This window comes from Schistocerca cancellata, chromosome 5 (assembly GCF_023864275.1).
Source record: "Schistocerca cancellata isolate TAMUIC-IGC-003103 chromosome 5, iqSchCanc2.1, whole genome shotgun sequence".
Taxonomy (NCBI): Eukaryota; Metazoa; Arthropoda; class Insecta; order Orthoptera; family Acrididae; genus Schistocerca; species Schistocerca cancellata.
Genome location: NC_064630.1, coordinates 499,624,723 through 499,768,901, shown reverse-complemented (window position 1 = coordinate 499,768,901; position 144,179 = coordinate 499,624,723).

Sequence of the window (144,179 nt, the reverse complement as noted above, 5' to 3'; positions counted from 1 at the left end):
TGTGGAGACTCGTTTCCAAAGAGCAACTGCTAATTTTCTTGAAGCAGAAACTTTCGGTAAACTGTAGCTTGCGTTAAACTTCCTGGCAGATTAAAACTGTGTACCGGACCGAGTCTCGAACTCGGGACCTTTGCCTTTCGCGGTCAAGTACTCAACCATCTGAGCTACCCAAGCACGACTCATGCCCCGTCCTCACAGCTTTACATCTGCCAGTACGTCTCCAACCTTCCAAACTTTGCAGAAGCTCTTCCGCAAACCTGCAGAGCTAGCACTCCTGAAAGAAAGGATATTGCGGAGACATGGCTTAGCCACAGCCAGAATGAGATTTTCACTCTGCAGCGAAGTGTGCGCTGATATGAAATTTCCTAGCAGATTAAAATCTCATTCTGGAAACATCCCCCAGGCTGTGGCTAAGCCATGTCTCCGCAATATCCTTTCTTTCAGGAGTGCATGTTCTGCAGGTACGCAGGAGAGCTTCTGCAAAATTTGGAAGGTAGAAGACGAGATACTGGCAGAAGAAAGCTGTGAGGACGGGGCGTGAGTCGTGCTTGGGTAGCTCAGATGGTAGAGCACTTGCCCGCGAAAGACAAAGGTCCCGAGTTCGATTCTCGGTCCGGCACACAGTTTTAATCTGCCAGGAAGTTTCATATCAGCGCACACTCCGCTGTAGGCTGAAAATCTCGTTCTGTAGCTTGCGTTATTTAGAGTCAACGGCTTTTCTTTCAGCGAGGTTGATGGACAGCAGAGGCAGGCTACTAGCAGACGAAGAGAGTGCGAGACTTGCACACGTCTACTGCAGTAACCAGCGAGTGGTAAGGCTACTGTACAGTGCGAAGCGTTGTGTTCACAATGGAGGGAGGAGATGCTGGATTCAAGTTAGATAACATGGGGTATAAATTGACAGTAATATGTGTAGGATCGAGAATGGATCTTAGGCAGATACCGATGATATTTCGCCTCTATTTCTTGTCCTGTTTGAGTCAAGTGGTCACCCTTTTGATCTGTTAAATTTGTGAGAACATGTTTCGTGGTGTTACGACAGAAGTAACAGCAATGGTTTCCTTCCTTAATTCAACCCTAGTCTTTCCTTCACTAATTATAAAAAAAAAGTCAGTTTATGTTTCTATCGTTTTGTTACGAAATGTCTATCGTCTCTTGTACTAAAACGTTGGATTTTCTTTCAACCATATGTGATGCTTCTGGCGACCATAATATTGTATCATTTTATCACTGAAGTCACGTTTCTGGATCACGGCTTTAATTTAATAATTTGTGGGAGCAATTAGATTATTGTAGCTTTGTACCTAACCTCGATAACTTACTTGTTGTGGCTACTATTAATTACTCACTAATTGTCAATTAAAAATTTGATTGCGTTTCCTTATGAGTAAGAGTTTGTGTGACCGCTAATCCAACGGGGTCTCCTGCATCACGGGATATAGAGAACCAGGGATTAATAGGAATAAATGTCTTACGTCAAGCCCAGGGGAAGTCTACGTCGAACAAAATTATTAGAAGCTGGGCGTTTAGAGTCAGGGATCACGACCAAAATATTGTGAAAAATGGGTTAACAATAGCTCTTTGAACTGCTCTCGGACTACACAGATTGTAGAAGGAGATAATGTTTTTGAAAATTTTTCACGGCCTCTATGGAGAATTAAATCAGAACCAGTGATTTACTTGGAGCTGGTGCGCAACGTACGTAAATGAAATGCCGTGTATGTAAATAACTAATGAGGCTCAATATTTATTGACTACTCGATCGGCAATCTGTCACTGAACTTCACCAGAAAATCCAATTGACCACTTCACCCTGTAAAGTAATAAAACCAATGCGTTGCTCGCGTCTTCCAGATTCAGTTTCTCTATTCAGATTCCATGTCCGACTGCCGTTCGTGTTAATTACAACTCATCCACAATCGCTAGTTCGACTCAACTAGCTGCAAACACATGCCTATGTTCCTTACACTAGAAGTTACTTCAACAAAACTACCATTGCACTGGAGGGTCAAGACAAACAGCAAAAATAACTTCTCAATCTCTGGAATAAAGTCAGCTAATAAAGGGAGTACGAAACCATTTAATGGTGCAGTTAGTTCATAAATCAGCTATGGGTGAAGCAAATACGTTACTGATTAAGTGTAAAAGTTCGCTTACAACAATCTCACAGGAATAGTTACTTTGTTCAGTGGTTCGGGGCCGTCACCAAACATGAAAAACTGGAGAGAAGGAGAGAGGGGCAGAGGCGGAGAGGGGATCGAGGGGGAGAAATAGAAAGAATAAACAAATAATACTTGCTCGCTTCATCACAGGAATGTTTGTTGAGAGAGAAGGAGCCATAAAAGTGCCCTACAAGAAGCAATGGTCGATGCGCTATGGGAAAAGTTTCGAGAGCCCACAACAGAGTACAAAGAACATAACACGTCTTTCTACATATCTCGCCTAATGACCACGATGGAATGACTGGGGGAATATATTCTTATACACTTACACATAAGTCAAGTCAAAGTATTATCATACTCAGGAAACAAGCGAATGTCAGCAAATGCAGGATTCCTGCATCGCCCCTCTAGGCAAGGACATTGGGGAGGTGGTTTGCCGTTGTATTCTTCCGACTTGTTACGAGGAAATGAGTGTTTATCTGTCGTGTTATGATTGCGTACACTGTAGTATTAAGAACAAACGGAAATGGGGGGATACTGACACAGAGACTACTCCTCTCGAATAGCACCAAGGTGACCGTCGCCGGACGGATCGCCATTAACAGTGTCACGTACCCTCACTTCACCAAAGACTGGAGAGGTTGGAATTGAATCCAGGTCATCGCCACTCCTCGCCTTACCGGCCAAATACTGACAGTGAACATGTTCCACCACCGAGGCTCGAACCAAGCTGCCTCAGAGTCGAGCGCCACTGCACAGGCATGTGGGGCACTTACGCATAAGGAAACAATTGTTCTTTCCACGTACTGATTGTGAATATACACTGCTTGACAATTCCTAAGGAACAGAGACACTGTTGGACAAGAATAATCATAGGTAATGATGGACGATATGAAACACAGTAGAATGTCATACAGGTGGAGTGGTAGATTTATAAGAAAAGTTGTGCAGATTTCACCACATGGGAAAGCAGGATAACAGACATAAATAACGTTCTTGTTTGGCGCAGGTCAACTCCCAGCATAAAGGTATGGCTCTGAGCGCTATGAGACTTAACATCTGAGATCATCAGTTCCCTGGAACTTAGAACAACTTAAACATAACTAACCTAAGTACATCACACACATCCATGCCCGAAGCAGGATTCGAACCTGCGACAGTAGCGGTCGCGGTGTTCCAGACTGAAGCGAATGGGACCGCTCGGCCACTCCGGCCGGCTGCATAAAGGTACAGTAAGGAATATGCCCTCCCCAGCACTAATGCACATTTTGCAACTGTTTTTCATACTGGCTACCAGACTGTTGAGGAGTCCTTCTGGGATACTGTGCCACTCCCACTCCTCTCTCGCCGGCCGGGGTGGCCGAGTGGCTCTAGGCGCTACGGCCTGGAACCGCGTGACCGCTATGGTCGCAGGTTGGAATCCTGCCTCGGGCATGGATGTGTGTGATGTCCTTAGGTTAGTTAGGTTTAAGTAGTTCTACGTTCTAGGGGACTGATGACCTCAGAAGTTAAATCCTATAGTGCTCAGAGCCATTTGAACCATTTGAACCACTCGTCTCTCAAGGCCGTTTTCACTTTTTTGCAGGGTTCGGTGAGAGAAGGTTCGTTGAGAAACACGTCTAGCAAGACCATCACAGTCACGATATATAGGTTTCAGGTGCGGGGAGTTGAGAGACCCTTATGTTCAATATCCTCACTTTCCAGTTGGTCCTACACCTCGGCGGTCCAGTATGGGTCCATAAACAGAAATTCGGGACCTACCGCACCCCTGAACAGACGAATATAATGCGGAATAATCTGTCCGAAATAACGCTGTGCTGTAGCGGCACTTCACTCAAATATATGCAACGGTGTTCGGCCGTTGTGCGTTCATGAACATTCTGTGATGTGTATCGTGTTCCATTGTAGAACATTGTTGCTGCCCCCAAGCTACGTGCTCCCTACACTAACGAACTCTTTCACGACAATGGCGTGAAGTGGGATGCGTTTAGCAGACTTCCAATATACTAACCAGCCGTATTTAATCGAAGCAAAATGGTTCTGCCAGAGACACGTGTACCAGCAGTGGTTTCCAGGTCTGCATATGTCTGCCAGGGAGAGAAACGTCTCTTCTATTTCGCCATTACACCTGCGTTTCGATCGTCTCGTGGTGTCGTGGTCCGTCTACGAACATCAGCATACTTATGCATAGTATTTACAGCTTGAGCGGCCTTTCCTTTTTATGTAGCGAGATGACATTTTTGGAATAACCCATTGCCCTGTCCACGGTAGTGACCCTTGTCCAGCTTCGAGACGTCCCACTGCTAGTCCACGACCGTAAACATTCGAATGATAACTTGCAGACATTTCGCCAGACAACAGGGTGTAACACACTACTCGATTCCCCAACTACCTTTGCCAAACGCTGTATTGCATGAATTTATGAATGTGTACAGAGAATTCGTGCATATGTTTCGCTGCAGTTAACACTTCTCGCCCTCTGCATTTGCTTTAACTGTCATTAGTCGGCTGTTTCATAACAATTATAATTGTTCCGTAGCAATTGACAGTTGTTCCTCAGCAAGTGTCAGTTGCTCCTGAGCAACTGTCAAGCAGTGCAGTATGAAGATTGTAATACACACGTATCCTCCACAGCTCGACACGAGGTGGATTACGGAATGTAGATGTAGATGCAAGTGTGCACTAGAGACACTGTACTTTGGATATTATACCCGAAAAACCACTGATCCACGACAAGAACTGCTCCACAACTCGCACCCAGTTCAGCGACACCTTGCAAGGTCATCCAGTTGCAGGGGCAGCAGGAATTCGAGGCGGAGAAGATACCATCGGTCGTCCTTGCCAAGGCCCTTCAGTACCATCCGGTAGCAGCTACACGGAGGTAACAGCAGCGCCTCTTTGCTCGAGACGCCGGTCGCGTAGCAGAGGCGGTGGAAAGAAATGACGCGGGGAGGAGAAAAGAAAACACGAGAGGTAATGATACAGGAAGAAACGGCGAGCGAAGCCAAAAGCGCGCGCTGATGATGGTGGCTGGCAGCAGAAACGCTATTAGCCGTGGCCCGTGCCCGCCAAACAGGTTCGCAGCTCGACGCAATTTATGAGCCGGCGAGCAGCTCCGCTCCTAAAGGGGACGCGACTTGCCGCCTGCGAACACGTCCGCGGCGCCGCAGCTGGCGTCTTCCAGCGGCTGGCCGCACTCGCGCCCTTTCCCAAAACTTGTGCCGGTTTACTTGTTTTACGACAGCACCCGCGGATAAAATGCTCACGATATTTCAACCTTTCGGTGACTACTTACAGTGATGTTTGAACTTGTAAATATATTAAATGCAAAATGTGATAAAGTGGTTAAAGTTACAATTACGTAATTTAGTTATATGTTTGTCAGGACCGCTAGTATTTTATGGATTTCCTGAAGTTTCTTGGTCACTGGACATCTTCAAATGGACTTGAAATATATGAATTCGACGTATCTCGTAAATGTTGACTCAAAGTTTTACACTTAAGGCTGATGCGGAGCCTCCTGAAATTAGACATGAGCTACGATTCATTTCTTCATCTTCCTAATTCTTCCGGCGTTAAAAAAGAACACAGACTGCCAAAGTTCTGTCGTCAGCTGGAATCATCCTCGTTAGAAGGTTGTTTAGAAAACGTCGTTCCTGTGAAGCACAACTAGCTCTTTATTCACATGAAGTGCTGAGTGCTACTGACAAGCGATTTCAGATCGATTACGTATTTCTGGATTTCCGGAAGGCTTTTGATACAGTACCACACAAGCGGCTCGTAGTGAAATTACGTGCTTATGGAATATCGTCTCAGTTATGTGACTGCATTTGTGACTTCCTGTCAGAGAGGTCACAGTTCGTAAAAATTGACGGAAAGTCATCGAGAAAAAAAGAAGTGATTTCTAGCGTTCCCCAAGGTAGTGTTATAGGCCATTTGCTGTTTCTTATCTATATAAACGATTTGGGAGACAATCGGAACAGCTGTCTTCGGTTGTCTGCAGATGACGCTGTCGTTTATCGACTAATAAAGTCGTCAGAAGATCAAAACGAATTCCAAAACGCTTTCGAAAAGATATGTGAACGGTGCGAAAATTGGCAGTTGACCCTAACTAACGGAAAGAGTGAGGTCATCCACATGAGTGCTGAAAGGAACTCAAACTTCGGGTGCACGATAAATCAGTCTAATCTAAAAGCCGTAAATTTAACTAAATACCTGTTGTTGTGTTGTTGTTGTGGTCTTCAGTCCTGAGACTGGTTTGATGCAGCTCTCCATGCTACTCTATCCTGTGCAAGCTTCTTCATCTCCCAGTACCTACTGCAACCTACATCCTTCTGAATCTGCTTAGTGTATTCATCTCTTGGTCTCCCCCTACGATTTTTACCCTCCACGCTGCCCTCCAATACTAAATTGGTGATCCCTTGATGCCTCAGAACATGTCCTACCAACCGATCCCTTCTTCTGGTCAAGTTGTGCCACAAACTTCTCTTCTCCCCAATCCTATTCAATACTTCCTCATTAGTTATGTGATCTACCCATCTAATCTTCAGCATCCTTCTGTAGCACCACATATCGAAAGCTTCTATTCTCTTCTTGTCCAAACTATTTACCGTCAATGTTTCACTTCCATACATGGCTACACTCCATACAAATACTTTCAGAAATGACTTCCTGACACTTAAATCTATACTCGATGTTAACAAATTTCTCTTCTTCAGAAACGCTTTCCTTGCCATTGCCAGTCTACATTTTATATCCTCTCTACTTCGACCATCATCAGTTATTTTGCTCCCCAAATAGCAAAACTCCTTTACTACTTTAAGTGTCTCATTTCCTAATCTAATACCCTCAACATCACCCGACTTAATTCGACTACATTCCATTATTCTCGTTTTGTTTTTGTTGATGTTCATCTTATATCCTCCCTTCAAGACACCGTCCATTCCGTTCAACCGCTCTTCCAAGTCCTTTGCTGTCTCTGAAAGAATTACAATGTCACCGGCGAACCTCAAAGTTTTTATTTCTTCTCCATGGATTTTAATACCTACCCCGAATTTTTCTTTTCAATAAATACCTAGGTATTACAATTACGAACAACTTAAATTTGAAGGAACACACAGAAAATGTTATGGGGAAGGCTAACCAAAGGCTATGTTTTATTGGCAGGACACTCAAAAAATGTAAGACCTACTAAGGAGACTGTCTACACTACGCTTGTCCGTCTTCTTTTAGAATACTGCTGCGCGGTGTGGGATCCTTACCAGATGGGACTGACGGAGTACATCGAAAAAGTTCAAAGAAAGGCATCACGTTTTTTAATATCACGAAATATGGGAGAGAGTGTCACAGAAATGATACAGGATTTGGGCTGGAAATCGTTAAAAGAAAGGCGTTTTTCGTTACGACGGAGTCTTCTCGCGAAATTCCAATCACCAACTTTCTCCTCTGAATGCGAAAATATATTGTTGACTCCGACCTACATAGGGAGGAACGATCACCACGATAAAATAAGGGAAATCAGAGATCGTACGGAAAGATGTAGGTGTTCATTCTTTCCGCGCGCTATACGAGATTGGAATAATAAAGAATTGTGAAGGTGGTTCGATGAACCCTCTGCCAGGCACTTAAATGTGATTTGCAGAGTATCCATGTAGATGTAGAAGGCAGCATATAGGTAAAGTTTGTCTGCCGAATAGAGCAACATTTACTATCATCATTATCACCATCATCATCAAATATACTTCCATAGTGTCTAACTTTCCCAGAGCCGAGATTTGTTGCTATCACGTTCCTACGTTTCTCCTCTTCTCACACTACATAATATCACGAACATTTGTAACACGTTCTTGATTAATTTTGATGAAGGCGACAGTAAAAAAGAAAAGCTTGTTTCTTTCCTAACACACTGTGTAGAAAGACATGCGACATTTATTTCACTGATAATATCAACAACACAGACCCATCTTAGTATTTTTCTGCTTTCTCTATTTGGCTGTTACAAGGAAAAACGTTCTTCATAAACAGCCAATAAACGTCTCCTATATTTTTCATGACACGTTTCGAAGTTCCATCATTTGGTAATTAATGTACGATTTGCAGCTCATCAAGACAAAGAAGCTAAATTGTCTGTATTATTTCCTGTGTATGGGGCTCTCTGCATCTTAAGGTTGCACAAGTAACATTTACTAAGAAGGTTACGTGTACAGGACCTAGTCAGCATTTTTCCCCTGCAGACTACCCGTGATCGAATATTATGACTCTCCCTTTGCTGGCAGAGAACGACAGGGAAGAGAGAGATATTCATACCGCAGGGCTACAGCTACATGTACTGAACACAAATACAGGCTCTCAGGTACTACAATTTGAAGTAGTCTTCAAGACTGAGCGTAAGCTCTTATTTACCTAGAATGGGAAAAGAAAATGAGATGTATGTTGTTTAAAGAATCATCCGGAATCTAACTTAAGTGATTTAGCGAAATCATGGAAAACATTAATAAGGGTGGGCGGGAGGGCTCTTTCCCATTATCTTTGTTTTGCAGATTTGCTATTTAGTTAGCAAGAATAGAACCGTTGTAATGACTGTATAAACGTTGGTTATATTGGTTGTTTTTGTTTTAGAATGACGCGACACCCGACCAAAGGACTTTACTTCCACACACTAACTTATGCCTTACTTGTAACTGAAAATAAACCCACCCCCTGAAGACGATAAGGATTTAGTGCACTAACACATCTTTTGGTATATTAATTAGCAGAATCATTTATTAATTTATGTAACACAGTTTTCAACAATATTTTCTAAAACCTATCTATATCTGAAAGTTTCTAAACATAATGCTTAGTAAATGCCATCAGTTAGTTATTGAAGATTTTCAACACAGTTGGCAATGTTTCCTAACAGTAAATGTATGTTTTAAAATTGATAAAATAACTGATTTAGTAAATGCCATCAATTTTAAGCTGCTACCAGAGTATATGAACCCTGAAGACCACAATCTGCTACGATATATCGACTACCAGGATGTTCTCAGAAATGAGTGAAGTTACATAAACACTTAGTATGAAGAAAGATATAAAAACGGCAGCTGAGAAGTGTAAGAAGAGGAACAGTTATATTTTTGAAGGGAATGGTTTCTTTCCAATATTCATTACGTAAATTAATATACACTCCTGGAAATGGAAAAAAGAACACATTGACACCGGTGTGTCAGACCCACCATACTTGCTCCGGACACTGCGAGAGGGCTGTACAAGCAATGATCACACGCACGGCACAGCGGACACACCAGGAACCGCGGTGTTGACCGTCGAATAGCGCTAGCTGCGCAGCATTTGTGCACCGCCGCCGTCAGTGTCAGCCAGTTTGCCGTGGCATACGGAGCTCCATCGCAGTCTTTAAGACTGGTAGCATGCCGCGACAGCGTGGACGTGAACCGTATGTGCAGTTGACGGACTTTGAGCGAGGGCGTATAGTGGGCATGCGGGAGGCCGGGTGGACGTACCGCCGAATTGCTCAACACGTGGGGCGTGAGGTCTCCACAGTACATCGATGTTGTCGCCAGTGGTCGGCGGAAGGTGCACGTGCCCGTCGACCTGGGACCGGACCGCAGCGACGCACGGATGCACGCCAAGACCGTAGGATCCTACGCAGTGCCGTAGGGGACCGCACCGCCACTTCCCAGCAAATTAGGGACACTGTTGCTCCTGGGGTATCGGCGAGGACCATTCGCAACCGTCTCCATGAAGCTGGGCTACGGTCCCGCACACCGTTAGGCCGTCTTCCGCTCACGCCCCAACATCGTGCAGCCCGCCTCCAGTGGTGTCGCGACAGGCGTGAATGGAGGGACGAATGGAGACGTGTCGTCTTCAGCGATGAGAGTCGCTTCTGCCTTGGTGCCAATGATGGTCGTATGCGTGTTTGGCGCCGTGCAGGTGAGCGCCACAATCAGGACTGCTTACGACAGAGGCACACAGGGCCAACACCCGGCATCATGGTGTGGGGAGCGATCTCCTACACTGGCCGTACACCACTGGTGATCGTCGAGGGGACACTGAATAGTGCACGGTACATCCAAACCGTCATCGAACCCATCGTTCTACCATTCCTAGATCGGCAAGGGAACTTGCTGTTCCAACAGGACAGTGCACGTCCGCATGTATCCCGTGCCACCCAACGTGCTCTAGAAGGTGTAAGTCAACTACCCTGGCCAGCAAGATCTCCGGACCTGTCCCCCATTGAGCATGTTTGGGACTGGATGAAGCGTCGTCTCACGCGGTCTGCACGTCCAGCACGAACGCTGGTCCAACTGAGGCGCCAGGTGGAAATGGCATGGCAAGCCGTTCCACAGGACTACATCCAGCATCTCTACGATCGTCTCCATGGGAGAATAGCAGCCTGCATTGCTGCGAAAGGTGAATATACACTGTACTAGTGCCGACATTGTGCATGCTCTGTTGTCTGTGTCTATGTGCCTGTGGTTCTGTCAGTGTGATCATGTGATGTATCTGACCCCAGGAATGTGTCAATAAAGTTTCCCCTTCCTGGTACAATGAATTCGTGGTGTTCTTATTTCAATTTCCAGGAGTGTAGTAATAATTCCTATAATTTCTAATGATGAGTAGAGTAAAACAAATCAAAATTTCTACTTAATATTAATTACACGTGCAGAGACTGCTTCAGACAGTAAAAATATAACTTCACTCCGTCTCCTCCATTAAAGCAATTAAGGAACACAATGGTTGGATGGATACAGACTGACTGACTGAGTGACTGACTGACTGAATAAATGAATGAATGGATTAATGAACGATACGAACTCTCGACGTATAAACGATAGTTACTTGGAAAATGTTGTATCATTCTTGAATATCGGTGACTGAACTTGACACCTGGAAATAATAATTATAGTTACAAGCTGATTATGTGGGTCAGAGGTAATCTGAAATTGTACTGTGGTTTCGGAGGACGTTATCACACCTCTTGTAAGAGAACTGTCTAACAGTGCACCAGATGGTTACAACGCTTCACAAACGGCGGTTTTTGTGATGACTGTGGTTGCAAGCCTTGCAGAAAGAACTAGTAAATTTCTAAATTCCTTTGCAATCGTAAATTCTGGTTAACTTTAGTTAATGATCCGATTATGATATTCCTTGGCATAATACTGAATTTTAGCAAAAAGTTGACCAAATTTGAAAGAGGTCGTAAAAAAATTTAGATAAGAGGAAACTTACAGTTCCCTGCGAGTATTTGAGGACATGAAACCAATGCAGTGTTGAATGTGCTAAACAGCAGACTGTTCTACGGTAATATCACAGGACATGGACTTTAACTGCGGCTACTGTTGAAAATTGTTTAACACTTCATCGTGTTTGAATGGAAAACAACCAACAAACCAAAAAACTGTAATACCTAACGATTAGCACAATAAAGACATATTAAGCATTATTAATGAAATTAATATTGGGTATTATTATGGGAGAATGTAACGTAAATTAGATAATGAGGTGGATATACTTATAAAATATGAACATCCACGATACATGTAAATATAGAAGTATACACTGAAATTAAGTTTCCACAAATAAAAGAAAAGAATTTTCCGATGAGAACGACACGCGCTGAATAAATAATGACAATAAATCATCACAATTACATTTGTAGTTAACGCTGCGCTTAATTAGGCGTGTCATTATTTCGCTGCACATGTACTTATGAGACATGGAGCTACATTCTGAAGTCGTATTCAGTCAAGAAGCCGCGTTTATCACAGACCTTTTGTCTGATTTGATCGAAAAACTAGCATCTTTATCAGAGTCACGTTATGCACGCATTGTGCGTAAAACGTTTTTCTCAGCTGACACTCATTCCTGCCTAAAATCGTCATGGGGAAGAAAACAGTGTGTAAGTTGAAATTGGAAGAGTTGATGCAGCACGATGTCTAATAATGAGTGTCGTAGTCTCACAACTGTAATTTACCATAATTTAATTGGAAGTGTATTGGACAGCTTAAGCAGAAAGGAACATACTTTATACCAGAAGCGCAAATTAGGAGGGAATTCACAACTAATCTTAACGAACATGAGACGTCTCAGAGTAAATTACACTGTCATTGATTTGTATACCAGAACAGTGGCAACTGAAATACTGTACAATCCTAAGTTGCTTGTAGAACACTTCACACTTCTCTAGTCATTGCACGAAATAGAAAGACACAGATGAAAGATTCCGTGACTGAACAATGGAAGTTTGATTTATTATCCAGATAATTATCCAGCTATCTAGATCATAATCCAGCAGCGCAACGAAGGCTCTCCGAGTATATCAGACGCAAAGACCAACACATTACACGCGACTGAGATATTTCACTTTAGGCCGGGACTGTTAAGTACGATTTGAGATATAGCCCTGATATTGAAACATAAGCTATAGAATATGAAATTACTCTTAGTATATTTACGGACATTAGGAGAACTATAGGGTACTGGGGATATCAGTAACAAAAAATTCGCGTAATCTAGCGACATTATAATATTTTCACAACAACCCGCACAAAAGTTACACGCAGACCCGTAATGTATGGAGGAAAACACGACTGCTGCCATAAATGAGACATGTTACTACATAAACTGTACACAGCAAACGAATCCAGGGGGTCAGACACACAGCATAGATACAAAAATCAGTTCTCGGACCTACTATCGTACGGAAATCGCAAAAAAAAATGCGCCCTCTTGATAAAGGCATAGGCTTGGACAGGATGAGCTGGTAAAAGACCTTATGCAGTTTGATATTTCGGCACACTGGAAGAAAGAGGTGTTAGGCAGTAGTCAACTTAAGCGCCTATAATCGTCGGATAATGATGATGGTGATATTGATGATGAAGGTGACAATGACGATGACGATAAAAATGTCGGTGACATTGCGATGAGCATGGAAACAATAGGACGGCGAACCCGTAAGTATGATGAGTAGCGACCTGTTGTCCTGTTACCTGCCTCAGCCACGTGAGTGGTTACATAGCACTGTGTTCCTGTAACGTCAAATATCCATCCACTACAGTAGATTTATATTTAAATTCCATCTACATGACGAAGATTTACGCATGCCGTCAGGCTTCACTGTGAGCTCTCAAGCTCTGAAGAATAGTGAAAGTGTAAAAGACATTACTGTCATAATGAGTCACAAATCAATAAGTTAGCTGGGTGGCATACTTTCTCGAAATGAATAATGTAAATGTAAATCGTCTCATTTGCTGCAGCCTTTAGGACATACCATTTATCTTTGTCACGCAGCTTGCGTAATAGCTGTCTTAGGAGAAATAGTTACTCTCATGCAAAACTACTTTGTCAATAAAGTGCTACTACATCAAATGTTTATGGAAATATAAACGTCAAAGCAATTCCCCTGTGTTAGACGATGTGCTTCGTAATGCGTATTGTTAAGTCTGTTGACTAGTAGCAAGATATATGTCGACGTTTCGTGCTGGCACACAGTCGTAACTAAAACTAACAATTATGTGCTCGAGGATATTAACACTAACTACTTTCTGTTCGAAAAGCACCATAGAAATAATAGTTAATACATTGTATGGTTCGGGAATCAGCTATGATTCTCCTACTCCGCTTCAACATACGTAGATTACGGTGAATTTTTGTTACTGATTAACATACAAACGTGTTCTGTAGCATTTTTACTCCATTGTTGACCATTAAACGTAATGCAGTGAAGACAGAAACCGGCCACTAGTCTGTATTATTAACTTATGGAGGATCTGCGTCTGTTTAAATGCTCACTGGTAGTAGCACAGAGATTGGAGAAAGCCGTAGATAAAAAATGCGGTTACTAGGTACATGCTCAGTACTTAATGAAACAAACAGAAGGCTTCTAGTCTAGTGGTCTACTAGTTGAGTTCAGAAATTCCTTTGCGAATCAGTTCGCCGGTAACCTTCTAACGTACTGGCAGCAAAGATATTAAGAGATGTTAAACAAGCTTATTTAGAGAATACAGCGGGCGATTTTAGAACGTAGATGTATGAAAGTAACGAATCCACTATGCATCTCCAATAATTTCCTTTATTTGAAGCAAGGATTGCTTTATGAATTAAGAACCATTCTGACAGTAAAAATGCTACCATCTACTTTTTTATTTACCTAATTTTAGACGAGATTCGGAAAAAAATTTCTTGTCATTGTTTTTACTTTTATATTCGTTTAAATACGTGTAACCTGGATACTTTTCTAAGACGTATAAAACACGTGGAGAATTCTCAACAGTTGCCCATCCAAAAGTAAGAGAGTTTAATTGAAGTAAAATCGTGTTTACATTCGCAGATTCGTACTGCTGATATGGAAACAGTGACAGTAAGATATCTTGTTTCCATACAATCAATGAAGACAGCACCAATATACGATACTGTGGTGGTTTGTCAATTTCTCTGAATCGGGCAATCGCCCTAATGCTTTGTTAGGAACGAGACATCGTACGCTCTCCACTTAATGGGAGTCCACTGCTTGCGAAGTTATGGCCATACAGAGATGATTCGCTGCCCTGTAAAACACGACTGGAAACATTGTAAGTGTAGTAAAGTTCCTGAAACAAGCTTGGATGTGTTTCGTAGCTCGTTTTAGAAGAATTTGTGACCTAACTGTTTCCTTGAACATTAACACAGAATGGTTATCTGTTTTTATTACCAACTCCGATTTTTATGGGGGCTCCTAGTAGCAACGATAATTGGAAGGCTCTTTCTCCGCCTAAGTACGTCCAAGGCTCAAGAAAGATATCGGTATCCTAAAATATTCTTGTGATAGTCATTCATTGTGGATGAAATTTCGTCGGACACATATGAGACGTAACTGAATGGCAAATGCTGCTAGCGATTCCGTTATTCCCATCACTTGCAAAACTGGTGACGCCACAAATGGAAGGAGTACAGTGTTGTTAGAGCTAGAAATATTTTCTCCATGACACTGTACGATGAGAAACTCCTTCCATAATTGCGATATAAGAGCTTCTACTTTCTTTGTCACGGCTATGCCCATAATGAAGTGGCTGAGGCACAAACATTTATTACGGTAATCGTTCCAGGACTTCTAAACATCTCTACTTGTTGTTGGCGCGCCGCACCTTAGCGAAAAGAGATAAAGAAGCAGTGTTACAGCCTGGCGTACTCGGTTTACGACATGTGCATTTCATCCTTGATTGTGGCCTAAGCAGATGCACCTGTCCTTCCCGAAGGCTTCGGACACAGCTTTCGTTATGGAGCGCGCGCCCTTTAAATTTACACATTTCTACCAAGCACAGTGATCTGTGGCGCTCAGCAATTCCCAGCTCGTTACCGTTCCTCGATACTGTTCTGAGGATATTTGGCAGCCATGTTCTTCAGACATATTTCAATAGCAGGAAAAGAACAGTAAATATGATACGTTGTTAGCGAAGAGGTATTCAACCAACTGTAAGTATTCACCAATGCGTTTGCTCTACACTTCGATCGAAATGTATGCAGACACAGTTGCCAAACAAGTTATTTAAATAACTACCCAATGTTACTGTAAAATTCAGTCTCTAAAACGTGGGAAGCAGAACAATGCCATTATTTTTATCAGTACTCTCTTCATCATCATCATCATTAGCGCTGTCATCTACGTCACCAATACTGCCATTATCGTCGCAGCTGATTGCACTGTATTCGGTAGCGTCATAATATCACTGACACTGCCGCAATCAGTCATTGTAATATTTTGAACATGGTTACGCTTCAGCAACACAGTTCATAACATGACTTGACATTTTATTTAATTGGTTTTATTCCTGGATTTTAACTATTCTTACTTGACGTGTCCTGCTGGTAGGGGCCAGCATTCTTAATAATGTATACAAAGATGCAGCACTGACAGTATATTTTCACTGGACAAATCTAAGATCGCTTCACTGTTTGGTGTTTTTCCAGTGTGAAATTTTAGTTAAATGTATTTCTGAAGAAGACGGGTTTAGATCAGTCGAAACCACGGTAAAAGGTTGAATAAAACAATGTTTTGTTGCAATTATTTGGCTGCTTTGGGATTATTTACATAGTCGCTGTCATAAAAATCAACAACATGGATATGATCACCACTCTCATTGTCATTGACATTTTTTCATCGTGGTCGTCGTCGTCATCATCGTTATCATTGTTACCACCACCACCACCACCACCACCACCACCACCACCAACAACAACAACAACAACACTTTCAGAAACAGCAGCAGCAATAACAACAAAATTAGCCGTGTAGCATGGCTTATGAATGTGTGCACTATTATTCGAAACGTCAGTTACTTTCCCGTTTGATATAGCATTCAGATGTATTCATAATGGCATTTCGTTTCGTCTCACCATCTCTTAGTAAAGCGTCCAATTGGGCTTCGTCTCTGGGTGAATCTTCCCAATTAAAGTGAGGGAATTCAATATGGTGGCTTTTTAGGATTTGTGATTAAAGGTGCCCTTATGACAGTTGGTAGAGAGGGGGGGAGGAGGGGGGCTAGAACTAGGACTATCGTGTATATCTAATTTTATGGAAGACGTATGGCGACTTGTAAGTAGCCATAAAAAATTTTCGAATCCAATCTTGTCAAATACCTATAGAATAGACTGTATTTTTCGTTTCCCTGAGAGCAGGGGGGGAGGGGTCTTTCCCACAGGTATGGGCGCCCCCGTTGGTGATGACGCGTATTTTCACTTTTACGTCATTATGTCTGTATAGTATGAGACACTTTTTTTTAATTTCTGTTCTGCGATATTTCCCCTCTCGTTGCAGCTTGGTTAGGGAAGATGGCACAGATCGACGAGTGAGATAAGGGCGCGAAAGTGGCAAGAGTCTGTTACAGTCTGTCTTACCGAGCACAAGTGGAAGCAATGGACTCGAATGTCACTTGGTTATTAGGACTTACACCGAAGCCCAGTAAATGACAGGCAACACACCATACTTGAAACTAGATCAGTGGCTACAGATATAACATGCGTCCACCGACAATCGTCAGCCAAATACAGCTGTATTTGAGTGATGTGGGGTAGCAGGTGGACAACAGTACCACCGCCGGCTCACGATTGGCTGCAGCTCATCTTCACCTTTTTAAGGGGAAGTGTTACGTACATGCAATATAAGTGTATTAGGACGTGAGCCAATGGAATTATTAACTGTGTTAATATACTAGCGAAAAGTTAAATTTATTATGCTTCTTTTACACTGATCTCTATGCCTTTAAGAGGATTGTGCAGCCGGTCACAGAATGAACTACGGACCAAATTTCAGAGCAAGGCTTAGAAACAGTTGTGTTGTTACAATTTGCAAAGTATAAATAATATCAGTATCAGTCAATAATTTATTTAATTGCAACAATGCAAATCAGCTTCTTTTCGTATTTGATATCGTGGTTACTAAAATGTGTAATTTTTTTCATCTCGGTGTGTTGCTGGAAACAAGGCTATAATGGGTTTGACGTGTTTCTCCTTATATCAGAAGCATTAGGGCTGAGGTGTTTGTCGACATTAAATGTACTCGTTGTTGCGAATATGAAACATCTGCAGCTGTGTAATGGAATGATGACATGTGAAATTTGTGCCAGACAGGTACTTGAACTCGGTTTTCCTGCTTTACGCGAGCAATCGCTTTAACCACCGCGGCTGTCCGAGCACGCCTCAAGGCCAGACCAAATTTCCAGATGTGGTCGCCTCCCTGTCTTACCTGTACTCGTGCATCCCACTAATGCTATTCCCATACAGGAGAGACATTGCATCATATTTCTTCACAACACAGGCACTGCGGTTTCGTATGAAGTCTTTGTAGATTAAGTTAACGGTAAAGGCTTGCGCGTTTATGAGTAACGGCAATTATAGTAAGAAGTCAAGAAATCTTCCGGCTGTCAGTCCGTATTCATTAAGTAGCTGTTTTAGGCATAGCAGTAAAACGTAACCTGAAATTTCAGTGCAAATGAAATATATTACTGTAGTGAATGAACACTGGAATTTCATAGCGGTCTGGGAATAATTTTCTCTTTACATGTGTACAAAATTTAAGTTTCTATTCCGGATATTGATTTCGTTGTAGCAGAAATTTCCACTCTAGTGCTACACACACGTAACAACCTTGTATTAGCGAGCGACGTAGCGCAGTGGTTAGCACGCTGATCTCACATTCGAAAGGACGACGGATCAAATTCAAATGGTTCAAATGGTTCTAAGCACTATGGGACGTAACATCTGAGGTCATCAGCCACCTAGACTTAGAACTACTTAAACCTAACTAACCTAAGGACATCACACACATCCATGCCTGAGGCAGGATTCGAACTTGCAAACATAGCAGCAGTGCGGTTCCGGACTGATGCACCTAGAACCTCTAGGCCACAACGGCCGGCGGACGACGGTTAAAACCCGCCTCCGGCCATCCTGATGTAGGTTTCCGTCATTTCCATAAATCGCGTGAGGCAAATGCCGGGATGGCTTCTTTCAAAGAGCACAGCCGAATTACTTCCCCATCCTTCCCTAAGGCGATGGGAGCGATGAACTCTCTGTTTGGCCCCCTCCCCAAATCAACCAACCAACCAACCAACCTTGTATTATACATACTTTCATAGTACGTCATCTGTGTCTTTCTAACGCTGTCTCATTTTCTGCCTTATTAGGAACTCTTGTCGTTTTTCTCGTGTATTTCATTGCAAGTGGACAAACCCGGCATTGGTTCAAATGGCTCTGAGCACTATGGGACATAACATCTGAGGTCATCAGTCCCCTAGACCTTAGAACTACTTACACCTAACTAACCTAAGGACATCACACACATCCATGCCCGAAGCAGGATTCGAACTTCCGACCGTAGCGGTCGAGCGGTTCCGGTCTAAAGCGCCTAGAACCGGTTGGCCACCGCGGCCGGCAAACCTGGCATTGCTCGAGCATTAATCTTGTCAATTTTCTATTAGAAACGAAGCAGAAAATTGAACTGTTTGCAGTGTAATACCGAAAAATCTTAATTTCCATGTATTCGCGAAGATACCCTTGAAATTATGAAGCAGTAGTACGAAGAAATTTGCGTAATGTAAAAATGTGTAGGTACAATATTCAAACTACGAAATATAGTATGCAAGATACAAACTCTCTGTACTGTTTATTTCTGTGCGTACGCCGCAGCTGCTTCGCGTGGCTACAACGCGATTTTGTAAATGTCTCTATGCCAAAGCCTCTTCATAGCTCTACAGACGGCATTTGTTTTCGCCGATAACCGTTTGAGATACACAGTTAAAAGCTGTAGAAGCGCCGCAAGGTATCAGGAATCTCCTTAAATTGACTCGACTGTAGGAGTGTCTTAGCAGCAATGAATAAATGTATTGAAACTTCATGCATGATGCGGCGTTTTTACACGCTCCTCTCTTGAACTATGTGTCATATAATGACATACTTGTGTAGGTGCATTCAGTGCGATATGTGGATACTATATGTGTGTTGCGAGTAGAGTTGTTACCAAAGAAGTAATAAATCTAGACGCCATTCACATTGCAGCAGTTTTTCGCCCATCTCAGTGTTCATTACGTTATCTCCTGATCTATAATAGGTAAGTGGTTCTTTCCCCCCCCCCTCCAACCTACCACCAGCGATTGTTGCCTGACAGTAAGGACATATGTGTACCATGTTTGGTTGTGTTTGGTCCAGTGGCTTAGGAGGAGATGAGGAACATGCGCACATAAAAGCATCTATGTTTTTATATATAGATGGATTTTAAACATTAAGACATCAGTTTGTAATTTACTCGACGCAAAGGGTTTGCCTTCTACATGAACTGCATGTACAACTCCCTAATAAATTCCGAAACTCTTTTCGCTGACATCCTCAAGTATCCAGTCGCGTCTGAAGTCCCTCTTCCTCTTCTGAACCCCTAACCAGTGGAGCATAGCCCCCCATAGCCTAATTTATACGGAATTTGTAATATCAATCACACTTTTGGTATAATTTTGCTCTGATGTTTCACGAATAGTCCTTCTGCTCCTGTTCCACCACTAATTTCTATTCACAGATACTTTCAATGGGATAACTCAGATGGAAGGTAAAGGAGGGGAATTGGAGGGGGGGGGAGGGTATTACAGTTTAACACTCGCTGGTAAAACATCGAGCTCGAGGTCGGATTAGTCAGGATATCTGCAGTGGCCTTTGGAAAGGAATCATTTTGACATTAGCTGTACGTAATTTTGGAAATCACGAAAAGTGTGCTTTGCCAGACACGGATTTGTCAGCAAATCTCCTTGATCGTGGATCCATCTGGTTCGATTGAAGTTTCGTGGTCTAGTAACGTAGTTTTCTTATCCTCGTGAATGATGTTCAAACGTTACTATTCGCAGATGCTTCCTGAAGGTCAAAATACCGAATTCTGTGCAAAAGATGAGTGTAGTCTTACGCGTCATCGACTTCCAAATTTTGATCTCAGAGAAACGGAGACCACCATAGGGAATCTGAGTTCAGAGGGGACAGTTTCAAATAATTGGCAACTCAGTTTATTCGTATTTAGAAGAGAGGAGTTCAAATAATATTCCGACACACTTCATTAAAATCTTCTATTTTTCCTTTTGTTTTCAAAATCACTAATCGTGAAACTTGGGACAGCTCCTTCCACGCAACCGCAGTCTATTTCCTTCTCTATCTTCGTTCAGCTTAGCTACATTGCCGTCTCCAAAGACCTGAATCTCAACTGAAAGCTTAACTCTAACTTTCGCTCTTGCTTCAAGTACACTTCAGTTTGTGTTTCATCTATGGAGCTTACTGGAATGGTTCCTCAAATGTGCTGACGACCATTTAATATAATCAATGGACCACGTGTAAAAATTTTGTGCTCAAGAGCAGGAGACGTATAAAAAGAAATATCAACAGATACAGATGTGATACGTCTCACGTCAGCCATGTATGTAATGTAATATAAAGATTATCAACGAGAAATTAATTACAACGTATTTAATTAATGTCGCAGCGTCTAATGATGGAAACGTTGTTACAATTTCAGACGATTTGCGCAAGGACATCCATGAGTACAATTACTGAAATTCTAACAATGTACATAAACCTTGAGCGTTTTTTGACGGTGCTAGAGTACTGAAAGCATTTCATTCACTTGATGGTCCTATCAGCTAATGAAGCGAGTTCCACGAAGCACCAACTCCCGTATGCGACTAACGTCGCTAAAAGCAACAAAAACAAGAATTGCGGCCGTTGGCAATCGACTACGTACCAATGAACGAAGCAAGATATATAATCATGCTGCGACAAACTGCCGCACACCTAGCGTGCTCAAACATGTAGGCTCCGATATCTGGAGCTTCTGGCTTCGTAAATCACTTGCTAGGTGATTAATGTACTTTCCGTGCTAATGTACGGTAATTTTCATTTTGTGCTATAAATTGCTTCAGTAATGGCAAACTTAGAGAGCATAGAAGGCACTGTATACTGCAATATTTGCAAAATATTTTCCGTTTCTAACGATTTCTGAAACTTGTTACCTTAGCAATAAGAGTATGAATAAGTGCAGAAATGATTCACGACTTCCCACGCTGTGCATCTGTCAGCCGAAATAAAACAAACAAATTCGTGAGAGTCATTTACGGGGGGGGGGGGGGGTTTCTTCATGTAGTTGGTGAGTGTGTAACGATGTTGATATATGTCTGTAAAAAGAGAGAGAACAACTCGATTACCAAAAGTGACACGTTTAGTGTCAAATGTGTGAAGTGTAACCGGGACGAGTCATTGTGTAACTAGTCTATACGGAAGATTTGAACTCTTTCTTTGGTCGTGTATTGTGTTACTGATTTGAGGCGGTCCGTCATGTCTTCCTCTCAAACACAGTCCTCCCCTGCAGTTTTTCCCCGCTACATCTCCCTCTAGCACCGTAAATTCCATTCCCTAATACCTTAATAAATATCCCATAATCCTGGCAATATTTTTCACATGTTCCTCCGTTCTACATTCCTCATTTTTATCTGATATGCCCACTTATCTTTCAGCATACTTCTGTAATATAGCATCTAAAATGTGCTACATTTACCACTGGCGTCAGCAGAGTGCCTTGTTTGGAAACAAACTCGTTCCATTCATCCACAGTACTTGCTATTGACATCAATAATTCCCACAACTCTTCGTCTTCCCGCCTAAAATTCCGCTCCCGGAAAATAATTAGTACACTTGGAAAAACGACATTGTTTTTGATCCCATGATGATACATGCCATCTCGGGTATAGCAGATGTAATAGTAATGGTTTCAACGTCGTCCGCCTACAGATAGCGTAGTAGCATAGCCACCAGACGTCATTTCTTTGTACTCTTTAATAAGAAATGCTCACACCCAGAAGACCGCTGTGTGTCGCAAACGTGTGAAGCAAGCAGGCTACCATTCCACGGAGATGAACTCACGCTTCCTACAGCGAACTGAGCGAGTTTGAATTGGGTCAAATTGTGGTCTCCCAAGTGGCAGGATAATACTTTAAGAGAATTGCAACACAAGTTAGACGTGCTGTGTCAGTTATGCATCGGTGCTGTTATCAGTCGTCGTGTGAATATTCTCACACCAGCAGACGAGGTTCAGGACGTCCATGCAGCACAGATGCCAGTCAAGGTCGCCCTGTTGTAAGAGCAGCGGTGGCGGATCGTGCAGCTACCATAGCACAGATAAGAGATCTTCTGAGCCTAGTCAGCCGGGGTGGCCGAGCGGTTCTAGGCGCTATAGTCTGGAACCGCGGGACCGCTACGGTCCCAGGTTCGAGTCCTGCCTCGGGCATGGATGTGTGTGATGTCCTTAGGTTAGTTAAGTTTAAGTAGTTCTAAGTTCTAGGGCACTGATGACCTCAGAAGTTAAGTCCCGTAGTGCTCAGAGCAATTCTTCTGAGCCCACACGTGTCAACACGAGCTGTTGCGAACCGGTCGTTAGCAGTGGAGCCACGGGCATGCGCACCTCCAGCCCGTCTTCCACTAACGCTACAGCACCGACGCGCATGCCTCGACTGGCGCCGTCACAGGATTACTTGGAAGACGAAATACAGCACCATGGTCTTCAGTGATGAAAGCAGAAACTGCCTGCACGCAGGTGATGGTCGTTTGCGTGTACGACACAGACCAGGTGAGCGTTGTTTCGTAGATAGCATGTGTTAAAGACGCACTAGCCTTCCCCATCCCTGATGGTCTTGGGTGAGATGACCTACCACACTCGTTCACCTTTGTTGTTTCTATGTGCAGAATGTTGTTAGACACGTTCTTACGTCGCTTTTGCAGCAGGAAGGTGAGGTGTTATTTCAGCAGGATAATGATGGCCCACACACAGCCTGTGAAAATCAACGTGTCTGCAAGACGTGCAGCAAGTTCCCTGGCCAGTACGATCTCCGGACATGTCTAAAATGGTCCAAATGGCTCTGAGCACTATGGGACTCATCTGCTGTGGTCATAAGTCCCCTAGAACTTAGAACTACTTAAACCTAACTAACCTAAGGACAGCACACAACACCCAGCCATCACGAGGCAGAGAAAATCCCTGACCCTGCCGGGAATCGAACCCGGGAACCCGGGCGTGGGAAGCGAGAACGCTACCGCACGACCACGAGATGCGGGCTCCGGACATGTCTCTAAACGAGCGCGTGAGCGATATGATGGAACAAGAAGTGACTCGAGCAAGTCGTCACCCAACAGCTCCTACAGAACTACGTCAACAGGTCGAGCAGGCGTGGCATAGCTTATGGCAGAACAGTATTCCCCATCTGTACGATCGACTCGACGCCAGAGTCAGCGCCTGTATTACCGCCCATGGAGCCTACACCACATACTAATGTGGTACCTCAGAACCGCTTGTGTTGTTGATCTGTAAACGTAATTTCATGTACTCCATGTGCACTATTGCAACAATAAATATTGAGTGAACTAGAAACCTTTAAAACTATGTACCAATATTTTTGCGGCAGTGCAGTACAGTCGTGGATATTTTTCTGGCAGTGTTAATCGAATGTTAACAGAGATACACAGCAGTATGGACAGCGCTACTGACGAACAACTGGGCGATATGCACTTCATGTATAGATTTAGTGGCTGCAATAAAAGAGTGCCGCAACAGTAAGCTCATCTGCTCCATCTATGACAGCAACCACGTCTCACTAAGTCTGCATCTGTGGGTTGTTTTAATACTCTGTATTCTGTGTTTTACGTTTTGGTGATGGCATACTTACAGGCTTTTCCACTTCTTTGAAATTATTGCCAGAGAAACAAAAGGCAATAGGGATAACAAATCAGTCATAATTATTAATGTGTAACGAAACATTGGAGATCATTGGTTCTTTGAAAAATAGTCATAAAATGTTTGTGAACAATGTCTGAAATTTTGTCGGTGCATTTGAGGTTCATCTAGTATTTTTGGGGGAGGGGGGTATATTTCAGCGTCTTCAAAATCGATAGCCGTTCTCATGAAGACGACAGGATAAATATATGTGCGTACAGTTCACTGTAGCAAGGCACTCATTTCAAAAATTTGATTTGTTTCAAGAATATCATTACCATCATGATAATCATCTACATTCTTGGATTAGTTCTGAGGAACTTGTTCCGTCTTCAGCTTCTTAGCTTCATCTTTTTCTGGGCCAACAAACGTCCTGTACTCCTTTTGGGTATACGTTAGATTTTTCAACATATATTTGCTTTGTTGCACTCTGTTTACATGTTTTCCCATTTCTTGTTATATGTATCGATTTTTTTCAGTTTCTGGAAATATTATAAGCTCATTTACGATACCTTATTTTCTTTACCTTTTCGTTTACATCCTTCAACTGATTTGAGAAATATAATATCTGATATCACTATTGGATTTATGTCTTCATTGTTTTCTCTCCAAGCCTCAGATCCGCAAATTATCAGTGGATCAGCGACTGTTATATAGAATTTGATTTGCTTTTCTTTAGTTCTTTTTGTTCCTCTTTCGTTTTGGCCATCTTAGTACCAAGTTAATTCGTTTTAGCTTCGTTTCTTCTGGTCTTTCTTCTTTCCCAATACCCTTTCATTCTCATACTTTGCAGCCTTCTTCGTTCTCTTGTCCTACTTGATTTTGTTCTGGGTGCCGTTCTGTCCTCGAAAGCTATGAATGCCTGAGTTTTTGATTTAAAAATCACCCTGTTGTATCACTCTGGTTCCTGTATTCTCATTTCTTCCAGATCTCTTTGTCTCTATTGGGACCATCGTACTTTGGTTTTCTTGTTATCAGAAATTGTGTGATTCGCCGGACCTCCCCTGGTCCATTCTAAGGATGTGTCCGAAGAATATGCTCCTTCTTTTCCTCATGACGTCAGAAATTTTTCTATCTTGGTATACAGTTCCTTGTTGACTCGGTTTCTAAACTGACCAGCTTCTGTTCTTCGAGGTCCTAATATTCTCCTGAGAATCTTTCGTTCTGTCAGTTCTAGCATCTTGATTACTCCGGTTCTCGCTAAGTTGCGAGTTTCTGCTGCATATAGAGCTTCAGGGCGAATCAGTGTTTGGTAATGTCTCAGTTTTGCAATTATCCAAATATTCTTCATATTGTAGGTGTTGATAATTAGTTTATATGCTAAGTTCATTTTCTTTATTCGTGCTCCCGCTGCTTCTCTTTCGGTCAATCCAATGTGTATCCTTTCTCCAAGGTACTTGAATCTCTCCACCTTCTAAACTTTCCCTCCTTCCATTGTCATCTAGGAGCTGCCGTGATGTTTGTCATATATTGTGACTTATCGATAGAGATCTGTAGGCCTGATTTAGCTGCCTCTCTCTGCAGTTCTGTGGTTTGGTTAACTGCCTCTTCTAGTGATTCGGACAAGATCACAATGCCACCTGCGAATGCTAGGCAATCCGCCCGTACTCCTTTATTCTTACACCCCAGTCGTATTCCTCCCAGTACTTTCACTCCCTGTCGCCAATCTCTGATCACTTTATCGAGGATACAATTAAAGAGCAAAGGGGAGGGTCCGTCTCCCTGTCTCACGCCAGTTTTAATCTTAAAGGCCTCCGACAGCTTTCCTTTGACCTTGACCTTGGGGTGTTGCTTAGGGTCTGTTTAACCTGTTGACTGGATTTTCTATCCAAACTCATCTCCTCTGAAATTTGGAACAGTGTGTGTCTGTCTACAGAATCATAGGCTCTCTTGAAGTCTATGAATGTAAGTACGAACTGTTTGCTCCTCTGTTTTTGATAACCGATTATCAGTTTTAGATTCTGGACCTGTTCTGTGCATGATTTCTCCTTTCTTAAGCCTCCTTGGTACTCATCAATTTGTGGATTTAGTTGTTCTTCCAGTCTATTTAGCAGAGCATTTGATAATACCGTATAGGTCACAGGTATAAAATAAATTCCCCTGTAGTTCCCAGGTTGCGTCTTATCGCCTTTCTTCTGTATAGGATGTATTAGTGCCGATGCCCAACCTTCTGGAAGCTGCTCCTCTTCCCAGATTTATCGTATAATTTGTGTTTGTTCTATAATGACATTCTCGTTCGCATTATTTAAGAGTTCTGTGATGATCCCGTCTTCCCCAGGTGCTTTCTTATTTTTCAAGGTTCTTATAATATTCTTAAACTCTTCTATAGTTGGCGGTTCCGAGTTGGGGGTTTTGTTCTCTCTCATTGTAATTAAATGTGTCGGATGGTGCTTCACAATTCAGGAAGTCTTCAAAGTATTTCGCCAAGATCTGACTGTTTTCCATTTCTCCATACACTGTCTTTCCTTCTTTATTCTTTAAGCTGAGGTTTGGGGGATCGTATCTACTTAAGTTGGTCTTGAATTTTCTGTAGAAGTCTCGCGTGTTGTTCTCCCGGAAGACCTCTTTATGTGAGTTAAACGTTGTTGCAAATATTTTCTCTTGAGATTTCTGATAGCTTTAGCAGCGGTTTACCTTACTTCTGGGAAGTTCTTTACATTTTCTGGTGTTTTATGAGAGCACCAATCAACCCACGCTTTCCGACGCTTTTCGATTGCTTTATCTCCTTCTACCGACCACCATGCATGTTTCTTCCTCTTCTGCAAGCGAACTGTTTCCTTTGCGCTGTCAATCAGTGCATCTTTCAACTGTTCCCAACCTTGATAGTTCTGATTCAAGCTCTCCTTAAAATACATGTTAGTTCAAGGTTTCTCTGTATCATAGTTCACAATATGGGTAGTGTTTTTAGTCTGATGGACTCTTGGAAGAATTTTGATTTTTATTTACAATAGGAAGTGATCAGAGTATAAATTTCCGGACATTTTGAATTTCCTTCTGTGCATGTCTTGATATCGCTGCGTGGTCAAGCTGAAACTCTCGTAGTAGTGGATTGGGAGATATCCACGTTTTCTGTTTTCTTGGAAGGCGTTTAAACGCCGTTGATTTCATTATCAGGTCAAAGGTCTTACAGATTTCCACTAGTCGTTCGCCATTCCGATTAGTCCTGTTGCGGGCTGGATAGTTCTCAATTATGTTTCTGAGCTTCCTCTCTTTCCCCAGCTGAGCACTGAAGTCTCCAAGAAGTATGATAACATTATTAGTTGGAATCTTGGATGGTGTTTCCTCCAGGTCTTCCCAAAATCCTTCTACTTTCTCTGGGTCAGTTCTATTAGTCTCATTTGTGGGAGCATGTACATTGACCATGGTATAAATCTTATTTCCTACCCTAAAGGTAAGTGTTTCTGGAGCTGAAGTCAGTGATGGCTTCCAGGATTTGTTCATTGATTATAAAGCCTGTGTCCAGTTGAGGTACATTCTTCATTACTCTCTTGCCAGGTTTTCCGTTCAGAAAATGATATCCATCAGATTCAAATGCTTTCATTTGTATATCTTGTTTCTTGTAATGCAGTTACAATGATTTTTTGCTTGGCCAAAGTATCAGTAAGATGTCTCAGTTTCCAGTTTTGAGGAGTGAGTTAACATTATTTCTACTGGTGTTTGATGTTGTTGTCATTGTTCCATAGACATCATGAAATCTCGCTATCTTATTCTTTACATATTCGTTGTAATGAAAAGAAATGTACCCGACCAGGTGTTTAACATAACTTACTAGCTCGATTATTTTGTTTTCCACCCCCATTTTTGATCGCACCAGTTGTTTTCCTACGAATGTCATTCTTTCTGTCTTTTATATACATATTCTGATATACTAACTTTGACTAATTCAAAAATATTTCTTTGTATTTTTTCTTCTGGAACGCCTATTGTTGTATGGTCGTTAGCATGCATTAATGTTTTTATATAATGGTCCTTATCAAGTTTTTTTCTCTTTATTAATTTTTGTTTCCCCATTCATGTTTCCATCGCGTTATGTATATAGAAACTGGATAAAACTGGCGAAAGACTGCAAACTTTTTAACTCCTTGATTAGTTATGACGCCATTCTTACTTATTAACTGATTTGCGTATTTAGTTCCACTGTATAAACTCCCTATGGCCAAATCAAGTGTCGTGGAATTCGATTTTTTGTAATATTGACTACAGTTTTGTAATGTTTAATCTGTCAGATAGCTTGAAATAGATGAGTACAACCACTTGTGTCTTATTATTAAATTCTGTTCATTTATTTACTAATATCTTCAAAATTAATATATTATCGATGGTTGCTGATCTCAATCTAAATCCTCTCTGGTATACAGCTAAAATTTTTTTCGTGTTAGTTTGAACCGTGGAGTTGAAATTTTTCCATATACTTTATATGCAACTGTTAAGTCAGTCCCCCCGCCCCCCCTCCCCCTTAATTATTACAGTTTTTTCGATCTCCTTGCTTAAACTGAGTACAGAACAGCTGTTGGCCAAATTTCTGTTTCCTCACTTTTTGCCAGCATCAATTTAAGAAATGTAAAAATCTTAATTTAAGGAAAAATCTGTCATATTTTAATAACTCCCTGTTAATGTCATCTACATCAGCTGCTTTTCTGTGTTTCATTGTTTTTACTGCTCCTTCTAACTCTGATAAAATTAATATAACAACCCCTTTCCCAAGTACATACCTTTCTGTTTGTTCCATTAAGTTATGTCATACCATAACTTTTGATAATGTTCCTCCCCTTCTTTTTCATAGAGTGTGTTAATATTTGATGCAGCTATTCCTTTAAATGTTTGATTGACTTACGGGCAGTAGCCTGTTGTCTATGAACGTCATTTTGTAGATTACTTATGCAGGATGACAGAGTGGCCCCTGCCGAAGGGTTTTTCGCAACCAGCAATGCTTCCAAATACTACATGCAATAAATTCATATTCTCTTGGTCGCTGTGTGCCAACTATTAATGCTACAGAAAAGAAAATTAACAGGACTTTGTGCAGGAAATTTAAATAATTTTGGGCCTGGATACATATTTGCTACAGTCCATACTTATCGAAGTTTTCAAGAGAAACATACAAAAATGACATTCAAATGCGTTTTTTTTTAATAACTCGAAAACTGCCGCCTCCAGTGAAAACGTATCACAGTATAAAGCTAAAGTACATTAATTTTTTTTTACAAAAAGTTCGAGTTCGTTTTTTCTGTACGATTAATAGTTTGCACTTAGTGAGCGAGAGAACACAAAAATCTCGAGCGTAGTTTTTGAAGGTGTTGCGGGTTGCATAAGACCCACAGGCAAGGGCAGCTGAATCAGCCTGTATGTCGGTGTCAACTAGCTTTATACGATTTTCTGCTTTCTCGTTTAGCAACTAATATTTTTCAATCATATCTCATGAATATGTAACAGGAAACTTCTTCCTCCAGCAAATAAAAGAAATGTTAATCGTACTGTGAGGAGATCGATGCCAATGCGAGGCTCAGCTGGCAGCAAAGATTGAAGGACGGCAGTTCTGGGGTGGCGGTTGGAGCGCTGTCGTCAGCAATCGGACAGTGGCGAGGGGCGGTCGTGGCGTCGCGGCGCCTTCTGCAGCGTTGCGTGCCGCTGCCCGTCCCGCGCTCTCCATGCATATTCATGGCGAGAGTTGAATAAATAGCCGGCCGTGCCCGCGGCCTACGAATTAAGCCGCGCCGTGGCGGGGAGCGGCGTGGGCAGCGACGCCGCTGCGGCGGGGGACAACTTCGGGCCATTTTCAAGAAAGTGGCCGGGCACCTCCCTCAAGATTCTGCCACACTCCCGGGCGGCCAGCGAGCTTCACTGTTTGTTGTAGATGTGTAGAAAGTACACTACTGGCCATTAAAATTGCTGCACCACGAAGAAATGCAAATGATACACGGGTATTCATTGGACAAATATATTATACTAGAACTGACATGTGATTACATTTTCACGCAATTTGGTTGCATAGATCCTGAGAAATCAGTACCCAGAACAACCACCTCTAGCCGTAATAACGGCCTTCATACGCCTGGGCATTGACTAAAACAGAGCTAGGATGGCGTGTACAGGTACAGCTGCCCATGCAGCTTCAACACGATACCACAGTTCAACAAGAGTAGTGACTGGCGTATTGTGACGAGCCAGTTGCTCGGCCACCGTTGACCAGACATTTTCAATTGGTGGGAGATCTGGACAATGTGCTGGCCAGGGCAGCAGTCGAACATTTTCTGTATCCAGAAAGGCCCGTACAGGACCTGCAACAAGCGGTCGTGCATTATCCTCCTGAAATGTAGGGTTTCGCAGGGATCGAATAAAGGGTAGAGCCACGGGTCGTAACACATCTGAAAAGTAACGTCCACCGTTCAAAGTTCCGTCAATGCGAACAAGAGGTGACCGAGACGTGTAACCAGTGGCACCCCATACCATCACACTGGGTGATACGCCAGTATGGCGATGACGAATACACGTTTCCAATGTGCGTTCACCAAACACGGATGCGACCATATTGATGCTGTAAACAGAACCTGGATTCATCAGAAAAAAATGTCGTTTTGCCATTCGTGCACCCAGGTTCGTCGTTGAGTACACCATCGCAGGCGCTCCTGTCTGTGATGCAGCGTCAAGGGTAACCTCAGCCATGGTCTACGAGCTGATAGTCCATGCTGCTGCAAACGTCGTCGAACTGTTGGTGCAGATGGTTGTTGTCTTACAAACGTCCCCATCTGTTGACTCAGGGACCGAGACGTGGCTGCACGATCCGTTACAGCCATGCGGATAAGATGCGTGTCATCTCGATTGCTGGTGATACGAGGACGTTGGGATCCAGCACGGCGTTCCGTATTACCATTCTGAACCCACCGATTCCATATTCTGCTAACAGTTATTGGATTTCGACCAACTCGAGGAGCAATGTCGCGATACGATAAACCGCAATCGCGATGGGCTACAATTCGATCTTTACCAAAGTCGGAAACGTGATGGTACGCATTTCTCCTCCTTACACGAAGCATCACAACAACGTTTCACCAGGCAACGCCGGTCAACTGCTGTTTGTGTATGAGAAATCGGTTGGAAACTTTCCTCATGTGAGCACGTTGTAGGTGTCACCACCGGCGCCAACCTTGTGTGAATGCTCAGAAAAGCAAATCATTTGCGTATCATAGCATCTTCTTCGTGTCGGTTAAATTTCGCGTCTGTAGCACGTCATCTTCGTGGTGTAGCCATTTTAATGGCCAGCAGTGTAAATAGCCAACGTTTAATTAATTACTCTAATTTTGTAAACGTTGATACAGAGTGAAAATTAACAAAACTGACAAATTACAGGGACGGATTCCTGACTGGAAATGGATGAAAAAAGGTGTTACAAACATGTGTCCGGGAACGTCTGTTGTGCGTGCAACGGCAACAAATCGTCCCGCAACACAGTAGAGAGCTGTATCGCATCCACGTCACAACAGATGTTCAAAGTGGCCTTCATGAGATGCAACGCACGCGTTCACACGTCGCATCTTGGACTGAAGCACTCTTTCACACATTCCCTCCTCTCTCAGAATAGCAGAACAGGCGTCATGAACATACTGTTGAAGGGTCTGCACTTCAGAAACTGGCACAGCAGACACAACGCCTTTCAGGTGCCACCAGAGGTGAAGCTCCAGAAAGCTTACGTCCGTTGTAACACGGCTTACAGCATGTTGGCTGGTCACTTGCCTGGAACTTGTACTAGGTTTCGTCTCAATATCCTGTAGAAACCGGTCCTCCAGATATGGTGTACTCACAGTGTGCCACCTCCCTGCACGTTCGTCTGTCTGAAAGGACCCTTGATCATACAAACCCCCAAAAAGGTCTTGAAATGTTATCTGATGTGATTCGCGTCTGTGAGGATACTTGTTCTTGTACGGCTGTGCTGCCTCTCGGCCGTTTCCACCTGCTTCGCCGTATACAAACACCATCTCGACTTGTTTCCGGCATGAATACTGGACCATTCTGCTGCTTACAGCACTCTGCGTCTATCACAAAGCCTGCAACACGCAAGAAACACACGGCACGCGATCAGACACGCTCTCATTCGTCACCAACATCTACAGTGGCATTTCCGGACACATGTTCATACAGCTTTTTTCCCTCCATTTCCAGGCAGAAATCCGCTCCTGCGATTTGTCGGCTTTTATAATGTTTACCCTATATAATTTTATAAGGGTAGGACCATAATATTGACAGATAAATGCTACTTACCTTGCTAGGGCTGTCCCATTGTCTAGCGTGTCGGTTCCTGTTTATGCTTTCCAGTTAATAGGTCCAAGGCTTTTTGTATCAGTGAAAGTCGCTGGAATATTGTTGCCTTAAATTTCTGTAAGTATTACGCACATAGCATCCACATGCTTCTAGAACAGGATTTAGTTCAGATGAATTCTATTATGACTGTCTGAATGAAATTACCTTGCAGGTACAATTGGTTGGTTGTTTTGGGGGAAGAGACCAAACAGCGAGGTCATCGGTCTCATCGGATTAGGGAAGGAAGTCGGCCGTGCCCTTTTAAAGGAACCATCCCGGCATTTGCCTGGAGCGATTTAGGGAAATCACGGATAACCTAAATCAGGATGGCCGGACGTGGGATTGAACCGTCGTCCTCCCGAATGCGAGTCCAGTGTGCTAACCACTGCGCCACCTCGCTCGGTGCAGGTACAATTAACATAATATTTTCTGGGAATAATTATTCATACAAAGATTTATGCGCCTAACAATTAATAATGAAGGTTACAAATTTTGACAATATAAAAGCTATCACCTTCCTGTCTTTCTATAATTATCAATTAAATTATCGACACTAAAGTTAGAAAAATTAAAATATACATTTTTACATGAAAACTAAGGCGTAATAATAACCTTAGTTTTACTGTGATGTGGTTTTTGACTGATTTAATTCAATAATTGTGAGTACTAACTTACATGTTACAAGATCGATGTTGCTAAATGGATCGACGTAGAAAATTAAATTATATTATTGAAAAAATGGTGTTTTGGTGATCAGATAATTGCAAAATAATCTTTACATGTGGAATATATAGTTTAAGTATAAAATTTATCTCAAGTCAGGCCGAAATTTATGCGGAATCGGACGCTTCGATCAAATATGAAAGTTCTGAAAGGGCAATATTCATTACACTATTTTTCGCGCAGAAAGACTACACAGAAAGGAATGCATTGTCAAAATTTTACCTGCTGAGGCACACTACTAGTATTTTTTAAAAATGTTGAAGTTGTTCCGTTTTGCAGCACGAAGAATCGCTTATAACAGTAGTTTGCACAGCCCTTCCTGCATAGCGCACTACTCAGCGAATAAGCAGACGGAGTCGTATCGCTGCTTAACGCGAAGTCAAAAGCGCTAATTTTAAGCACTTAAACCGTACCTAAATTAGTCAAATCATAAATTTTTTGAATTACTTGCAGTTCATAGCGACAGCTAAACTGGTGCTGATGTAATTGTTACAGAAGTGACTAGCAAAGGAAAGAAAGTGAAGGCTGTGTGTGACGTTACATCACGGAAGACTTCTATCAACTGTGATTTTGATTTGTTGACAGGACATATTTTAGAACAATTCCTGTAGCACAGTGCTTATGATAATCTTTGATTGACTTATATTTTATCAACAATGAAGGAGTCATTTGCTTATTCCATGTAGCCATCACAAAAATGTGAAGTGTACTACTGCATGACGAAAACAAACATTTAAGCTATCGAGAGGCTAAATAACACTATTAGTTCTGAGTGGAATCCGAATTTCATTAACAGTCTTTTTCTGCTCCTCCTAAAGACAGAGTCGTGATTATATCCAGGCCAAGAGTGTAAAATAAGTCTTCACTTATTTTCTGCACCTGGTAGGACGTTTCCGGTATAATACTGAAAATAATTGTGTCCAGTTTTTCCAGATTTTTCTATGTCGAATATAAGATTTTTTCAACGAAACAGCAATTGTTTTCTAATTGTTAGGTCTAACTTGCATTGAGGTTCCTGAAGACAGATAAAACGCTACGGGTACAGTAACCCACTGATAGTTATCGCTAGCATTGTAGTACACAAATACGTCATACCACTCATCGACTACACAAGTCACACTGTTTTTTTTCGCTTGAAATGATAAACTGGCTTTATACACAGCGTTTTAGGGGATAATAACTTTTTTTGTCTTCACTTCAGCTAAGAATTTCTCTACATTATTACATATTAATGACATCTTTCCTACACGTTTGTCTGAAGTAGACATCATAATTTTGCAACTTTCTGTTCCTATAATTTCCCGAATCAGATTAACCAGATCGAAGAAGCCCGTAAATCATCAATACTCATCTAACTTGCAGTTGAGAGGGCCTAGACTCACAGATCTCTCTCGGTAACGGTACACTGACTCTTACGAGCAGTCATAAATCTTTCAAATAATTTTCCTTTCACGCTTTGGCACGTTTTATTTTGGTGCATATTTTGCACTTCTTGTAAATCTTTCTTCCATTTATACTACTGACGTATAGATGTTACGAAACGAAACCTGCTTTTCACACTGCTTATGTAGAAGCGTTTTCTGCCTCCTTTGTTTAACTAACTGAAAGTTAGAACTGAACATGTTTTCTCTCGGCTAAGAATGTACACTACTTCTGTTCTGGAGTTATATTAGCACAACGACACAAATAGGTACTATTAGCAACACGATCTTCCTCAGGGATAAACTGACCACCTATGGCAAGTTCAAACACAAAAAAAGCCAATTTCCTCTGAGAACTCCTGTATCTCAACCAGCCTAACTGGTCCTGCCAGCTACACGTCTGCATGAGGCTGACAAATGGAGGCTAAAATAGCATAATTCACAGACAACACCCACATGATGAACTAAAATGAGTGGCAGGTTTTGTAATGAATTTGACTCTGTGATGATGACATTGGCACGCTACGCATTTGAGACCGCTGTGGCTGGCTCAGATGTTGCCGGTGCCCAGCAGTAACTCCGCCACCACTAACACGTCCTGGCGCCCATGTACCTACGAGGGCTGTTCAGAAAGTAAGCTCCGATTGATCGCGAAATGGAAACGACTATGATAATCCGATAAAGCTTTGCACAGATGTGTTGGGCAGTGTCTCTAGTATGACCCTAGATAGCATCACGTCACTCCTCTCATTTCTGAGCTCACAGTGATCGCGTAAAGTTGGCTAGAGAATAGTGTCTCCCGCCAAGTACGAGGACCTGGTGAGAAATTTCGCCTGAAGCTACACAGCCAACATTACATAAATGTCGTGCAGTTTCTTCTACAAGGCAATATTCTCAGCCGCATTCTGAAGGGGCAATGAAGATGCTCCTGCATCGTTTTCAATTGGAAATGTTTGACTACCCACAATACAGCCCGTAATTGACTCCCCCTGCGTTTCATTTCTGCTCACATGAACCGCTGGCTATGAATACAACATTTTGGCACAGAAAACGAGCTGTAGGCCAGCGTAGAGAATTGGCAGAAAGCACTAGCGGCTGTCTTTTATGATGAGGGTATTGGAAAGTTGGTACAACGCTACGACAAATGTCTTAGTCAGAACGGCAACTACGTAGAGAAGTAGCTGGATGGTGTAGCTAACTGTTAAAAATAAAACATTTCTAATTTTCACTGTGGTTCCCATTTCGCGATCAATCGGAGCTTACTTTCTGAACAGCCCTCGTATTTTCGCTCTCGACAACATAATCCGTAATCAGCCCTACCACTTGTATAGGCTATTGGAGAGCGTTTCTCCCGCCGCTTGCTGCGGGACTTTTCCTTTCTGTGCTCTATATCGCTGCCGTTCAAAGGCTTATATCTATCTATCGCTTGCGCCTTTGCCCCGCATTTTGCGCGGAGTTGGCGCGTGAAATCGGATTTGGCATGTTAATGTGAAGTGGTGGCCGGATGCCCTTCCTGCCACCACCCCGTACCCCCCTGGACGGAATCAGAGTACACCATCTGTCTGCGTCCAGTGTAAATCACGGAAAAGTGCGGATGTGTTTCAAATGTCTGTGAGTCGTGTAACTGCGGCGGGACATGGGGACTAGCCCGGTATTCACCTAGAGTGATGTGGAAACCCGCCTAAAAACCACATCCAGGCTGGCCGGCACACCGGCCCTCGTCGTTAATACGGTGGGCGGATTCGATCCGGGGCCGGCGCGCCTACCCGAGTCGAGGAAGCAGTGCATTAGCACTCTCGGCTACCCTTGCGGGTTGTTCAAAGGCTTATATCTCCTAAATGGAACTATACTAATCGGTGATCTCACTCAGGCACCTGTACGATACGAAAATCCACTTACTGTAAACCCGTGACAGTAAACGCACCCTTTTGCAGACGGCACACTAGAATTTATTTTTTGATGCAAGTGTGGCCGTCAGGAGGCGTCACTTAAAAAATGAATTAAAAACCGGATGAAGAGGGAAAACTAGGAATTGCAAATAAAATTGCAAAAGCTAGCCTTCTCTTTAATGTCCAAGCCATACATCGGACAAGCAGTGATAGAAATAAAAGAAAGTTTCAGCAGTGTGACTAAACATCAGCGTGAATAGATATCAATAATAAGATTAGTAGATGACGCTGCTGTTTTAAGCGAAACTGTGAGTATTTACAGGACATAATGAATGGAATGAAAATCCTAATAAGCACGTAGTATTGACTGAGAGTAAGCAACAAAGAGATGAAAGTAAGGAGGAGTAGCAGAAATGAAATGAGCAGTAAAATTAGCTTCAAATTTGAGCACCATGTGGTGGACGGAGTGAAGGAGTTATGCCGTCCAGGAAGAATCATAATGCATGACGCATGGAGCAAGAAGGATGTAAGAAGCAGACGAAGTATGGGCATAGATCGTATTTCTCGCTTAAAGATATGCTGTTGTATCAAATATTAAATTTAGTTTGGAGAAGAAATTTCGTGGAAGTAATTATATTAGGTTGTTTTCTCAGTGTAATAAAATACTATTTTGATCAAGGGCGTAGAATGGGATGATATTCTAACGATAACTTCGGTTGAGTCCTTCACCCAACCATCGCATTCGTGCCGCGAGGGGAACTTTCTCTCTCCTGCACTTGAGTGTATAGCCGCCTTTCAATTTTTGCTTTGTTTTTTGTTCCCATTGAAATAGTATGAAACATAATACTTTTGTTTTGATGTAGTAGGTCGTTCAGCTTTGAATAAGTACAGAATCCATTCATATTAATGTGACCGCTGCTTATGTTCGAAGTGTACGGTACGTACAATAACTACTCACAGACGCCACGTGGCAGCAGTAGCAGTGTAGGGTTTATGAAGTGTGTCGGGGGTAAGGGAGGGAAGCGAGGAACAGTGCAGTCGTTGTCATAATGCGGAAACGGAACGATTTATCTGACGTCTAAAAGGGCATGGTCACTGGTATCGTGCCAAGGAGGGTAGCATTTCCTAAACGGCTAAGGTTATGAAGCGCTCACATGCAGCCCTTCTTAAAGCAATTACAATGAAATCAATACCCCTAGCTGCATATAGTCGTTGATATAAGTCAACGGGGACAGTTGGAAATGCGTGCCCCGATCGGGACTCGAACCTAGGACCTTCTGCTTACATGGCAGACGCTCTATCCATCTGAACCACCGAGGACACAGAGGACAGTGCGACTGCAGAGACTTATCTCTGGCACACCTCCCGTGAGACTCACATTCCCAGCTTATTGTCCCGCACTATATTCATAGGCCCCTGCGATTATAATAATTACTCGCGGCTTTTTGGCGATTCCCGTAAGAGTTCGGGCACTGTTTGTACATCCGTACAGAAGAAGATGGTCAAATGCCCGATGAGCCATATGAAGATAGTATCCGTTCTTTCGGACCATATAGGGTGGTCCATTGATAGTGACCGGGACAAATATCTCACGAAATAAGCATCAAACGAAAAAACTACAAAGAACAAAACATGTCTAGTTTGAAGGGGGGAAACAGATGGTGCTATGGTTGGCCCGCTAGATGGCGCTGCCATAGGACAAACGGATATCAACTGCCTTTTTTTTAAATAGGAACCCCAATTTTTTATTACATATTCGTGTAGTAAGTAAAGAAATATGAATGTTTTTGTTGGACCACTTTTTTCCCTTTGTGATTGATGGCTATAGATAAGGCTCACCGGCCATTTGATCATCTTCTTCTTCTGTGCGGATGCACAAAAATTGCCCGAACTCTTACGGGAATCGACAAGAAGCCGCGAGTAATGAGTATGATGGGCAGGGGCACAATGAGTATACTGCAGGACAATAAGTTTCGAATGTGAGTCTCGCGGGAGGCGTGCCAGAGTAAGTCCCTGTAGTCGCAATACCATCTGTGTCCTCGGTGGCTCAGATGGATAGAGCGTTTGCCATGTAAACAGGAGATCCCGGGTTCGAGTCCTGCCCTCTGTAATAAAAAAACTGAGTTAATCAATCAAAAACGAACTTCAACGGATGTCTTACGACGTCCACTCAGAGCAGAAGCAACGAACAAAAGCGAACAAAATGAGATTTAAAAAAAAAGTCCCGGTCGGAGCACACATTTTGAACTGTCCCCGATGACTATATCAATGCCTATATGCAGCTAGGGGTATTCATTTCATTATAATTTCATTCTAACGAGCTGCATGGTCACCGATGGTATCTGTTCTTATACTTTGTTAAAGTAAACCGTGCATGGAAAAATGGCGTTATCCAAAACCGGCGCCGAGGCAGCTGTGGTGTATGACGGGCCATAGATGAAAGAGGAGGACGACGGCTGTGGACATGTATAAGATCGAAGGGACGTGAAGCAGTTAAGCAACTCACTACCCATATGATCCAAGAGATTATCATATTATACGCGACGAAGGCTGGAATTCGTACGTCAGTACCAGAACTGGACGTCCACTGACTGATGACAGGTGGCCTTTTCAGATGAATCACGTTTTATTCTCCACGGTGTGAAACGTCTGGAAGCAAATACCCTGCAACAATCATCCGATAGGTCCAGACCGGAGGAGGAAACATTATGATCCGCGCAATGTCTTCGTGGCAATGCCTGGGTGATCTCATCGTTCAGGAACGCACAATGGATCGAGACAAGTAGGCATCTATCCCTGAGGACCATGCCCACCCCTACATGTAATCTGTTTTTCCTCGGCACGATAGCATCTACAAGCAGGACATACCAAAGTGTCACACAGCTCGCAGTCTACGAGCATGGATTGAAGAGCACCAGGAGAACATTACCCTACTCCAGAATCTATGAGACCACATCGATCGTGCTGTGTGTGCCCTGGATCCTGAATCGAGAAACCTAGCGCAGCTGGCTACGGCGATGGAGTCAGCATGGCTCCACATCCCTGTCAGTGCCTTCTAGAATTGAAATGACTTTCTTCGTGCACGTTTCTCGGGTGTCCATGCTGCAAAAAGCAGCTATTCAGGCTTTCGACGCGTGGTCACATTAACGTGAGTGGAAAGTGTAGATATTTTCTGTAAATGATTTAAATCATTATTTTATGCTAAAACTAGTGTAATATGAATACAATCATTGCATGTAAGCGTGGAATTTTAGTGACTAACAAATATAATCATTGTGTTTATATTTGACGACAAACTACAGTTTTAAAGATTGAAATTTGTTCCTGAAGTTCAACTGAACTGCAGCAGGTATAGATGTACGACCTAAAGCGACAGATGAAAATTTGTCTTAAATCGGAACTCGAACCAGGATTTCTCGTTTATTGCGAGTGATAAGAATAGTCTACGACTTATTGTTATGTTAATTTTAAAACATGCATAGCAATCAAAAGATGTGCAAATATGGGTAAATGAATTAATAATCTATTAGGAGAAATAGATAGGTGACTGACACGTGAAGATTTGGGTAGGTCCGTGGAGCGTACTCACATAGCCTAAGTGATAAGGCGACTGTTCGCGATATGCGGGAAATCCGTGTTCGAATTCCAGTCCGCCACAAATTTTCGTATGTCGCTTTAGATAGGATGTCTATACTTATTACGCTAAAGTTCAGTTTCAGAAATAAATTTCAAAAAGCTTATAAGTACCAGGTACAAAAGAGAACGAAGTTCATAAAATAATTTTACTTCCGGTAACTCCATATCTTTCACCACAGTTTCAAACTTCTGCTCGCGTAATAAAATGATTCAAATGGCTCTGAGCACTATGGGACTTAACATCTATGGTCATCAGTCCCCTATAACTTAGAACTACTTAAACCTAACTAACCTAAGGACATCACACAACACCCAGTCATCACGAGGCAGAGAAAATCCCTGACCCCGCCGGGAATCGAACCCGGGAACCCGGGCGCGGGAACGCTACCGCACGACCACGAGCTGCGGACCTCGCGTAATACTTTTCGAATATAATCTACTGTTAAAAAAGAAAACATTGTCTCTATTGTGTTACTAATATCCCAGGATTGGTTTCTAGGTCTTACTTTAAACTATAGTGTATCATCGGCATGAAATGGCTACCTGTGGCAATCGAGAGGCAGAAATTCACAGGTGATGGCGATGAAAATCACGGCTTGAGTGAGACTGGTAGATTGTTTGAACTAGAACAGGGACTTAGAACCAAAGACCTCGACTGATCTGCTTTCTCCTCAAAAGCCTTCAAGAATACAGGGAAAACCTCAGAGCAACAACTGAACAGCGTCGCACGAGCCGTAGCAGTGAAATGTTCCACAATCGGGCGATCGGAGCGTGTCATACGTCTGACTGGCCTAAGGATTATTCTTCTTGCTAATCGAATCACACTGTCTGATTTAAAGACTGAAGCACGCAGAAGGGAAGGGCGAAACTAGCGAAATTTCACGGGCTGAGAGGAAGTGCCTTGTTACTGCAGGTATTGCAATATCGAGTCTAACTGACGAGGTGAGCCGACTTATCGGTACAATGCTGCACCCCCTCGGTCCTGGACGAAGGTGCCCTTTTGGTTCAGAAGGGTGTCGTCATAAAACCTTTGTATCCTCTCCTGAGACAAGATGGCTCACAAGTGCTGTAACTGGTCCTTGACGTCACGGATGCTTGCATTTGGTCAGAGCAGACGTCCGAGCTGTTCTCACAAACGACCTATCGGCGAGAGATCTGGGAATCTTGTTGCCCGCGGCAGTACATCAGCATCACGCAGACAGTTCTTACAGACACGTTCCATCTATGGTCGACCATTGTCCTGCCGGAAAATGACGTTATAGTACAGTCGTATGCGTGTACCAAATCATGACTCAGTACGTCAGCGACGTTCCGTGTGCAGTCGGAGTTCCCTGAATTACCACCAGCTGTGAACTGAAGCCACAGCCGATGGCTGCCCTCCCCATAGCGGCAGGAGTAACACCGCTGTGTTCCCAAAACATTCGAAGATTGATACCTTTCCCCAGCTCGTCGCTCTACTCACTGATAATGGTCATCCTGATGAGTGCAGAACCGCGAATCGTCGGTGGAACATATTGCGACGCCATTCACCAGCAAACTATGCTTCCAAGTTACGGCAACACTCGAAATATAAGTGTTTATGTTCTGGTGTTAAAGGCAGCCTACAAATGGGTGGTAATTCTCCAGAAGTACCTAATAGTCTCCGACCAATGCTGCGCGCTGACACGGAATGTTAATCTCGTTCTCGAAGGGCGAGTGAGGATGTGTAGGGGTTACGTTGTGATTGGTTCTCATTATGACGATCCTCTCTTGTTGTGGTCAGATGTCATCGATTATAATCTGACGACAAGTATGTCTGCTCTGACGTTCCCATGTACTCCAATAGCGGGCTACTCTAATATCTGAATGCCCCGTAATTGGCGTTTTGCTGTACCGCAGATACAATTCGGTCGTTTTCGTACGATACATAAATGACGTACTAAATGGTGGGATTGCCGGTAGTATTTGTTGCATTGACAGCGAAAGAAACATAAGTAAATGTGTGAGAGAGAAACTGGGAGCCGACAACCTCTCTTTCTTCTTTGTTTATTTCTTCTGCACATCATTAGAACCGAACATCTCTCACAGTTAGTCCAGTGTGTGTTTTATATCCTTATAAAATATAAATTGCATTTTGTAAGTAATAAAAATACCTGAACGCATTATGTCTGCGATTTTATGCAACCAAAGCAATTGGTGCAAGTACAGTTTACATCCACAAACGTAAATAATCTATATTACTGATGTGGTTTTTCTTACTCAATTAAGCGTTCTTCTTCATGATCAAAGGCAAGAGTTTTCTGTTACTACTGATAACCAGTGGTTTATGGGTAACAGAAATATGTTTTATGTAAGCTAGATTAAGTACTGACGCTATGTTTCATACGTTTCTGTTTTTTTTTTTATGTTAACTATATTTGAGGAAATCGCGTTATTAGCGCTATACGTTAAATCTGTACTGTTTTTTATTCCTGGTACAACATCCAAAAGTTGCACATCAAAAATCAAAAATTTTCGAATCAGACCCTAATCACATGTAGACAATTTCAGATTTACTACAAATACTGTTCATTTTTAAGTAACAGAAAGGGGAATATCTGAGCAGACCAAAGATTTTCTGTTGTTTAAGCGACCCTTTATATATCCCCACTCAGTTTCTACACAGTTCACCACTTCCGGTTTCTAGAGGAGTCTAGTAAGACGCTAACCTGATAGACAAACATAGCAATCGAAACGAGGTAACACCCCGTAGGTACGAAACACACTTAACGTACAGGTAACTCGGGTAGGATCTCGACTGACAAAAGCTACTAGGAAAGCTACTGTAGTCTACACTAACTCTGATAGTCTACCGTAGCATACAGATGTTTTGTAACTGTACCCATAAATCAGGATATTGCACGATTCGACCAGCTGACCAAATGAAGATCCCGAATAAGGCCTATTTTGAACTCCGTCACGTGCTGACAATGCCGTCTCACACGAGAATGCGACATTCCGTTTCCTCCACAGTGATCATTGAACATCTGCCGCTGTTCACGTCCCACGAAGCCTGATTAGCAACAGTAACCACGAACAACATTTACAAACCCACCAATAGTTGAAACCTGTACGAAGTTAAATTGACACACGATCATGACTTCTGGACTTCCTACTTTGTCAGGTAATGTCTTTCTCATCAACTGCCATTACTGTTGTCCATTGACGCAAAAAATCGCAACACCAAGGAACAGTTGTGCGACATTAACGAAAGTTAGTAGAAGTGTTTCTACACCTAAAAGATGATGTCTGTTCAAATTTCGCACCAGTCACTATGAGTATGCAAATCAAGTTTGCTTGAAATGCACGCTGTAACGGTCGTTAGCATTAGTTACTTCTGGGATTTACGTGGTGAGTTGTTGTTAGTCAAGGATGGTTTTAAGGCGACGAAGACGCCATTATCAACACGTCACGACGTCGTGTAGTTGGGCTACGAGAAGCTATACGTTCCTTCTGCGATGTTGCAGGAAAATTGGAAAGAATGTGGACATTGTAAATGAGGCCTGGCGGCGGTGGTAACAAGAATGTACGATCGCAAGAAGAACGGTCTTCGGACCGCCACGTCGCACTACCGACAGGGAAGACAATCGTGATCGGCGTGTGGCTCTGCTGCATCGTACTGCATCTCCATCAACAATTTCAGCAGCAGTATGCACCACAGTGAGCCAACGAACTCTTACAAATTGGTTACATGAAGGACAGCTCCGAGCCATACGCCTTGTAGTGTGCATTCCAGTGACCCCAACCACCACCATTTGTGACTTTAGGGGTGTCAAGCGAGAGCTCATTGGAGGGCAGGATGGAGGTCTGTTGTGTTTTCTGACAAAAGCTGGTTCCGCTCAGTGCCAGTCATGGCCGCGTTTTGGTTAGAAGGGGGCAAGTCGAGGGCCTGCAGCAAACCTGTCTGCGTGCTAGACACGGTGGATTTACTCCTGGGGTTATGGTGTGGGGTGCGATTTTCTATGGGAGCATTCTTGCGGTTATCCAACTCACCCTGACGCAAATTTGTACGTAACTCTGATAACTCGACCTCTTGCGCTGCCATTAATGAACAGAATTTCATGGGGTATCTTCCAAAAGGATAGCGCTCGCCCAAGTACCGCCGTTGTAACCTAACCTGTTCTACAGCATCCCATGTTGTCATCCCCTGCTCGATCGCCTTTTCCAATCGAGCATATATGGGACATCATCGGATGACAACTCTAGCATCATCCACAAACAGCATAATTTTTTTTAATGATCGCCGCTGTATTGACCGACCAAGTGCAACACGCATGGAACTGTTGAAATTTGTTACCTAGACAAATGCATTCCCGAAGTTTCATTACTCTACATTAATTACTTTTTGGTGTTGTGATTTTTTTGCTGTTTGTCGAACTCTGTCTTTTTCCACACGTAAAGGCACATACCTCTTTGGAAATCCGGACGTTGCCAGCAGATTGTGGGTACATACGCCACACTGTAGGCAGCGCGGCTATCGCAAGATCTGTACTATCGCTCGCCAGACAGCCGGCGCCTGCGGCCGCAGCCGTGTGAGCGGTGCGATAGGTGGGAAAGGAGGGGGGGGGGCGGTAGGACAGGGGTCTGCGTTGTGCTGCGACGCCGGCTGACAGGCGTCGGATATTGGAAACAGCCCGCGGATAAGCTGCGCGCTCGTTACGCGCGTCACTTGCAGGACAGCGGCGATGAAAGGAGGCCGTGCCTTGCCACGCCATGCCGCGCACCGCGGGCCGTGTCGGCGCAGCGTTCCGATGAACGCCCGCAGCCTAGTCTCGCTTTATTAGGCTATCAGCCTATTTCTCTTCAGAATAAAAAAAATGGATACGGCTACACGCTTCACTATTCTGTTGTTATAATAACCGTTACGTCACCACCTGACATGTTTATCATTCATTAATCTTTCAAAGGCTAAGTTTCTTTTTGGCTCAAGATTTTCGACGACGTAATTTATTCGTTAGGAAGCGCGTGGTGGTCGTGCTACAAGCTTAGCTGTGAAAAATCGTGTCAAGAACACTCAATAAAGCGGTGACACTACAAAAGTCCTTTATCGTGTAATTTATATCTTGTAATTGCACTCTTCAGTCCGAAGATTGGTCTGAGGTAAATTTCCGTGCAAGTTCATCCTGTCTAAGTCTTTTGTTTTCTGCATTACTATTGAAATCTACAAGCATTTCAATCTTTATAGCGATTGCACATATCATAAATATTTATAACCTGATTATTATTCCTGTTGAACATGTTTGTTATACATAATGTACTTACTTGTACTTACACTTTTTATACTATACGTTTGTTTCGTTCTGTTATGTCTTAAGATGAAGTTCTAACAAGATTACATATAAATGCTTACTGTAATCAGGCCGTCGTCTTCCTCTATAATCCTCATCTCTGTCTCATTTCTCTTCGTTAACATATACTAATTCTTGATGTCTCAGGATGTGTCCAGTAACTCTGTCCCTTCGTATAGTCAAATTTTGACATGACATTCTTTTCTAATCTTCTTCCTTCAGTACGTCTTCATTAAGTGACCACTCTACTCATCGTACTTCACTATTTGGAGAACTTCTCTACTTCACTGCACTATTTCTCGTCCATGATTCACTTTAATCTGACTTTACATTCTCTTCTTTGTTAACATACTTTTTTCATTTTTCTTAAGTTTACGGATCTCGCTATTCGCAATTTACATTTTCTATATCTTCTCTACTTCCAAAGCCATCAGCTATTTTCTGTCCAAATACCCAAATTTTCATTGTTTATTAATTTAATTCTATCAGTATCACTTGACTCAATTCGAATGCAATTTATTACTCTCGTTTTACTTTTATGTTAATCCCACAACCGCTTTTAGAGACAGTATCCGCTCTGTTCAACTGATCCTCTACGCCTTTTACCCCCTGCGACATAATTATCGTGTCATCGACAAACCTTGAATGTTTTATATCTTCTTCCTGAATTTTAATTTCTTTCCTATGTGAATCTTTCGTTTCTTTTACTGATTTCTGTCACTAGACTGAATATTTGGGGAAGTAGGCTACAGACAAGTCTTCCTCCTTTCTCAGCTTCTGACTTTCTTTTACGTCATTCTGCTCCAGTAACTGCAGTATGGCTTGTGTACAAATTGTAGACAACATTTTACTCTGTGTTCACTGTTAATTTCAGAACTGCAGGAAATGTATCCCAGTCCGTTTTCTCAGTCGCTTTTCCTTAATCAACATATGCTGTAAATATGCCTTCAACCTCGCCTTCTAAGATAAGCCATATGGTCAATATTTCCTTGATTGCCTCCAAATGATCTTCTCAAAGACGTGCATTTTTCAGTTGTAACATTCTTTTGGAAATCATTTATGTTATTATGGTCCCACCATGACTTATTGAACTGGTAATTTGGCAATTCTCAAATCTCATTTAATTGTTACAATATTGTGTTTTACATAGCACAATAGTAAAGTGACAAGCTTCGAATACTGTGTTCCACCGATGCCATTGAAGATGGCACATTCCTAATGAAGCAATTAACTTTTTTTTAGATGATGTCTCTCATGTTAATGCTTTAACTTTCTCTGTTCTTTCACTGCACTTTCCCACCTGTTCTCAGCAGAAAAGTCCAAAGAAGACATCATGAATTTTCTCGACTGGTTTGATTCTGTCCTCCATTTCTTCCTATGTAGTGCTTTTCTTATTCCCTGTACATATTTACTGTGGTCAATGTTCTCAATAATCTCTTTTGTATATTCTATTACTTGTCTTATCCTTACATTTATCTCTCGAGTGCGCCTTTCAGTTTTCAGATAATTATGGTAGAATTATTATTATATGAGAGAGAAGGCGTCATATTTAGACTTGATTTCCTCCACAGTTCTCCCTGATAATCTGTCATTTTGTATATTATCGTTCCATTTCTTCTTAAAATCGTTCTGAAGCATGGAATTATCAAATCAAATTTTTCACTAATTCTGCTGCTCGTTTTGAGTGTTTTTGGTGTATAGCTTCAGAACCGTTCTCATCAATATTTAATACTGGTGGAACTCTTTTGTTGAAGAATCGTTCTTCTCTTGTGCTGGTCTGCTACTGAGGTCTCCATTTTGCGACAGTCTTGCGTCATCTTGCTTCACCTGTAAATGAATTTTTTAAGTTTTACTACCAGGTCACTATCAATTTTTTTATTAAGTAAGTCACTCTGCTGTTTCCTAATGGTCAGTTTACCGTTTTCTTAAATTTGTTTGTCGTTAAATTTTGCACCAACGCATACAAACAGGAGCACGTAGGCATTGCCTCACCCCCATAGAACTGATAAATGGAACAGAAACGGCTAATAAATGGTGACAGTTCCATTTTAAGGCTTAAATTATTTCTATCTGCTGAAGAATACTGATCAAATTGTAGGAGGTCCTACATTCCGACTATGTATCCCACTCTCATTTGTGAAGTGGACCCTTGCCAAATGATGATTTTTGTATCTGCGCAGAGACATATTCTACCAATATACTATACTTGCGATATGCAGACTTCATTGAGCCACATTTTAACGAACTGTGTTTTATTTATTGACAAGAGAGCAGAATTCACTTTTTGATCTGTTGCATTGCGTAGAAATGAATGCGGTAACTGTTGTAAAGTTTCTACAAAAGTTTCATCTCTTTCCCAAACTGTTACATAGAACAAATTTGTGTGCTTTCAGAACACTGACTCATCCATTTATTTTATAATTGATTGTTCAGCCACCGTAGCACAAGATTTTCCCTCCAAAGTTTCTTTATTTGCTGTTAATGAGTGTTAATGACGCTGTGATGGAGATTTCTCTCCACTGTAAATTAATACAGCAACTCTTCCGTCATCGACGATGAATTTAACTTTGGTTTCACATATTTTGCACCTCAATGATCTTTTTACATATTTACACGAATTGTAATTTGCTGCCTAATTATAAATACACACGAGTCCAATGCTATAGGTAAATGTACGAGGGTTGGAACTTAAATAGCGGCAACTATTTATTCACAACCGATACAAAAGAGTTACATGTTTGCACCTGTTAATGTCCTTCAAAGTAGTCACCAGTGTTGTGTAGAGCTCGTTGCCAGCGATGTGGAAGGCGTAATATACCGTTAGCAGAGCCTGTTCTGTTGATGGTGCGAGCGGAGCGGTCTACTGCCTGTCGAATCTATGAACCCTTATGAAGCAAATGCCACGAAGTGCTTCCTTCATATTTGGAATCAAATCAAAGTCACAAGGACTTAAGCCCGGGGAGTTTGGTGGATGCTACCGCACTTCCCAGTCCCATCGACCGAAAAGAGCAGCTACAGCTTCCGCTGTATGCTCCTGCACATTTTCGTGGAAAATGATGGGTGGGTTACGCAGGAAGTGTCCCCGCTTCTTTCGCAAAGCTGGTCACAGGTGATGCTTCAAAAACGAACAGTAATACGACTTAAGTCCTTGTGACTTCGTGGCATTCACTTCAGAACTGTACCAGAGATTCGACAGGCAATAGACCGCTCCATTCGCACCATCAACAGAACAGGCTCTGGTAACGGTATACTACGCCTTCCACATCGCTGGCAACGGGTTCTACACAACGCTGGTGACTCCTCTGAAGGACAGTAACAGGTGCAAACATGTATCTCTTTTGTATCAGTTGTGAATAAATAGTTGCCGCTATTTAAGTTCCAACCCTCTTATATTTACTATATTTTAAGTACGATCAAGTGTAAAATTTCGTGTACTGTAAGTATTAAGTGCTATGGCCCGGTAGATCGAAATTTATCCTTGTAACTTTGCCGAAGAAGAACAGACAGTACACAATGTCGGTTGGAAGTGGAGAAATAGACATAGTGGACACAGCAGTTTGTTTGCCGAGAAATGAGTGTATTTTGCGGAAGGCAAGTTGTTTCTAGCAGAAGTAGTAGTAGTAGTAGTAGTAATAGCTTTCTTCCTCCGTACATCTCATTTACAAAGATACAGACATGTCTTGGTGTAACAATTCAAGAACGACAAAAACAACATACTTACAGGTCTAATTGGCCAGGGATGGGGCAAGTAGTTGGCTGTGGCCTTGTAGTAGGAAGCATCCCGGCATTTGCCTGAAGTCATTTGGGGAAACAACAAACAACGTAAATCAGGATAAATGGGTGAAAATTCTATCTTAAGTCCACCCCCCCCCCCCCAAAAAAAAACAAGGCTAGTCCGTTTAAAAGAGTGCTATTTCATTCGGTTTATCTGTAGTGTTCAATATTGTTTTACCAATAAGTTATTGAATGTTGTGAACGGCTAGTGCTATACCGCTCATTCGTTTCTCACTTCCAGTCACTGCACTCACTACACACATTTTTTAATAACATAACACTACATACTATTCGTCGATGTCAGGACCATAGCGATATTTCCTTTTAGTGTACCGCCGCTTCCCATTTGCTAACTTGAGAAACTGAGTCAGCATCCCTCTATAGTGAGTGAGCTGTTGAGTTCAGGGAGAGGATAACATCTTGGTGTTATACTTAGCATAGCTTTTGTAGTAAATTTTTCTAGAGAAGAAACAGAGAAGGAAAAAAACATTGTGTAAGACTGTTATGTGAAATAACACTTGTTTTGTTACCATTATTATTATTATTGTTTATAAGTATGCCATTTTTACCATATCACAACAAATTGCGTAACACCTGTTTGTAACTGACTTTTTAAGAGATTATGTTATAGTAATATCTTTAATCACCTTGGGTAATATTGTTCAGTTATATTCTTCGGTGGAAAATGTTGTTTTGAATTTCATATTTACTCTTTCTTGGTAAGTGTAAGTCCAATCTAGCTCTTAGTCCACGGCCATGGACAGAGCTGTTCGGGTGCAGTTATTATTAAAGTTATATTTTATGTGTACAATTGACTGGTGAAAGTACTCACTTGATGTAGTTAAAATTCCCGTTGTTTTAAACAGCGCTTTACAAAGAGCCCAGCTCTTGTTGGTTATTATTCTGATGACCCTTTTGTGTTATTTGAAATCTTCATATTTAGTGCTTTAGTTAAATAGGAAAGAATTCCAGGTCTAAGAACTGTGTGTGTGTGTGTGTGTGTGTGTGTGTGTGTGTGTGTGTGTGTGTGAGTAGTATATGAGTAAAAGCCTTGGCCACTACACACTGACGACAACAGAACTCTAGGGGCATAACATACCGATGATATCCTCTTTGTTATTATATTTGTGTATTCACACAGCTCTTTTTGGTTATTATTCTGATGACCCTTCTGTGTTATTTGAAATCTTCATATTTAGTGCTTTAGTTAAATAGGAAAGAATTCCAGGTCTAAGAACTGTGTGTGTGTGTGTGTGTGTGTGTGTGTGTGTGTGTGTGTGTGTGTGAGTAGTATATGAGTAAAAGACCTTGGCCACTACACACTGACGACAACAGAACTCTAAGGGCATAACATGCCGATGATATCCTCTTTGTTATTATATTTGTGTATTCACACCAAATCAAGTGAGAATTACAATGTCGTGCCTTCACCATTTAATTCAGAAACGTGGTTTTCTCTCTTCAAACTGAAATTCATGGTATTTGTTTATGTCCAGCGTCTCTTAATTGCTCACTACAAGTTGTAAACTCTCATTAGAGTTTCATTTGCCTTATCTGCAGGGGGTTCCCTTGATTTCTCAGTGACTATTACTGCCGTCGTCAGCAAAGAGAACTTTTTCCCTATGACTAATACTAATGGAAAAGTCTTTGACATATACCAGCTGCAGAACTGACCGTGGCCCTAATATACTACCCTGTGGAACCCGTATATATATAGTGTGTTGCTTATAGTAAGTATGTGGTAATGTTGAAATAGCAAAGTGTGGAGGGGAAAGCCGAAGTATTAAATGGGTGGCAAGGAGTTACCGGAAGTCTGTATGGGGCATACTGAAGATTTTGTCAGAGATGAGTAATGGCGTCGCTGTTGTACTGACTCACTGAATAGTACGACGAAACACCGATGTTTGTTAACTGACAAGGTACTACAACTGTCAGATCTAATGATAATAGTCGCTAATAATGTTTATCAAACTACGTATCATATGGTGATATGTACCCACGGGAAAAGTAAATTTAGATTTTCGTTGACTTTGCATGTCACGGCTGTGTTATCTTTATGACTTGTACCTACATTACTTTCTTTGTTGTTTGGACTGAATTGTGTCTGTCTGTGTTTCCATTAACGTAGTACAGTAATCATAAAATACAAATGGCTTGTTATTAAATTATTAGTGTTGTAACGTAATACATTGATTCAGCGCTCTTCTTAATGTGTAATGTTAACTACTATTGTACTGACGATCCATCTAATCAATAACGGGTACATCTTTGCAATGCCTTAAATGCTTCATTGAATAATCTTTGACCTACTCTGTTCATTGCTTGAGTACATCACACTCAAACGCCTAGGAGGTATATTTTATGTACATACAACTACTATTATGATGGAACAATATACATCTTATGACTGTTATTCCAATTATGCAAGTGCATAGCTGAGACGGTTTTGTAAATACTTTATTGCAGTAACGTAAGATCACGATGTATTTGATGTCGTTTCACGTAACTGCCATACACTTTATTGTTACACACATTGTTATGTATGTTTTTGTTCTTCTTTGGAACCGATGATGGTCTGATCCTAAACTGAAATCGATCGTTTCTAATGAAATATACCGATACAGTGGTGTGTTGCTTAATGCAGTTCTTAAAACGTTAAGTGTTTTCGAAACAGCCGTGTATTGCACAACGCAGTTCTTAAAAAGTTAAGCATTTTCTACAAGATCAAAAGTGGTTCCGCTGTATAAAGAGAGAACTCTGGCTTTTTGCAGGTGTCCTATAGCCACGAGTAAATACATTGACTTTAATTAGATTTTTAAAGTTAAAGAGTGAGGATACTTAAGATTCTTCATAGTCGACTGTAATGAAAAAAATTTGCTTCCCGAATTCCTCAAATGTAAATTTACCTGATTAACGTCCTCGGATGTTGTTTAACTACACCCTTTCTTTTGTTCTGATGTCAGTATTAGGTAGAAAGAATAACAATACTCACGAAGTGATAATATTGCTAATAATGAACACATGAATATCCGCGGCATAAATGCTAAATGTGGGACGTGGTACATTAATTAAGAATGCCTAGCGATGTATCTAAGTGATGTATACTCGCGGAAGACATTACACAAAATAAATGATTACCTCAGTTGTGAAACTCGAGTTGGTTTTAACGTTCCTCGTTCCTTAAATGAGCCCGTAAGAGGGCCACACAGCAAATTAAGTGGGAATAATTTATGGCATACAAGAAATAGTGTGACAGGTAAATCACTTACTCAGTAATTTTTCGGGGAAGGAATCACCATCACTTCTATACATGGTTCGGGATAACTTCAGCTGCTAGCAACAGAGTGCTCCAATTTCGTGGCCTCGCGATAAACGTATAAAAAAATCCTTACATTACTGACTGCTTTGGAACAGAGAATAGAAATAAATAAGAGCTGCTTGCAATTTAAATATGGTAATCGTGCTTCCATTACCAAGGACAGATATCTCAAACATAAACGTAACATACAGCCTTTGACCGTTAACGGTAAAACTACAGGGTCAAAATAGATTTATTTTTTTAACAAACCAAATACAATGTGTCCTTAATACGGAGCCATGGACAGATTTGAAAGTTACATTCAGTGTATCTAAAAAATTTTGATAACGGAGAATCTCTTAACGATGCACCTTTGTATTAATACAAAAGAGGAAGATGAATATTGGGAGGTCATGTCATTATTATGAAAAGCGGTAAGAGTTGATGGTTAGCAATTCCTGAAAAAAACTGACAGCTGACTCTAAATGTAAGTAAACATAATATGATACGGATAAATGCACTATAGTCAAATATGCAACTGAACAGGTTTAAGATGAAGCTATTACATAAAACCAAGTTATATGGAAGGTAGATTCAGAACGGAAGTTTCTACGGGAAAAATACTGTGCGTGTATAATTCACCCGAAAATGAAGTCACGTATGAAATCTTCATTCATACACAGTGAACAGCCAAAACATTGTGACTACTGCCAACAAGACGATGGATGCCGCCTGGTGGCGCTTCGGGCACGTGATGCGCTAACAAAATTATGTATGCTGAGCAGACACGCACGGGTGATCACCCTAGCGAAGATATGGGCTACAAATGGGGAAATCCGTTGAGATACGCAACTTTGACAAAGGTCAGATTATTATTAGACGGAGCCTGCAAACGAGAATCTTAGAAACGGCAAAGCTGGTCAAATGTTCACGTGCTGCTCTCATGAGTATCTATAGAAAGAGGCAGAATGAATAGTGCAAATACCAGAGGGCGCTAAATGTTTGGACGTCCCCGACTCTTCACAGAACGTGGGGTTCGGAGGCTTGTCCGCACTGAGAAGCAGAATGGATCTGTGGCATCTCTACCGGAAGAGCACAATGCTGGTGGGCGCACAAGTGTTTCAGAGCACACCGTTAGTCGTACATTGTTGAACACGGAGCTGCGTAGCAGACTCTCTCTTCGTGTTTACACGTTGACCCATCGACATCGTCATTTACGATTGCAACGGGCACAGGTCTAGCGCAATTCGACTATCGATTAGTGAAAACTTATCGGTTCTTGGGATGAATCACGTTTTTGTTACACTAGCTCGATGGCCGTCTCCACAAACGCCGTCACTGAGGTGACGAAAAGAAAGGAAGTAGGTTACAGTACGCTTGTTCGCCCACTGCTTGAATACTGCTCAGCAGTGTGGGATCCGTACCAGATGGGGTTGATGGAAGAGATAGAGGAGATCCAACGGAGAGCAGCGCGCTTCATTAAAGGATCATTTAGTAATCGCGAAAGCGTTACGGAGATGATAGATAAACTCCAGTGGAAGACTCTGCAGGAGAGACGCTCAGTGGCTCCGTACGGGCTTTTGTTGAAGTTTCGAAAACATATCTTCACCGAAGAGTCAAGCAGTATATTGCTCCCTCGTACGTATATCTCGCGAAGAGACCATGAGGATAAAATCAGAGAGATTAGAGCCCACACAGAGGCATACCGACAATCCTTCTTTCCACGAACAATACGAGACTGGAACACAAGGGAGAACCGATAGAGGTACTCAAGGTACCCTCCGCCACACACCGTCAGGTGGCTTGCGGAGTATGGATGTAGATGTAGAACGACGGCACTAAACGTGCACCGCGCCACGGACACAGTTCGGTAAGAGCAATATTGTGCTACGGTAGAAATTCTCCTGGGCTTCCATGGGACCTGTGGTAGTACTCGAAGACACGCTCACAACTGCATCCCTTCATGCTTGATGTCTTCTCCGACGACGATGTCATCTTTCAGCAGTCCGTGTCTCGGAGCCAGAACCATGCTACGGTGGTTTGAGGATCATTATAATGAACACACGTTTATGTGTCGGCGACCAAACTCGACTGATGTAAATCATGTCGATCGCATCTGGCGCCATCTCCGCGTACGCAAATCAGTGGCCCATTGTTTACGCGAATTACATGACCTGTTCGGAGACATCTAATGCCACATATCTCCCAAAACCTAGAAACAAACTATCGGATCCCTGATCCAAAGAAACAGACATGTATTTCATTCCAAAGACGGACAAACAAGCTATTGATAGGTAGTTAGAATGTTTTGGCTCATCAGTGTAGTTCTTGAGTAGTGTTCACTGGTATCGGACGCTTGTCAGTTCTTTTATCGGATGAACGAGAAAGAAGTACGGACACCAACATTGATTTGTGCATTCAAGCATTTCTCTTGAAAGGAGATAAAAGCAGTTTATAGCTTTTCATGAAAAGTTATCGGACTTCCGGCAGCGTCAAGCGGTTAAAATTTACGAGCTTTCGACCATTGTGAAGTGGTTTTTAGCGGTAGTGGGCTGCTGGTACGCCCTTATACACAATAGCTGTGACGTTACTGGTGCTCGCGGCATCACAATATGAGGGCGTATGCTGATTCGGCATTCGATATACTCGCCTTAACTTCGCGATAGCTCGATTCCACTCCGCACTAAGCTGCAAGCCACCTTCTCTGCTAAGGAGATTTTTGTTTCCATTTTCTTTACCTTAATTTAATTTAATTTTAACGAGCAGCAGGGCAGAAACTTGGTTTTTCGCCGTTCTGTGGCTACGGACAGAAACCCAGCGATTACCGATACCAGTTAAAAACGCAGCAGGTGTCAGAACAAGAAGGATCTGCAAGATACCTATCGAATGTGGCCAATGTTATATTAGACTAAAAGTACGCAGAGCAGAATAACGCAGAATGGAGTATACGAGGTTTTTTCGCCTACACTATCGCAAGAAATACGCTTTAGCTGAGCATGCTTTAGAAAACGGCCACCGGATCAGATACGATGAATCCTCTGCCGTGCCTCTCACTAACGGTGCCTGCGACTGGGTAATGTAAGAAGCCATGGAAACAAAGGTCACTGATAACACCTTTACTACCTCAGCGAGGCGCGGTATCCAGCGATCGTGAAGTTAAAGTGGGCACATCGATCGCATAACAGCAGAATCGCACCAGTGACGTCGGCGCCAGCTCGCAGTCTATTTAAGGGACGCACCAGAGCCCTCTGGCAGTCATACAACTTGACAATGCCCAAGGAGTGCTTCGCCGAAAGCTCCTGGAATTTTAACCAATTGACGTTGCTGGAAGGCGAGAACTTCTTATTTGTTGTTGCCACCGCGAGGTTCCGATTTCTTATGCTTTTGGCTTGAACGTAAATTACCAGCTTCATCACGCATGCGGGATTTCGTGTCCGTAATTTATATAATTCGTGATTTTTGTTTTATCAGCATTAGAGCGTGGTACCAGCTATTTTTCTCTACCCATGTTTCGTTTTCCAATGATGAAGGCATCATCGGGCGTTATGAAGACCCGGAAAGCGATACAAATTTTTAAAAAAGAAAATGGCTCTGAGCACTATGGGACTTAACGTCTATGGTCATCAGTCCCCTAGAACTTAGAACTACTTAAACCTAACTAACCTAAGGACAGCACACAACACCCAGCCATCACGAGGCAGAGAAAATCCCTGACCCCGCCGGGAATCGAACCCGGGAACCCGGGCTTTTAAAAAAGAAAAAAAAACTAGGTAAATCAAATTATTTTTACGTAACCACCCAACTGTCAGTTCGTGACGCAATCGGACCGCTGCCTAGGTTTGCAGAGATACAGAGAGCCTAAGGGAGATTCTACATCTTGTGTTCAGAGGATAACGAACAAGCTAATAAAAGCCTCTTCGATTTCCTCCATTGAACAGTCTCATCAAGGACCGATGGCCCTACCAGTCTGGTCCCTTCAATCCCATAACCAACCAGTCTGATCAAATCAGAAGCTTTGCCACCAAAATCGAATGATTTATCAAAAATTAACGAACACGGGATTCAACTGTGACTTCTTGTTCGTGTTACTGATTGTTGGACTTATGGGATTGTGAAACACTTCACCACTCCTCTACAGACATCTATGGGAAAAACTATTTAATGCCCTCTCGACATTTTATCGAAAAATTAAAACTCTTCAGGTTGAGTCCAAGCGATATTACGATCAGCTTTGATGTTGTTTCATTGTTTACTTTGGCTGCCCGTGATGAGGTGATGTCGAAGTTGGAAACTATCTGCGCTAAAGATATGACAGATCTCTTTAATCCTTTTCTTAAACAGAAGAAGGGGGAAGATACGGAAAGTGGTATGTGGGAAATTGGGACTCCCAGCCGCTCAGGGCTCAGCAGTACTGCCACTGCGAAATTGGAAATTTTTGTGCCGGACCGGATTCAAACCCGGATGCTCCGCTTCCCAAGAACGGTTGCCTTAACCTTCTCTGCCACCCTGACACGGTTCCCGTTCGATCAAAATTCTCAACTTATTGCACAGTGCATTACAGGTTTACGATCCGTTACATCTCCTACTCGCGAATTCTAAATTCTCGAAGTGGTTCGAATAAAATTTGTGCATCCGCAACGAAACGTACGTCGTATAGAACTCACACTCGATTTATATTAATGTCTGTTCTGTTGAACACGTTACATTACCCTTTCAAACACTGCCTCACATCAACTTTCTTTCGATGGAAGAAAAAGTCAGATGAGAAAAGTAATGGCGCGCCTAAGAGGAACCCACTCAGTGCTGCAGTTGCGAATTTTTATATAGAAGGAAATTGAAGGAGTCCTCCAGACTGCGAAGAATGCACCCGCCTACTGTCTTTCAGATGTTGATGATAACGGAGAAAAGGAACTCTCAGAATTTCTAAATTTTCGGAATGATATTAATTCTATTCGTAATATAAAGCAAAAATAGATAAAGTGAATAAAGCTCAAATTTCATTTTTAGCTGTTCAGTTACACAGAAAACCCGACGGATCTTGAGGGCATATTGTCTACACAAAGCCGACCCACGCAAATTGATATCTTCACAGATATTCCATCCACCATCCGAAGCAGAAAATGGGAGAGATAAAAACATTGCTTGGCCTGGCTAAAACTATCTGTGAACCACGGTACTTGGAGCACGGGCTCGATTATTTATGAACTGCATTCAGAAGTAACGGCTACTTTGGCAAAGAGTAGACTAGGAAGATATGTCCTAAGAGGTTTCTAGTGAAAAACAACCAATAAAAGATAAAATTTTCCTTCCTTCCGTGAAAACTGTCAATGATCTCATCAAGAGAGTACTAAGAAGACACGGTGTTAACAAAGTGTATAAATCAGTAAGAGAGATGCACGAATATTTAAACACGACGCCTCGTGGGGTAGCCGAGTGGTCTTGGGCGCCTTGTCACAGTTCAAGCGCCTTGTCATGGTTCGCGCGGATTCCCCCGTCGGAGATTCGAGACCTCCCTCGGGCATGGGTGTTCGTGTGTTGTCCTTAGCGTAAGATAGTTTAAGTTAGATTAAGTAGTGTGTAAGCTTAGGGACCGATGACCTCAGCAGTTTAGTCCCATAAGACCTTACCACAAATTTCCAAATTTAAACACAACGAAGAACCGACGCCTGCTGCTCGCCATAGCGAGAGTGTATAAAATCCCAAGCACTTGTGGAAGAGTACTCTTACGAACTACAAAGGGAAGCATTAACGCCTGACTTAAGGAACACAGGCACTGCCGTCTGAGAAACTCGGATACATGGGCAATAGCAGATCATGCACTGGAACCAGGGATCCACCAAATTAGTTTCTTCCAGTCCGTGTTTTTATCAAGATCTAAAACATTACTGTACTACAATGTGCACAGAGACCATAGGAATTCAAAGGCACGAAAACAACTTTGATGGAAAAGAAGAAGGCCTGAAATGAGGCAGATGTGGACCTTAGTCTTAGAGACACGAAACAGCGCTAACTCAACACCGTCAATGCCTTTTCAACTCACGTCGGCACTATTCCGCGATCTTAAGACATCTACCTGATGGTGTGTTGAACCGATCGTTACCTTGATACGTATAAACAGTTCCGCTTGCTGATCTTGTTGAAGGCTGTGCTACTTCCTATGTCTTTATTGCATCTGATGTCTTCAGCACAGGAAGACGAAACGTCAGGCTGAGATATATGCCTTGAATCACAATCTTACGCCCATGGAACAGGAACCATCTAGGATTGCCACTTTCAGTTTATAAAATTCACGTCTTTGAGCTATTATAATAAATGAAGGTTTCGGCGGAAGAAAGTACCAGCTTCTAATTTAGTAAGAGCATGTTAACTTCAGATGGTTCAAATGGCTCTGAGCACTATGGGACTTAACTTCTGAGGTCATCAGTCCCCTAGAACTTAGAACTACTTAAACCTAACTAACCTAAGGACATCACACACATCCATGCCCGAGGCAGGATTCGAACCTGCGATCGTAGCGGTCCCGTGGTTCCATACTGTAGCGCCTAGAACGCTCGGACACCCCGGCCGGCGCATGTTATCTGTTGTATGTTGGAATGCACTACAAACTGATAACAACTAATTCCGCATATAGCGCTAGAGAAAACTACCTTCTACATAAACTGATTTCTTTTGTTAAACTTAACCTAGTGTGTAGACGTATACATAAGCGAGTCATGTAAAAACAGGTTGATTTTGCTAAGTGGAAACAAACTGCAGGAAATGATACCTGACAGTCTAAGGAGCAAAAAGGAGGTCATATGGGCATATAGCCGGAAATGCCATCCAAGGGAGAGGGAAATAAAAGTTCTTTGACAGTGATCCCAGTGTCAACACCAGGCAGGTTGCTCGCCCACATGAGATGAGCTAGACCAGTGGTCGTCAATATTTCTTGCTCGAGAGCCAAGAATGACGTTATGGGGGAGCAACTTCGGGGACGTTATGAGCCCTCAAAAGACTAGCTACAGTGAGAGCTTGATAAGTAGGGCACCAGTCCCTAAATACCGATCGTTAAAAATCGGCACCATTCGGAAAACTTCGTGTTGACTGTTCTCTGTTTCATATTGCAGCCACCCTCAGCAACCCCAAAGTTGTGACACTGTTATTGACTAACGAAGTGTTATTGCGTGGTCCGTGTGAGCGAATGATTGAAATGAATTATGCAGTATGAGGCGCGGCTTGCGTGGTCCTTGTGAGCGAATGATTGAAATGAATTATGCACTATGAGGCGCGATCACAAATCTTTATTAAACGTTAAGAATGTCATTTATCTTATGCCTACAGCGTTGCATTACGGAATGGAAATGAAGTACCATGCTTCTTGACAGAGCGTAGGGGAACGACGAGGGAGATCCACATCGCCTTACTAAGCAAGGCCCTATGGAGTTGGTTTGCCGTTACCGCTCTCCGACTGTAAAAGAACACCCAGTCATCTCGGGATACGTGAAAATCCCAGACCCCACCGGGAATCGAAGCCGCGACTCCGTGCTCGGGTAGCGAGAAGGGTACCGCGAGACCACGACCGGCAGACAGTTCCTTTATAACATCTTTAACTTAGTTTGATATTCCTTGCCACAAATATGTAACGCATTTGATGATTACAGTCTTATAACATGCATTCATACCGTATCTGCTGATCGGTACGAGCCGCTCACGTCCGTGAGTTGCAATACTCGAAGACAATCAACAAAACGCTCTCCCTCTCATATCCTCTAATCTTTCAGTGGCCACGCTACTTACTCTCCTGCCACAGAGGTAACCAGCTGAATTCACCAATATTAATTAAAATTAGGCATGTCTTAAAATATTGCTGTCCCTGTAAGTCTTTATGTTTGTTACTGGGCAGGAATACTACAATCATAAGCATCTCTGGACGTTAGGTGACGTTTATGGATTCGGAATCAGTTGCTGCATACACATTACTATAAAATACCGAGGAGAACCACGAGTCACATGAATTCTTGATAAGGGAAACATCCTGCCCACAGTCCGCAGTTTGACGATGACCGATCGAAACGGCCGTGTGCAATACTCTCCACGAAAACTACGGACTAGCCTCCTCGTCAACATTTCTGTCACTGGTTCGTCGCAGAGGTGAGCAGGACGTCAAGATTTCCTTCATTCATTCTTCCCACAGATGAGGCTACTTTTACGAGGGGCGGTATCGTGAACTTTCACAACAGCCACCTGTGGGCTGTGATAATTCTCGTGGTATGTAGGTGAAGAAACCATGAGGCCTGGTTTAGCCTCTGTGTGCGCGAGTGTAATTGGCGACTGCCTCGTGGAACCTCACACTCTTCCGGAACGCCTTTCAGGCGAGACATATCTGCGTTTCCAGTGAGTGGCCCTGTCTCTCCTGCTGGAACTTGGCGTAATGGTAGTGAGTGTCGCTAGGTACACTTGACGACCACCCCGGGTTCGCACAGCCGGTACATTCCTAATCAATTAAGGCTGGTGACTGTACCTACATTTGGAGGTCATCAAGACGTTGTGGTTCTACAAAATGATGCAAGACCGCATATCGTCTGTGCTGTCCTGTACTACTTTGATCCATAGGATGTTCAGATGTTGCCCGGGCCAGCACAGTTCTTCAGATCCTTCGTCTACTGGAAGCAACTGATCACGCATTACCTGGAAAATAGCACGACATCATTCACCAATCACTGTTGTTGTTGTTGTGGTCTTCAGTCCTGAGACTGGTTTGATGCAGCTCTCCATGCTACTCTATCCTGTGCAAGCTTCTTCATCTCCCAGTATCTACTGCAACCTACATCCTTCTGAATCTGCTTAGTGTATTCATCTCTTGGTCTCCCTCTACGATTTTTACCCTCCACACTGCCCTCCAATGCTAAATTTGTGATCCCTTGATGCCTCAAAACATGTCCTACCAACCGATCCCTTCTTCTAGTCAAGTTGTGCCATAAACTTCTCTTCTCCCCAATCCTATTCAATACCTCCTCATTAGTTACGTGATCTACCCACCTTATCTTCAGCATTCTTCTGTAGCACCACATTTCGAAAGCTTCTATTCTCTTCTTGTCCAAACAAGTTATCGTCCATGTTTCACTTCCATACATGGCTACACTCCATACAAATACTTTCAGAAACGACTTCCTGACACTTAAATCTATACTCGATGTTAACAAATTCCTCTTCTTGAGAAACGCTTTCCTTGCCATTGCCAGTCTACATTTTATATCCTCTCTACTTCGACCATCATCGGTTATTTTACTCCCTAAATAGCAAAACTCCTTTACTACTTTAAGTGTCTCATTTCCTAATCTAATTCCCTCAGCATCACCCGACTTAATTTGACTACATTCCATTATCCTCGTTTTGCTTTTGTTGATGTTCATCTTATATGTTCCTTTCAAGACACTGTCCATTCCGTTCAACTGCTCTTCCAAGTCCTTTGCTGTCTCTGACAGAATTACAATGTCATCGGCGAACCTCAAAGTTTTTACTTCTTCTCCATGAATTTTAATACCTACTCCGAATTTTTCTTTTGTTTCCTTTACTGCTTGCTCAATATACAGATTGAATAACATCGGGGAGAGGCTACAACCCTGTCTTACTCCTTTCCCAACCACTGCTTCCCTTTCATGTCCCTCGACTCTTATAACTGCCATCTGGTTTCTGTACAAACTGTAAATAGCCTTTCGCTCCCTGTATTTTACCCCTGCCACCTTCAGAATTTGAAAGAGAGTATTCCAGTTAACATTGTCAAAAGCTTTCTCTAAGTCTACAAATGCTAGAAACGTAGGTTTGCCTTTTCTTAATCTTTCTTCTAAGATAAGTCGTAAGGTCAGTATTGCCTCACGTGTTCCAACATTTCTACGGAATCCAAACTGATCTTCCCCGAGGTCGGCTTCTACCAGTTTTTCCATTCGTCTGTAAAGAATTCGCGTTAGTATTTTGCAGCTGTGACTTATTATGATTTGTGAACTCTCGGGTAAAGTTGAAGTAGTACGGAGGACAGACTAACTTACGTAATCCAAGGTCAACTTGACTTGAAAACTAGACAGGGTAAAGACGTTGTTCGTGCCACAAATGGCAGTTACGACTATTACCTTTCGCGCCCTGTGTACCCCCAAATCACCTACAAACTAAATAGTGTGTAGAAGTGAAGTTGTAACGCCGGAAATGCATATACTCCTATTTCCATCTATTGCACTGCAAATTTTTTTCCTTATTTTGTTACCTGAAGATATAACATTTCTGTGTCTTTGTATATTGTAATTGTTTTACTATTTGTATATATTTATGCATTTATGTCGATTTATAATTGGTTTGTTTTGTGAATATTATTTGTATTTATACGCTGGGTCTGGCCTAGGGAAAACTATGCTATCGAACGAATACATAGACAGGTCGTGTGGAGAACCCAAGTGTGTAGGATCTTTGGTAGTGTTAACGCTACCGCGTGGAACGCGGGCAGAGCAGAGAGAGTCTCGCTGGGGTGGTGCAGTGGAGCAGGTGTGTGGTGTGACGCTCCCGCGAGTGGCCGCGCTTTCGGGGTTGGGCAGCATGTAATTGCGCTCGACTTGCTATGATAGTTTCTGACACGGTGTCGCTGACGGGAAGCATTAGCTGGCGCACATCAAGAGCCCGTTTCGCTTGGTGACGGTGTCGAGAAGAAGGCGCGCCAACATCCAGCTTCTGCAACAGCGACGGCCGACAATGAGTGACTGTCGCCACCTCCTCGATCGACGGCTTCAAACCTTCAATCAACCAACAAGGAAGACTGGAAGCACGTAAAGTCTTAGAACTGTATGGCAGACCTCAACTTTTCAAACTGATCCATTTTCATAAGTAAACCAATAGCAACGTAGCATGAACCTTTGTTGCTCATTGTCCCAATTGCATTACCAAGCAGGGTCCCTTCCTTTTCCGGAATGAACCCGAGTGTCGTTGAAATTCAAACGCCAGCATCATTCGATTTCACTGCTTTAATTTCAAAGTTCAGTTAAGGTATTCATAGCTGGCTACAATATTTAGATTACACAAGCACAAATTAAGAGTGCGAGTTTTGTTACCGTATTTTAGCTTACCTGTGACTGCAGCTCAGCTTGGTACGTACTAAATTTTACTATTGTTAATTGTTCAGAATCATTTAATTCAAGTTCAAAGTTAAATCTCTTATTTCTAAATTGCGTAGATTCAAGTAGCTTTTGAAATGATTATTGAGGTAATCCAAGACTAACCGTATTTTACTGAATTTCGATGTGCTTCAGAAAGAAAGCTCACTATTAACTTCAGTCACTAAATTAACTTTCGATTTTCCGGTTTTATTAATTCTTTTGCTAAATTAAGTCAGAGAGTAGCGAAATTTATTACTTCTGACAAACATTCAGTTTTCACACTACACGCGTCAACCTTCAGTTGCCACGCTTCTAGTGCTAATTATATATGTAATAACCTTTCTTTTTCAGTTACTATAGTAATTGTCCATAGGACTGGCGACCGTAATTTCCCCCAAATCTCAAATATCTAATTACCACTAGTTAATTGTTAACGTACTGGCCGCACATTTACTTTCTTTATTAACTTTACCCCTTTTCAAAATTAATTTCCACCAGTTTCATTAGCATTTTTCCTTTCATTTAGATATAACCCTTTCCTCCCTCTTTACCGACAAATTAACGTCGGTGACGATTGCTTTACCCAAATTTCCATTAGGTACACGCGGTTTAATTTTTCTCTGTCATTAAGGTCGATAAGTGAGGGGGAGGTTACAAAGTGTCGGACAAGTCTGACAGAAAAGGCAAAACACATAGGTATCTTCGAGCAAGGATGGCTCTTCGTACTTTCAGAGCGCATGCACCATATATTCCAAACCACCACGGGACGTAGCGATTGCTACAAGCAGTAGGTTTAATGGATACGGGGCGCTACTAGCACGTGACAGACTGAGAATTTGGGTCGGACGGGGAGTGTGTCCGGATGGCCGAGGCGGTTAACGGGGGTGGGACGTCAAACGGGCCGACTTGGAGCAGTAGACGCAACACACGACATTTTAATTTCGCCTCGCGGGGTAGCCGTGCGGTCTGAAGCATCCTGTCACGGCCCGCACGGCTCCCCCGTCGGAAGTTCGAGTCCACCCTCGGGCATGGGTGTGTGTGTTGTCCTTACCATAAAATTGGTTCAAATGACTCTGAGCACTGTGGGACTGAACTACTGAGGTCATCAGTCCCCTAGAACTTAGAACTACTTAAACCTAACTAACCTAAGGACATCACACACATCCATGCCCGAGGCAGGATTCGAACCTGCGACCGTAGCGGTCACGCGGTTCCAAAGTGACGCACTTAGAACCGCACGGCCACACCGGCCGGCGTCCTTACCATAAGTTAGTTTAAGTTAGATTAAATAATGTGTAATCTAAGAGACCGATGACTTCAGCAGTTTTGTCCCGTAAGACCTTGCCACAAACTTCCAAACATTTTAATTTCCACTGTCTATACTTTTACAAATACATTCATAAAACTTTGTCTGCATGATCAGGAAGGATTCAGGATTCACACTCATAGCAGTGGAAGTTCAAAAACATAACTAAATAAATTGTTCTTACATATGAAATTTCATTTTTTTTACTTACTGTTGGCTGAATTAGTTGCTGTAGGTAAGCTTTTCTTCTTAAGTAAGAGACATTCTTAGATGGATTTTGCACAGCATACAAACCATACATACAGGTGTATGAATCTCTAGAATTTTCAAAGTATATTAAAAACTGTGGTAAAAAGTGAGATAAGCAACTATAAAATTTGAGATTTTCTGAACATGAAGTTTAAAATGTAACAGCTCAATCATTTTTTCATGTTGTTGTTGTGGTCTTCAGTAGTGAGACTGGTTTGATGCAGTTCTCCATGCTACTCTATCCTGTGCAAGCTTCTTCATCTCCCAGTACCTACTGCAGCCTACATCCTTCTGAATCTGCTTAGTGTATTCATCTCTTGGTCTCCCTCTACAATTTTTACCCTCCACTCTGCCCTCCAGTACTAAATTGGTGATCCCTTGATGCCTTAGAACATGTTCTACCAACCGATCCCTGTTTTTCATAAATTAAATAAATTCTAGAGTTTCATACACCTGTAAGTACGGTTTATACATTGTGCTGAATTCATCGAAGACTCTCTCTTATTTATGAGGAATAGTGTACCTACACAACAAATGCAGCCAATAGTAAATGAAAAATAATGAAATTTCACAGGTAAAAAATTTAATTTTGTTAAGTTTTTAAACTTCCAATGCTATGAGTGTGAATCCTAATCCTTCCTGGTCATGCTGACGATGTTTTATGAATTTATTTGCAAAAGTATAGACAGCGGAAATTAAATTTTCCGTGGTGCCTATCCTGCACCACGTCGGCCGGCCCGTTTGACGTCCTACCCCCCTCCTCCCCCTCCCTTAAGGCACTCGTTTTAGACAAGCAGAGTTTCCGAGTTCGAGGCACGATCCGCCACAAGTTTTCAACCTTCATCGTTGATTTATGTCAATACCTGTAGATAGCAAAATGTCCTGATATAATTATTTAAAAAAATGTATATTGTTCCTACAATATAGTATACCACACAGTAAGTAAAACCATTCCTTATTGGTGATGTAACTTTAATGACTAGTAGTGTACTCTTACTGAGATCGTCGCTCGCCAATTTGAAATGTTGCTGTGTACTTAAGTTGCAACTACATTTCGTGCCATTTTTTCATGGCAATAGAAAACTATATATATTGTTTTATAATAATTAGAGTTATGCTAAGCAGCGCTGCATGTTTCGGAACGTATGCAACATAGACATCTGGCTGTTGTGCGTCGAAAGCGGTTTGAGGAATTCGAATATCTCGAAGTGAATGGCGACACGCGATGAGAGCGCTATATGAGTGTGCCATTTCCGTGGGTATTTTTGCCGGCCAAAATGAATGCTGACCGAGGAAGGACGTGCGTCCTCTGGCTGCCATGATGGGTGGCGCCCCCGGGGCGCCCTCGGCGTGCCGCTGACGTCACGGCGTTGTGCGGCCTCGCGGCGCAGCACGGCGCTAGCTGCGTGGGCGTCCCGGCGCCCGGCGTCTCCGGAATGCTTATCGCGTCCGTGGCCGGACCGGGACGACCGCATGCGGGGCACGCGAGACCACCGTTAATTGAAGCGGTGCCGCGGTCTGTCGAGGAAACAGCGGCGCCTCAGCGCAATCACGCGTAACTCCATTCCCACTTACAGTAGTGAAACATTCAACAAGTGATGGATGGTGAAATAAAGACGTACAGCGTGTTTCAAATGTCCGGGAACACTTTAAAAAATTATTGTACCAGAATAACTACCATTACAAAGTAACAATATACATAATTTGAAAGATTAAGCTTGGAACTTTCTTTCTTTCAACAAAATTCACTTGACATGCAATCCATGTGGAAACCTTATGTGATCCTACAAGTGTCGGCACGATGATCGAACACTTGCCACACACGGGGCAACATGTCTTCCGAGACTGTGGCTGTTGCTTGCGCAGTTCTGCTTTCCCATTCCACAACATCAAGTGGAAGCGGAGGGACATAAACAAGGCCTTGTATATAACCCCACAAAAAGAAATCACAAGGGATCATATCCGAGGACCTAGGAGGCCATTTTAACACAGATTGGTTTGTTGCTCCACCCCGACCAATCGGACGATTTGGTAACACTGTGTTCGGATATGCCCTACAGGTAGGTACACACTTGTATAGAAAATCGAGGTACTGTCTACCGACATATAGTTAGACAACGTATATAGACAGTCTAGGTATTTTATGTCGTTTACACTTCTGAATGCCTTGTTCCTTGGTATTTGCTGGCGGCTGATCTTGTTGGCATCTCCTCTGGTGATAACTGATAGTGAAAGAAATCGAAACAGTAGGCGTTTGTGGATATGTGTACTATTTATGGAGGAGCCTGGTTTCGGTTGTAGTTTACTTTCGACTTTAAGAGTAGAAGAAGCAGGTTTCTTTGAATTGCACTCACTCACACTATTTTTTGAGCAGGTCCTCGGTAACCAAATTCTTGTTGTCGCAGCTTTTATATTCAGATTCCCACAAATAGGATGCCACCTGTAAGCTGGAAAACTTTCTCCGTTGGTCACACCTTGATAAACGATCAAGAGTCAGGAATCAATAATGATGTCTAATTATTAGAAAAATAAAAATAGCAAAAAAGCCGACGAATCGTTTTCCACGGTGCGATGAGAATAGCTGGAAACCATGTCTACCACCCATGTCCGCACTACGAAGTGTTCCGCAACATTGTCTAGAAATTGTATCATGTCTTCCATTTCAAATGGAAGTAAAAGTTCTGCGATTGTGTTGCCAAATCGTATCTATAGTCACGAAATATCACTCAACTGTCTATGTACAAAATCGTTCTATTGTCTATAGACACTTTCTGGATACAAAAATCTCACGACTTTGTACATTTGTGTGTCCAAAGCCTTACAACACGGTTCAAATGTCGGGGTGCACATCTAACTGAAGAAAGAAGTTCTTTGATGTTTAACAATGTTATGCCGGTTTTCTCTTCCCAAAACCCTACAACTGTGCTGTTATTATTTTCTCGTTTGTATGAAATTTTGCCTCGTCCGAATGGAATTATCGAACTGAAAAACCATCATCTTCGACTTGCAGCGCACAGCAAAACTCGGACCGCTTGGACTAACTATACACTGTATGGTGTCATGTTTACTTTTTTGCTCAAAGCACGCCACACTCTCGTCGTTAACATTTCCAACTCAAGTGAAGCTTTGTGTTGAGATTTTGCAGGACTTCTTGTGAAAGCTTCTCTCACTCGTTCAATATCATTTGGGTCCACACCTGACCGACCGCTTCCCTTCTTGTTACACAAACACCCAGTTTTAACGAACTTCACATCCCGACTGTAGAGTGCCCGACTGGTTGGTGATACTTTACCGTACTTCATCCTAAATTTTCACTGGACATCCGTTCAACTCTTTGTTTTGTCAATTCTAGCACCCAGAAAGCCCTCTCATCTCCACAAAGCGCCATTTTTATTACGATCATAAATGGAACTATACGTCACACCGGAAATGGGGAAAAAACCTTACAATTCGGCTCTTTCAAATAATGTACATTGTTACTTTGTAATGCTACTCATGCGGCTACAATAAAGTTTTCAAAATCTTTCCGGACGTTGGAAACACGCTTTACTTGTACGATCAAAATTCCAATTTCAGGGGATTCGTACTACCGGAGTAGTTGCGTGCGCACTAACTGACCATTACAGTAGTCTAAAGTTTTCAATATCACCTCGAAAGAAGTTAATTTTTTGTTCGTTTGCATTTCATTTATTCCGTATTTACAGACCTGTTACCGGGCATTTTAAAAATGTTGGTATACTGTAAGTTTTCATCAAGTAATAAAGCAAATTGCAAGTAATAGTTATAAGTAACGAAGAAAATTAAACAAAATAGAAACTGCATTTTAGTTAAAGGAAACGGAGTGTTTTAAGAAAAAATGTTAGTAACTTAGAAGAGAATAAAAGAAGAATAGGAAAATTCAGGTAAGGTGATTGCCCGCTACTGTCAATGATTGCAAGGGAAAGCCTCGGAATTTCGTCGAGCATTTTCTTTCGATCTGACATTACAAGTTATTTATGTAATTTGGCTTTATATTATGGGTTAGCTTTCGAAATTCGTTATACGTTTCAAGTGACCCCTACACAACAAAGGCGGTCACTGTTTACGGACTATTATTAAAAACACGTCAGAAACAATTATTATACCCTAGTGTGCAAAACTTAAAGGAGGAAGTAGCTTTCACATGTGTCTCACTGCCAAGTGACATGACTAGACGAAACGTGGACTACACAAAGAAAGAACAGCTCCAATATATCACAGCATGTAATTGAAAGAAACACCCAATGAGATAAACAGAAATGACTTTTATTGGAGGATAATAATACACTGAAGTTCTGTTCCTCCACCAAAGCGGTTGACAGCTGCAGATGGTCATTGTGGACGTGCTGCAATGTATCCATCGAACGTATTCCACACGTGTTCGATGAGATTCAAGCCGGAGGAGCAGTCCAGCCAGTCCGTTCGCCGAATATTCTCACGTTCTAAGAGATTCTCTACCTGCGCTATTCGATGCGACCGCACATTATCATCTATAAAAGGACGCAAGGGCTGAATGCTCCACTGAAGAAACGCACATGGGAAGGAAGTACAGTGTCACAAGGACTTTGCTGGTGGGTATACGGTGTTCAAAGATTTGCGTCGGTGCGAAGAGAATAAGGTCGGGACCAAAGAGAAGGATCGGTGATCTTCTCCGACGAGAGCAGATTCAGTCTGTGTAGTGATTCTGGACGTAGTCTCATAAGGCGGAAGAAAGGAACACGTAATGCATCCAGGAACTATGCTGAAAATCGTTTTGATAATTGTGATGTTATGGTTTGGGAAGACTTGAAGTTCCATGGGCATACTGTGACACTGTACTCCTTTCCCATTACTGTCTTTTCTTGGGTATAATCGGCCCAGACTACATTTTTATAGATGACAACGCGGAATCGCCTCGAAGAGTGCGCGTGGAGGAGCTCTTGGATCTGAAGGATATTCGGCTAATCAACTGGCCTGCCCGTTCCGCCGGCTTAAAACCCAGTTCTCCACGTACGCGTACACTACCATTACTCTGCCACGCAAACATAGGGGTTACACGCGTCTGGTGTGAGACGTTCCCTGGAAAGGTCCACCGGAGGCCCAACCACACAATAACTCTGAAAGAGTGGTTCGGTGTGGGGCGGCGGAGGGGTGAAGTGGGCTGCGGTAGTCGTCGTGGGGTTGTGGACCACTCCGTCGTTTCTAGGCCCCCGGTTAACATACAATACAATACTATACAATACAATACTATAAAATACATTACACCCCCCTCAGGTTTAGTGATAATTTGGCCCAGTGAACAACCCATAAAAAACTGAACGCACATCAAGTTTGAAAACAGAAACGTATACTGAACTGTGAAAAAAGAAGTAAAATCGAAACAATGAATGGTCGGTGTCAAGATGTGCAACATCGAACGAATTACAAGATTTACCAAACCGTAGTTCTGTGAGACGTCGTTGGACTACGAAGGGGAAGATCCGTATTCATATCTTCCCCGTGCCTCAAATTCTTTTTCACAAAATTATGAACTGTCCGTCATGTCACTGAGGGGTTTGTTCCCCGTATTCAAATTTGTACCTGTGGTGTAACGTCCGTTTGCAACAGTGAGGGTTTAAGGAAGGGACCTCCAGAAGTACATACTTCCTATTTGTTCTACAGAAGTACTACATGTTATGACTCTTGTGTTCCGTTTTGGAAGTTTTTACTCTTAAATCCCTTTGATGTAACGCAGTTCACGCCCGATTGTTTGTTGCTTTTATTTCTATGAGAGTTCAATGCGGCATCTCGTCTGCTCTCTCTGGTCATCACATTTACTTGCGACGGTAATATATTCTTACCACGGGACTCATATTATATAACCAATGTGTAGTATGACACCTGCCAAGACTACAGAAGGAGAACGGACACGTCTTTGACCGGACGGAAAGTTCATGATTTTGCGAAAAAATAACGGCGCAAGAAGGAGATTTGAACATGGATCTCCGCTTTTCAGTCCAACACCGTCACAACACAACCACGACTCCGTGATTCTTGCAATTTGCTCTATGTTGCACTTCTTGAGCTTGGACCGTTCACTGTTTCTATTTTCCTTCTTTTTTTTCACAGTTCAGCACACCTTCTTCCGGTTTTAGTGCTTGATCTCTGTTCAGTTTTTGACGGCCCATTAACAGCGTCATTTCATTACTAAATCTGAGGGGAGTGATATGGGGAGTTTTCTTTTGTCGGATCAGTGTCTCGCCTCTTGTAATGTCCAGTCTGCCATCATAAATCGCGGTGACTTCCTAGTAATTATTCCCTTTGAATGAAAGTGTCATTTTCGCTCAGCTCATTTTGTATTTCTTTGTCATCTTATGTACTATGCTGTAGCAGTTTTTTTTATTTACGGCCCAAGTTTCGTCAAACTATTTTCCTTGACAGTGACACATCATACGGAAGTTATTTTCGTCCTTAAGTTTAGCACACCAGTGCTGTAGTTATTAACGTCTATACTTTATAGGACTTGTTACGAAGATAGATTTCGGAATTAGGTCATCGAGTTATGCATGTCTGACCAGCATTTTCATTATTTATATATTTATATGTAGCTGTGTTTGTATGTAATATCATTCTATGGATGTATGTAGTCTGTAATTTTATATTTACGTTTATTTTATGTGTTACTTCGTTTTAGTGTGCGTACACTTCATCTCCTGTTTCTGTATAAATGTACGATTTTTAATTATCTCTATGGCCACTGCTGTCATTTGCCGTTATAATCACGTTCGCTTTAGGTGCGAGTCTATACGGCGTCTCTCTTGAGTATTCTTCTTGTAACATTCTTGAAATTCTGTCTGCCGTTCTGCCTGGGTCTGCTCATTGGTCTGGGTTCCTGAGATAAGTGTTTATGTAATCGTGTGTCATCCTTTGTCGTCTGGCCTGTGTATGCGCAGTGGAGGAGAGCCGATTTCCCCAGACACGCATTCTTGGGTCGGACGGATGTTCGTACGATGTAAGTGTGTTGGATATGGACTATGACCGTTTAGCAAATACGCCATTCCACGGCTTAGGGTGGCGTGCTTTATTCCTAATCTTTCCCTTGTATTCGGGAAGAGCTCGTAGACTCTGCGGCGTCCCGTTTTATGTGTGTCCCACTCTGTTTCCCATGTATTCACCAGCCATCTTTTACGACAGCCTTTATCGGTGATATCTTCTCTTATGATTGCTCTTACTTTCTGCCTTAAGCCCATCTTCATCCAGTGTGTTGTACCTCGATACCTGACGGTAATGTCGAATGGAATGTTTTGCTTCAGGATACGTATGTGCAATTCTAGTGTACATTGAAGTCGCCGCCCTGCAATACTGTATAACGTCACAAGATGAAGCTAAATGAAATGGCGCAAGCCACTGATAAAGCGTAGATAAGAGGTGATTTTGAAAATAAAATATCTCGAGTTGGGATTGTGTGTTACAAAAGCGTTTGAAAAAGTAATTGGTGGCATACTTTTAGAGGTGAAAAACATGCATAGTCTAACAGTTACTTTCATTGACTACTGAGGCCGAAGTCCTATGTTACTTTCCTGTTATCCACCTTATATCCTTGGGACGTGAGGACAAGTTGTGACGGGATATAATGAGCCACCCCCCATGAACCATGGACCTTGCCGTTGGTGGGGAGGCTTGCGTGCCTCAGCGATACAGATGGCCGTACCGTAGGTGCAACCACAACGGAGGGGTATCTGTTGAGAGGCCAGACAAACGTGTGGTTCCTGAAGAGGGGCAGCAGCCTTTTCAGTAGTTGCAGGGGCAACAGTCTGGATGATTGACTGATCTGGCCTTGTAACATTAACCAAAACGGCCTTGCTGTGCTGGTACTGCGAACGGCTGAAAGCAAGGGGAAACTACAGCCGTAATTTTTCCCGAGGACATGCAGCTCTACTGTATGATTATATGATGATGGCGTCCTCTTGGGTAAAATATTCCGGAGGTAAAATAGTCCCCCATTCGGATCTCCGGGCGGGGACTACTCAAGAGGACGTCGTTATCAGGAGAAAGAAAACTGGCGTTCTACGGATCGGAGCGTGGAATGTCAGATCACTTAATCGGGCAGGTAGGTTAGAAAATTTAAAAAGGGAGATGCATAGGTTAAAGTTAGATATAGTGGGAATTAGTGAAGTTCGGTGGCAGGAGGAACAAGACTTTTGGTCAGGTGATTACAGGGTTATAAATACAAAATCAAATAGGGGTAATGCAGGAGTAGGTTTAATAATGAATAAAAAATAGGAGTGCGGGTTAGCTACTACAAACAGCATAGTGAACGCATTATTGTGGCCAAGATAGACACAAAGCCCATGCCTACTACAGTAGTACAAGTTTATATGCCAACTAGCTCTGCAGATGATGAAGAAATAGATGAAATGTATGACGAGATAAAAGAAATTATTCAGGTAGTGAAGGGAGGCGAAAATTTAATAGTCATGGGTGACTGGAATTCGTCAGTAGGAAAAGGGAGAGAAGGAAACATAGTAGGTGAATATGGATTGGGGGGAAGGAATGAAAGAGGAAGCCGCCTTGTAGAATTTTGCACAGAGCATAACTTAATCATAGCTAACACTTGGTTCAAGAATCATGAAAGGAGGTTTTATACATGGAAGAACCTTGGAGATACTTAAAGGTATCAAATAGATTATATAATGGTAAGAGAGAGATTTAGGAACCAGGTTTTAAATTGTAAGACATTTCAAGGGGCAGATGTGGACTCTGACCACAATCTATTGGTTATGAACTGTAGATTAAAACTGAAGAAACTGCAAAAAGGTGGGAAATTAAGGAGATGGGACCTGGATAAACTGAAAGAACCAGAGGTTGTAGAGAGTTTCAGGGAGAGCATTAGGGAACAACTGACATGAATGGGGGAAAGAAATACAGTAGAAGAAGAATGGGTAGCTCTGAGGGATGAAGTGGTGAAGGCAGCAGACGATCAAGTAGGTAAAAAGACGCGGGCTAATAGAAATCCTTGGGTAACAGAAGAAATATTGAATTTAATTGAAGAAAGGAGAAAATATAAAAATGCAGTAAATGAAGCAGGCAAAAAGGAATACAAACGTCTCAAAAATGAAATCGACAGGAAGTGCAAAATGGCTAAGCAGGGATGGCTAGAGGACAAATGTAAGGATGTAGAGGCTTGTCTCACTAGGGGGAAGATAGATACTGCCTACAGGAAAATTAAAGAGACCTTTGGAGAGAAGAGAACCACTTGTACGAATATCAGGAGCTCAGATGGCAACCCAGTTCTAAGCAAAGAAGGGAAAGCAGAAAGGTGGAAGGAGTATATAGAGGGTTTATACAAGGGCGATGTACTTGAGGACAATATTATGGAAATGGAAGAGGATGTAGATGAAGACGAAATGGGAGATAAGATACTGCGTGAAGAGTTTGACAGAACACTGAAAGACCTGAGTCAAAACAAGGCCCCGGGAGTAGACAACATTCCATTAGAACTACTGATGGCCTCGGGAGAGCCTGTCATGACAAAACTCTACCATCTGGTGAGCACGATGTATGAGACAGGCGAAATACCTTCAGACTTTAAGAAGAATATAATAATTCCAATCCCAAAGAAAGCAGGTGTTGACAGATGTGAAAATTACCGAACTATCAGTTTAATAAGTCACAGCTGCAAAATACTAACGCGAATTCTTTACAGACGAATGGAAAAACTGGTAGAAGCCGACCTCGGGGAAGATCAGTTTGGATTCCGTAGAAATGTTGGAACACGTGAGGCAATACTGACCTTACGACTTATCTTGGAAGAAAGATTAAGAAAAGGCAAACCTACGTTTCTAGCATTTGTAGACTTAGAGAAAGCTTTTGACAATGTTGACTGGAATACTCTCTTTCAAATTCTGAAGGTGGCAGGGGTAAAATACAGGGAGCGAAAGGCTATTTACAATTTGTACAGAAACCAGGTGGCAGTTATAAGAGTCGAGGGGTATGAAAGGGAAGCAGTGGTTGGGAAAGGAGTGAGACAGGGTTGTAGCCTCTCCCCGATGTTATTCAATCTGTATATTGAGCAAGCAGTGAAGGAAACAAAAGAAAAATTCGGAGTAGGTATTAAAATTCATGGAGAAGAAGTAAAAACTTTGAGGTTCGCCGATGACATTGTAATTCTGTCAGAGACAGCAAAGGACTTGGAAGAGCAGTTGAACGGAATGGACAGTGTCTTGAAAGGAGGATATAAGATGAACATCAACAAAAGCAAAACGAGGATAATGGAATGTAGTCAAATTAAGTCGGGTGATGCTGAGGGAATTAGATTAGGAAATGAGACACTTAAAGTAGTAAAGGAGTTTTGCTATTTAGGGAGTAAAATAACCGATGATGGTCGAAGTAGAGAGGATATAAAATGTAGACTGGCAATGGCAAGGAAAGCGTTTCTCAAGAAGAGAAATTTGTTAACATCGAATATAGATTTAGGTGTCAGGAAGTCGTTTCTGAAAGTATTTGTATGGAGTGTAGCCATGTATGGAAGTGAGACATGGACGATAACTAGTTTGGACAATAAGAGAATAGAAGCTTTCGAAATGTGGTGCTACAGAAGAATGCTGAAGATAAGGTGGGTAGATCACGTAACCAATGAGGAGGTATTGTGTAGGATTGGGGAGAAGAGAAGTTTGTGGCACAACTTGACTAGAAGAAGGGATCGGTTGGTAGGACATGTTCTGAGGCATCGAGGAATCACAAATTTAGCATTGGAGGGCAGCGTGGAGGGTAAAAATCGTAGAGGGAGACCAAGAGATCAATACACTAAGCAGATTCAGAAGGATGTAGGTTGCAGTAGGTACTGGGAGATGAAGAAGCTTGCACAGGATAGAGTAGCATGGAGAGCTGCATCAAACCAGTCTCAGGACTGAAAACCACAACAACAACATAATGAGCCAAGAGGAGCCAAACCGAGAGCTTCTTAAATAAATAATCAGAGACCTTGTGACTAACTGCTTAACTGATGACAGGCTTTCAACATTTTAATTAATTTAATTATGTTCAGTTAGTTCATCTAGAAGACACATGTAGTCTACATAAATAAGTGCTTCCACTTCTACTACAAATAATAACTACTAAAAGTGGTTATTATGTTAGTAGTCGTAATTTAATGAAAAACGGCTATCATGAAAACAACCGACGCAATCAGTGTGAGCTAGCATGGTGGCAGTCAGGTCAAGACTGTCGATGGAGAAACGAGCAGAATCGTGAACAATTAATCGAGAGACCTCTTTTGAGATTCAAAAGGAATCGAATACACATAAGGAAACAGATAACTTTGAAGAATGCAGCAGCTTGCTTTTAGATTGATCTTCAGTAATCCACTCGCATTCTGTAAAATTCCAGCTCCACTTTGGTGTTAAGAACAAGGTTTAAATCCTACTAGGCTAGAAATGGCTGTTCAATGGAAAATAAACTTTTTTCCATTATTGAATATGATCAGTCTCCGTCGTTTTCGATGAAAATAGCCGTCTTCCTGTTCAAACACCGAATGACTTATGCACCACACAGTAATGTGTAATGTGTCAGCTTGCTGTTGTTCCTGGGATTTAGCAAATGTGCGGGAGTATACAAGCAAAATTCCAATTGGATATGACTATTATTGCGATAGTTACGTAGTACAACTGATGCATTATGTCTATAAAAATACCTTTACTCATATGAACAACATATCTAATTTCATCAGGCATTGTTTAATACTATTACTCTTACACTGAGGCCAATCCGCCAGGTTAGCCGAGAACCCTAATGCGCTGCTTACTGGACTCGGGTAGGTGCGCTGGCCCCAGATCGAATCCACCTGGCGGATTAACGACTAAGGGCCGGTGTGCCAGCCAGCCTGGATGTGGTTTTTAGGCTGTTTTGCACGTCCCAATACGTGAATACTAGGCTGGTCCCCATGTCCCGCCTCAGTTAAACGACTCGCACTCTTTCATAGCTTACACTAGACACAGACAGCTGGGTTTCACTACCTCCATTCCGGGGGGGGGGGGGGGGGTGATTCCAAGAAAGAAGGCATCCAACCATCCCTTCAACTAACCATGCCAAATCCGACCTTAATTATGCCAACCCTGCGAAAACTGCAGGACAAAGGCACAAGCAAAAGAAGAAGAAGAAGAAGAAGGCTGTTACACTGAGGCCAAGGGCCAGAGCTCTATTAATGGATCACCACGCCAGTTCAAATGGCAACCTACCGCAGTGATGCTCCCAAGCGCCATTTATCTGAATTTTCTGGTGACAGCATTAAAATAACTGTCGCTTCTCATACCATCACTTTTCAAGCAAAACCATCATTAAATAACCATTCTTGAAGCTTAATTCTATCTGATTGTTAGTGCAGTTACGAGATACGAAGTAAACAAAATTACTTTTTACAAAGCTGAAATGGTGGTCTAGTGGGAAGAGCATTAATCTTCGGCCGTGGAGGTCCCTGGTTCAATCTCAGTTAGGGAAGAGGGCATTTTCCCTCGTTCTAGTCCCCTACGAGCGGCCCCTGTTCCACTCAGCCTGCTATCATATGAGTAAGGGGAAATATCCAGGGGGCGAAAGGTGGCCAGACGGATGGACCCGCCATCCTGCTCCTCCCAATGCCGCGGCGCGCAAAGGCTGTGCTCAGCCTGCAGGCAGGCCATGCAGTCCTAAGCATTTATTGACAAAGGTGAAGTCTCTGGTGCAAGCCACCGACCGCTTGTCTAGGAACCACCAGAAATGTAGTAGTTCTATTTCCATACAAAACTGTGTCTGGTAACAATTTCTGTTTGCACCCAAAACACTGGCATTTCTGCCAGGTGTCACCTACTCAGCGCAGGCCAACCAATGGATTCGGTCCCTCATATATGAGAATGAGGTAGCTTACTTCTGCTTTAAAGCAGCAATTTTAACAGGCAGCAGTGTTGTGTGTTTCGTCTGTTTCGGGTAGATACCGTCCCAGCACCACTGTTCGAGAGATGTCGGCCGCAACGCTCCTTTTCCCCATCTTTCCATTTAGAACATCGGAGAGAGTTGAGCCTGTGAAGAGAGACAATGCGACACATGACTGGTCATTTATTGTGTTGCAGTAGGAACTGATTCCCGTAAAGATTACACCGAAGACAGCGGTAGCGGGGATTGGCGCAGCGTCGGCCCTCCGTCGCTGCTGGCAACCAGCCGGTGCTGTGGCGGGGGCGGTGTTCCGTGTGGCGGGCAGCGGGCAGCGGGTGGCAGCAATGCCAGCGAGGCGTGAACCCAGCACCGCGCTCTATGTCCAACCACTGCTCACCAGGAAAACGCAACGCTGGCCACTGCTCGCCTAGTCGTAGTTCACACTGATGTTCACATCGCACGGCACGCTCACACTGCGTTAAGTCAGCGACTTCCATCTACACAAAAGCGACAGACGAACATCAACTACGAGGGAGATCAAAGGCCATGAAATGCAAACCTTATTCTGAATTGTTTTACTCTACTTGTTCCTTGCAACATTCCACACTATAGTGAGTACCTCTTACAAACTTCCAGGACTGCCTTCAGTTATCAATACTCATTCTCGTTTGTTTACTACTGCTTCCACTTTTATTTACCTCTGCATGCAGAAGTAGTCTTTGTTGCAGTTAATAATAGAATTTTAGCCGGCCGCTGTGGCCGAACGATTCTAGGCGCTGCTGCTACGGTCAGAGGTTTGAATCCTTCCTCAGGAATGGATGTGTGTGATGTGCTTAGGTTAGTTGTGTTTAAGGAGTTCTATGTCTAGGGGTCTAATGACGTCAGATGTTAAGTCCCATAGTGCTTAGAGCCATTTGAACCATACCAGAATTTTAGTTTAGCGGAACATCGTAGTTTCCACAGCGGACACGATCTGTTTGTTGGCATGTGATGCCTTTACACTGGCTGTCATGAAAACGAAGGAAGGAAAGAAAATGGATCTTCGCAGGTTGAACAACAAAGTTAGCGGATGTTCTCGTTATGAAACACTGTCAATACAGCCCAGATAATTTTCGTTCCATTTTAAGTAAAAGAAAGTTTTTCAGGCGTCTCAAAGTTTATCACGTCACATCTCCAGAACGGCGCGTCATACAATGATATAATTTTGCAGGTGCATTCAGTGGTACACGTGGGCACTGTCTACAAATTACTTTACGAACATAGTCGGTAGTACAGAAGCAATAAATTAAAACGTCATGTCTGATGCTTTGGTTTTACGGATGGAAAGTGGAAATATAATAAGAGTTTAATCTTTTCATCATTTTGTGGAAGGTATAAGGGAGAAAATTTCCACAAATGTTTTAAATTATGTGTAAAGTTCGTTGCAAGTTGCTAAATACTCTCATTCCCAAATAATGGATGAATAAACTCCCGGTATTTGTGCACCGTCAGCTATACTGCCTCAATACAAACAAAAACTTTCAAGAACTTGTCTTATTGTGTTTAGCTTTTGATGCAGTATTATACGTCTTAATGAGTAGGTTATACGACTTCTGGTATAGATTATTCCACCCATTCAGTTCCAGAGATAATCAAGGGGAGTTACAAATTCGAATATTGCCTAGGGTTTCCTGTCACGTTTTTTTACACTCATGTGTAATCGACAGTCTTGGTTAACATGAAGAAGTTCCGCCCTACCTCTATGTTTCTTAAATTTCTATATTTTCATATAAACCAACATTCGTGGGATATCCTTTTGTGCAGATGATCCGATGAGGGTTACATACTTTTGCCTGTTTGGTCTCGTTAGGAGAATGTAACACCTTATGACCAGTGCCACATTATTGGAGATTTGGTGTTTCTGGCAACAAACAACCAGTGGGTTCATAGCAAGCGAGGAAGCCAAGTGTCAATAAAGAAACTCTGATGTATAGGGCACTAACAACATTGCCCCGCTTTGCACGTGTAGCACTAACAATCTGCTGCCGGACGACTTTGGTGGCGTAGCAGTAATAAATCATACAGACAAATCGTCATCGTGGCCCGATCAATCTATTAGTAGTGAAAACCGTATCATGATCCCTACAGTGGTTCCTGAGTTGGCCTTCACTTTTAAAAAACGAAACAAAAAAAGGAAACAAGCGGCATTGGGCTTTAATTTATTGTGTGTGTAGATAATGACCTAATCATGGTTGTGCGAGTCTTCGACGTGCTTATAAAAGGGATGAAACATGCAATACGTGGTATGTTGATTATTATGCTATATTTTTTCATAATGTGGGGCCACAGTCATAATATATTTCTTTAAAGTCATTACCGCCATTAGCTTGTTTTTATTTGCAGTGCTACATTTCCACGATCTTGATTTCGGCTTTAAAGTGCCATTATCAAGCGTTTTAATGTTATACATTGCGTAAGATGGCATACTGTCGTATTTAAAATACACTATTAGCCACGTTGTCTAAGGGTCAATATTTCTAGTAAAAGCCTACTGCTTTGTTTTATCACTGAGTATACCATCTTGACTCAAGATGGTTTACTCAGTGATAAAATAAAGAAGTAGGCTTTTACTAGAAATATTGACCCTTAGACAACGTGGCTAATAGTGTATTTTAAATACGACAGTATGCCATCTTAGGCAATGTAGAACATTAAAACACTTGATAATCTACATCTACATCTACATTTATACTCCGCAAGCCACCCAACGGTGTGTGGCGGAGGGCACTTTACGTGCCACTGTCATTACTTCCCTTTCCTGTTCCAGTCGCTAATGGTTCGCGAGAAGAACGACTGTCTGAAAGCCTCCGTGCGCGCTCTAATCTCTCTAATTTTACATTCGTGATCTCCTCGGGAGGTATAAGTAGGGGTAAGCAATATATTCGATACCTCAACCAGAAACGCACCCTCTCGAAACCTGACGAGCAAGCTACACAACGGTGCAGAGCGCCTCTCTTGCTGAGTCTACCACTTGAGTTTGTTAAACATCTCCGTAACGCTATCACGGTTACCAAATAACCCTGTGACGAAACGCGCCGCTCTTCTTTGGATCTTCTCTATCTCCTACGTCAACACGATCTGGTACGGATCCCACACTGATGAGCAATACTCAAGTATAGGTCGAACGAGTGTTTTGTAAGCCACCTCCTTTGTTGATGGACTACATTTTCTAAGGGCTCTCCCAATGAATCTCAACCTGGTACCCGCCTTACCAACAATTAATTTTATATGATCATTCCACTTCAAATCGTTCCGCACGCATACTCCCAGATATTTTACAGAAGTAACTGCTACCAGTGTTTGTTCCGCTATCATATAATCATACAATAAAGGATCCTTCTTTCTATGTATTCGCAATACATTACATTTGTATAATGGCACTTTAAAGCCGAAAATCATGATCGTGTAAATGTAGCACTGCAAATAAAAAACAGTCTAATGGCGGAACTGACTTTAAAGAAATTATGCTAGATGTAACAGCTTAAAAACATTTGAGGTACCTTCTATTGAATAAGAACGCTAGTAACCATGGGCGAAGTATAAGATCCTTGGATGTTTGATCTCACATCTGTGATACTTCTATTTATTGACACGTTCATTTGCATCCGTAATCTGCAAAGCACTGTACGGTGTATGTAGAGGACACACAGTGTACCAGTACCGTTTTTCCACCCTTCCCATTCCATCCGCAGATGGTACGGAAAGGAAACATCATCTGTATGATCCCCAATTTCTGTAACTGTAGAGTCGTTGTTACACGATGTATATGTGGGAGGGACGAGGGCTCTAGAGCTTATTTGGAAGGTAATTTTTTAAAAACTTAAGACGACTTAGTCACATCAAGTTGTTCTATGTTTAAGAGAGAAAAGCGTGTTTTTATGGCGTGATAGTGCTTTACGGGCTGAAGAAGATGATTTGATGTTTTTATATACCTCTAAACTTTCATAATACAGTAGCACATAAACTGATGGTGTTTGTAATCTCCTTTTACAGATTGATGCATAGGTTGGCAAATCCAAATACTCAAAGAGTGCTACTTTTTGAGGTGCCAATGTAATCACACGTCCTCAGTAGAAATTAATTCGAGTCGTGTTTTGTGAAAGGAGAAGGAACTCGGTAACGGTGTGTAAGTGTACACCGGCTCCGTGCGGAGATCCTTCGGCGCAACGCTATGGGCCCTTCTGGCCGCCAGAAAATGGCCAATAAACGAAAATATTCCCTGTGCTGGGCTGGAGCGCTTTCCCATTTTACGCTCTCGCCGGGTAGCAGAGGCGGGCCGTGTCGTTTCAGCAGCTTCCCGCGTCTCCGAGGCGGCCCTCCACAGTATCTTGCAACTGCAGCACGCTCCACAATGTGGGTCCAAATCCCCCCATATTGCCAGCGGTCCCCGGAGGGCGTCTTCATGTGGCTGACCCAGTCCGCCGTCTGCATGTACAAATCTTGGATACTCAGCTTCTGTAAACACCTCCCTGAGTGAAATACGAGCAAAATATTCGCATTTTTATTGTGGCTAGAAAGTGCTGCTGTACCCTGCCTTATTTCTTCCCTGTTTTTAGAAAAAAGAAACAGGAAGACCACTCAAAATAATAAATGAAAATCTGTGAATGGCTCTTAAGAGCAACGGAGGAGGACAGCGTATCTTATCCTGGTGACGAATGGAGGTGATACGATAAGTTATTGCGAGAACTTCTAAAATAGAACTCCTGATTATTGGAGAATAAGAACAGCAAGACATACAGACTCTTACACACCTCTTTATTTCTGTTGGACATGCACTACTTGCGAAAATCTATTACTCAAACAAACGGATAAAAATCTAATCTGTTTACATTACTTCATTGTATTATTTGTCATAACCCGCCAGGTAGCCGAGAGCGTTAACGTGCTGCTTCCTGGACTCGGATAGGCGCGCCGGCCCCGAATCGAATCCGCCTGGCGGATTAACGACGACGGCCGGTGTGCCGGCCAGCCTGGATGTGGTTTTTTGGTGGTTTTCCACATCCCACTAGGTGAATACCGAGCTGGTCCTCACGTTCCGCCTCAGTTACACGCGTTGCGGAAATTTGCCACACGTTCGCAAGATTTCACGATTTACACTACATGCAGACAGCTGGGGTACACTAATTCCGTCCTGGGGGGTATGGGGTGGCGGCAGGAAGGGCATCTGGCCACCCCTAAAACTAATCTTGCCAAATCCGTTCTAACCACGCCGACCTTGAGATCGCTGCGGAACCATGGCGTAAGCGAAGGAAAGAAAGAAAGAAAGAAAGAAAGAATTGTATTATTTATCATAAATATAAAAGTGCTGACAATTAGAGGTCCACTAATTATAAAAAACAATGTTCTTTGCACGGATGACTATTCCTAAAACAATTAAGCGCCACTTATCGCTGGAATGTCAATAACAACATCCAGATACATATCCCGCCGGTTATAAGACAATGTACCGCTGTTAGTGATACTCTTTCCTGTTCCACTCGCAAAGTGAGAGAGGAAATAACGATTGTTTATATGCTTCCATACGAGTCCTGTTTTCTGTTATCCTGTCATCGCAGTCCTTACACGAAATTTATGTTGATGGCGCTATGATCATTTTGTCGTCTTTCGCAAGTACCGGCTCTCTAAACTTTCTCAGTAGGTTTCCGCAAAAACAAGGTCGTCTTCTCTCCTGCTATCCTCATCTGAATTCACGGAGCATTTGCGTAAAATTCACATCTTGATTGAACCTACTTGTAACAAATCTAGCTGCACGTTCTGACTTGCTTCGATGTGTTGCTTGAGTCAAACCTGAACGGGATCCAAAACATTCGAGAAGTACTCAAGAATGGGTCGCACAAGTGTTCTGAAAACGGTCTCCGCTGTAAAAGAATTACACTTGTCTAGAAGTCTCCAAACAAACCGAAGACGGCCATTTCCCTTCCCTACAAACGATTTTAAGCGTCCGTTCTATTTCATGGCGCTTTACAACGTTACGCATAGATATTTAACAGACGTGACTGTGCCAATCTTCACACCACTAATTCTGTATTCAAACACTGCATGATTCTTTCTCTTCTCATTTTCATTAACTTATATCTTCATTAACTTATACTCTTCCGCATTTAGAGCACTCACAGACTACACATTCACGTTCAATACAGAATCATCAGCGAACAAACGCAGTCTGCTGCTCACGCCTATTTGTCAGTTCTTTAAGGCATACAGAGACAAGGAAGGCTCTGTTACACCTCCGTGGGGAACTCCTGAAGATACCTGTGTCTCTGATGAACATTCGCCGTCAAGGATTACATAAAACGTCTTCTAGTCACTCACATGTGTAGATCATATTCCTTATTCTCAGACCTTCGTTAGCAGTCAGCAGTGTGGCACTGTGTCAGAGGCTTTCCAGATATCTGGAAAAATGAAATCTCTCTGTTGTCCTCCATCCATGATTCGCAGGATAAGGAAAAGACGAGTTTCGCAAGAGCGATGCTTGACGTCGGTCAGTATGTTAAAAATAATATTTTGTTCCAATATGCAAAATCCAGAATGCAGTGGCAAATAATTGAATGCGACTAATTAAAAAATTATGATACGTGTACATGTTTCTCAACAGCAGCTGTCTTCATCGAGAAGACAGATACCTTTAGATCATTTCTAAGTAAATGCCTTATTTATTTTCAACAGTGGAGCCTTTTGTAAAGTTACACTCACATTCAAGAAGGGCTCGATTAAAATCCCCGTTCGGTCATGTCATGCCAATGTACGCCTACAGTAGTTTCCAAAAATCGATTAAGGAGAATGCCGGAACGATTCTTTCCGAAAAGCGATGTGGTATCCGACCTAGAGTTTAATCTCTAAGGATGGAGTGGTCGACAGGATTCTAAAGCCTCGTTTCTTTGTATGGGTGTGTAGGCTGCTGCAATACGTGAATAGCCGACCGGAGTGGCTGAGCGGTTCTAGGCTCTACAGTCTGGAACCACGCGACCGTTTCGGTCGCAGGTTCGAATCCTCCCTCGGTCATGGACGTGTGTGATGTCCTAAGGTTAGTTAGGTTTGAGTAGTTCTACGTCTAGGGGACTGTTGACTCATATGTTAAGTCCCATAGTGCTCAGAGCCATTTGAACCTAACTGAAATGTACTTGCTGTACCACGATGACTGTCTAGTTATTCGACCCATGAAACTGAGAGCTCTATTTAGACGCTAGTTGTACCTAATCCAGGCACCACTAAGTTACCGTTCTTCACCTTTTTTCTCCTGTTATTCACTCGAATGAATACATAAGAACCATGTTATGGCCGTAACATGACAGGATTCCTTGCCAGTGGCATGTTCCAGCGACATTTGTAATTACTTGTTCTTCCTCTCTAAGGAGGTGTTCGTGTCGGGACAGACAGACCTTAACACGTGTAAGAAAACCAGGTTATAAACCCACCGCAGATAATGCTAATTTTATTGCTAGCGATAGCTACTAATAGCCATTACTATGTGCTACAAGATACGTACATGATGGAAAATAAGAAACTAGTCTCTCTCGTCGTCCTCTCCGACAGTTAACTAATGGCGTAGAAGATGCACGCAGAATAAGTCTAATGTACTTTTAATCGATAAACTTACCATATCTACAGTACGCTATCTGATCAAAAGTATCCTGACAGTCATGTGTAATGTGGAATTGACCACCAGATGTGACGAGAGGCACACTCTTCAGTATAAAAGGAGGCGGGGACTGCTATGACTTCAATAGAGTACCAGCAAAAGCAGCATGGGTCGGTCATCAAGGGCTGAATGACTTCGAACATTGACTAGTCACTGGACGTCAACTACACTGCTGGCCATCAAAATTGCTACACCAAGAAGAAATGCAGATGATAAACGGGTATTCATCGGACAAATATAGTATACATGAACTGACATGTGATTACATTTGCACGCAATTTGGGTACATAGATCCTGAGAAATCAGTACCCAGAACAACCACCTCTGACCGTAATAACGGCCTTGATACGCCTGGGCATTGAGTCAAACAGAGCTTGGATGGCGTGTACAGGTACAACTGCCCATGCAGCTTCAACACGATACCACAGTTCATCAAGAGTAGTGACTGGCGTATTGTGACGATCCAGTTGCTCGGCCACCATCGACCAGATGTTTTCTATCGGTGAGAGATCTGGAGAATGTGCTGGTAAGGGCAACAGTCGAACATTTTCTGTATCCAGAAAGGCAACATGCGGTCGTGCATTATCCTGCTGAAATGTAGGGTTTCGCAGGAATCGAATGAAGTGTAGAGCCACGGGTCGTAACACATCTGAAAAGTAACGTCCACTGTTCAAAGTTCCGTCAATGCGAACAAGAGGTGACCGAGACGTGTAACCAGTGGCACCCCATACCATCACGCCGGGTGATACGCCACTATGGCGATGACGAATACACACTTCCAACGGGCGTTCACCGCGATGTCGCCAAACACGGATGCGACCGTCATGGTGCTGTAAACAGAAGCTGAATTCATCAGAAAAAATGACGTTTTGCCATTCGTGCACCCAGGTTCGTCGTTGAGAACAGCATTGCAGGCGTTCCTGTCTGTGATGCAGCGTCAAGGGTAACCACAGCCATGGTCTCCGAGCTGATAGTCCATGCTGCTGCAAACGTCGTAGAACTATTCGTGCAGATGGTTGTTGTCTTGCAAACGTGCCCATCTGTTGACTCAGGGATCGAGACGTGGCTGCACGATCCGTTACAGCCATGCGGATAAGATGCCTGTCATCTCGATTGCTGGTGATACGAGGACGTTGGGATCCAGCACGGCGTTCCATATTACCATCCTGAATCCACCGATTCCATATTCTGCTAACAGTTATTGGATATCGACCAACTCGAGGAGCAATGTCGCGATACGATGAACCGCAATCGCGATAGGCTACAATTCGACCTTTATCAAAGTCGGAAACGTGATGGTACGCATTTCTCCTCCTTACACGAAGCATCACAACAACGTTTCACCAGGCAACGCCGGTCAACTGCTGTTTGTGTATGAGAAATCGGTTGGAAACTTTCCTCATGTCAGCACGTTGTAACTGTCGCCACCGGCGCCAACCTTGTGTGAATGCTCTGAGAAGCTAATCATTTGCATATCACAGCATCTTCTTTCTGTCGGTTAAATTTCGCGTCTGTAGCACGTCATCTTCGTGTTGTAGCAATTTCAATGGCCAGTAGTGTAAGTGACAAATCCAGTAGTGAAACCTAAAACATTATAAAGCTGTCCAAGTCGAGTGTTGGTGATGTAACTGTGAAGTGGAAACGTGAAGGAACAACCACAGTTGAACTAAGACCAGGCAGACCTCATGTATTGAAGAAATGGGACTGTCGAGTATTGTAGTGGGTGGTTTTAAAAAAATCGCGTGGAATCAACGGAAGAAATCACTCGTGATTTCCAAAGTTCTGTCAGAATTGCAGTTAGCACTATGACTCTGATTAGGGAGTTAAAAACAATGGGGTACAACAGTCGAACAGTTCCTCATAAGCAACTCATATCTGTAGTCAAAACTAAGCGACCCTTGATGTGCTGCAAAGTGCGATGCTACTGGACAGTCGATGACGGGAAGCGAGTGATTGTTAGTGACGAATGATACTATATCCTGTGGTAATAAAATGGCACGGTCCGAGTGTGGCGAATGTGCGGTGCCAACATTGAAGTACGATGGGAGTGGTGTCAAAATATGGGGGTATTTTTCATGGTTAGGGTGACGTCCAGTTATTGCTCTTAAGAAAACGCTAAATGCGAAATGATGTGAACACCTTCACAGCATTATGTGCTGCATACATGAGAATAACATTTCGGATATGGCAGCTGGTTGCATCTGCGTGAGAATGTACCCTGTAGAAAAGTAGCATCTGTGAGGGAATAGTTTGTGACAATAACATTCCTGAAATGTACTGAACTGCCCAGAGTCCTGACCTGAACTGAATGTTAGACCTTTAGGATGAGATAAATCGGCGACTTCGCTCCAGACCTCAGCAACCAACATCGTTAACATCTGTGGTTTCGGCTGTAGGGAAGAATAGGCTGCCAATCCTTCAGAGATTCGGACATCTGACTAAAAGTGACCCCAGCGGAGTTCAAAGCGTTATAAAGACAATGGGTGGACAGAACCCGTATTAATGTCAGATGTCCGGGTGGTTTTTATCATATAGTGTATAAAGTTGTCATCACTATATGTACTTTGAAGTAATCTGGCCATCGTGAAAGGAAGGGAAACTCAGCGGCCTGCGAGAAAGCAGAAAGTCTGCACCGTCGCATGCGCGCACTGAAGACGGCACACGGGCAGAGTCGCGCGCTGCAGCAGCCCGGTGTTGCGTGACGCGCAGCCATATGTATGAGGCGCGGCCCACACGCCTGAATGCGGAACGGAGGAACAGCTGTCTGGCCGCCGTGTTCTCCGGACCACGTTCCATAAATTGAGACGGCAGCAGCAGCCGCCGCCGCTATTAATGACGTCGTGCGAGCCCGCGCTTGCTTTGCGGGGGGTCAGCTTCTCTCTCCTCCGCCACCATTGATTTCCCACGCTACTGCGAACACTTTACTTAGGTTTCTGACAATGGAAATCTCTCGGAATACTAATTTACTTGACACCAGTAAGCTCCCTACTCCCGTTTCTCCAGGCGTATTTTATGACGAACATCAGCGCACCTGATGACGGCAACGTGGTCGATTGCCGAAATTTTGTGTCCTATGCACACTCATACCAGGCTGTTCACCCGAGATTCATTTCGTCCTTACTCCTGAATCTTTAAGTTACCGTACACCCATGTATCAAACAGCAACGATGAGCATTCCGTAAGCAGTGCAACAATTGTTTTTCTCAACCAGTTTCGGCTGAAAACAGGCGTAGTTTGTTGTGGGATGTTTGGAGTACTTCCGCATCAACCGCTGTTGTTTCATGAATACCCGACAAGTGGCCTCGCTATATGTGGCCTTCAAAATGGCGTCTGTGATGGAGGTGAGCACCAGACAGAGAGCTGCCATTGAGTTTCTTTTGACGGTGACCCAGAGCATCGCAGACATTCATAGGCGCTTGCCTACGGAGATGTGGCAGTAAACAAAAGCACGGTGAGTCGTTGGGCGTGACGGCTGCCATCGTCGCAATAAGGTCGCACAAACATGTCCCATCTCCCGCACACCTATTGACCGCACACAGCTGTGTTGAAGAAACGACTTCAGCGCGTTCGCCACCACAAAAATGCGAATGAATCTCCATCACAACGCGAGGCCTCGCACAAGTCTGCGCAGTCGAAAGCAAGTCACAAAACTACGCTCGACTGTTCTTCCTCGTCCATCCTACATCCCAGATCTCGCTCCTTCCGACCTCCATCTCTTTGGCACAACGAAGGATGATAGAGAGGTTATTGAAGCAGCAAGATGTTGGCCCCGACGTCGACAAGTGCACTGGTACCATGCGGACGTATAGACCCTCCCAGTAAGGTCGCGTAAGGCCGTCGCATTGAACGGAGATTATGGTCCAAAACAGGGCTTTTAGACAAAAGGGTGAGGAGTGATATAGTGTATTGGCATCGTGAATAAAAACAACCTATCTTCAGAAAAAAATGTTTTTCATTACTTACTGAACGTCGTTCGTACAAACGTCCTGATTACAAAAGACTTAATGTGTTAAACATTTGATGTAGCCATGGAAGCGAGAAAAGTTTAGAAAAGGTTTAAAATTTTGTTTCAGGCTCTCTGAGAGTCACTCAGTGTTCTTATTCTCAAATCGTTCAACATCAGATTAACCCTTTTAATGAGTAGATTAGGACAGCATTTGAGTTTTCTAAGTTCGGTCTGTTATTATATGAGATACTGAAAATCATATTTTGTTGCCCCAGGAAGCCATCACAAAGGCAGCCTGTTATTGGGACTGAGCACAAAGAACTGGATAACCGTTTACTAACATAAATTAGTTGGAATCCCTTGAAGGCTTAAACACGTCACTGGTTTTCAATGACGTTAGCTGTATTTGGATCTCGAAATTAATCAGTGGTAACAGGTGAAAATTTGTGCCAGACCTAGTCTCGACCGGAAAATCCCGCTTAACGCAAGCGCTCGCCTTCACAACTTCGATCATCAGGGCACGCTTCCCATCCGACCCAAAATGACCAGCCTGTTACACACTACTGGTATAGCGTCACCTACCCACCAACCGTTCACTCATCATTTCGGATTCGGGATTTGGTGTGAATCCGCACCGAAAGTGTAGAGCTTTAGTCGTATATTGACACCAAATCAACTGGAAGACTTCCACTGAAAACACAAAATGGAAAAATCTCACAGCTCGCCCACCTCAAGTACCTGGGAGAAACTATCCAACCCACAAGATGGAATGCAGTATCCAATACAGAAAGAACATTAAAACTGCAAAATGCATGGAAACACTATAAGAAAAGCAATATCTCGTAATTCAAAACCACGACACTACAACACGGTTGTTTTACCAGAAGCCGTCTGTACGAAAGAAACCAAAGTTATTAAGGGGTTGACAAAAATACATGATACAGAGAAACAAGAACGAAAAATTCTTAGAAAAATCTACGGCGCTGTATTCCGAGACGGAACTGGTCAGACGACCTACAGAAGAACTCTACAAACACATAGATAACACGCAGATACATTTAGAAAAGATGCCTACCGTTCTGTGGATACATATTGTAACATGGCAACTACATTACGTAGTGCTGCGTAAATGTACCCTTCTGACTTTCACTTTCTTTTAAAAACATGCGTACCGTTCTATGGATACGTATTTAACATGGCAACTACATTACGTAGTGGTGCATAGATGTATCCTTCTGATTTTGACTTTCATTTAAAAACTTCAAGAATAATATGTATGGTAATAAAAGCGTAAGGGATTCACCCATAATTAAACTGAAACAATTCACGCCACGCATAAGACGACATGAACTTTTTTTTTATTGTCCAAACAAAGGTTACCGAGAGTACTTCGATGACATTGGGCAGGAGTACGTCAGAAAGATCTGTGAAGAAGGCTCTGACTCACATACACAGGGCAGGCGCCCGCACGCTTATACAAGGAAGCAAACCCTGCCAAAGGCATCTCGGGAGTAGAACACTTACAAGTGTGCGTCAACGCCTCAGAAACTGGGAGCTTTGCACATGCTGCGGGAGTATGCGGGACTGCACGAATTACATCTGTGCTTGAAGATGTGGTACTGGAAACAGTCGGACACTCTCCAGGATCTCAACAAGGATACTTGCTACACATGCTCCTCGAATGAAACACAGTAACTTTCGGAGAATAATGCATCCCAATGCAGTGTACTTATACTGTCTCCAACGAGTTCAGTATCTTAGTGAGACGGACTTAGGTCCTAACCTAAAGTTCTCTCAGAGGAGGCAACAAGCTGCAGGCAAACCTACATTTGACTGTAACATTTTATTTACAGGTGAATCCGGCTGTGTTTCATTGTCACAATTCTCACGTCTGGAGACATCGAGGCTCCAAACCATACGTTATGCGTGAGTCACCTCATCAGCGACGTTCCCCATTGAATATGTCGTTGTGGGTACCAGGTGACTGTCTTATTGGCCCATAAGTGATTCCACACAAACTCAGTAGACGGAATTTCCCTCAGTATCTACGGAATCAGCTTGCTGGATTGATTCGTTCCCCTAGAGGAACGACAGAAGATGCTGCACTTGCATGTTGGAGAACCAGATCATTTTGCTGCTATGGTGAAATGACATCTAAAGCACCGATATGGCCAGAGATGGGTTGGGCAAGGAGGACCTGTACTGTGACCTCCAGGATCACCTGATCCAACCTCAAGGGTTTACGTGTGTGGGACCACCCTAAAGGTGTACTGTACGCCACTCCGGTTAATATGGTTGAAGAATTGGGGCACAGAGTTGTCAGTGCCTGTTAAAAATTTCGAAATGATCCAGGCGCATCTGAAAGAATTCGAAGCTCATTGCGGCGACGGGTACAGGCTAGCATCTGTGTACAAGGACGACACTTTTAACACCTCCTGTAACTCTGAGTACCGTCACTTAACTGTTGCATCTTCCTTCTTAATAACACAGGCACTACAGTATAGTATTCATACGCCGATACCAGGCAGCGAATTTCAATTAAAATGCCCTCCCTCGTACGGGCATTGCACAACGCGTGTACGAGTACAAGTTGCGACGCAGGAACGAAGACATATGGAAGTTTGGGCCTGGCCCTGTGTTGTGCACGGATAGCCGATGCGATTAAGGCGACCGCTGCCGTAAAGCGGGAAATCCGAGCTTGAGTCCCGGTCCGGCACAAATTTTCACTGTCGTCATTCCCTTGCACAAGTAGTGGTTGTTTGTATTCGCAACTGCCAGTACATTTCATGTACCTTTCATAACTTTTTTAATGTTGCGCAATATTGTTGCATTTTCCTAAATGGGATGACGTTTACACAGAAATAAATCAGTGGTGGCTGGGAACAACAGGTCGCAATTATGAAAAAAAAATCGTTTTCGGGTTTACTGTGACATTTTTGCTTGACGTAGCGTGTACTTTCAACTGTAAGAGTTTATGCTATTAATTGTAATGTTTCCTGCATTCGCTTACGGAGCGATGGAGTAATGAATGTCATTATGCTCTGGATGGAGAACAGAGATTAGGGTTTAGCATCTCTTTCGTTACATTCCGGAATTGGGAAGGAAATCAATCTGGGCATTTTCAAAGAACCCATCCGGGTATATACGTTAAGTGATTCAGGGAAACCACGGGAGACTTAAATGTGGATGCATCGATTGGTATTTGAAGCGCCTTCCTTCTGAATGCGAGTGGAGTATTTTTCCAATGGGCCAGCTCACAGGTTTATACCTGTTAACGAGCCTTAATTTTTATGATTATGGTGATTGTTACATGACTTACGCTACAGATAAATCAGAATTGTTATATAGTCTTTCTGGGACACTTTTTATCCAAATTTTCAAAAAAATCTATCGTGACTATCTTCCACACAGTTACATTTGATTTCCCTGATTATCTCTCGTAAAATGTTGTATGGGCTCTACAGACCTGCTAAAATTGCAGCAGTGCCTATTACATTTAATTTCTCCTATTATCTCTCGTAAATTGCTGTACGGGCTCTCTTGTCCTGTTAAAATTGCAGCAGCGCCTATATTTCCTTTGATCTATGCTGGCATTACTGCTTTATAAAGTCTACAAATACTGAAGCAGCGTTCTAGCAAGCATCTCTCAAACGTATTGTATCCATTGCACTTTCATAAAGCTGCTTCACACCCAAGTCTTCCATCAGTCTTTGCAACAACTGAATTTTCAGTTATACCCCAATTTTCGTCGCTTGACAGTATTTACCTGTATTTAAGCAATGTGACGGACTCCAGAGGCTTACTATGAGGTGATTTCAAACTTTAAGTTTCATACGTCATCCAGTGTTAAGATCCATTGTGCAATAACAGTGGCGCTTTATTAGAAGAGAGGAATTCTGGTATTTCTGAAGACGCAGTTCTGTTGTGGTATGGATAATACGTGCGTCGCAGTGTGGTAGCGAAATGGTACAGCAGCTGGATACGGTCCACTACACGATCGTTTTTTGTCAAAACTGCCACGTGCCAATAATCAGAGTCTATTAAATAAAAAAATGCCACCAATGTAAAGTAATTCTTACCTACAAGTGACACTACAAGTATGGTTAAGATTATGTCAATGATTGCTGGGTCTAACTACCAAATTTATGTATTAGTTTCTCATTCTGGATGATTGTTTAAATGCGTAGTAGGGTATTCTCCCGATCACATGCGATGTAGAGGCCAGCTGAGCACGGTTCGGCCAATAGAGGGAGGGCAGTCCTCTTCAAAGGACAGACACCGCCACTACGCAGAGGAAGGAGAAGCCAGGAAGAATTTGGGACCAGTATATTGGGTGTGGGCCAAGCTCCGTTGAAGAGGCACCGTCCGTTTTTTTTTCATCCTAAATGACGGGAAGCTATTGTGTACTGTTTCGTAACACGGTGGGCCCACTGGCGCCAAAGAGTGTCATCACGACCTAACAGTGACAAGAAGCACAGTATCGCAATGCCCTGCATCCTGTAGGAAGCCTATATTCTGGGAACCGCTAGCCCTAGGATGGTGCGAAGGTATGGTCTCCGAAGTGGAGTGAGAGAAGAGGGCATCAGGCTCTTTTGTGCTTAAGAACATGGCGCCCGCAGCCATAAATCATATTCCACATTAATTGAATTGTCGTTGAGTCTGCTAAGAAACAGTAAGAGCAGCTACCACTGCATAATAAAGGGTGCGGCAGCGTCCATAATAGTATGTTATAAACACACCATCAGGAAGTAAGTGTAATTTATTTATTACCTCTTACGTTAATTAATAGTTAAACGTATGCCATTTACTGATGTGTAAGTCGCTGTCCATTGCGCGGATTACTTTTTGAATAAGGCTCCTGTCAAACGACGCCCCCTCTGCACAACATATTCATCTAGGTGGCGCTGGCAGCTTTCCATAACTCGGCGTAACGTATTCCCTGGGACACTGCCGACGGAAGTTCTGATGCGATCCTTCAAATCAGGAATGGTGGCACAACGTGTTCGGAGCACTTCTTGCTTTGCTTCAGGTAGCCCCAAAGGAAAAAGTTTGCACGTGAAAGGTCAGGTGAGTGAGGCGGCCAGGAAATGTCACCAAGACGGGAAATTACTCTACCGGGAAATGTCTGACGCAAGAAATCCATGCAAATGCTGGCCACCATTCCTGAGTTGAAGGATCCTACTATGAACGCTGCCGCACCCTGTACTAAGAAAATTGTGGAATGGGAGAGCTTAACTCACTTTCATGTATGTCGGAAAGGCTTAAGTGGCTGAAACGCAAAGTAATAGAGATGCTGGGAGTCATACGTTGTCTGCTTCTGGGGCCCAGTACTAAAAACATTCACAATAAGTTAAACTGAGTATGGAAGGGAAATTGTTGTATTGTTAGAACTGACTTAACTCGTCAACACTTGGAAGAATCTCTGTAATTGGAAACCAAATCATGTAGTAGGCTCACATTCCAAAATACAGAGTAAAACTTACGCTTCTTGTTGGGATCGCTCTGTGGAACTTACTTCCATCATCTGGCCTGCTCTGAATTCTGCTCTCCCTCAGGGCCCAGAATTGAAATGCATCATTACTTTTAGATTCTAGCTTCTGAGGGACAGCAGAATTCAGAACAGGCCAGATGACGCAAAATGTTCAGCCAACACCACGGCTGCTCAGAGGCCCCGCCAACGAAGGATGTACGCCGATGTTTCAGATTGACGTCAGGGTCTTCGCATTTTAAATTCAAATATATTTATTAGCGCCGGCCGAAGTGGCCGTGCGGTTAAAGGCGCTGCAGTCTGGAACCGCAAGACCACTACGGTCGCAGATTCGAATCCTGCCTCGGGCATGGATGTTTGTGGTGTCCTTAGGTTAGTTAGGTTTAACTAGTTCTAAGTTCTGGGGGACTAATGACCTCAGCAGTTGAGTCCCATAGTGCTCAGAGCCATTTTTTTTATTTATTAGCAATCCGGCGCTCAACCTGCTCTCAGTCAAGGTAATGGGTCCATGCATGATTCGTTCTGTAGTTCTTTCTCTCCTCTCTGAATAAAATTCAGCAATCATCGATAAATTTAATTGTTTCTCCAAATGTTGTGTAGACATTAATGTATTCATTTCAACCTTATTACCCGATCTTTGCTATGGTGTTGCTATTTTAATATCACTCTTCAAATGGTTGGTTGAAATGGCTCTGAGGACTATGGGACTTAACTGCTGAGGTCATCAGTCCCCTAGAACTTAGAACTACTTAAACCTAACTAACCTAAGGACATCACACACATCCATGCCCGAGGCAGGATTCGAACCTGCGACCGTAGTGGTCGCGCGGTTCCAGACTGTAGCGCTTAGAACTGCTCGGCCACCCCGTCCGGCAATACACTCTAACCTGTATTATAGTTTAGTGACTGTAACAGTTTCTTGTCTCTGTGTATTTTGTGTTTAGCTTGATGTCTACTGTGAATTGTAATCAATAATATTTTATAGTGAACATTGTTTCATTCAGATATTTATCATCTTCCAAATTACAGTCCCTACGTTTCACATATTCTAGGACCACTCCTGTTTAATAAACTAAATTCATTAATCATTGTTGTAAATATTATTGGAATAACAGTGGTCTCAGTGCAAAATATTAAAGTCAAAAATTAAAACGTTCTTGAGTGCATAAAAACATATATTACAAAGGTGATCGGTTTCAATGTGTTTGCAGATCATATTCAGACCATTCTCCAATGGCGGCAGGCAGATGTGGTTAACGTAGGAGGTACCTCTGTAGAAAGGTACCTGTCCCGTTCACCACCTTCGCCTGCCATCGTTGGAATATGGTCTGAAGATGGTCGCAAATAAAATGAAACCGGTCACCATTATAAAAAATGTTTTTATGTGACCTGAACTGTTTGAATTTTTAACTTTAAGAAATTAGCGCCAGAGATCGCGCAAGAGAGTTTGGTTCCGCCACCTCCACTGGCAGTGATTATTGAGAAGTTGTAGTGGGCAGTGCTTGTCGAGAGGTGGTAGTGGAGAGTAGTCGTTCAGATGCGGTGGTAGAGTGCTTGTCGTGAGGTCGGTGTGGAGAGTTGTTGTTGAGATGTCGTAGTGGAGAGTGCTTGTTCCATGTTTTATGCAGTTTTGATGGGCTAGACAGCAGATGTTGTTCGAAATGGAGATATTGTATCGATCAGAGTGCTTTTCGTCAATATATATGAAGGTAAAAAAATTCCCTTTTCTTTTTATTATTTCAGTGTCTTAAATAATGCGTCATTACAGGTTCAGTCAACAAAGCATCTGGCTTGTGTTCTTGTATTAGAGTGTAATCCTGGTTTTCTTCCGCAGTTATAGTATTTCTATTTTTTTAATTACTTCAATATAAATTGTACTTAAAATTTCTTATCTTATTGAAGAAGAACCGTGCCAGATGCGTACGTTGAATCACACTTCCACACACAGAACAGTTATACTTGTGTTTTGGTTTCGTAGGTTTTATAGTTGCTGGGGACTTAATTAATTAATTGTGTTAACGGAAATTTCGTTTTATCCTTTGTTGTTGTTCTATGCAGTCAGATTGCGTACAAATACTAGTCAGGGCCAACCGTTTACGAGACAGCGTAACCGGACTGTCAGCTACAAAAAAATTAAAAATATTTGCATACTTATTCAATTAAGCCCCCATGGAAGGTTCACCGTGAAATTCTGGTGGTATGTGGATCACACGCAGTGACGCATCCATCCGTAGTGGAATAATGCCAACAATTTGACCAAGGCCGCACAGATGTGCGACAGGGAAGGGAAGCGGTCGACATCCACCACATACAACACAGTCGAGGTAATCAAGCAAGTGACTCGCAGCAGACCAAGTTTTTCAACGATGACGTCGTTCGGAGAGCGGTTCTTGAATGGCTCCGTGCCCAAGGAGCAGATTTCAATCGTTGTTGAACTGAGTTTCCCGACCATTTGACCATTTGATGACTACACTGAAAAGTAGGTCATATAACTGTCACTTTGAAGTGTAGTGACTATGGCATTACCAACCAATAATGTTGTGTAACTAACTCTCTATAGTCCTTCGTAATTATCTGGCAATGGGGAACCGTGAGGCTCTTCATTATGGCCATTATATTCCTTTCATCCATACTTAAGCAGATGTGCCCCTCATTACAGCAAGTGAAAATACCATCTAACAATCCTTGCACTTTCACAAGACCGTCTATGGGCGATACTTCTCTGTAGACGAAGGCATGGACAGCGAATAGCTTGGTAACACTTCTGACGCTTTCTGATAAATCATTAAATTGTATTGAGCACATGTGTAGTGCTATTGTCCCTATCTGATAAATCGTTAAGGCTTATTGAGTACACTGCTGGTCCTATTACGCCTCTCTGGACGACAAGCGATGTTACTCTCGTTAGTGTTGAAAATTTGCCACCAGGTTTACCTGCTCTGTTAACCAGGGATTGGCTTACTAAAGAGCACAGGGGAAACATATATAGGACCTATGTAGTGGTAGCGCGAATGAAACGTCTATTTATTAAGACATAAAAACATTTTAACAAAAATAATTCACCTTGATCATCATTGCAATTCAGCATTAAGAAGAAATACAGCAGAAGAAACATACTACAGATTAAATAAATGCATAACTAACGCTGAACGGTCATCGTAGTTTGCCGAATTTCGCCGACGAAAAAGAAACGTAGGTATGAGCAATTAGCCTGGCTTCTAAAGAGAAAGAAAAGGCTTTTGGCAAGCAATTATTATCTGAGTATTAGCCGCGTAGAGAATTAACAAGAAGTAGGGCATCCTCATAATACTTACCATACATGTGTTCTACAATGGAAATGAAAATTGGGTTAGTGTAGTTCAAAGGAGTATAGGCATTAAGCATTCCAAGAGACAAGTAACTTCCAATACATTCAAAATTCTAGGGAACAGGAAAATTGAGAAATTTCATATGCAGGGTAATATTCAAATCTTGGTTATTTCAGGATACAAATTATCCCCATTGGCGTTGTACTTGGATGAATGGTGCAGCAGAAACAGATTTTAATGTCTCTGACTAGAAGCAAAATTCCAAGAACAAAAGATAGTAATTTCACAATCCACAGATGATTTAGCCTTTCTTACTGAAGAAATGAATACTTGACCATGGAAAAGATTGCTCAGTTGTTTTAAGAAGAATTAAAGCTTAAATTAAGTGAAGTATCCTACTAATAGTTTAGCTTTCAGAGAACGAAGAAGACGAACTACCAATGCTGCAGTTCAGAAAGACGAATAAAACCAAGAAAGCGTAGAAATCTCGACTTGCATGGTGAACTGAGACTTTTTGCAGATATAAAATCAATTTTCCTGAAGCACTGAGAGACAAGAGAGGAAAAACTTGCGGTAGCTATGCGTCTAGAGAATGGCGCTGCATGAAAATAATTTGTGGCCAACGGACACCCTGAGAAGAAACAATTGAAGCACCATGACGTGTAACTATGCACAGCAGTGACTGTATGCAAATAAACAGATAATTAAAAGGACCATACAAAACAAAAATAAGAGATAATGGGAGCTTGAAATGTAAGGATCAAAAGCAGTGGCTCAGGTGAGAACATACAGAATAATGGAACTACCTGAGAGGAAGCTCTGTTCAAAACTTCCATTCGTAAACAACTGACATTGCAGCGAAAATGACAAGCCACTCGCCGTTTACACATTATAAAACACAAACTTAGGAATGGAAGGGGAGACAGTGTGAAGATAGTAAGACAATACCGAAACATTTTTCGGTTTTCTTTATGAAAATATACAGAATGGAGGAAACAGGCGATTTTCTTCTTAAAAACAACAATTATCGTTCTGTATGATCTTCCGATGCTGGTAATGTATTTAGTATTACTAACATAGACTTCAGTCTGTTCTCTGTTTAGAGCCGTGATTTATATTTTCCATTATTTTGTTTAACAAATGCAGTAGAATGCAGCAGAACTTCATTCTATTATGACGGTAGCTCCCCCTTTTCATTCCTCCTCAAATGATCTTCTAGTGACCTGCCTTTAGTAATCCTAACGTAAATGACGTGATGTATTTAGCATTTGTTGTGTATTCCTTTCTCTATAGCAATCTAATTTCAAATGCTTAACAGTTCTGGAATATAAACAGAATTTTGATTACACTCATTAGGTCTCAGTACTTGCAAGGAAGAAAATCTTTTACTGGAATGTCTTCAAATAGTTTCGGTAACCCTAGCTGCCGTGTGGTTATTGGTTTTCTCTTTTAGAGTACCTCCGCTTCCGTTGCACAATATCACTTGTCGCATCGAATTATGGCACACCGTACTTCTGTAATGACATATTTCCGTTGTTTTGACAAGGCGAATTCGGTACAAATTGATTCAATCTCGCAAATTACCGTTGTCCAGTTAATGAACTTTTTAACAGCATCGTGTCGTTACGAACAGGAAATTTAATTATGAAAACGAAGCTTTTTGGAAAGTAAATACAATCAATCTTGACCATAACAGAGGCGATGTTCTGGAATGAGTCAACTAGTGTTTAATTTGAGAACAGAAAATTCCGTGCACTTTCGCTCGAGGGTATCTGTGATTTAGGTTCCTGTATCAAGAACTGCCAATATCTCAACTGTCTTCATTATCTGGAACATCAGTAAACATAACCTAATGTTTATATTTGCCGTCAGTGAAATGTGTAATTTAAATATAACTTGCAGTTGAGCTGTTATTGATGTTAGCAATGTAATTAACGTAACCAATGGTTTCAGGGTGGAAGAGAAAGAAATAACTAGAGAAAGAGAGACGGCCTATTAGGCCACTTATTTTCTGTTATGGTGTTGACATGTTAGTTTTCTACCATTATCCACTTTTTTTTTCATCGTCGGCATTTGTGGAACTAAACTATGTAGGTGTTCATTCTGCCTTCTTCCGTTCTCTTTTTCGTTTTTTATTTCTATTGCGAAATTTCTACTTGAGGTTCTTTCCTAATGTCATTTTATTTTCGGTTCGACATGCTTTTTTGCAATGTCCGGTACTTCTTAAAAAGTTTTGTTCTCCTCTTTGAATATAATTTTGTTGACTCGTATTTTTCCCATGATTTTTGGGAGAGAAATTATATTGATAAATTTTGTTTAAGTCCCTTGTTATGTTTTACTAATTTGTTCAAGAAATGCCCCAATAATAATTTTTTTATATAAAAAAATAATAAAAAAATAAAAAAAAATTATTATTGGGGCATTTCTTGAACAAATTAGTTACAATTACCATACATTATTAGCTGAGCGCAATGCTGCTTCATTACCTTATTTAACAATATACCTCGTCCTGAATCGTGACCAGAGACCCATGTCGACCCCGCCGACTCCTCACACACTGCAGTACTGACTGACTACTTACTCTCGCGACTCGCTACGTACAACAACTGCGTCCAACTCGGAACAACACACTCGCGCGGTTAAGCGCAGACTAGCAACGATAAATAACTCTCTGGTCAGAGATTCTGTCATGCCTCGCCATCGCTGTACTGAATACACTGAACACATACGTGTCTCAGTGGTAAGAGCAAGTATGTGTGGAAAGTATGTGTGGTAAGTAAGTGTGGTAACTCCAAGTATGTGTGGTAAGTAAGTGTGGTAACTCCAAGTATGTGTGGTAAGTAAGTGTGGTAACTCCAAGTATGTGTGGTAAGAGCAAGCTATGAACGCTGGGCAGCAGGCTAGCTGCTGAATTGTGGACACCTGGACACAAAACGGTCAAGCTATACCGACAGGTGTAGCCCAATCAGCGGTGCAGTTACGACTACAGCGAAGTCATAAAGACATTGAATTTGTGACGTTTTTGTGGGAATATTATTCGACGTAGAGGAGAAACAACAAGTACACTTACTGTACATATTTCGTTCCATATAAAAATATCTGCCCTTATACCCATTATACCCTGTATAACATTTGCCTACTTTCGCCAGTGCCGACCGGGGTGATCGAGCGGTTCTAGGTGCTGCAGTTTGGAATCGCGTGACCGCTACGATCGCAGGTCCGAATCCTGCCTCGGGCATGGATATGTGTGATGTCCTTAGGTTAGTTAGGTTTAAGTAGTTTTAAGTTCTAGGGGACTGATGACATTAGAGGTTAAGTCCCATAGTGCTCAGACCCATTTGAACCACTTTCGCCAGTGATCCTATCATCGTACTCCCCAATCTCCATCAGCTATAATGTCTCAGTTCAACTAACACCGGTGTCATCACTATACGATAGCAGGGGTTCATCATGTATGTTGCTATGCTCTCCAATTCTATTACTGTGTTCCGTTTGTCCATTGTCTGAAAAGTATAGTCGTAATCTGTAAACCATTTAAAGTATTATGTCGTCAGTAGTTCTTATATCCTACGTTCAATAGCACTAAGGAACTTTGTACTGGTGGATGATAAAGTGATAAAGTTGCCGTTCCCACGTACAAATCTGTAGTGTTTCTGTTGGAGAATACCCCATCTGACGAGAGACAGAAGAGAAAGCACACACACCTCCCTAGACAATAACACATCAGGCGCTTTCAAAAAACCATTCTAGATGCTTGTCTAAAGATCCAGATCTGCTCTTATTGTTCCATCGTACATTATCGACAGTAATATATTGGAGGAGATAGGTGAAGAGACATGACAAATAGGAGCCTCCCCACCGCCTGACCCCCCCCCCCCCCCCAAATCGAACCCAGGGTTATTGTGCTGTTCGACCCCCAGTGAACGCCCCCCCCCCCCACCACTCGGGAACGTCTCAACTCAGACGAGTGCAACCCCAGTGTTAGCGTGGTAGAGTAATTATGGTGTACGCATAGGTGGAAACAATGTTTGCACAACAATCGCCGAGCCGGCCGATGTGGTCGTGCGGTTCTAGGCGCTTCAGTTTGAAACCACGTGACCGCTACGGTGGCAGGTTCGAATCCTGCCTCCGGCATGCATGTGTGTGATGTCCTTAGGTTTGTTAGGTTTAAGTAGTTCTACGTTCTAGGGGACTGATGACCTCAGAAGTTAGGTCCCATAGTGCTCAGAGCCATTTGAACCATTTGAACAATCGCCGACATAGAGTAACTGAGGCGGGATGAGGGGAACCAGCCCGTATTCGCCGAGGCATATGGAAAACCGCCTTAAAAACCATCCCCAGACTAGCCGGCACACCAGACCTTGAAACTAATCCACCGGGCGGATTCCGTGCCGGGGACCGGCAAGCCTTCCCTCCCGGAATGCAGGGTGTTAGACCGCACGGCCAACCGGGCAGGCAAAACTAAGCGTTACTGGAGGTTATATTTCTTTTAGAATAGCAAATTATTGATGAGAGTTTGTATCTTTAAGCATGAGAGAAGAGAACATTACACAAAAGCAACGAAAGTTGCTAACAAATAATTCGTTTGGTGAGCTGAAGTATCTGAACTAGTCAGCAAGATGCATAGACATGACAGTAACAAATTATGCAGAACAAGATAGGAGAACCCTAACGTGGGACATTCTCCTGCGAGATCTCTAACGGGGCACTTTACCTGGTGCACACTGGTCGCTTAATAATTTTGTTCATTCTGTTTTTGGCAGTAGGCGCTTGTTTCTGCAAAACGAAAGCCATCACTGTTCCCAGAAGCTTCAGACCTTTTATCTGGAGGCGCAATACGCATATCACACTGCGGTCGCATCACATTATTACGAAATGTAAAGCTGGACAACCTACTTATCCACTCATAACAACCAAAACTGGGAAAGCGTCCCTGACATGAATATTAACGCAGTGGATACACGTACTATTTGTTTCATTTGTACGGCAGTGTGAGATAATCTTTGTAATAGGCGACAGCAATCAGTCTTTCTCTAATTCCAAACAGATATTTTCTGTGTGAAATAAAGCAACTGAAATATGTCTATTTACATTCTTGCACATGACAAATTAAGCCCTTTATCTGTTATTAATTGCTAATGCTGCGTTGAATTGGAATGATTTTATTATTAATAAATTTAAGTTATGCTAATTATTTTCCAAATGTGGCGTCTTGGTCAACTGCACACATCAAGTCGTTAACTATCAGTTTACGAGAATATAAATGTGGTAGTACAAATGACATAATTTTACAACTGTTGCATTTTTAACCAAATACACTTAAATCTAAATGCGCAAAGAATGCAATGTAAGAGTGCAAATGCAACTACACACCTGACAGACCACTATCGGTGGAGAAAAGAACTTTTTAATTCAAGCAGTTATTCCGAATCATAGTGGTGAAGTGAAAACGTTAGCGCATTTGCGCCCAGGAGGGAAACTGTTCCTATACTCGTATGTGTGTTCCATTTCCAGCGTTTTTTGATTAGCTTACAATGTTTGAAGTAAGTATCAGGATGCTCGCTTAAGCAGTGTCACTATGGATTTCCTTTTTCATCCCTCTCCAATCCTAGATCATTCTCTGTTCTTCCATGACAATGGAGGGAGCATCCGTAATAATAAAAAATGGATAAACTTGTAATAAATTGGCTTATTTAAAAGGCATACGTATTTTGCCGTTTAAAAGGTAAAAGTTATGTGCGTTGTCAGATCAAGAAAAATTCAAACCTCCTTGCACCTAGCTCCAACAAGAATCAACATTATGTATAGTTTGAGAATCAGAACAAACATAATTCATTTTATTTTAAATGTAATTTCTACAGTTGTTTCTAACAATAAGCGTGAAAGCTCATTATGTTTTGACAAGTAATCGACAGAATAATTAACTGTCACCTTTAGTTTTACTAGAAATTAATCTCGAGGTATTGAAGATATGAATCACATATTCCTAGATCATCAGAAAATAAATTGTGCCTTTCCTTCATGGAGACACACATAAACCGACGGGTCTTCTGGTAAGTTGCATATTCTATATTGAACTGATATAACTGCGAAAAGAATAACCAAGCTGCACCGTTGTTTCGGTACTTGTTAAACAAACCAAACACACGTTGTCAGACTTTTATCTTAACAAATTAGCATCTCAATTGAAATAAATTATCTTGATCAATGTGACAAGGTGAGCCAGTTTCTGTTGAACTGTACAACACAGATCCCTGTCAATCGTTGGCCGAAAAAATAACTATATTCGTCAGTGTGAGCTTAAAGAAAGGTTTCAACCAGTTATCATCTGATAAAAAAAAAAAAAAAAACGGAAAAAATGTAGGAACTTTACATTTACCATGCATCTGTATCTCAATTAATATATAAGCTAACCATAACCTCTACAATATCTTCGTATTCTATGTTACATGTTAGAGATTGTTCTAGCAACCTACAATGTATAAAAAAACTTCTAAATGCTTTATATGAAATTTAGTTCAAATGGTTCAAATGGCTCTGAGCACTATGCGACTTAACTTCTGAGGTCATCAGTCGCCTAGAACTTAGAGCTAATTAAACTTAACTAACCTAAGGACACCACACACATCCATGCCCGAGGCAGGATTCGAAACTGCGACCGTAGCGGTCGCTCGGCTCTAGACTGTAGCGCCTAGAACCACAGGGCCGCTCCGGCCGGCATGAAATGTAGTCATTTGTCGAAACAACTCACGGTGTACCACATAGAAACAGCTACGAGTTTTGCACCAGTCATCTGAATTCACTGAAACGTCCAAAAAAACAAAAAAAAAAACGGGTATTTACAATAAATCGACCGGAAATTTTAACTGTACAGACATCGAAGAAATGATAAAATACCAGACAAAGATGACTACGGGTATGATCTCAAAAATTTAATTTCTCAGTTACGTATTATGTATAAAACTGTGTCTGAAGTTAATATTTATAACCTGAAGATCTTTAGATGTGTGAAGCAAAAACTCCGTTATGAAGGTAAAAGAAGTGTCTCCTTTAGTGTAATTACTTGCCTCTCTTGTTAGTTCGTTCGCTCTAATTTACAACAATGTAAAAAATACGCGTTACTGTTATTCTCTCCTTGTCACTATATAATGAGATTTCATATTTGTTATTAGAAACAATGGTAGAAATTATGTCTAAAATTGTAAGAAGTAATGTTTATTCTTTCCACAATCCAAGACATGTCTATGCTTGTACCAGCCTGGTGCAAGAGAGTTTGAATTATCCTTGATCTGGTAACGCGCAGAATTTTTGCCAGCTAAACGTAAAAAATATATGGCTTTTAAATAAGCCCACTTAATACAGATGTCTATATTTTTGAATGTTGCGGTTACTTCCTCCGGCGTCATGCAAGAATAACAACCATTCACTACTACATGTAGTGTTAAAACGGACTTCTGCTGCTTTGTAAATTTCTCTCTTGCTGGAAACCAACGGTACGTTTTGCACATGCCTTTTTTTTTTTTTTTAATATAAACTGGTAGCTCTTCATTCTGTTAATACTCACCTGACAACGCGATCCCATAATTTAGGATTAATACGATGACTGGCTTTACGGTGAAGTACGTCAGATTAAAATTCGCTAAATCTCACCTTAAACCAAACAAGCGCTTAACACGGACGAATAAAATAAAAAGTTTAACTTTGCCTTGTAATTTTTCGTACTGAAGGAAAGGTCAAAGGTAAGAGAAGCTATTTTACCTCATGGTGCACTTCCGGAATTTATTCACGGTAACTGCTCAACTAATGTTCTCTCACAGCAGGCTACCTACCACTCTGCTTCCTCCCTCCTCACCTTTCTCCCAGCCGCTCACTCCTTAAGAATTTCGTTACCTCGTTCTACTGTCAAGGAAATGGAGTGACTGTCACCAGTCTTTGATCACAGCTGGACCAAAATAATATGCTAATGTATTTTGTGTGTCCTGTTTATAAATAAGGATCCAAAATAGTATCGCATGATGAGCTATAAGGTCAAGTTTGTACTCAAGAATAATTGATAAACGCGAAAACATCAGACTCCCCAAAAATTGTAAGAAATATATCCACAAAGTTCAGAATAGTGACGAAACAAATTTGAAAGCTGAAGATACAATCAAAGAAGGATAAGGAACTAGTGTGGCTAGAAAGTACCAGCGCTATTCCAAAATTAAGGAATGATAGGTCGCGCGAAATGGAAACCACAGTGAAAATCAAAACTGTTTTATTTGCAACAGTCAGTTACAACTTCCAGCTACTTATCTCTATAGTCGCCGATCCTACTTAGACGTTTGCCGTAGCGTTGTACCAACTTTCTAAAACACCCTCGTTATAGAAGGCAGCTGCCAGTGATTTGCGCCAAATCTCTACGCTGGCCTACAGCTCGTTGTCTGTGCCAAAATGTTGTCTTCATAGCCAGCGGTTCATGTGAGCAGAAATGAAACTCAGAGGGAGACAATTATGGACTCTATTGTGGGTAATCAAAAATTTACAATTAAAAACAATACAGGAACATCTTCATTGCTCCTGCAGAGTGCGGCTGAGAATTGTCTTGAAGAAGAAAACGCACGATAGTTATGTTATGTTGGCTGCATAGTTTCAGGAGAAATTTCTGATCAGGCCCTCGTACTTGGGGGAGACACTATTGTTCTAGGTATATTTATGTGCTCTTTGTGTACTCAGAACTAAAAAGAACGACTTAACGCGATCGACGGGCATACTAGAAATGACACTGCCCAACACACCTGTGCAAAACTTCATCGGTTTTTCACTGTGGTTTCCATTTCGCGACCGATGGTTCCTTACTTTCCGAATAACCCTCGTATAAAGAACAGGATATACGTTGCGCGCCACTGTATATGCTGTGCAGCACACGCACGTTATAAGGAATAATCTTATTTCCAAGACGCCAAGATCTAGGTTTCTAAGAAGATAGGTCGTCGAATAGACGTACAAAACTGTAGGCATGTATCTCTGACGCCGGTCTGTTGTAGAATTTCGGAACATGTTTTACGCTCGCGTATTATGACATTTCTGAAGACCGAAAATCTCCTCTGCAAGAATCAACATTCCATAAACAACGCTCGTGTGAAACCCATCTCGCACTATTCGTTCACGAGAACCAGAAAGCAGCAGAGGGGCGCCTGGGTTGATGTCGTGTTCCTTGATTTACGAAGACGTTCGATAAATTTACGCACTGCCGCCTAGTGAACAAAATAAAAAGCTATGGAACATCAGACCGACTGCGTGATAGGACCGAAGGGTTTGTCACAAACAGAACGTGGCCTGTCATTCTCAGAGAACAGAATTCTTCAAACGTAAAAGTACATTTGTGTATACCAGCAAGTGGTGTTACTGCACCATTGCTTTTCAGAGTGTATATACATAGTCTAGCGGATAGTGTCGGTAGTTCCATGGTGCTTTCTGCGGACGACACTGTTGTATACAGAGAAGTCACAGTGCTAGAAAGTTGTAGCGGAGTGCAGGAAGACGTGCAAAGGATCGACGCTTGGTGCAGGGATTGGAAACTCACTCTGAACATTAACTAAATGTGATGTTTTGCGCATAAATAGGCAGGAAGATCCATTAATGTATTGTTACACCATTGTAACAATCGCTGGAAGCAGTCACAGACTTCAAATATCTAAGAGCATATGTTCGGATCGATTTTAAATGGAATGACTGCAAAATATTGATGGCTAGAGAGGCAGGAACCAGACTGAGTGTCATTGGAAGAATTATCAGGCCGCGCGGGGTAGCCGCTTAGTTCCAGGCGGCTTGCCACGGTTCGCGCAGCTCCTCCCGTCGGAGGTTCGAGTCCTCCCTTGCGTGTGTGTGTGTGTGTGTGTGTGTGTGTGAGTGTGTGTGTGTGTGTGTGTGTGTTGTGTTTAGCGTAAGTTAATTTAAGTTAGATTAAGTAGTGAGTAACCTTAGGGACCGATGACCTCAGCACTTTGGTCCCATACCAAATTACCACGAAAAAGAATCCCCAGGAAAAGTAGTCTGTCAACAAAGGAGGTAGCTTACAAAATTCTACTTGGGCCAATACTTGAATAATGCTGGCCAGTATTGGATCCCTACCGGACAGCACTGTCAGAAGAAATAGGGATGATCCAGACAAGAGGAGTGCGTTTCGTTAAAATTCATTTAGTAAACGCGAAATCATCGCGGAGAAGGCTCGCCCAAATCAAGTGGCAGGCTCTGCAAAGAGGTGGTGAGTCCGTGGGAATATTTGAGACTGAACGAAGCGCTATTGTACGTAACGCAAATGTGCATCCTTTTCAGTGTAATATATTATCTCACATGCCGAAAATGTTTCGCACATTACATTTCTGAAATTCGTGAAGAGCATTTATAAAAATTTAATAGTAACTCAAGGAAACAGTTTTTGCTAATGATACACAAGAAACAGTAAAAATATATTGACGTAAAACAGAATTTGAGACAACGCAAACCATACGAACACAAACTAACTTAAAATATCATGAATTCATCTAGACCCTCAAAGAAGGCCTACAGAGGACTATACAGTGAGGAAAGATGAGATCGCTCTGTTTCCGTTGGAGATGTGTTAGAATGCTACGTTCTTCCTTTCCCCCGACCGGTGTTCGATTAGCTCGTCTTCATTTATACAATAGCACTAACTGTACGCAACGGAAGTTCAAAAGGATACCATCGTCTTTTATGGTTACGCACCTCACTAGGTAATAACGGATACCTTATAGGATAACTTTGATAATAAATTCGTTTTTCTGTCCCATAAGTCAAATATAAATAAAACCTATCGAAAGAAGCAAAGCAATTTCGTCAGGTCTCTAATACACAAACCGAAATCGGTAAATCCGCACCTCGTAGTCAAGTAAATTACAGCTTAGTTTGTATTCGTAAAGATTAGATTGCGGTGCCCAATTCTGTCAATGATATAAACTTCCAAAATATTTCTGTCATTGAGGTAAAAATTAACAATGTTTTATATTGGTTCTTTGTCGTATAACAAAACCAAGAGCGCCAGTTGTTGGTTCATTGGTCTACGACGCTGTCAATAAGGTAAGAATCCGAACTTCTAAGCTGAGAAGACCTCTTAAACTTTAACTAACCATATAATTCTTTCTGTGATCTAATTATGATGAAATAAAGCCTCTACGCTGACCAAGCTAGCTCAAGTTACCTTTGAAAACCCCATGATAATTTGTTCAGTAGTATTGGAGATCAGAGTTCAAAAGATGGCTCTGAGCACTATCGGACCTAACTTCTAAGGTCATCAGTTCCCTAGAACTTAGTACTAGTTAAACCTAACACATCCATGCCCGAGACAGGATTCGAACCTGCGACCGCAGCGGTCGCGCCGTTCCTGACTGTAGCGCCTAGAACCGCTCGGCCACCAGGGCCAGCGGAGATCAGACCAGGGCTTTGCGTTTTATTATTAATATAGATCATGTGAAACAAGGGGGAATGCGCGAGTTGAAACTGAAATTCCGTTATCAAATAGCTACACCGACCGGCAGCTGTAAGCGAAACTCTTCCAACGTGATTGTTTCGGCGGCAGAATATACGTTGTAGAGGGACCTTAAAGACCGAGAGGAGCGTCAAAAATTCCTAGCAGCTAAAAGAAATGAAAATTTTGACTCATGAATAAGAAAGTTGTCGAGGAGACGCATCACCTATGACAATTTTACGGAAATTGTCAACCATAGTTGTGGCATCAGCATTTCCAATGACTCCTTCCCCTCTTCCACAAATATACCTATGATTAAAGCGGCAACATCTATAATCCAATGAATGCACCTGATGTGGCGTGAAATTTAGCTGTCGTTGGCGGAAATTTATGAGACAAAAAGACTACTACGTTTCAGGTTCGGCTCTGAGCATTATGCGACTTAACTTCTGAGGTCATCAGTCGCCTAGAACTTAGAACTAATTAAACCTAACTAACCTAATGACATCACACACATCCATGCCCGAGGCAGGATTCGAACCTGCGACCGTAGCGGTACGTTTCAGGATACTTAAATTGCACTGCCTCGTGGTATTCGTGACAGATTCATTCTGATTACGTACATTTTGCAGGTTATACACACATGCAGTCAGTATGCAGCTGCATTTGGCTTCACAGTATACAAACACAGAAATCGTCAAAGTCAGGAAAACAAGTATAGACTGAAACAAATTACGTTTTGCATGCGTGTCGGAAGACATAAAAAAAAGATGTTCAGCAGGTTATTCAAATTACTTGCAGACATATCATCACTCAAAATACGAACAATTAGACGCAGAAGACCTCAGTTGTCACGTGGGATATTACGAACCAAACAGGCTGGAAATGTTTAGTTCTTTACTTGCATTTTACTTTGTAAGGCGAAATTCGCAAAGGCCGGAATACTGCATTATCATTATAATTACCTGCTACCAAATAAGAATTCTCGAGCTGTCTATCTGGACAGATATCGTGATTGTCACAATCCTTGCACCACAGACTTCACCAGACACGTAAACGGATATTTTATAACGATTACTCTCTTAGATAAATTTTCCGCGATGATGAAGAAAGTCTCGATCCAAGAATGACAACTGACGGAGTACCACCTTAATCTAACCGTTTAATGAGTGACGCGTTTGTCGAGAGTGAACATTAGTATGGCCACCGCGTTACTTTGAATTTTTGACTAGGGGAACATTCAACTGTATTGACGTAAATCAAACCCGCTGGGAATGTGCTCACGATACAAAACTGCGTATCCCACGTATGTCTTGAAAAAAATGCACAGGTCACACCCTTCTACAAGAAAGACAATAGAGTTGATCCACAAAATTACGGTCAAACATCCTTGATATCGTCTTGTTGTAGAATCTTAGGTCATATTCTAATTTCAAAAATAATGAGGTACCCTGAACAGGATTGCCCCCTCGGTGCCAACCAGCATAGATTTCGGAAACATCGATCATGTGAAACCCAACTCGCACTTTTCTCACGTGACATACTGAAAGCTTCGGATCAAGGCAATCAGGTAGATGCCGTATTTTTTGTATTTCCGAAAAACATTTGTTTGGTTGATTCGTGGGATGGGATCAAACATCGTGGTCATCGGTCCCATCGGATTAGGGAAGGAAGTCGGCTGTGCCCTTTCAATGGAACCATCGCGGCATTTGCCTGAAGTGATGCAGGGATATCACGGAAAACCTAAATCAGGATGGCCGGACGCGGGTTTGAACCGTCGTAGGCATTTTCAAACAATCATTTTTCTCGTACTCCATACGCGAACAAGAAGAAAGTCTAACTACTGGTTCAATGGGACGTACCGTCTGCCATGTACTTCACCATGTAGATGTAGAGTCACCAAATGCGAAGGCACAAGGGTGTGTTAGTTAAAATTCTTGATTCTTAGCAACAAGGGCTGAAGATGTGGCAGAAGAGTGGAAACCACGTGGAATAGCTATAGCTCTTGTAGTGTCGAGGGACAGATGACTATCACAGAATGCAAACAAGTTTGTGTTTCCCGATATTTGGTTTTATTTTTTTAATTCATGTACTTAACCTTATCTAATTAGGACTATCAGGTCCCCCCTTACATCAGATCAGGTTTTCACTTATGCAGTACCTTTCGTACATCATATTTGTCTTTGAAATAACAATTTTAATATGAGAAATAGTATTAAAATGATCTGAGTGTCTATAATGACAAAAAGACCAAATAATACTGACTATGGACTACTAAAGTTAGTATTAGCAATACTTCTACTACTGCTGCAGAAGCAGCTGCTGCTGCTACATTTAATAGTAATAATAGTAATAACAATAATGATAATGGCAGACATACGAAGAATTTATATGGGTAAAAAATAGATGTTTTCTGATAGTGAATTCTGGGATAGAAAAATATAAGTGGTCTTCACCAGCTAAGAATACTGGCAAATGAGGCACTTGTGATAGGAAAGAAGGATTTACAAGGATAACTAGTGCGTAGCGGAACAATGGTAATAATTATCATTGATTTAGTAAACATATCGTTTACTATCTTCTGAAGCTATAGATGCTATTCAGTTCGCTTATATAATGTGGGAGGTTATTCCTGCTACTGAGAGGGACTTCGAGCAAGTGACTGAACGATGGAGTAGGACGGAAAGGATTTTTCTTTGACAGAAACAGATGTTCCTGCAATGTTGTTCGGACAAGAGCGCTAGAGATATGTGGGGCAGTGTACGTTGAGAAGACAGAGGGCGTGCAATCTCTGCGCTTGTCTGCACATGGCCAGGATTGCTGTTCGTATGAAAGATACGATCAAAGAGTCGAACATCACAGATATAATGAACACAGGTATTCATAATTAGCTTCAGGTGCTGTGAGCTTTTCTGAGAAAAATCTTGCTGGATAATATCGCTGTAATCAATAGCTGGAAGTATGTTTCCACAAGTTGCTTTTTCAGGTCAAGAAAGAAGACCTTTTTATATTTTTAAGGGCTAGTGCCTTATTCTACATTAAAGTTAAGTGCAGTTTAAAGATGGTAGGGGTTCCTGGTATTTCGGGCTAATGGGCCTAGAACGACCAAACATTTTTACCTCTTTTCAGCCAACAACATTTCCTGTTTGAATAAGGGATCGTTTTTAAGCACTCTGCACTGCTTCCATATCCGCAAAGTATGCATAATATACTGCACAAGTCTACTAACAGCCGCTAACTTTACTCAGTTAATTCGTCTCATGAGTCCCCTCATATACGAGGGTGTGCTGAAAAGTAATGCCTCCAAATTTTTATGTGAAAACTAATAAGGCTCTTGAAATAAAACATTCTATATGTTTACTCATCAATGTCCACATAGTTGCCGCTATCTGCCGCTAGAGTGCTCCGAACTGTAGCATGTAACATGGCGGTGTGCAACGTCACTATGTCTGAGCGTGAGACACGGTGTATTGAAATCTAGTTTCGGATTCGAAGTGTTCGTCCACACGTGGAACCCTGTCCTTCGACATGACAAAGCCAGACCGCTGTGACATCTTGGTTTCAGCGTCATCGATCAAACTCCATGCAGCGCCGACTGGAACCTAACGCGATTTTCATGTTTTCAAAAGCTGAAGGACGCCTTCGAGCCTTGATGAAGCGGTGCTAGCAGGAAGTGAGGTTGTGGCTCCGTCAAAAAAGCCATATATTCTACAGCGTCGGTATCAACAAAATGGTCTCTTGTTGGGAGATACGTGGCCAGGGTGACTGAGGAATAAATAAAGACATGAAGAATAATGATGTAGAATGTTAATAACATTCGTTTTATTTAGAAGGATGTAATAGCTTTAACATTAAAAATTCGGAGACATTACTTTTCAGCACGCCCTACTAAATCGGATCTTTATCCGTGAAAATGCAATGTATTATGCGTCCGCATAGTAGAGAATTATTCGGGTAGTTGCTCTTGTACAAACTGGATTATTAAATCTTGAGTGCATGCTGCGGCGAAGTGTTGATTGTGTAGAGGTTATTTTGTACATGCAGTTCGTCAAAACGCACTCTCACGCTGGTCTAATTAATGCCGACACACGTTGATAAAATTTGCTGTTTTACTCCTAGAAATAAAATTCATGTGTAAAGTATTGTAATTGAGCTGTAACGCCATAAACTCTAGCAACAGACGTGTTGTGCTCTTCGTTATGCGACCTCTTTTGATTTATACTGTGACCTGGCGCACTGATTTATTATGACTGGTTCAGCATGGGAATTAACGTTCTCTTTAAGTGACATGTGAGAGAAATATACTTCCTCCGTAGCTATTAATATCACGAGAAGAAGAGAAATGTGCAAGTTGTGCAAAAGGTGAAGTAATACTGCGGACAAGTAGCTAACACGTAAAACGAAGAACAAGTGTGCTGCCTTGAAAACATCAACAGAAGGATATTACTTTCTTGGAAACGTTCCTAATTATCATAAGAGTAGGTTAGACATTTTGTAACATTTTTTTCACTTTTTCTAAACCTTCATCGGTTTGTTATAACACAACTATAAGGAACAGTCAGTGACTATTAAACTGACGAAGAATACAGGTTGTATGAAAAAGAATCATTCGGTTTGCCACGTCTATATTTCTAAAACTAATGAACAAATACAATGCACTGTTTTTTTTTAATGGATGGGGAACTCAAAAAGTTTAATTTCATACCTTTTCATAAGTGTCCAATATGACCCCCCTTGAGATGTACGGCATACGCCGATGCGGTATTCAAATTGTTTCCACACTGCAGCGAGCATGTCTTGAGTTACAACTTCCACAGCTGCTGTTATGCGAGGTCTGGCTGGCTCTGAGCACTGTGGGACTAACCTTCTATGGTCATCAGTCCCCTAGAACTTAAAACTACTTAAACCTAACTAACCTAAGGACATCACACAACACCCAGTCATCACGAGGCACAGAAAATCCCTGACCCCGCCGGGAATCGAACCCGGGCGTGGAAAGCGAGAACGCTACCGCACGACCACGTGCTGCGGACTATGCGAGGTCTCATTTCACTGGTTGTTGTTGGTAACGGAGACACAGAAACAGAGTCTTTTGTAAACCCCTACAAGAAATAATCACGTAGAGTCAGGTCTGGTGACCTTGAAGGCCAGTAATGTAGGGCTGAATCATTTGGTCCAGTGCGACCGATCCATCGTTCACTAATCCTTTGATTTAAAAATTCCCGCTTTTCCAGATGTCAGCGTGGCGGTGCCCCACGCTGTTGGTAAATGAAGTCGTTTGAATCAGTCTCCAACTGTGGCAACAGAAAGTTCTCAAACATATCGAGATATGTGCTTCCTGGAGCAGTGTTCTCGGCGAAGAAAAATGGACCATATAGCTTTTCCCGTGAAACGGCGCAAAACAAATTTTGGAGAGTCCCTCTCATGTTGTAGAACGTCACGTGGTTGTTCCGTACCCCATACCTCACATTGTGACTGTTCACCTTTCCATTTAAATGGAATGTTGCCTCGTCACTAAACGCTAAGCGTGAAAGAAAACTGTCATCGTTCATCTTGCCAAGAACGAAATTACAGAACTCCACACGTTTTTGTTTGTCACCTTCATGAAGAGCTTGCAGTAGCTGAATTTTTGTATGGTTTCATGTGTTAACGTCGACGCAACATACGCCAGACGGACATCAGGGACATGTTGAGCTGTCGAGCTGCACAGCGAACGGATTTCTGCGAACTCCTTGTGAAACTATGGGGGATGCTTACTAGGCCCGTGTCAGACACTCGGGGACGGCCTGGCGATTTGCCTTTAATGAACAACCTTTTTTCCCCGAACTGTTCATGCCATCGTCTACTGTTCAATGCTGTAGAAGGATCCACACCATACCTAGAACGAAAGTCATGCTGAACGGTTATTACTGACCTGCACTGCGCAAAACGTAGAACACAAAACGCTTTCTGTTGTGCCGACGCCATATTTACTAGAACTGAAGTGGGCGCACACTGCTGCTATCTAGGGTGAGCCATGTAAAACTCAAGAGTTTTCTCTTTCCAACAGTACATTGTTCACGCACATATCTCAAATAACAAAATACATATGATTTTTTTAGGATGTTTGTTCTTGATACACCCTGCATTTCAGACATATTGATATGTATCTGTATGAGGAGAAATATTTGTAAAAATGAAAACGTCAAGAAAAATCATAGTAGTTGGGGATCTTTGCCACTACGAGCGTCTTGCATATCTCAACACATGAGTGACATATACTGTAGTTTGGTTACCAGAGGTTGTATTACTGAGTAGAGCTCCGGCGAGCGAGCGAGGCAGTTGCAGTTGTGGAACGGTAGGAGTCGAGTTCTGGAGAAAGAGAGGGTGTGTTGCGTCATGGCAGAGATAGATACTCGGATTGCGGACGCGCCGCACAGAGAAGGAAATTTAACTTGAGGTGCTCCGCTATGTCTGAGTAAGGAATGATTATCGTGTCATGAATTTTTTAAAGATACATATCATTTGGAAAAAGGTAATCGGCATTAAACTTTATTTCCTGCAGGTGCTAGTTGAGTAATTATTTCAGTCCGAAATATCTTTGTTTTTAACAGTATTCTCGTATTGGTATCCGGGGAGAGTTATCAGTTACGTGTTCGTTATTCTGCTTAGTTTCCTCCTACCAAGATTAAGTAAAGATGTTTTATTACGAAAGCAAAAGTGTAAAAGTTATCTAATTTAGAAATCGTCTGTCTTACATTTTTGATTGTGTGAGGCAATGACAGAAAGTAATTATACAGTAATTCATGTTAGTGAGAGTCATTTCTGAATTATTAAAATGAATCAATACAATTTAAAAAGAATCCCTTTTGTCATTTACAAACGTTTTATTGAGGCTTTTAGTCACTCTTTAAATGAAAAATGTGTTTGGCAAAAAGTTGCAGTGTAACGCATTGCACAACTGCGTAAAACAGTGAATAGCATTTCTGAAAAAGTTTCCAAAGATCATTTGCTAAAATAGCATAACAAATAAAAAATAAGAAGGCATATTGTTGGTGATTTCTTTCAGCTTATCAATTTTTCACTGCAGTCAGAGCAATGCCGAATTATCCGTTTCCAAGGTAAGAAACAGCTGTAGGGCCTAAATGTAGTTTTTGAGAGACAATTAGGAAAACTTTTCATTTAAAAATTTCCTATTAAATCAACAAGTACATTTTTCTAGCAGGACTCGTTTACATTACTAAACACTTAGTTATTACGTGTGACTATGTCATAACCAAGCCAATCTAAGTATGACTGATAATCATTCTTTACAATCATTTACAGACAGTCAGGTGCAGTTTAGACTAACTGATATCACACACATCAAAAGTAATTTAGACAGCTTAGTTGCTGTTTAAAAGTAGGGTAGCAAAGATGATTCTAGATTAGACACTGCAATCGGAAATTTATAACTACTGGCTTTCACATTGTTAGCCAGATGTTTTGGAGAACACGCCGTTTCCAGTTACTAAGTAAAAGCGCATTAGTTTCAGTATGTATGCATGCACTTCTCTTTCTTGCCTTGGCATGAGAACACCGCACCGAAAGATATGAAAAGCATTTCTGATTCACCAGCATACATTCTACAGACGTGGCGATGTCATATTGTGTAAGTAGATCCATTACTATTGTGGGTCGTCAGACAGTTCATCCATCATCACCGTTACTTTTGATTTTGTATCTGAACTGGCCGCCGTCTGAGCAGTTAACCTACGTACAGATCGCCATCAGTTCTACGAAATAAGTACTTAACCGCCTTCTCCTATCTTGGAAAGGATAGGTAACTTGATCTACAGCGTTATTAGCAGCACCTTATGCGCTACTTCGTTTGCATGTGGGTGCCGAAGACCTTTCAGCACAAGCGGCCACAAATTACTGGTTCAACAGGTTCTTGCGTCGAGCAGTGTAACTGGTGAAACTGTAGTACCGTCGTCCGGGACAATGAGAAATTCCTGTGACAAGCTGTCTTTGGACGCCGTTCCGTTGACGACGATTGCTCACTTCAAAATATACACTGTTTTTTGAAGTGACATCTACTTTAGATTACAGGATATCTACGGTGTTGAATCCACCGTATAGCGCTATGAACTACAAATGTGTCAAACACAGGACCTCAGAAAATAAGTTACACCATAATCTGACTCTAGCGTATACACATATCCTCTGTGTAACTGTCCAGGTGTACAAAGAGAACCACTACGTTATTTTATGACTCTGTCTTTAGGTAGTTTCATCTACAATTGTCTGGAAGTGTCAACGATCTATGACATCTTTGACAGGGGACTGTAGATAGTTTCATGGTCATTTCTCTAGTATTTCGATGTCATGAGCGTATAAGTGCCATTGTACTGTTTGAAATTATAAGCGTGCAGTGTCATCAGAGAGGCTATGGCGCCTTGAGACTTGCTTGGATCACCTCTGCTTTGCAAGCTGCGCGGAACATGATAAATTGGGTTTCTGATTACAGGTGCAATTATATTCTGAGGAAATGGAACATGTCAATTTACTGAACAAAAGAGGAAAGAGACTGACGTATTTTGAGAAGAATATTTTATTATGATTATTTTAGTGAGTAGCAGAAGAGAATTTACTTTCAGATAGTTGATTTCAGATTTCATACTTTATTGCGGCAGCTTGTAGTTACGCATTCTTGGTTCAGACACCCAGAGACATGAGTACAGAGAAAGATAAACAGCCATGCATAATTTTCAATTAGAGTTTGGGAACTGTTGACTGTCATTTTTACGAGTTGCATTTTTGAGAAGATCTCATATGACTTTAAAGACTACTTACTGAAGAGCTCTAATTCTTTTGTGTGTTATTGTTTGTCAAGCAAAGGAAGAGATAATTTTCAATATAGAACTTTCCTGATCAGAAAATTAGTTACGTTTGATGTTATAATTTAGCCCAAGTCATTATCAACTGTAGATAAATAACCCTGAAAGACTCAAGTAATTATTGAAAGCAAAGACGACGTTCCGTGTTTAGTGTTCGTAAGCCGACTGCTACGTGCAAGTCGGCTTAAACTCGTCTTTGATAACGAAACTGATCTGAAAGTGTTTTCGCGTATGAACTCATATAATCGTCTCAGAGATAATGAAATCACGATACTACCTACATTAAAGAAAAGTTCAGAAAATACGTGACACAAAATGTTTCAAAACTGGAGAAAAATTAGCAAAGTAGACTTAATCAAGTAGCAAATGCCGGGCGTGGTGGCCGTGCGGTTCTAGGCGCTCCAGTCCGGAGCCGCGCTGCTGCTACGGTCGTAGGTTCGAATCCTGCCTCGGGCATGGGTGTGTGTGATGTCCTTAGGTTAGTTAGGTTTAAGTAGTTCTAAGTTCTAGGGGACTAATGACCACAGCAGTTGAGTCCCATAGTGCTCAGAGCCATTTGAACCAAGTAGCAAAATATCGATCAAGATTCATTGTCGGGGGTTTAAGGAAATTAATTGTTCTGCCAGTCGCATGAAATGAACTCCAAAGCATGAGTTATCACTGTTCCTTAGTCAGATTTGTTATGAACCAACGACGCTTTGCGTTTTCTAAAAGAGAGCACATCGCTCCAGGTGCATCTCGGCAAATGCGACGCACTGGCAAGATAAGAGCATTGCCACGGTGTTTCCATTGTGCAATAGGTAAGCCAAAATTAAATAATAAAAAAAGGGAATACTGAGTTTCTCCAGGGCAAGTTTATCACTTTAAAAGTTTAATGTCTCACAGTGTTGACTTCAGACATTGCCATTACGAAATGTTTAGACAGGGAACCAAATAGACACTTTCAAGCGACTTTCTCGCAGTCAGATTCTGGAACACATTCTCGCAGTCGAAATTTTGTACTAAGAGTTCATGAATTTCTTCGTTTAAATTACTCGTAAGTTATACTATTAATGAGCAATGCTTATAGTGTTATTATTTTATTGTGAACGTTTTTGCCTGATCTAAATTTTCGGTGTATCCGTGCACGAATTCTGCACGGTTAAGAGTCTCTGATCCTTTGATGTCGGCCAGGCGCTCCTACTTGTATTGTAAACACATATTTGTAGGATGGAGCACTATAAAGGCGCCGAAATGTGAATACCAACTTAATTTAGATCTTAATGGCTACAAAGGATGCTGGTGTAGTGTGACCTATGTGACTGTATTCTACTTTCTGGAGTTTGAAAGTTGGCTAATATATTGAAACCTTCAGTACGTGATTCGTTATTTTAATTATTTCGTGCACTAATTAGTCGCACGAGTACAGGGGCCGAACGGCAAGTCATGACAGCAGCACTACTAACATTGCAAATCCCGCAGCGCACAGTCCGAACATCGTTCCTATAAAGTTTAGTACCGACACAGTTTTTAGTTTAGACTGACTCAAGTAGCGAAAGTTTAATCGTAATCACCCCTTACTCTGATATCGTGCATTATGAGCACATTTTTTGGTAGAAATTTGCAGTTCGTTCCTCTAAATAGTATAGTTTATGCGTGATGATTTTCTTGGATCAAATTGCAAGACGGATAGAATTGCAGTATAGCTTTCATAGCTTGGAGTCCTGTCGCCGACACGGCCTTCGTGTTTTTGTGAGGAGAGCAGGTTCCGATAATTGATACAGAATCTGTCTGTTTCAATTACATCCGACTGGCAGAGCAATTAATTTCGTTAAAACCCCGAAAATGAATCTTGATCGATATTTTGCGACTTTATTAAGTCTTCTTTGATAATTTTTCTCTAGTTTTGAAACATTTTGTGTCACGTATTTTATGAACTTCTTTAATGTAGGTAGTATCGTAATTTCATTATCTCTGAGACAATTATATGGGTTTATACGCGAAAACACTTTCAGATCAGTTTCGTTATCAAAGACGAGTTTAAGCCCACTTGCACGTAGCAGTCGGCTTACGAACACTAAACACGGAACGTTGTCTTTGCCTTCAATAATTACAAGAGTCGTTCACGGTTATTTAGCTGCAATTGATATCTACACTAAAGATCTCTAGTTTGGATACTGTATTTCGCTTTTCCATACAGGATCACTCGGCAAAAAAGGTGGTTGTTCGAGAGCATGCAGCTGGTGGAGTGGCAGTCCTCCGTCCTGTATAAAGTTTGATTGTATGTTTGATTGTATTGATCTCGTACTTTTGAGCAGTTATACAGACTGGGTCAACAAGCTCACAGCACTGTTCAAGACCATATGCAACGTTTCCTACGCAGTTTCATGCGTAGTGAGATGTTTGATAGAACTATTCAGGTACTTGTACATCCAGTTTTTCTTTGTTATGTAAATTATTGGAAGAAGTGTTCACTGCGTTGGTAATATTCCAAGAAATCTGTAGTCAGATCGCGTTGCTGATTTGTTTCATTAGGCTAAACAGTGTATATAAGAGGACTGCTTAGGCCATGTCCGGACTTGTCTACAAAGGTAAACCGTGTTTAAACCCTAACAGGAACCTTACAACTTCTCTTGCGATTTCTTTGTGGTGTTGCAATTTTCAGCTACAGCACTATTAAGAGTCGGCATTACAGACCGATTTCCGCGAAAATTAACAGATTGACGTCTCATTCAAACCTTAAAACAACTATATACTCCGCTGTAGAGTGAAAATTTCATTCTAGAACTATATACTCAGCTGACCAGTGAAACGACCTGTGCAAGCACAAGTCCCAAGAAGTCTGTCCAGTGGGTGTACCCTATTCAACGATTTGCGATGCTGAACAGAGCAAAGGTAAACGAAATAAATCACTTTACAGTCAAAATATGCAGAATTTATCTATATGTTTTTTAAAGTATACAAATCTTAAACCTGGTCGTTGTGAACCACTCTATTACATCACTACCATCGCAACCGAGAGCACCTTTTTGTTACAAAGTACATTCGATGGGGATGATGGTATCGGCGTCGTGATGTTCTCCATCAGCAGCTTTCAACAACGCTGTAGGTTAGTGTCATGTATCCATAAATGGATAATTTACCACTATTCGAGAAAGAAAATGGTTCAAATGGCTCTGAGCACTATGGGACTTAACTGCTGAGGTCATCAGTCGCCTAGAACTTAGAATTACTTAAACCTAACTAACATAAGGACAACACACACATCCATGCCCGAGGCAGGATTCGAACCTGCAACCGTAGCGGTCGCGCGGCTCCAGACTGTAGAGCCTAGAACCGCTCGGCCACTCCGGCCCGCATTCGTGAAAGCGTGGGAAAAGATTTTTATGCATGTTTGGCTCGTTCCAGAAGGTCCTACGAGTTAACATTCATTCAACTCGGTTAAAGGAAATGTCATTGGGACTGTCACGATTCAGTCTTGCGATTCGTCTCCGTCTTCGACCATACTCGGTAATTTTTGCCTGTCCCTTCTCCACACCCCATCATCACTACTACGGAAGAAATTCCACTACGGCTGTCACTAGTTCGCCTTGCGGCATATGAGATTTTGGATTCGATGCTACCATCAAACATCACTGCTTTCCAAAATCAACTCCTATACCTCCGAGCGATGCTAGGGGCTTTTACCTCACAACGTTTCTAGACTTTAAGTCATTAACCGTCCTTCCAAAAAGTTCAGAGACCGAGTTTATCCTGTCGTATAGGCGACGTCAACGCAGGAACTGCCGTGGCAGATTGAAATAACGACTGTAAACAACACATCTGCATTCGACCAGTCAGTTGTGAGCTGGCAGTGGTCAGTAGTGTAGTTGATGTTCAGCCTCAGTGTGGCAATATAGTTGTGTCATACCTTAATGGAGCAACATCTCTAAATCAAATGTGCAAGACATTCTCCAAAACGTTTTGTAGAAGAAAAAAGCGTGCGCAAAGTTTATCCAACGCACCTTGTCTCGCTTACCGTGACTTAATTAAAAAGCAAAACTTGGACAATTCCCTTTGGAAAAAATAAGAAAAAAATCATAACGGGGGTGACGACCCTAGGTGTTATTAACATGAACGTGCCACAAAGTGATCAAGTGCAGAAATTCACAAAGAGGACCAAAGCTTTATGACATAACCGACATTCAAGCCATTGTGACGAACGAGCTGAACAATTGTAACTGTCGCTCATTGATGTATGAACGTTTTGTACGTTGCACTCAAGTGAGGACTGGAGGGTGGGGGAGTGCCGGCTACTATTTAGAACACCTGAGGCATTTAAAACCACCATCGTAACATTTCTCTATTGTTTATTAATCCAGTCTCGAAACATTTTCCAGTGACGGCATATTTACGGTAGCTGTTGTAGAAATTCTCCATGTGTTCCGTAGCTACGCTTACATTTTAGCTCCTTTCCTCGTCTATAAACGCCTCCCATCCCTAGGAGTGCAGTGATCTCTTTAGCGTACAATGTCTTCTGTTTTTGGGATAAAAACTCGTATAGGCCCCCCTATATAACAAGTTCGGTTGAACATGCTCTAGGCGTTTGAGTTACGATTATGTCCAATAATTTCTGTCCATTCTCACACAAAATAGTGGTATTTTGAGAGTCTCAAGCAAGTACTGTGTCGTTTAATACGGTTCATAAAATAACATTTGAGGGAAATTTACTACCGAAGAAGGCAATGTTTATATTTTCTCCTGTGTATCTGTACCAGAAATTAGTTGACCACGCGAAAGGAAAAATATAAAGGTTTCCTTACACAGCTTTTACAAGATTTCGTAAGTAAATTGTTTTAGCATTTCATCTTCGCAAGTGTACTACGTCCGTGCCACGAGGTCTCCTGACATATTTAACTGATCAGTTCAGTCTACATTCAAGCAAAATATACATGTTTAGCAAAAAAATGGTTCAAATGGCTCTGAGCACTATGGGACTCAACTGCTGTGGTCATAAGTCCCCTAGAACTTAGAACTACTTAAACCTAACTAACCTAAGGACATCACACACATCCATGCCCGAGGCAGGATTCGAACCTGCGACCGTAGCGGTCGTGCGGTTCCAAACTGTCGCGCCTTTAACCGCTCGGCCACTCCGGCCGGCCATGTTTAGCATCACACTCCAATAGATATGAGAAGCTTTCCTAATGAGCCAATAGGGTGCTGTTGTTTGCAGATACAGAAGCAAGGAGAAGCGCTAACCGGTGCTGTCCATTTGGAACCATTGCTGGAATGTCAGCGCACATATCGTATACCTTAATTTACTAGTCCTGTAACTTCAGCTTGTTCGCACCCTCATACGAACGTTCATGTTATTCTGATGTGACAACTTCAGCTACTTTATAAAGCAAGAAATGTACGGAGAATTTAATTGTTGTACTACAAGATGCTAGTTACTCTTTAGTAACACTTGTAAGTGGAATTTTATACTGATTCACTGTAGCTTACACTGCCAGATACTGATAGCAGTGAGAGGACGCGAGACACTCGGCGACATCGGTTTGTGGAAGCAGCTAACAGCTCGAACTTGGAACAGAGTCAAGACAAGCGCGGATGAAATGCAGGGGCACTTTGCAGCTCCGCAGCTGAAAGCGAGGCGCTGTCGCGCGCTTGGCAAACAGCAGAGGCGGCTGTTGCCGCATCGGTCGCTAGGATGAGCACCTACTGGCGGATTCAAGTTTCAGTGCACAACGTGGCTGTCAGTCAGTCGAGCAACTTGGCACATTACTCTCTGATAGTAATGTATGTGCTAACATGCAGTGCTTTCCAAATAAGGTGGACATTCACTGGTCTACAAAACTCGAGGACGAGCTAGATAAAGTAACATATATTAACTCCTCTAATGAAAGGGAGGGAGAAAGTTGTCAGAGATCTCCCAGTCGTGCACAGAATATTCTCTCACACATGGCGTGAAGTGAGCGTGACTATAGCGCCAAAAGGGCGTGGACGTGCAACACGAGGCAGTTGGAGGAACGGCAAAACGCAGTGTACATCAATCAGCGGGCGTCTACGGTGCACTGTGATGCTCTTCTTCGGTACAACACGGACCGGCGGAAACATTTGGATGACACGGAAGAACCAAAGGGAAACTGGAAAAACGACGAAATGTGACGAGTGTATTCCAGAAGTTTGGTATTGCTCTCAGCATTGTTTCGCGTGCATGGGAAGCATTCCGAACCACAGACACTGCTGCCCGAAGGGTAGTAGGTGGCTGATCGCGGTCAACTACAGCAGTAGATGACCGGTACATTATGCAATAGCCAACGTCAAACAGCGGGTGCAATTGCAACCACATTTAACATGACTGAAAAGGACGTAGTCTCACGCTCCGTAATGGTACGGCGATAACACGGCGTGATCTCTTTGCCCACCCCAGTACGTTGTGTTCCGTTGACACCACTACGTTGGAGGTACCGTTTGCGATGGTCCCAAGTGCAAAAGACGACGACCAGCGAGGACTGGGGTCGCGTGTTCTTCTCACGTGAGAACAGATTCAGTATGAGTAGTGCTTCAGCACGTACGTTCATACGGCGAGAGGTGGGAACGCGTTATGCAGCCAAGAACATTGTGAAACCTGATCGTTTTGGCGGTACAGGTGTTACGGTGTGGCGGAGTATGACACTGCATGGGCGTACTGAGCTCAAGACCTTCGATCATCATACACTAACTGGTGAGCATAATTGAGGCACTGTATCATTTTAGTCCAGTGAAACTGTCAGAAAAAAAGCCTGTACCTTGCAAAAGGTGGGGTAGAAGATTTTATTTTTTTAACTCGTTCATATTGTTGGAAAGGTTAGAAAACCAAGTTTTGCCAACAAAATTTCTCTTGGGAAAACTTTCTGCAGTCAAAAAACTTCGAAAATTTCGGACTTTTTTCAGTTTTTTCAAAATATCTCAGTTTCATTTGCTCCTATCGCTTTGACGTCTATTTTCTTTTTTAAAGAGCAAACAATTCTCTACAAAGCTGATTCTTACCATTTTTTTATACTCCCAGTATCTAAGGCGCTACAGCGCGTCAAAAAATACCAATTTTTTAAATTTCAAGCAAAGAATAGTTGGTGACAATTTCCACGATGTAAAGTTCTGTAGAAAAGATAAAGTTGTGACTCTCCTTTGTGCGTTCAATTCTGTAAAAGCTGGGAGCACTAAAATTACTCCTGTTGATCCTTTAACTCTTTTCCAAAGGATTTGTTTAATGAAACGAAGTGAAGAAGAGTTAAAAGCCTTTCTGAAATATGAACTTGCTCCTTACCCAATGTCCCTATTCTCAGAAAAAGGCATGCGAAAAGGAGCAAAATCTTCATTCTACAATGCCTTCGTTCCAGTGGAAGGTGTGAAGTCAGGTGGACCGAGTAAATTTTTTGTTAGTGATGGAGGGTACCTTATCCACAAACTGACTTGGATTCGAAATGTTCGTTTCAAGTCAATAGCCCAAAGCTGTGTTTCTTACCTGCAACGTCATTTTGGATCTCAATTCGCTATTGTATTTGATGGGTATCCATGTGAGGGAGAAAAATGTAGTACAAAGAGTGCAGAGAGGATTTGTCGGTCCAAACAACATTCTTCGGTTGACGTTGTGGTTGAATCGGAGATGGTGAACCAAGTCCCTCAGGACTAGTTCTTGTACAACGAACGAAACAAGATGCTTTTGATCACACTTCTTAAAATGGAATTTCTGGAGTGTAGCATTGAAGTGCACCAGGCACAAGAAGATGCTGACGTTATAATTGTAACATCTGCCATTTCAAGAACCAAAGATTTTGGAAGTGTTGTCATTGTAGGAGAAGATGTTGACCTGCTTGTGCTCATGACCGGTTTGGGGTAAGGCATTGAAAACTTATTTTTCTTAAAGCCAGGAAGAGGAAATGCAGAAGACAAGTGATTTTCCACTGCATCTTACAAGTTTGACAGTGAATATATTCTGTTCACTCAAGCCTTTAGCGGATGTGATACAACATCTGCTTTTTTTGGTCAAGGAAAAATTAAGTGCTGCAGTATTGTTGCGAAAAATGAACACCTAACCTCAGCGCTTTGCACGTTCAACAAACCACATGCTACCCGTGGAAATAATAACCGCAGGAGAACAGGTTACTATACCATTGTATAGTGGAGGTGTCAGCAGTTCCCACACACTAGACCATTTGCGGTACCAGTTATTCGCCAAGTCTGCCACAAAAAGCAAACTGAATCTTGCACGGTTGCCACCTACACATGATGCTGCACAATATCATTCGTTGCGGACTTACCAACAAGTCCGAAGTTGGATGGGAAACTGGGAACATCCTGAGAAATGGGGCTGGAATCACAGTGACCACGGCCCAATACCCGTTATAATGAGCCAAGATCCAGCACCTGAAGCACTTCTTCACATTGTTTCATGCTCTGGCAAGCTGAACTGTGGCGGAGCGTGTTCCTGCAGAAAAATGGGTTTGAAATGTTCTTCAATTTGCAAGAAATGTATTGGGGTCAACTGTGAAAACGTGCCAAAATTTTTATACGAAGACAGTGACAAAGATGTTATGGAGGATGTTGAGGAAATCGCTGACGAAACCAACGAACTTGCTGAGGCTGACTCACTGTTTAAAGAAGAGGTCAATCTGGGATCAACTCTATGTACAGACCCTGAATCCGTAACTCAAGGTATTTCTGGTGACACTGAGGAACCTGGCCCATCAAAACGTTGGAAGTGATGCTCATATCTGTCTCAAGTGCGCTTAAGTGCAATATTACAAGTATTACACAACCAGAACTGTCAACATTTTTTAGTAACTGACAATGCATTTTAACTGTAATAAAGCTACTTATTTATAATGTCAATAATTACCTACCTAATTAGGTTGCCTATTGCAGCTAATAATAGTTCAGTTTCGTGAGACAATTTTTTTTGTGCGTGTGTGTGTGTGTGTGTGTGTGTGTGTGTGTGTGTGTGTGTGTGTGTGTGTGTGTTTTTAAGTCTCTTAATGATATATTTATGTATTTATAGTTTTATAAATACCAGGGCTGAGGTGGCCTATAGTGAACTTCAGGTAGTGATGTAAGAATCAAAATAGTTGGGTGCCCAGCAATCCTCATGTAGCATACAGAGAAATTGAATACCTGAAAGTGAGGTGGTAAATTCCAACTTATAACATGATGTATAATGTATTTATACTATACAAACAGAAACTGAAAAAATAGTGTTCAAAAATAAGGTATCTTGCCACTATGCTCACAATTTGAAAATTTGGTATTTTTTAAGGCGCTGTAGCGCCTTAGATATTGGGAGTAGAAAAAAATGGCAAGAATCAAATTTGTAGAGAATTTTGTGCTCCTTCAAAAAGAAAATACACGTTAAAGCGATAGAAGCAAATGAAACAGATATTATGAAAAAAACTGAAAAAAGTCCGAAATTTTCGAAGTTTTTTGACTGCAGAAAGTTTTCCCAAGAGAAATTTTGTTGGCAAAACTCGGTTTTCTAATCTTTCCAACCATATGAACGAGTTGAAAAAATAAACTCTTCTACCCCACCTTTTGCAAGGTGTATCTACTATTTGACTGGACTATTTACCGATCTTCGTGTTTTCAGTTGTACATTCGGCCCTTACGGCATTTTTACAGACAATGCGCGACCCCAGCGAACAGCGCAGATGGATGTGCAACGACAGAATATTCGGCGAATGGACTGGTCTGCCCATTATCCCTACTTAAATGGCGCAGAGCATGTGTGTGATGCGTTGGGGAGACGTACTGTGCGGCACATCCACATCCACCAGCGACCATGCAGTAGTTACCAGCCGCACTGATGCAGGAATGGAACGCTCAGTCACAAGAGCTCCTTACCAACTTTGTGGCTAGCATGGCAGAACGTTGCGAAACATGCATTGTTCTCCGTGCCAATCATATGCCCTGTTAAGAACCATATACCGCCTTTTTAATGTACAGGATACAATCATACTTGTAAATCGGAGTGACTTCAGTGTAATTATTGTTTTGAATGAAAGCGCCACTTTCCAGACTAAGATTTTCACTCTTCAGCGGAGTGTGTGCTGATATGAAACTTCCTGGCAGATTAAAACTGTGTGCTGGACCGAGACTCGAACTCGGTATCTTCACCTTCCACGAGCAAGTGCTCAGAATGAGATATTCACTATGCAGCGGAGTGTGCGCTGATATGAAACTTCCTGGCAGATTAAAACTGTGTGCCGGACCGAGACTCGAACTCGGGATCTTTGCCTTTCGCGGGCAAGTGCTCTACCATCTGAACTACCCAAGCACGACTCACGACCCTTCCTCACAGCTTCAGTTCTGCCAATACCTCGTCACCTACTTTCCAAAATTCACAGAAGCTGTTCTGTGAACCTTGCCCGCGAAAGGCAAAGGTCCCGAGTTCGAATCTCGGTCCGACACACAGTTTTAATCTACCGCGAAGTTTCAGCGCACTTGTATTGGTCTCATTGCGTATTTCTTCCAGTTGTATTCTGTACCATAATGCAGCAGATCTTTGTATGTATGATCGAAGTTTCATCGAGCTATGTTACTTGTCAGAGACACATCACACGAAGGCTAGTTTCGTCCTTAAGTTTTTCGTATTTCGTGGATTACAGAAAGCGACCCTTCGCTGATGGACTAACGTTTACTGTGTGGGTAATACTCATAAGTTCCGTAGTCAAATGGTTCAAATGGCTCTGAGCACTATGCGACTTAACTTCTGAGGTCATCAATCGCCTAGAACTTAGAACTAATTAAACCTAACTAACCTAAGGACATCACACACATCCATGCCCGAGGCAGGATTGGAACCTGCGACCGTAGCTGTCGCGCGGTTCCAGATTGTAGCCCCTAGAACCGCTCGGCCACGCCGGCCGGCCTTATTCTGTCACGCTGCAACGTCCACGGTAGTCTTTGTAACTGTCCAAATAATAATAATAATTTATGTTCCGCCAATGGATGCTATTGACTAATAATGAAAATATTGTTTTGTCCGCTGATTTCGTGTATAGTTGCGCACACCCTTCGCGAATAAACGGAATAATTACTCACTGTTGCCCTACCAGTCGACGGTAAACTTCCAAACTGCTATTTCATTACATAAAAGAATTGTTCAAATAATTCTGCTATGACTGAATTGCAGGCAAAGTATCCTCGCGAAACAGCCGAATGACGTCTCCTTTTTCGCAACCTAGCGCGTGGCAAGTGGTACTTAGGCACAACAGATCGAAAACAGCAAGACAACTGGAGCAGTAAAATTAGCTACAATCGGGTGATTGCCTCTCAGAAATTAGTTTAATTCTGGAAACTGTTTTAATCCCTCAAGTAGAGCTCTAATATGAACAATCTCATTTTGCCCCAATTTATGAGTGGATCTTCGGCCTTGATGGAAAGAAAACTAAAACATATTTGGTCTTTCCTTTTCTTTTCAAATTCCTCCGAAACTAAGGGTTTAATCGATAAAGCTATGGTAATCAAAAGTATTGAACATTAATTTCCTCATTGACTGAGAACCAAAAATTTTGCTATTTCATTAAATTTTCCAATAGGAACGCTACGCGAAAAAATGGTAATTTTTCGCTTTTTTCGAGAAACAGCTATTTTGTCACCACAAAACGGGCAGCATCTGAGAACTGGTTAATTTGAAGCAAAATTTTGTAGGAGAAAAGTTGTAGAGCATCAAATTATGCTTTCAAAATGTCAAAGAAAGTGACAAAAATTCTAGATGGTAAATAAATATCGCCATTATTCAATTAAATGTAAATCTCAACGATTAACGACCAACATCAACTTTCTATTCTCAATCCAACAAACATTTGAAATATTTTATTATATTTTTACTACTGGTACATAAACCATAACTTACATTTAATAGAGAGAATAGTCTTGAAAATTGTGGAGTTATCAGAATAATATTATATAAATGACAAAAATGGTTTACAAAGGTATTAGCCAAAATAAATACGTTGGGCTTATTAAGGTTTCACGATGAACAGAGAAAATTAATTCAATTAAAAATAAATTGACTTATGTATGATTGTATAAAGTTTCACTAAAATAGTGCAATTAAAAAAGTACCTTTTTAGACTAAAGGATTAATTTTTATTTACGAACCATATGTTTTTCTTAGTATTTTTTGCTGATGATACAATTATATTAATCACACCCAACAATCAAGAATCAGCTGAGGAAATTGTAAATAATGTCCTCCAGAAAATTAGTAAGTGGTTCTCTGCAAATGGACTCTCACTAAATTTTGAGAAAACACAGTATATACATTTCCGTATAGTAAATGGCATAACACCATTGATAAATATAGATTTTAAACAGAAGCCTGTTGCTAAGGCAGAATATTCAAAATTTCAGGGTGTGTGCATTGATGAGAGACTGAATTGGGAAAAAAAATTTATAATCTGTTGAAACGGTTAGGTTCAGCTACTTCTGCTGTTAGGGTTATTGCAAATTTTGGTGATAAAAATATCAGTAAATTATGCTACTATACCTATTGTAATCCACTGCTTTTATATAGCAGCGTATTTTGGGATAATTCAGCATTAAGAGAAAAATTATTCATTGCAAAAAAGCGTGCAATGAGACTAATAGCTGGAGCCCACCCAAGATCACCTTGCAGACATTTATTTACGGAACTATGGATACTGACAGTACCTTCGCAATACATTGTTGTTGTTATGGTCTTCAGTCCTGAGATTGGTTTGATGCAGCTCTCCATGCTACTCTATCCTGTGCAAGCTTCTTTCGCAATACATATATTCACTTATTATCCCAATTCAAAAATAATAGCGAAGTGCACAGCTACAACACTAGACGAAAGGATTAAATCTGGGTTAAATCTGACTTTGGTGCAGAAATGGGTGAATTATGCTGCCACAAAAATCTTTGGTCATTTGCCAAATAGCATTAAAAATCTGACATATAGCCAAACAACATTTAATAACAATTTAAAGGAATTTCTGAATGACAACTCCTTCTACTCAATGAATTGTTAGGTATGAAGTAGTAACTGTTAAAAAAAATTAATTACATTGTGTAAAGAAAACTTACTTTAAACTGACATGTTCCACGTCATTACTAAATGTCGTATTCGTGATCTATGGAGCAGGTATTAATGTAACGAACTACTTCAATACACGTTTGTAGGATAAGAATCACAATAACATTAACTCTAAGTGTTCGGTTTATTTCGTATTTGTATCTTTGTGGTTGGTCCCTCCCCCACCCCACCTCCTCCCTTCTTTTAAGCAACCAACCAACCATATGTCTGGTGGGATATCTTCTTCCTTCTTCCTAACTGTCTTTGCCCGTATCACGGTAGTCAACGTCAATAATACGGATGTCAGTTAGAAGATTGGAGCAGGATGGACCTTCGCATAGTTTGTAAACGATGATGCTAAATGCCGTTTTTCCTGCAGAAACAATCTCCATGATACCCTGTGCCACATACGAAGTAAATGGTTTTCAACAGTTCTGAGGGTGCTACTTTTTTAGTAACGGGAAATGGCAAGAGACCGAATTTAGAAGCCCTGCAGTCCGACTGCAGTGCATCTATTGGGTTGTTTTCCCGAGCTTGCAACTGTAAACATTTCGTCGGAGAATGCAGTCGATCAGCTTCTTTTACAGGAGGGAATGAGGCGTAGCTAAATGATGTTTTTGATAGATATATAAAGGCTTTGCTTTATCTTCGTAGTACATTGCTGTTACGAATTCTGTTCACCGTAACCAATCTCACCAGGAGTGTCATGTAGCACTGCACACACCGAATATGTCTGCTGCAGTCTGTAAGTTGTTTTTCGTCTCAATTGCCTTAAGGAGTTTCTTTTTCCTTTGCTGAAAAACAACGAAGACGTGCCGCAACCAGTGAAGGTATATAGAAACAGTTTGTTTGTTGTCTTTCGATATTTGAGACGATTTGAAATTTAGGGGGCTGTGGCCTACGTCGCTGTGTCTGTCTGTCATACCAACGCTTGATGTAATCCACATACTATGTAATCATGGAAGAAAATCTTTTGCATCCCATGCCACTCTTGGCTACAAAAATCCTTTACCTACAACGAAGGCTGCCTTTTCGAATTCAGTTAGGTCTCTAAAAGGATCAGGCTACTTATAAAATACAGCTTTTTGTGTTGTTCTCATACCTACTTCATCAAACATAGATAGTGGACTAGAGGGCATGGGGCCAACTAGTCATCAAAATTTTGCTGAAGCTCTGCACTGAAATTTTTGTGGAACGCCATTCTGTGAAGAATCGTGTCACCATTGACAGGCATGACCGTACCATGCGCTGCGGTTTCAGATGTCATACACTTTAGAGGTAGGACTTGATTTTGCCTAATAAATTTCGCAATTTCATGCCGTACAACTCCCGTAAAATCTTGGAAGCATGAAAAACTACGGCTTTCTCGCGTTACTTTTCTATAGGAGAATTTAATTAAATGCCGAAATTTAGTTACAAAATCGATGCAGAATATAGTGCTTTACTTTTTGGTAATCTTGACTTCTTCAATTAAACTCTTAGTTTCGGAGTAATTTGAAGAAACCAGAAAAAGTCCGAAATGTTGGTGGTTTTCTTTTCGTCACCGCCGAAACTCGAATCAGAAATCGGGGCAAACTCAGGTTATTCATATCAGGGGTCTACTTGAGCTAGTAAAACATTATCCAGAATTACACTAATTTCTGGGTGGCATAAATGCCCGTGCTGGAAAACAAGCCGCACTCAGCTCCGAAAGTTCCAAAGAACCAGCAATACCTAAGGGCTACAATTTAGTACGCCACACTACCATCGACAGTCGTATTCTATTGCTCCCTTACACTACACTTTTTTCGAAAACCCCAAAAAGGCTTTTTTCGAAAACCCGAAAGAAACTGTAAAATCCAATACACTTTTGACTAAACAACAAGATCCGTAGGAAAAAAAAGAACAGCCTGCACACTAACGAACATCCCAGAAATGGTTCTCAACCTCGTAAGTCGTCATACCAACAATACGAAAAATATCATGCGCACATCTCTCAGCTCTACACCTGATGTTACAGTCGGGTGCGGTATGTGGTAAGTAGACACACGATAACAAGAAAATCAATGATGCCATATTTGATGCTAAACAACAAATTGTCAAAAATACTTTTCATCTTAACTAGAAGTTAATTTACTGGAGCAATTAAAGGAACCGCATATATTCCCGAACTGGAAGCTAATTAAATAAGAACTGTTATCCTAACATAGTAAAGAACCATAGATCTCCACGCAAAAAATGAGCATTATTTTCTCAAGTTGATCATGAAATCAATTTACTAAAAGCGTATCAATAAGATGAAGGAGAAGTCAAGGCACAAGAAATATTTACTGCTCTAGCTCAGTACTTCTATTCTAAGAGAACAACATCATTTAGTGTGCCTTGTCACATCTAATGGCACACAAGCAAAAGGGAAAATACTACCTCAACTATAGAGAGCTCGTGTAGCCAGAGGAGACACTTGAAGCCGATCATCCACGGCTCCTTCTTGCGTCTGCGGCCAATCACGTAACACGATTTTGTTTATATTCCTATGACAACGTCTCAGAGTTGCTGCAGGCAGTCACGACCACGTGTCACCCGTTTGCAATTCGCGATCGAAAGTTGGCAACCGCGCTTATAGCTCTCAGAGTTCTTCTCTCGCTGAATGAAGTTTAGGAAGTTTAGGAAGTAAGCTGACCGCCCTTTTTTGGTGAAACCTCCGGGTATTCATCTGGAGTGAGATAAGGAAAGTATTTAAAACGTGAAACAATTTGAAAAGAATAGAAACTGTTACGTTCATTATATATTATAACATCTGTAAGTAACCAACAAAGGTATTCGGTGTGCAGCTAAAATAAATAAGGGATTATACTCATAAGAAAGAGTTTTCACTCGACAAATCCTCCGTAAATTGACATTTTCACATTAATTTACGAGTAATTTCAAGGATGGCAATAAACGACGAATAACTTCAGAGTTAGTTCATGGAGCTTGTTGTACATTTGCACGTGTTCGGTTTGTTGAAATTAGTAAGGCAGTGCCAAAAAATTGTGTAAACGCTACGTCTCTGCTATAAACTGGAAATCAATAAAACTTTTTTATTCTCGGAACTTCCTCCAACTGGGGTGGACTCTTTGTTCTACTGGGCATAAATATTATTAGCTGACTCAGTACGTTGCAAATTTACACCCCCAGCGAAAGCAGGGCTAAAAAGTCTGTGCTCCAAAGTGAAGTGAAAACTTTTCTTTAAAGTTTGATGAGTGATGGGCCACAGCCTTCATGTAATTATTAAACATGGTAATACCAGCTAACGGTTGACAAATATTTTATTTATTGTACTGTAATTTCCAGTATTACAAATGACTGTATTTATGCCTGCGCCTGGGTTTTATGTTCTAGACTTCTGTACTTCTGCAGAAAACGAGTGTACCACTCGAAATTGCAATTGTAGTAAGTAATAAATATGAAATTCTACCGCCGTAATCAGACATTTTTTCACATGTTTCATTCTCTTTCTCTTAGATGTGCCTACTAATTAGCATTAGGCAAGAACGTAACGAGTAAATTGCTTAATGTTAATAAGACTTAGGTTTTTTAAATCCCACACTCATTGCCATAAAAACTGTAATGTTTACAACTTGACGAAGTCTGGTTGGATGTACATCTTTCCGGGTTAAATAGTTGCATTAATAAAGAAATAAGTAAAAGTTTTTCATTTTTAAATGTCTCTCACCTAAAACTGCCGTGCCGAATCGCCAATATCTTTCGCCAGCAAGGCGTGATAAGAACTATATCATTGAAGTTTTAGTTGGGACAAATACAATGGTTGTTGCCCCACATGTAAATTGTAAGGCCAGCGATATTTCTTCAGAAGGTGGGGCAAAGGGGGGCGGGGAGGGCGAGCCTAACTGGATGTTGTTGCACGGCGGACTTTTCTGCGAGTTTTCTCATTATTTGCAGCTTACGCAGCGGAAAGTTCTTCCTTCTGCAAACAGTCCCGCTAAAAGAGGTACGGCTCACCACTCAGCGGCTTTTAATTATGGCTGGTAATTAACTGATTTGCCGCTCCGCTCTTCCGGTTTCTGAAAGACCACGGCTAGACGATGGCGTTACAGTAGGTAGCACCGAGGCACATTCTGCTATCTGGAAAGAAGCTATTTTCACAGTTTGCAGGAGAATGCTCCATTCTCTCTGTCATACGTCTATGATCGTTCTAAATGTGTGAGGAAAGGTACATAAAGTGACAGGTGAAAGGAATATTCATTGAGATAGATACGCGTAAGAAACAGTACTCTTTCTGCTGAGCATAGCAACGTGGTATAAATTTGAAACAAGTATTTTTATATTATGTAGCTGATGTATATAAACCAACAGTATACAAAAAGATTCAAATCAAATTTCTATCAATTTTACTCATGCAGGTAGAAATGTACAGAGTGGTTCCGGTGAGAACAAGCTCCCTCGATACGCTTTTTGAAGCCATGTTGCGCTAGATTGACAAATGTATCCTTACAGTGCTGTGGCCAAGGCAGTTCGGATTTCACAAACAAACGACATGCGGACTGCCGTGGACACTGACGTGGAATAAATATAGCATACACGTCTAACGTGTACATACAGATGCTGTTGATTCCCAGCGAATGGTAATACGTTGCCATATAAAGAGCGATGGCTTATGCTTGAGATATCGGTGAAGAGCTCCATCACCAATACGTTCTTAGGTGCTGAACAACGAGAAGCAAGTACTTTTGAGCAGGCGCAGCGGAAACAGATAGAGACTAAGAAGTAGTGATGGTATGTGGGTGTGTGTTTCAGCTGCAGCACACGACTATCCGCATGTCACTTTACGAGAAGTTGTTGAAATCACTGGTACAAGTCCCACATTTGCACGCAAATAGTACGCGATGAAAAGTTTCATATGGCCCACCAGTTACTGACGTGGGAATGATCTCAGCCGGAGAGTTACCTTCGGAAAATGTACCTTGAATAATTTCACTGTGGATGCCTTACAAAGTGCTATTTTCTTTGATGAATACACGTTCATAAATTACAGCGTTGTGTGCCGCCACGTTAAGCGTCACTTCGCTACAGAATTCCTTTATTGGTATGCCATATCGATCATCAAAAGAGGTGGTCCGCTAATTTATGGTGTGGAATCCTTGGAAAATAATTTATCAGTCCGCGTATCGAGATATTATCATCGACAATTCGGAAGCTCTCCTTCAATAAGTCAGTAAGTTGAGGTCATACGTAGATACAGCACGATGGTTACCCATTATACAATAAATGATAAACAAGATATCCTGGAAGACGGTTAGGACGTCGTGGCCCTAGCCAATGGCCAGCACTGTTGCCCGATTTAATACTGTTAGTTTATTTTTGAGGGGATATCTCAAGAAACGTATTTATGTCATCGAACCACAACCCCAGATGACTACAAAAAGGGCATTGAGGAAGCTTGTCGCTCCAGAAACTTTAAATGTTGTTCACGGGTAGTTCATAAGGTGCATTCAGTTGTGCATACGGCAAAATGATCTCTTTTAAATGAACATCCTTCAACTAGAACATCCATTTGAGCACACCCAGTAAAGTGCACCATCCTGCATCCACCCCTTGAAATCTGGACTGCTCTAGTTCCTTAATTAAAACTGATAGAGATTTGACTTAAATGGATGATTACACCGTCGATTTAAATTCATCAGCCACACGACTGAAAAATAATTTAACTAAAAGGTTGTAGCTCATTCTTAAAACATTATTGCAAATAACCAAAATAAACTATTCTTAAAATTCTGCCCATACACTAGCTGTATTTTAAGCGTCTACCTACATAAAGTCCGTCCCGGTAGCTGAGTGGTCAGCGTGGCGGTCTGTCATGCCAGAGGGCCCGGGTTCGATTCCCGGCTGGGTGGGAGACTTTCTTTTGTGTTGTCCTCATTATCATTTCGTCATCATCATCAGTGGAAGGCAACGGGAAACCACCACTGGAATCACTTCCCTAGACGCTCATGCGGTGGACCTCTCTGACGAGGCTTCCCCCCTTGACAAGACCTGCCGTAAGGCAGAACACAAAGTTAAGTTACCTAAATAAACATTCTTTCCTTATTCACACAGTATCTGTTTTATAAGTCTTTCGTGAAGTAGAGAGACTTACCTTGCAATTTAAATTTGTCATTAAACTTATTCCTTCTGATTATCAGCACTTTCAACTAAATAGAGAGGTTGTTAAATAATTTAACGTCTTATAATTTTTATGTTTCATTGCGACTGTCAGGTGAGTAACTGAGTTGGGCAACAAAGAGAATTCTCCTTTATCAGTAACGTTGATTCAAAATTCTGAGCGGGTGATTACGGCTGTATGCCTGAAATAGTACACTGCATATCATCCTTAGCATATATACGTGTACACTGAGAATGTCATTCTGAAAAGTAGTGTTGATCTAGAACAACATCGCATGAGGCAATAAACGGATGAAGTATGCACAGCGAACTAATCATCTGACAAAAATCATACATATTACACAAGGTGTCTTTTGAAATGGATATGAAAACCAATTTTATATTGTCATTAGTCAGAAATACAAAACTTCAGAGCTCCGAAGGCTCTTCTGATTCAGTAGTTATATTCAGTGACCTAATTTTCATGTTCTCCTTTATTTTCTTTTGAGCCTGGCACAATTCTGTCCATACCCTTCTATAAGGGGCGATCAAGAACTTACCGTTTGAGGGCGTTGCTGCGTCGTGTATGCAACGTACCACTACTCCAATGTCGGTATACAAGCACCGACATGGAGGCAAGGCTTTAGTGTGGAATTAATATATTTGCGAAGTGTATTTGGTAAATAAATTATGGTGACGTTATTACCAAATGCGTCCAAACAGGACCAACGGGCTGTCAATCTTTTCTTGGGTGCCGAAGGACAAACACCGGTAGACATATATCGGTGAATGAAGAATGTATATCGGGGAAGTATGTCTGTCAAAAACAGCCATTGTTGACAACACGTGCTGCTGCTTCATAATAACGCTCGTCTCCATATCGCAAAAGTCGTACCGCGTAAGTTACGTCAACTCAAGTGGGAGACACTTGAGCACCCGCCCCATGGACCTAATGTCGCCCTACGCAAGTATAGCACCTTCGGTCAATTAAAAAAGGCCTTGAAGAGTCGACGTTTCCCGTCGGACGAGGTGTGCAGCAGGCAGTTACAGACTGCTTCACGCAGCATTGTTTTTTTCGTAGCTGGTATTTTCAAGGTGCGTCGATGGCATGATTGCTTCAATACTCACGGCGATTGTGCCTGATTGGCACATCGATTGTGGACTGTACGGGCTTGTAACGGAAACTTTTTCATAGCTCCTTATATTTTCTCATCATGCGAAGGGTAAGATATTTCTTGTAGGGCATGGAGTTCGATCGTCATCTCATCCCTCTCCGCCCCTGCCCTCTCCCTACCCATGAGCTCCCTCAGGAACGTAAGACGGATTTCATGTTGAGGGAGGTTATTGCTATTACACTAAACTCTAAAAGGAGTACATTTAATAAAACTTCGACCTGGTCAACAACATTTGGGTTGATGAGTTCCTATTTTTCTCTACTCCAGTAACTTTCTGCAATACAGCATCTATTACCATATGAAGAAAGTTATTTGCTTTTTGTGAAGTGTTATTGTTGAGGCTTTGTTACTGTAAACAAAATATCTCATTCTACACAAGAGGGTGTACATTCACATACACAGATTGAAAATAATAATAATAATTATGATAATAATAATAATAGTAACAATGGTAACACTTCCAGCATGATTAGGTTAAAAATATTTAACTATTGCTTGTGTACCTAAGTTCACATTACTAACCAGTAGGATGTTTAGCAAAAAGCTTACAGGTAATGTATAAAACTGAAGAGTTTCCGTGCTACAGAAGCTACCATGTAAATCAACTCGTTCGACCCCAATACGTCTGCTGGGATGAAACACCGATAGTAGTTTTCTGTGATTCTGGTGACTACCACATTTGTAACCTTCTAACTGGGGCGATCAGATAAGGTACGTAATTTGTTATTTAAATTACTTGATTGCGAAGTGTTTTGAACACCGTTACCGATTTCAGCTACACAATTACAATTTTCAGAATCTATAATAGAAGTAAAAGAAAAGAAAAACCGTTACTGCACACTGCAATAAAAGATTAAAAACAAATGTCAGAAAACATAATATGCACACGAATTCACATTGGGCACACGGAACGTTTGAAACGAGATTTATGGAACTAACATACATCTGCAATGAAACAGTACCATACGTAGCAGTTTGACTCACACTTTTGTTGCACCACTATGACTTGGTGCAACGCAGTGTAACAAAAAATGTAACGAGTTTATATTATATTTTATGTGCTTCGTTTTTAATATTTTATTCTAGAATATAGTAATGTTTTTTTTTTCTTTTACTTGTACTGTAGATTGTGAAGATGGCTACTGTATAAGCTGAAACCGGAAGTTCTGTTAAAAAAAAAAATCTGATCAAGACAAATAAAAAAATAAAAAAACTGTTGTACTAAAACAATGCCCAACATCTTTAAAATCAATTACGAGATGAATAAGGGAAAACAATGCGTCTCTAACAATGACCAATTCGGAAGATCAACGATGTAAACAGCTCTTGCATTTTATGAGGGATGTAGCCATGCGCTTGAAACAATGAATACAACTGTTTTAACTAATACGGTGAAGACTGCAATTTAAAGTTATGAGTACAAGAAGTTACGGAATTCGCTACTGTGTCAGCATGGTGCCGTCTGCGGTCAGAGATTTTATCGTTCGGCAGCCTCGTGCTGGTCTCTGCCGGAGGAAAACCGCACTACGTGGTGGGCCGACAGCCACGCCCCTAGCCGGCAACAGCGGAAGCTAGGCGTGCGCCCCGTTCAGTACTTCGCTCTACACGGGAAATGCCTGCTACCTACGTTCCGCACCCAGCTCAGAATTCTCGTCGAATTTCCACCGTGAAGGTGAAAGTGCTCCAAAGGATTTCACGTGAGGCAACCACAGCGCATTTTTAACAAAAAGCCGCGATGACAAATAGAACGGGAGGCTGTCACTGTGAAACCGTTACACATTCTCCGGAGTTACCGTTTTTATTTTCCCTTTGAATTATGGCTTCCATTATCTCTCTGTTACTCATGCTAATGGACTTGCATAACTCTTACGAGATGTGTATTAATGAACGTAATGCCAGAACGGGGAAGCTATGCAATGTGAGTAAAATTATTCACCTATTTTCCATGTAGGGCAGTGGAAAGATATTTTATAGCAGTCTCAACTCGGGATTTAGGTCAACGTAGTCTACACGCTTTTCTGTATACGTTCCATTATTTTGGTAGATTTAATTATTCATTGAAATTACATAGCAGACTAATGGTAAATCAAACTCTAAATCGTAATGCTGTTGTGCTGCAAGAATGTCCCTGCGATAGTCGTATGATTTAAGAAAATTTAGTTCTATTGAAAAAAAAATGTTCGTTTCATCAGTGTAAAGGGAGTTTATTCAGAAACGTGTATAATGCTTTTCGCACAAATAATTGACCTGCAGACAGTTCTTAAATGAAATGAATTACCTAAATCACGTTGGCTATGAACAACAGCACTCAGCCTTTCGCTAGGATGTAATTGGTTGGAGAATAGATGAATATAACCATTGAACTACTTTTACTGCATTTTTATGCCACTGGAATTGTAACGTAGCACATTCTTCAGCCAATGGTACCGGGGAATAAAACGGTCGTGATATGTTCGCTCTAAAGTGTACAAATAGATTATTTTTGGGGAAAGTGTGAGGCGGAGGGGGGGGGGGGGGAAGGGGTACAGGACGCCAAGGTAAACGTTAAAATTTATAGTAATCCTCGTAAGATCACATATAAAGATGGCTAATGGAATGGACTGGCCGATTTTCATTTAACGCCTTTCAACAACTGTGTCCTTGATAGGTTGAGGCTTCATTTTTTATAGACTGGATCGGCTACCTAAATCTACATATAACATTTTTACGATAATCCGCCTTTGGAGGACAATAGTTGGAACAACAGAGGAAAATAGTTGGTAGAACAGAATACCTGAAGCTGTGAATCACAGCGTTACGGATACACTTTCATGTCCAAAGGCAGAAAGCAGTTAAACCACAGAATAAGTATTCCTGGTGCCTGCAAGATATCAACCAGCACTGCGTTGGAAACGTGAGAAGGAATGAACCATAACACAATTTAATTCACTTACAAGGATGCTGGATTAATTTAAATGGTATCGGAACCGTCGGCATTGGACAAAAGCTTAATTAATGGATTCTGAACAATTTTGTGTGATATATGTATTTTTTTTTAGTTGTACAATAATTTCAGTCTTTTCTGTTTATATATGGTTCATGCTCTGCCCAAATTTAGTTTTGACAAAGTTTCTGGAATTATGAACAGTGATTATCTCAGACCTTCACAGATATTCTGCATCGCTCTTTCTTCTTTAGCTCTTATCGAAGTCTAGCTGAAGAACAGAAAAGATTATTCGTAATATAGTAATGTCACAAGAACCCATTTGCTTGTTTATGCTGCTTATGTATCAGTTCAATCAAAACGAGGTACCTCTCATTGCTGTGTCAGGATAACAACCGGCAAGTATGAATCAGCTCTAAATAATCTTTATACAGTTAGAAATACTTTTGCAAACATTTGAGACAGAGTTTCTCGCACCAAAACCAACGAACACACCAATATAAATGTACATCTCTAAGTCTTTTTGTGAGTTAATATAGAAAAAAATTACTCAATTTTCGGATTAAAATCCATCAAAATGCCATCAATTTTACATATGCAAGTACTCATCGAGTGATGGAGTGTCATATCCGTTCAGAAACTATGGACGGTATCCAGTGGTTTCGTAGGCTTACATAATACGTTAATGAAACACCTCTAAGTCACGAAAATCTGCTGCAAAAACCACACAGCATTAATCCAAATAAGTACTGTGTGAGGAAGTGTGTGCATGGAACAGATCGTCCCTTAAGTAGCCATCTGTCATGGTAGAAACCATTCGGTACATTTCGAAAAATGATACTGAACTTTACTCTAGGCCAATCATACGCAAACCACATGCCTGTAGGCATCACCTGTAACTTTTAAACTTCTTTTATTTCAAACAAAATTAAAAAAAAAATATAGTTACAATTACTTGATCGTGTCTACATTAAAAAGAAGTGTGTAATACGTCAATCACTTCTCTCTATATACTGAACGTCTTTTTTTCTTTTCTTTTTTTTACAGCTCCTGTAACACATATTGGGAGACCCTCGGAATGTATCAGACGGACACTTGGAACGCCAGTTCTCACATAAAGCTGCTGTAGGTGCCAAGTCTGAATTATACCATCAGGATTATCATCGCTTTCAAATGTTCGTTGTAAAAATTTGCTGTTGAGGTTTAAATATTGTTTGCAATATCCAGTTAGTGGATTTTGCTTCGAAACGACATTGAATGCGAACTTTCATTAGTATGATAAATGTTCGACCGCCAAATGATTGGTGCATAATAATTTTAATGTTATGAATCTATAAATAAAAAGTAAAGCTCTGTACACTAGGTACAAACCGAATGAAGTAGTGCATTTGATCAGACATTGATCTATATTCCAGAGGTTGTAAGTTCCTGTTCTACCCGGTCATTCTGAATTACAATTCCTGCGTTTTTTCCTAAATTAAATCCGGCAACAGATGGGATGGTTCTCTTTAACTATTTTCCTGCCCTCATTAAAAACCCTTGTGTACATTTATATGTTTATGTGATATTTTTTCTTGTATTTAACTGACTAATCATATGTTACTGTAAAATTATTGATAGATACATAAATTACTATACAGTGCTCTACTATATTAATTAATCAGAAAATATTTTGGGACATATGTTTATATGCACTTCAAATGGTTCAAATGGCTCTGAGCACTATGGGACTTAACGTCTGAGGTCATCAGTTCCCTAGAACTTAGAACCACTTAAACCTAACTAACCTAAGGACACCACACACATCCATGCCCGAGGCAGGATTCGAACCTGCGACCTATATGCACTTCTCGTACTGAAG